The sequence below is a fragment of the Abramis brama genome, assembly GCF_963993115.1.
Source record: "Abramis brama genome assembly, chromosome: 1".
NCBI classification, from domain to species: domain Eukaryota; kingdom Metazoa; phylum Chordata; class Actinopteri; order Cypriniformes; family Leuciscidae; genus Abramis; species Abramis brama.
This window is the reverse complement of record NC_139963.1, coordinates 13,713,014-13,825,548: the sequence shown is the minus strand read 5'-3', so window position 1 is coordinate 13,825,548 and position 112,535 is coordinate 13,713,014. Positions and strand designations below refer to the sequence as shown.

Below are 112,535 nucleotides of genomic sequence, written 5' to 3'. Positions count from 1 at the left end.
TGCCCATACTTTGACTACAAACTTGGTCCTCAAATTATTACATATTTTGCAATACATGTAATGTAACTTCATAACGTTGCACTCTTTCTATAAGTTATAAATAGCTAGCAAGATAATATAATGGTAACGTTACAGTATCTAAGTAATTATTCTAGCGATGTGTAATGCTAAATAAGGTTTGCTAGTTCATTATTTCAGCAACATGACAAGCCAATGAATTAGCAGGTTTCAATTGTTGCTTTGCACAGTGCGTGACATTTTATCTGTATGTTATGCGGCTAGAGTTTTGACACTGAGTCAATGGGCTCCGACGGGCTTGTTTATCGTCATCATTTTTTTTTCTGTTTACCTGTCTTTGTTGTATGAGCAGGTGCCACTCCAGAAATTGGCAGTTTTAGTTGTTTGTCCGCCATTAGCACAGCTGCGCGGCACACCGGCTATCTTGATTTTGAACGACAGTACGCGCCGTGCGAGAGAGGGGTGTGATCAGCGCGTACACGAGCTTGATTGACACTGCTAAGACATTCCTCCTGGCTCTGATTGGTTGTTTCTTACCGGGAATGGTGTATTTCTGCAAAATGGTAATAGGACCACTGGGAGGAGCCTGAGGAGTTTGATTTTTTCACAGATTATCTGTCTCATATTCTACTGTCAGGACATAATGACAGTTTTAACAAATATGTAAAAAATACATTTTTACAAAAGTTACCAACTGCAGCTTTAATGAAGCTTGAACATTTTGTTAGAATGGACTTTTAATGGAGGGACAGAAATTTCAAATGTTATAATAAAAAAAGATTCTTCAATTATGTTTCGAAGATGATTGAAAGCATTTGGAAGAACATGAGGTTGAGTAATGGATGCCAGCATTTTTATTTTTTGGTTGATCTATACCTTTTAAAGTGTGCATTTGATTTTATTGAACTACTTTTCTTCTTTTTCTTTCTATTTAGCATCAAGACAGAGTTTGCGACACAAGAGAATCAACATGTAAAGCTTTATGAAGGCATTGTTCTCACATCTAACACTTTAGCTCTGACCTCGGCCTGCAAGATGGACCTTCACCGGTTTCCCTTTGACGTTCAAAGCTGCAATTTTACCCTTCAGTCTCCAATACATTCAAGTACATCTGAAACTCCTAAAATCAATGATGATCAGGGTTGGGCAAAATTCAAAAATGAAGAATTCAGTTAATGAACGTGAAATTGAGTGGAATTGGCCCCACACACAGGATGTTGAATTGGATTTGAATTGAAACAAAGGAAGAGAAATATATTAAATTACAATCCAGGAGAAATCAAAAACATCATTAATTTGGACAAAATATGCATTTTGGTGCACAACCCTGATGTTGGCAAACATGATTATTAACCCTAGAATGCATGAACCAAAAAAGTACACAAATGCATAAAGGGGGTCAAAATGACCCGTTTCCTTTGAAAATAGGTGTCCTATTAATTAAATAATTGATGATACACAAATGTTTATTTGTCCATTTTCCTTGTAGGCTATATATGCATTACAAAAGCTGAAATGTATTCTCATTTCCATGCCTTTCACCACTCCTCTCCCATGGTTTATGGATAGTAAAGTGTTCATTGTATTTGACCTTCAGAATCAAGGCAGAAATAGAAGGTCAACTGGTGAATACGGGTCAGTTTGACCCCCTTTATGCATTCATGTGGTAGTGAGACAAACAAATAAATCCCATCCTATGCATATTTGAAATTAAAGTCATTGTAATGTCTGTTGTTGATTTTCTCTCAGGCAAGGAGCTCCTAATTAACCCTTTCTCCGATGCATCATTCCTGACCCTCAGCTCCAAGAAGGCCTTTCAGACTCAGGGAGAGTGGGAACTCCTCAGTATAAATATTTCTAAAGGCAGTGCCAATACTCTAGGTCCAGGACAAGACCAGGATCAGCTGATATATACGGTACAGAGCAGAACGATAAGAATCACATAATTATAGATTATCATTAATGTGAATGGTGCACTTCTAATAAAACTAGCTTTAGCTGGAAAATATCTTTATTCAAGAACCGCTATAAAGCCAAAACAATCTCTGTTACCTTAAATTGTCCGTTTGTTACTGTAAAGCCGCTTTAAACAATCTACATTGTTAAAAGCGCTATATAAACGAAGAAGACTTGACTTGACTTGACTTCAAGTCACTTCAGTAAGTAAGTCTCAACAGTAAAACAATGATGTAACTCTGACGATTAGGCTTGGACACAATGACACTTGTACTGCTCAATAAACCTGTGTTGTCTTCTCACCTGATACCTGAGTCTGGTATATTCCCTGACAACATTGTCATTTAACTGTTAAATAACACGCAGTTAAGTGTCCAAAATCATTACATTCAGATCACACTTAAGTATATTCTTTCAAAGTATATTATTTCCATAATAAGTACTCTTTTTAAAAGTATTCTTTTTCACCTTTCAGATAAAAATTTCCTCCATTATATAGTTAATTTATCATTATAGTGCATTCATTTAACAGCTATTACAAAATACGAAAACCACTGCTAGAGAAAACAAGTTTTTCAGTCATAGAACTTCTGACTTAAAACTTTACAGATAAGATACAGACCTTGTAACAACTAGCTCCAGTCTCCAGTGTTAATGTAAAGCTGCTCTGATAAAGCATTTAAAGAAGTTTCTGTTCTTGCAGATCACCATGCAGAGGAAACCTGTACTGTATGTCATTATCTTTCTGATGCCAGTATTGTACTTCCTTGTGCTGGATTTGGCCTCCTTCTTCATCGATTCAAGTGGAGGAGAGAAGCTTAGTTTTAAAGTAACTTTGCTTCTGTCTATTTCTGTGTTACTGCTGCTTCTTAAAGACATGCTGCCCTCGACTGCCAGTAATATCCCTCTGATTGGTGAGTTCATTAGAGTAGAGTGTGTTTAGCAAATCAACATATTCTAATTATTTCTGAAGGATCATGTGACACTGACTGAAGTAATGATGTTGAAATTATTTATAACAGGATAAATTAATATATTATATTATATTATATTAAATATATTAAAATAGAAAACAGTTCTTTTAAATTGTAATATTTCACAATATTACTGCTTTTTATTGCAAATGCAGCCTTGACACTGCTTAAAAAAAAAAAAAAAAAAAATTCCCCAAAAACTTTTGACTATTTTTTTTTTACAATGTTTTTTCAGGGATGTATTGTGTTATCATCTTCAGTTTCATGGGCATCAGTGTTCTGGAGACTATTTTTGTGAATTTTCTGATGGCTAAAGGAAATCAGACAGTTTCAGTAGCAGCAATGGAAAGCACATCTGCTCTTTCTGGTAAATATTCACCCAACATCTAATAACAAGGAGCATTTTATTAGTTAGTTATCCATGCACATTCCCATTACTCATCTTAATGTGATTTGGATGTTGGCATCTTTACTCCATGAACTGATTGTTCATGAGCTGTAAATGCTATCTGAGCTTTCTATGTCTGAACTTTTTGCAGCAGGCTGGGAAAACTGAAAATTAATTTCACTCTTTTATGGGTTCTTCAAAAGAAATTGATCCATGATAAAACATCTTATATTTCAAATAAATACATGTATAATTCCTCTCACAGAGACCGTAAAGGACACAACAGGCCCTTCAGACTCAGTTGCAGACAGCATTGAAGAGCGGCTGTACACTCTTAACGTTCTGAAGCAGATCCTCATGGAGTTTCAGGCTCATCAAAACCATCAAGAGAGGAAACCCCTGTGCTGGACCAGAGTGGCAACAATAATACATGTTATCTTCTTTTTTCTGTACGTAACCTCTGTTATTGTGTTTCTGATATTACTGTCCATGGCTTGGTTCACATGAGTAAATATCCTCTTATAGGCTTGTACATGAGATGCAGGCTTTCGTAACTTCTGCATGTTTCATTAGAAATATTAATATACAGATAAGCCAATATTTTTCCTTTTTAGTTACTGTACTGTACATTCTACTGAAGTACATTAACTTGAAAATAAAGGCTCCAAAAGGGGATTTTTGCAGCAATGCCATTTTCTTAGTGTGAAGATCATTTTAATAATCTGAAGAACCTTTTTTCCCCACTATATAAAGAAACTGGGAAATGGAAAGATTCCATGGATGTAAAAGGTTCTTCATGGACCCACAGGTGCAAGAGTGTAAGACTGTGATATGTAATTTGTGAAAAGAAAAATTCAAATACAACTTAAATAAATTGCAATCCATTGCTAAATGCAAATGTTATTTATATGATAAACATTATAGTATATAATATCTTTGATTACACATTTTTGGTAAATTTATCTGACTTTTATTTAGGTTTATTTTTACCAATTGCATTTTTTGATGTACAAAGATAATTATACTATTTTGACATTAAAAATAGAAAAAAGATGAAAATATTCCATTCTTTATTACCAAGTTTCACAAAAACAGCTTCTTAAAACATTTGCATTTTTTTTAGGGCTGGGCAACAGGTGATCACATCCAAAATAAAAGTTTGTTTTTACGTGTGCACTGCTGCATGAATAAATAAAAAAAAGAAAATTATTGCCACCATTGTTGAGAGACGTGCTGATTTTTTGAATCTCTATGTTTCTACAAGACAGTGTAGCTCTGTTTCTTTGGTTGTGCATGATGTGTTAAAAAATTCGTCATTGTAACTCATTGCTGTAGTTTCACAGTGGTGGTAATGTAACAGTTTTGATAATGGATTAAACTCTGAATGAGATTAGTGAATTAACGGCTATATGATGATATTGTCATCATAATCAATATAACCGCAATCATTCACAAATTGTGTGTGTGCACAAGTGTGGCTTGCAGAAGCACTGTTCAAGCAGAAAGAGAATCAGCATCCCAACTAAAGCAAACACTGATCTCCATAATGGTAACTTCAACCCAAACATTTTCAATTAAACATCTTAACTTCTGTAGATGTATGACAGAAATAAAGGTATACTGGTTAACAATAAGTGTAATAATGTGTAATGGCTGGAAGTCATTTGTAGTTCTTGTGTTTCCCTATTTTCTGTTTGTGTGTTCCTCTTTCCTTCAGTGATTCTGCTTGTTAATGTCACAGGTCGGGGTGGAGCGCCAGCGGGCCGCCCCCCCCTCGCTTGCGTGCCGCCCCTGAGGAGCTGGCCGTGGACACGAAGGGAAAGGCAGACACAGAATTCAAAATAAATATACTCTTTATTAAATAATAAAAACAATCTTAAAAAGTCTCTCCTTCAGCGTACTCTTCACGTGTCACAGCACCTTCAGACAGAGAGAGGAATGAACATAATTCACAGCTTCCGCTTTCTCTTCTTCTGCGTTCTCTTCGTGTATCTCAGCACTTTCAGACAGAGAGAGGAATGAACATAATTCACAGCTTCCGCTTTCTCTTCTTCTGCGTTCTCTTCGTGTATCTCAGCACTTTCAGACAGAGAGAGGAATGAACATAATTCACAGCTTCCGCATTCTCTTCTTCAGCGTTCTCTTCAGGACTCGGACAGAGAGAGCTATGAACATAAATGGACGTAACTCAGTTTCAGACAGAGAGAGGAATGAACAATTCACAGCTTCCGCGTTCTCTTCTTCGGCGTTCTCTTCAGGGCTCGGACAGAGAGAGCTATGAACATAAATGGACGTAACTCAATTTCAGACAGAGAAGAGGTTAATGGCATTTCACCAATGCAGCCGGTTCAAGCAGAGAGGAGGTTAAAGTGGTGTTTCACCAATCCAGCAGATTCAGGCAGAGAAGAGGTAAATAGTATTTCACCAGTGTAGCTGTACACTCACAGGACTCAGGCAGAGAAGAGGTTAATAGTATTTCACCAGCGCAGCTGTACACTCACAGGGCTCAGGCAGAGAAGAGGTTAATAGTATTTCACCAGTGTAGCTGTACACTCACAGGGCTCAGGCAGAGAAGAGGTTAATAGTATTTCACCAGCGCAGCTGTACACTCACAGGACTCAGGCAGAGAAGAGGTTAATAGCATTTCACCAGCGTAGCTGTACACTCACAGGGCTCAGGCAGAGAAGAGGTTAATAGTATTTCACCAGCGCAGCTGTACACTCACAGGGCTCAGGCCGGGAAGAGGTTAATAGCATTTCACCAGTGTAGCTGTACACTCACAGGGCTCAGGCCGGGAAGAGGTTGATGGACAGCGGTGACTGCGAGTGAACAGCAAAAACACAATTCCCACACTCGTGTATTCACCACACACTGTAAGGTTTCACTCGTGCTCACTTCCACAATAGAACTGCAATTCAACAGACTCACGGTGCAAGCAAGGCTTACACCCGCAATCCAGCCGAAGTCTTCTCTGTCTCTCTCTTTCTCCCGCGGCCTCCCGCCACGGCCCCTCTCCCTCTCTCACGTGTTGCGTGCCTCATATGTCCTCGTGCCCTCCTCTCTCCTCTCTCTGCCTCTTCTCTCTTCAAAATGGCCTTTTATACTCAACTTTGGGAGCATGTGCCCCACTCAGCGCTCTAGCTCCTCCCCCGCCACACCTGCCGCTCATTTCTTTTTTTTTTTTCTCTTTAATCACCCGGTGACATCCTCCCCCACCAATCCGCTCCAGTCCCTGGAGCGGGATGCTGAAGAAAAAAAAAAAAAAGAGAAAAAGAAAAAAGGGAAGAGAAAAAAAAACTGGTCGCCATACCCTCGGCCCACGGTTGCTCAACTCAGGGCGGCATCCTGACGACTACGCCATTTTATGTCACAGGTCGGGGTGGAGCGCCAGCGGGCCGCCCACCCCTCCGCCTGCGTGCCACCCCTGAGGAGCTGACCGTGGACACAAAGGAGACAGACACAGAATTAAAAATAAAAGTTCTTTTATTAAATAAAACAATTTCTCTTCAGCATTCATCTTTCCTTCGGGAGCAGGTTCTTCAAGCATTAGCAGGCTCTTCCAGCATTAGCAGGCTCTTCCAGCATTAGCATGCTCTTCCGGCATTAGCCAGCTCTTCACAGGGCTCAGGCAGAGAAGAGGTTAATAGTATTTCACCAGCGTAGCTGTACACTCACAGGACTCAGGCAGAGAAGAGGTTAATGGACAGCTGTGACTGCGAGTGAACAGCAAAAACACAAATCCCACACTCGTGTATTCACCACACACTGTAAGGTTTCACTCGTGCTCACTTCCACAATAGAACTGTAATTCAACAGACTCACGGTGCAACCAAGGCTTACACCCGCAATCCAGCCGAAGTCTTCTCTGTCTCTGTCTCTCTCTTTCTCCCGCGGCCTCCCGCCGCGGCCCCTCTCCCTCTCTCACGTGTTGCGTGCCTCACATGTCCTCGTGCCCTCCTCCCTCCTCTCTGTGCCCTCCTCCCTCCTCTCTGTGCCCTCCTCCCTCCTCTCTGTGCCCTCCTCCCTCCTCTCTGTGCCCTCCTCCCTCCTCTCTGTGCCCTCCTCCCTCCTCTCTGTGCCCTCCTCCCTCCTCTCTGTGCCCTCCTCTCTCCTCTCTCCTCTCTCCTCTCTCCTCTCTCCTCTCTCTGCCTCTTCTCTCTTCAAAATGGCCTTTTATACTCAACTTTGGGAGCATGTGCCCCACTCAGCGCTCTAGCTCCTCCCCCGCCACACCTGCCGCTCATTTCTTTTCTTTTTTTCTCTTTAATCACCCGGTGACATTAACAGCAGGTGTTCATCACTAATGCTCAACAATCACTTACATATTCACTAAATTATCTCACTGCAACACTGCATCAGTGTTAGTTTTTACTCTTTGTAGTGTGGACACTACAGGATTTTCCTGTGGGGCTGAAAGGGTTAAAAGTGTAAGATAAAAAGACACCCAGAAAACATATTTTAACAGTAATAAACTGTAAGTTATAAAACAGGTATATACTGGCAACACTGTTGCAGTTTACTGTAAAATGTAATTTTTTGGGTCACCATTGTGCAGAAGAGTAGAGCCTGTGCTTCAGTTCAGGAGAAGATTTAGAAACATTGATGATTTGCTGCATGTTGCTTTATTTAACAGGCGGTGACTGTGTAGTTGCTGGTCCAGTGGAAATCTCTTTATTTACAATATTTTTTAGTGGTTTCAGATGAAATAAGTTCACATTAATACTTTGCCCACATTATTAGTGCATTGTGAATGCTAATACATTTAAAAGATAGTTGGCCAGTTTAAGGCAGTCGGTTTCTGCAAGTGAAATTAGTTAAATCGAGTTTTAATTTAGTGCATTTTTACAGTAACATACTGTAGATTACAGTAAAGAACTGTACAATTAACAGTAAATTATTGGCAATGGTGTTGCCAGTATTTTACTGTAAAAAAAAAACTGGTAAGGCTTCCTTTTCTCGAGACTAAACAAGTACTTTCACCTTCTTCCAGACATTTTCTTCTAGATCTTACAAAAGCACCTTAGGCTTTTTCTTCATAAATATGGTCTAATTCTTTCTGCAAATTTTCTAAAACATCATTATTGGATGGGTGGGTTAGCCTGGAAATCTAGACCTAAATCTAAAAGATTAATGATCTGGCGTCGACTAATGAAAATCGGCCAGCTCAAGGGGCGGCACCAAGCATGCATTTGAAAATCTTACTGCACGCAATTGGATAACACTACGACCAATCACAACAATAAACCCCATACGCTTAGCTACCAGCGGAGCTAACTGGTAGATTAGACTCTTACCGTATATGGTCGGCAAAACAGCAAAAACGCCCTTCTTGCAAAGGAAGGATTCGAGCGGCATCTTCTGTTCCTGTTTTAGATAAAAAGCCAAGTCTAACTGGTTCATTGTAGCGGCCAAAGCCGTTTCAAACAACTGGTGTTCATCCATAGCTATCTTGCAATGTTTACTAATGACTTCGACGTCACAGCGATGTCGTCTTCTGTTTAGCTCGCCTCTGGCCCGCCTATATCAGATAACCCGATGTGATTGGTGCAGCTCAGATCGAGGGGCATATTTAATGAGCATCATTACTCGACACCAGAGTAACTCGCTGAGCAAATTCAACTTGTGCTCTCGCGAGAACTCTGGATTACCAGGGTATGGGTGGGTAGATGTTTGAGTTAAATTTGAAATCTCTCTAATTATGTCTTGAATACATGTTCTTTTTTCCATAGCCAATTTTTTTTTTCCAAATTGAATGCTACATTTTTGTACTTCAAACTTTCAAACTGACACTGGTGTTGATAAAAATAAATAATGCATGCAGCTAGAATAAAATTTGGAATTTAGGTTTCTGCCTATAAATTAATACATGATGTTAGCTAACTGCATGATCTATATTGTCTTAGATCTGTACATTCTGACAAATGGACATTACTTTGACACAGTAGAATCATTAATTTTCTATAAAGGTGCTTTGAAACAATATCCATTGTTAAAAGCGCTATTTAAATAACTGTACATTTTTTAAAAGATAATTAAAAATGCTGTAGTCTAAAGGCGAATACTCTACATGACTTCTGTCCAGATATTTGCTCTAATTTCCAGTCTGGAGAAGATCATCATCTAGAGTCATGAATTTTGAGTTTGTCATTCATAAATAAAACTTCTCTCTGTTATTCATGTGCTTTGAACTCGTAATTCAATGCTTTTGACTCCACTAGGGCACATAAACACAGCAGTAAAGTGACTCTCCTTCACCAGGAATGAGGAAGCTGCTTTACAGACACTCCTGTTTTACACACGTCACTCAAACACAGAAGTAGGAAACTATTTCAACTCCTCAGTTCAGAGAAACAGAAACTGAAGTATTGTTGAGCTGTTGTGTGTTTGTGTCTCTCTGTATTCATGCAGTAAAATGGCAGAAGCCAGATTTTCTCAGGATGAGTTCACGTGTCCAGTGTGTCTGGATCTCCTGAAGGATCCAGTGGCTATTCCCTGTGGACACAGTTACTGTAAGATCTGTATTACAGACTGCTGGGATCAGGAGGATGAGAAGAGAGTCTACAGCTGCCCTCAGTGCAGACAGACCTTCAGTCCAAGACCTGCTTTAGCTAAACACACCATTCTGGCTGAACTGGTGGAGAAACTGAAGAAGACTAAACTTCCTGCTGACTGTTACGCTGGAGCTGGAGACGTGCAGTGTGACGTCTGTACTGGAAGAAAATACAAAGCCGTCAAGTCCTGTCTGGTGTGTCAGGAATCTTACTGTCAAACTCATTTAGACCGTCATGAGGAATTTCCCTCTCGTAAGCCACACAAAGTGATTGATGCCACTGGACGACTGCAGGACATGATCTGCCGTAAACATGATAAAGAGCTAGAAATGTTCTGTATCACTGATCAACAGTGCATCTGTGTGTGGTGTAAGGAGTATGAACATAAAAACCACAACACTGTATCAACTGCAGCACAGAGGACAGAGACACAGGTATGAACTGAGAGGGATTGATCACACAGAAATGAAAGTGTCTTTATTTACTCACTCATTTACTCATGTTGTCCCAAACCGGTTTGACTGAGTTTCTTCTTGTGGAATATAAAAGATGATATTTTGAACATGTCTCATCTATTTTAGTTTATACATTGAAAGTCAATGGAGTAAAAAAGTTTCAAGCTCCAAAAAGGAGAAAAAGCATAAAAGTAATCTGAACAACTAGTGGTTAAAGGAAGGACTACACTTAAGTGTATTGACTTGCACTTGTAGTGTACTTCAAATTAAAAGTAGCCTATATAAAAAAAAAAAAAAAAACCTTTACTTGCAGATAATATAATACACTGTAAAAAAAAATCCCGTAAAAAAAACGGTAAATCTCTGGCAGCAAAGTTTCCAGACGGGTTCTGTTAAATTACAGCAAATAACCATTTCACAAAATTACAGGCAAAAACCGTAAAAATACAGAATTGACTTTACGGTCAAAATTAATTAAATTACAGTACATTACTGTTAATAATGGCTTATTAAACCGTGGAAAAACGGATAAATTATGTCAAATTACATAAAAAGAACATTTAACTTTAAGGTTAAACTGTAAATTTAGGGTTTTATAAAGTTATTTTATAATAATGCTCTGTATATCTACAGTAATTATCTTTTAATATATAGTTTTTCTGTGTAAAATAACTATGAATGTATGTATAAAAATGTAATAAGTACATAAATTCAAATACAAAGTTTGTATATTTACAGTTTTAATTTTTGCAGATCCAGTTTCACAACTTTGACCAATCTCTAATTAAGTACTTAATAATAGCAAATTTACAGTCAATTTCTGTTAAATTAACTAAATGTACAAGTACGGAATATCTGCACATTTACAGTATTACTCATTACACAAACACTGAACATCAAGATACGTGAATGATAGGAAATACAGGCTTAGTATATCATTTAGAACAAGTAAAAATATCCACATTAAAAGACAATTGCTGTATGCCTTCATACTCTAATATAACATATTTCAAACATTTACAATTACATTTTATCCAAAGTGACTTAAAATTAAGAGAACAATAGAAGCAACAAGTGCAGTGACAAGTCCCAGTTAGTGTAGCACAGTGCACAATTTTTCTTTTTTTTATTAAAACAAAGATTTAGTATTATTGGGTCAAGTGTTTATGAAAAGATGGATCTTTAGCAGTTTCTTGAAAATGTGTTGAGTTGGGCAGGTGATTCCACCAGCAGGGAACAGTCCAGGGAAAGGTCAGTGAAAGTGATTTTGTGTCTCTTTGGGATGATGGCACCACAAGGCGCAGTTCACTTGCAGAACACAAGCTTCTGGAGACACACAGATCTGAAGCAGTGAGTTTAGGTCTTGCTGCAGCATCTGGATCAGTTGCAGAGGTTTGACTGATGCTGGAAGGCCTGCCAGGAGAGCATTACAATAGTCCAGTCTGGATAGAACAAGAGCTTAGACAAGGAGTTGTGTGGCTCCGATAGGAAGGGCCGGATCTTTCTGATGTTGTATAAGGCAAATCAGCAGGATCACACAGCAAGGATGGTTTGGCTGAAACCATAAGCAGTTCTGTCTTGGCAAGGTTGAGTTGAAGGTGAAGGTCATTCATCCAGCAAGAATTTTCCATCAGGTAGGCTGAGATAAACGTCAGATCATCTGGCTGGAATGAAAGGTAGAGATATGTGTCATTAAGTGAAAGTCATGTTTCTAAATGACAGAGCCTAGTTACACTACCAAAAAAAAAAATGTAAATAGATGGGTGGAATCTAACACAATTGTGGTCTTACTGTACGTTCACACCGCCGCCGGCGAGAGCGGCAAAATTCGCTCTCGCCGCCCTGCCACCGACGCCGTAGAAAGTCGGCGGCGTATATTTTTTCCTCTCAGCCGGAGGACTTCTATATTCCGATTGGTTGCCGCCGAACCGCGTCATAGCTTATTACCATAAAGTTGACTTGATTTCAACTCCTCTCGCCGCTCTTGCCGTCCAAGATGCGCCGCGCCGCCTTCGCCGGAGCTCGCCGCCGGCTCTCATTGAAAATAAATGGCTTCCGGCCACTTTGACGCTCTCGCCGCCGGCGGTGTTAACGCACAGTTACTGTAGCAAAACCAAACCTTGTGCAACTCCAGTGGCCTCACAAGGATCAAATGAATATTCACATGGGAAAATATACAGTGTAAAACAAATTACATTTTCTGCCACTTTTAGTGCAATCATATGGAATCAGAAGACTCTGCCATTACAATATTTTAAATTAATTTTTCCCATACCTTGTTTGCCATGATCATTCTGCTTTCCACTTGACCTGAAATCACACAAAAATTTTTTATATAAATATATATTTAACAACTCAGTATTACATTTACACATGTCAGAATATGTTCCACTGAGACAATGCAAAACCTCAACTGACTATGATCTGGAAGCTGAGCAGGAAAGGCTAACAGTGAAGTTTTGGGGTGTAACTTTCCGTTCATCTGGATCAATGCAATTTTCATAACCAATGATCAAAAGTATCCTATGAAAAGGCTACTATGATGACCCCAGGCCATCCAAAATGTAGATAAGTTTATTTCTTCATCAGAACACAAACATTCTATCAACTTTTATTTTATAAGCCTAATATATGCACATGTATGCATTCTATAGCTAACGTTAACGTTACGTGTTGGCAAGCAGATGCAGCCAGAATTTGCAATTTATCATGATGTGTTCATATTCTAGTCTCATGTGCTTTCCTGTATCATCAAGTACAGTATTTACTGAATTCGTTTTCTTAACAGTCTTGATAGCCACGATAACCCTTACGAAAATTAACTATGGTTTAACCACACAGGAAAAAAAACAAAAAAAAAAACATGGTAGGCCTATTTGTAGTATAACTGTGGTTATTAAAAATGGTAATAAAAATCCGCCAAAAACGTGGTTACTATAATTTTACTAACTTTATAATTAAATAAAACTGTCTGCACACTTGAATCCTTTCAGCAAATCTAATAGCCAAGCTTTCGGTCAGACGACCATCCTCAGGGCACTAACTTTATAATTAAAACCAAGGATATTTTTTAAGAGAAGAGTTTTCAGCTTCCAGGCGGTGTTTCAAAATGTCCCGCCATTTAAGAGAATGATTTACTGACAGATACTATCGCGTATTAACGAAGATTTTATACACAATTAAACGGACTTTGATATGTATAACAAGTTTACGAAAGCTTGTTTTAGGTCTTTTGAGGTGTGGGTTCAACTGATCGTTCTTAAAACAGATGAAAAATGTAAAGACGCATGCTACATTTTCAGTGTTTTTCCCTCGTCAGTTAACTGAACATCATTTAAGAATGCTAACGTTAGCTTGAAAACTGTAAACGTAACACAAATGTAATATAAAATATCGTTCACATGTAACTTAGGATAATGAGACTCTTACCTCAGCCGCTGATCGGTTGGCATGATGTCCGCCGTGACGAACAAGGCTCACTGAAAAGGGCGTTTATTTCCGAAGAATCCAAACGGACTGACTGACAACAGGGCTCCTGCTCACGGCTGCTCTTGACGAATACGATTGCTTTGAACCACTGTTGATCTCACAATCCACTTCACGAGAGTAGACTGAATTCAAATCTCCCGCTTGCCCAAACTCGACTGATCAGCTAACGTTAACCGTTGTGGGCGGGAGTAAACAGCGGAAATGAATTTGAATCTGCGTCATCGCGCGCGCGCGCACTCTCACACACACACACACACACACACACACACACACACACACACACAAAGCCCTGAATGTGAAGCAACGGAGATTTGGAAAAATATTCATAAAATATACATGAAATTATGGGAGAATAAGACAATGAAATAATGATCAAAATGAGTATAAAATAAAATGTGAAATAAAAAATAATTCAATACAGGCCTACTGTAGCCTATGTAGGGTACTGTATGCACAAATACTATTATTTAACCTTTAAAAAGCTCACATTAACCCCCACATGCTTAATAATCTGTAAGGAAAACATATTGAATAGATGCTGATTTCCGCAGTTATACCTTCTTTTCTTTGTTTTCTAATTTCACAGAAAAAATCTGTAAAATATTACTTTATATTTCTGTAAAATTACACATAACTCTGTAAAAATACAGACAAGTTCCTTTTAAAAAACGTAAAATTGCTGTAAAACCGAAATACAAGCAATTACCTGTAAATTTAACAATGGACCTTTAAATTACAGCAAATGCCTTTTATTTTACAGATATTTGCTGTATAATGACAAAACGGTAAAATTCTGTAAAAAAATACAGACAATTACCTGTAAAATTACACTTTTTTTTTACAGTGTATTAATGAAATGAAAGGCCACTTAAGTGCACTTAAAGAGAGTCAACTTTCATGACTTACACTTACACTTTATAAAGTACACTTTTTTATAATGTATAATTAAAAGTTTTACTTTAAAGTACATTTTAATAATATTTCATATTTCAATTTAACTCAAAATAATTATGAAATTACATTATATACTTAAATCTTACTTAAGTGGGTCAAAAAGTCACTCTTAAGTTCAGCTAATTGCTTTATATTTACATTTAAACTATAATACATTTTCATTTAATTTAATTAACATGCAATTACGTCGTGTCTGAAAACATTACGTTCAGTTCACACTTATTTCACAATTATATTCTTTTAAAGTATATAATTTCCAAAATAAGTGCACTCTTTAAAATATGCTAAAAGAGCCAAATTTTAATAACAAATCAAATCATTGATAAACTCATGTATGTGGAGCCCAAATCAAATATGATGACATCAAAAACATCAAACTTCACTGGTGTTTGTGTCATGACATCATGGTGTTTAGTCATGTGACTGTGACATGAAAGAACAAATGAGGTTTGATGTTATTGATGTGTCTCCATATTTTATTTGGCCTCTGTAAACAGCTGAGACATTCTTCTAAATATCTTCTGTTGTGTCTCACAATCGACAGAAAGTCATACAGGTTTGGAGCGACATGAGGGAGAGTAAATGATGATACTAATGATACAAAACTAGGCACTGATGAAATACTGCTGACATTCATTTCAGGAAACCATGAATCTGTGGTTTGAACCAGACAGTAAAAACTGACCATGCAAGATCTTTAACCACTTCACCAACTCTGGATTCATGTAACTTTAATGTTTGTATGACAGTAGTTTTATGTGTCATTCCCTGTCATTGGTTTGTCCTCCAGAAACAGCTGAAGGAGACGCAGATGAAGATCCGTCAGAGAATCCAGCAGAGACAGAAAGATTTTCAGCATCTGAGAAAGGCTGTGAAGTCTCATAAGGTGAGTCTGGAGAAGAAGAGAAGTTTGAGATGTCTCAGTTTGGACTCTGTCAGTCGTGCTGAAGCCACTGTGTGATTGTGATGTGTGTGTAACAGCGCTCTGCACAGACAGCAGTGAAGGACAGTGAGAGGATCTTCACTGAGATCATCAGCTCCATTGAGAGAAGCCGCTCTGAGGCGACACAGCGGATCAGAGATCAGGAAAAGACTGCAGTGAGTCGAGCTGAAGGACGACTGGAGCGACTGGAGCAGGAGATCAATGATCTGAGGAGGAGAGACGCTGAGCTGGAGCAGCTTTCACACACACAAGATCACATCCAGTTCCTGCAGGTAACAGAGATCTAGAAGAACAGGATCATAGTGGACTTGAGCAAGATCCTGCTATGACAGAAGCATTTCATGAGAGCAGAATGAGCCGTTGACTGAGATGTTGGCAGGAATTCAGTCAGATTCAGTCAAGTGTTGTGTTATCATATAATCATCAGTCAGACTCTCATCTGATCATCTTCTGTTTAAAGAGACACACTTACAAAGCCCTGGGAAATTAAAGGGGTGGTTGATTATGATTTCACTTTTTTTAACTTTAGTTCCCTATCATTCACTCTCGACATTTCGTTGTGACCGACGATTTGGGATCTCGGTCAAAGGACCGATCTACTTCGGGTGTAACTAAACGAGCCAATTTCACATTGGCATACAATCACTGCATTCAGCTGCTCTGCCTCATCAACGCGGGTATAAATGAGCAGCTGGTGCATGCAATCAGTCTTTCGCTTCGGAGTTGAGCTTCTGCCAACAAAGTAAGTAAAGTTTATTTGTATAGCACCTTTCACAGACAAGGAAGGGTCACAAAGTGCTGCACAGAAATAAAAATAAACAATAAAATAAAAAAGAACAACTGTACAAGTACAAACCTAATACAACTCCACAACTGTACTACCATAAGATTCCATAAACAATCAATAACAAATAAATCAAATTGTTAGTTAAAAGCTTGTCCAAAAAGATGAGTCTTTAAGTGTTTTTTAAAAGATTCCACAGAACTCAGTTCTCATAGCTAAAGGGAGAGATTTCCAGAGCTTTGGAGCCACAACACAAAAAGCACAGTCACCCTTAAGGCGTGTTCTGGGAACAGTTAAAAGATCTTGTCCTGAAGACCTCAGAGACCGACATGGAGTATGCATAATTAATAGATCCTGGACGTAAGAGGGTGCTTGACCATGCAAGGCTCTGAAAGTAATGACCAAAATTTTAAAATGTACTCTAAAACCAACAGGAAGCCAATGAAGGGCCTTCAGCACAGGAGTAATGTGTGACCTCCTGCTGGTCCTAGTCAAAAGCCTAGCAGCTGCATTTTGTACAACTTGTAGTCGTTCTATAGAAGATTTATTCAAACAAGTGTACAGCACATTGCAATTGTCCAATCGTGTAGAAGTAAAGGCATGAACAAGCATCTCCATCTCTTTTTTGGAAACCATAGATCTAATCTTAGCAATGTTCCTGAGATGGAAAAAACAGGTGCGAACCACAGACTTAACATGACTGTTAAAACACATCGACCTGTCAAAAATGATACCCAGATTTCTTATGTCACTGCGGTCAGAGAATGATAGACCCCCAACCAATCTAGATTCCCAGCCACACCAACACAGCGAGAAAGACACAAGAAATATATCAAAATAGTATTTTATTATTTTAAAAGTTAAGTTTAAAAGGACATCAAAATCACCATCTCCTCCTCAAAAACCAGGGGAGACAATAAAACCATGGATTGTCCAATATTATGTCCCAGGGTGAAACAATACCCTAGTCCAGTCCAGCCTGGAGTCAGCTCCGTGTTTCCCCTGTCGCCCGGCACAGAATGTCTGCTTCAGCGGGACCTATTCAATCCAAAAATCCAGGACCAGGAATTCCGTGGTGCTGCTCTGCTTCTGTCAGTGGAGAGATCATAAAATCAATGGGTAGCCTGCTCGTAGCCCGGCAACTTTAAAACAGTCTCGGGTGACTAGAGTGACAACTTTCCTTTCTTATACTTCAAGTGGGCTCATCAACAATACTGTCGTGTCTGCTGCTCTGCCGTCGGCCGCTGGATCTGGCACCGTCGCAGAAATGAACAACTACTAACAACGACTCCTTTAGCTTAAATGCTAAAAACACACACGGCAAACAAGGGAAAACCACAGCAAACAATATAAAAAGTTAATCCACAACAAACAATCTAATAAATTAATCCACAGCAAACAAATATGAAAGTTTTAAGGCAAAAATCACTATATCAATCAATAACAATTTCCAAAATAAAGTAAGATTAACCATCAATCACACTGCTTCACTTGTTTTATATTATATGACACATCCATTTATTAATGGAGACTAAACAGTTCAGCAGAAGGGACAGTTTGTCTAGTCTATCTGGACTAAATGAAATAAATAACTGGATGTCACCTGCATAACAATGATAAGATACTGTTTTAAAACTACTTATAATCTTTCCAAGGGGAAGCATGTACAGACTGAACAGCAGGGGGCCAAGCACAGAACCTTGCGGCACACCACAGGACAAAGGAACAGAATCTGACATGAAAGATCGTGTGGACACTGAAAAACTCCTGTCAGAAAAATAGGAGGTAAACCAATCCAGAGCAGATCCAGAAATGCCCACTAGAGAGTTCAGTCTATCAATCAGAGTGCAGTGATCAACAGTATCAAACACTGCATTGAGATCTAACAAGACCAGCACAGAACACTCTCCTGCATCAGCAGCCATCAAGATGTCATTTGAATCCCTAAGGAGGGCAGTTTCAGTTGAATGGTTTTTACGAAAGCCAGACTGGAATTTATCACAGATACTATGAGCCTCCAACACATAATTTAACTGCATTGCCACAACCTTTTCTAGGATTTTAGAAATAAAAGGCAATCTAGAAATAGGCCTATAGTTGTTAAAAGATGCTGCATCAAGATTACTCTTTTTGAAAATAGGCTAAACAACAGAATGTTTAAAACACCTAGGGACCTGGCCCAGCCTAAGAGAAAGATTTATAATTGAAACCAAACAAGGGCCAATAGATGTAATGGATTTCATGAACAAAGATATAGGCAAAATATCGACAGAGCTTTGGGAAGGCTTCATTGTACACACTAACCTAATGACGTCCTCCAGGGAAATGGGGCAAAAGGAGTGCAGTATTGAGGGTCTTTGTTGAGTAACTACAAGGTGGTTTACTGATGGTGCAATGCCTGCCCTAACAGCTGTAACCATGTCCACAAAGTGAGACAAAAAATGATTGCAATCATCTTTAGAAAACACAGGGACAGAAGATGTAGCAGGAGAAATAATGTTGTTAATAGTCTCAAACAAAGTTTTAGGATTCCTTTTGCTGGCAGATATCAGCTTTGAAAAATAAGAGACTCTAGCATCCTTGATCATCTCGGTAAGATCAATCAAGAGCTCTTTAAGATGCAGGCGATGGACTTGAAGCTGAGTCGCTTTCCATAAACGCTCCGTCTTCCAACAGACACGTCTAAAGCTGCATTTATCCACGTTTATCCACGTTTATCCACGAGATGTATTAACAACAGGAATTAGTTGAGTCTTTAGAGGAGCCACTCTATCCAGCAACAGGGTACAATGCTCATTAAAAGACTGTACAGAAACGTCAATGTCATCTGAGATAAAAACCGAGCTTGAGTCAAAATCGGCTGAGAAATTCTCAACAGCAAGCTGGTTAACCATGCGAGAGCAAAATGCTTGCGTAATTGATACTTTGCAGTCACGAGATATCTGGTGGGCAACAAACGCGGTTAGTGCATCCAATCGCACAACAACTATCTGGCATGTCATGTACACCTCAAAACACCAACTTTTGTATATTAAAACTGGCAACGTCCTGGCAAGATCCTTGATTAGTTTACTGGTTTTCGTTGCTAGAGAATGACGTTCTTGCCTGCCAGCCAGTACAACTGACGTCACGTGCAAAGTATCAATAGGCAGAGGGTCCTCGTTATAAGCAAGATTGAATAAAATGCATTTGTGATCGCTAACAAATACATCTTCAATGCAAATATTGCTAGTTTAGACCATGAGAGAGAACTAAATCGAGCGTATGTCCCTTATTGTGCATAGGACCAGTGACGTGTTGAGTAAAGTTGAAAGATTCCGTGATGCTTAAAAATTCAGAAGCAATATTGCAGGCATCGTCATTCACGTGAATATTGGAATCGCCGACAATAATCACTCTGTTCAGTTTAATAGTGGATGATAAAAAGTAAATTTACTCAGAAAAGAGGCCGTTGGCCCAGGTGGTCGGTAAACCAAAATACAATAGAATGAATTTGAACGACCAACTTTAGTCATCTGTAGTTCAAATGAAGAGTACATACCTGTGCTCATCGACTGGCAAATAAAATGCTTTTTAAAAACCACAGCAAGTCCTCCACCACGGCCCACGAGTCTTGGCGTGCTGATAAATGAGCAATCCACAGGACAGAGCTCAATCAGATGACAGTAATCCATACTCCATTGCCATGTCTCCGTCAGCAACATAAAATCCAGATTTTTGGAAGTAAATAAGTCACTGAGCAAAAATGACTTGTTAGAAATTGAATGGGCATTTAGCAAAGCCATCTTGAGCGGTGCAGAAACAACACTCAAAGCAGAGGGAGAAGCTTGCGGCAGTGACTTCAGGTGCACGGCACACACACCGCGCCCAATGGTAGGGTTTATCCAAGGCAGAGGGACCAGAGTCCTAGGGACATCAGGGAAAACAAAACGAAGACAAGGCGGTCGTGAGCCACCGTCAAAAAGTCCCATCTTCAGGAGCTTCTTAAGATGCACCTGCCTCCCTGCCCTTGTTCCTCGCCTTCTCCACCGCTTCTTTGCGTGTCGCATTAGGCCTTTTCCATTCCGCATACAAGCAACAGGTGCAGACGGACATATGAACGGGGCTGAAAACGCACTCCAGGTACATACGCCAACGCACCCCACCATGGAGGATCGAATCTGAAGCATTGTTTGACGATCATACACCCATGCAGTAGACACAACATTTGTGGACAAACTTAACAACAATATAGCACAGAAAATAAATAAAATGAGTCGAGACGAACATCCAGCCACAGCGTCGAAGCCAAACACAGGTGCCATGTGGGAGATGAAGGAATGCGAACAGCCATTAAAGGGTATACAAGAAGAAGATCTACAAGAACTGTAAAAAGCAATACGTTTTTTTCCTGCTCTTTTGGAGTGTTGGCGACACGGCACGGCAGCAACTACCCTTAACCAATCCAGCACATTTTAAAACAATAGCTGTTTTAACAGCAGGTAACGGTAGCACACCATGGGATTCCCCTTACCTGTTGGTGTTGCGAGTGGGCGTTTTCCCTGCATGCTTCAGCACAGACAAGAGAGCAGTTCTCTAAAAGAGACAAAAATGGCAAACACACTGTGCGTTTCTGGATGCAGTCGTTCCCTGGCGACAGGCGATGGTCACGGGTGCTGCATTGTATGCTTGGGCATTCGGCATGCAATGTCAGCGTTCGTGGATGAGTCATGTTCTCACTGTGGGAACATGACCATCTCGGAGCTCCGATCACGGCTCTCACTCCTCAAAGGTATGGGAGCCCCCTCGCCTCTGCCTCAATCTAACCCTCCTCGGGTGGCTACTTCAAGCCATAGCTTGGGAGATCTGAGGGTGACAGTGAGGACCGGTTCCGCAGGGCCACCACCCCCGAGACCCCCTCACTCCCCTGTTCCGCAGCCAGCTGGGCCATCGGAGGAACGGGCTGGGCCACTTTTGAGGTCTGCACCAGTCGTATCCTTCGGTGCCCCGCCTGACGATCAGATGTCGATCGCAACATTGGAGGGCGAGCCTTCTCTCTCTGGGGATGAGGATTCGGCTGCGCTGCCCCCTTCGGGTGTGGCAGCGTTGCCCCAGTCGGACCCAGATATGATGGCTATGCTATCTCGGCCGTCGAGAGTGTCGGGCTCATGTGGGCCCTCCACCGTGTCCTGAACCCTCTCGGTTGGATGATTGGTTTCTTGGGACAGCCCGCGCTGGTTCTCAGCATCCTGCCCCGGTGCCATTCTTCTCTGTGCATGAGGAGATCACTAAATCATGGATGGCACCTTTTATTGCCAGAAGTGGTCCTAGGTCCTCACTACCCTCGATGGCGGGGCAGCCAAAGGTTATGCGGGTATCCCTACCATGGAGCAGGCAGTTGCCATGCAACTTTCCCCTAACTTCACACTAAGGGGGGAACCGTGTCTCCCATCCCGGGCCTGTAAATACTTGTTGGGGCTAACCGACAAGGCTTACAGAGCTTGTGGAGAGGCTGCCTCTGCTTTACACGCCATGGCGTTACTGCAGGTTCATCAGGCCAAAGCCCTGAGGGACCTGCACGTGGGTTGTCGCGACCCAGGGGTTCTCCAGGAACTTCGTGCCGCAACACGCGGTCACTGGTTCTAGCGATGTCCACCCTGGTGGTCCAGGAGCGACACCTCTGGCTGTGCCTGGCGGACATGCGGGAGACTGAGAAGGTCAGATTCCTTAATTCCCCTGTCTGCCAGACCTGTCTATTCGGCGAGGCTGTCGAGAGCTGCGCCCAACAGTTCTCGGCGGCACAGAAGCAGACGGAGGCCATTAAACACATCCTGCCCCGGCGGTCGGCTCCAAGTAAGAGGCCATAGTCCGCCCTCTGTGCTGAGAGCAGCAGCTCATTTGCATTTAAAGGGACAGACACAAAAACGGTGCGTTTTTGCTCACCCTCAAAAAGTGACAACTTAAACATGCTGTATAAAAATATATGTGGGGTATTTTGAGCTAAAAGTTCTGGGGACATCAAAGACTTGTTTTATATCTTGTGAAAAGGGCATTATACCACCCCTTTAAATATTAACAAATTGTTCATTCTGGTTTCTTCTGTTTTGATGAAATCAGTGAACTTGATGGAATCGATATCCAGTCAACTAGATTTTTCATCCTCTTTTTAATTAAATCATTTATTTCTGCTAAAATAATTTCAGTAATTGGCACCAAAATTGGGTCAGGTGATCTTCAAAAGTTGATAATATTGATAATGTTGATAAAATTAAACAAACAATTTTCAATAGAAATTACATTGAGTATATTTTAGTTTATCATAAATGTGTGTCAGTTCATTCAGCAGTAACTAAACATATTTCGAAGACAATAGAAATAATTCTGAAATTACATATATAAAGTTACTTAAATCCTACTTAAGTTGGTCAAAAAGCTCTCTAAATATTAGTGTCACGTCCAGAGGCGGACAGAGTACACAGCTACATTACTTGAGTAAAAGTACAGATACCCCTTGCTAAATTTTACTCAAGTACAAGTAAAAGTACTACAGTCAGATGTCTACTTAAGTAAAAGTACTAAAGTACTTGTTTTTAAATGTACTTGAGTATCAAGAGTACAAGAGTACATTTTCTAAATATTGCATTACTACTGCCACAGTGCTTACATTGGTAAACACAGCAAACACTTGAAGCAAAAACTATCATTAACTTGTTCAGAAAATTTAAATAGTCTGGCGAGGTGGGGCCACGGCTTGGCACATTCCCGGGATGCGATATTTTTTTCCCAGGATGGTAGGGGAAGACTCATGAATATTCATTAGGGAAGTCATCCCTGATCGGTCTGATGACCTACCCCTAACCCACCCCTAAACCTACCCGTCACTGGGGGTCTTATGACCTCCCTAACCCCGCCCCTAATCCTACCCATCACTGGGGTTAAGACCAATCAGGGATGACTTCCCTAATGAATATTCATGAGTCTTCCCCTACCATCCTGGGAAAAAAAAATATCGCTCCCAAAGATGGACCTGCTGCGTCTTCATCCATTGTTTCGTCCATGGTTTCGTCTCTTATCTAAATCTGACCATGGAGTTGACTTTGGCGGAAAGCTGAAGGTGATTGCTGATAGGCTGTCCCAATCAGTGGCGCCTGCACAATCCAATCACATTTGAGAGGGAAACAACAATTTGAGGGTTTCTGAGATGTTTCTTTTTTCCTTTTTTTAATTTTTTTTTTTTTTTTGAAGAAGTAACGGGTACTCACAGTTATGGATAGAAATGTAGTGGAGTAAAGAGTACAATATTTGCCTCTCAAATGTACTTGAGTAAAGTCATGAGTACTCCCCAAAAATGATACTCGAGTAAAGTACAGATCCCTCAAAATTGTTGTAGCGACTATGGCTCGATGGGTAAAAATGGACTCTTAATTTATATACTAATTAAAAGTGAAGACACTTTCTAATTCCCACAGACTTGGCAAAGTCTGTATCTGAAACCCTTTTTTTTTATGACTCACTTCCCCCTCTCCACAGTGAGCTTCAAAGACATTACTGACATTCCGATCTCAAACAGAAAACCTGCTCTGAATCACACACACACCAAACCACTCTGAAACTCCTAAAACACAAGTTACACACACGCATGAATCATTATCAAAATGTTTTTATGTAGTTTTCTTGTCTATGGGATGTGATGGGATAAATTGAGATATTTATGCCCTTCGGCAGATGTAATGGACACGTGTGTTGATACATTTGAGATGTATCTGTTTCATTAACTGATATTAATATCGGGTTTGGTATCCTACGGATCGTAATGAGCTTCTTTATACGGAAATATAAACTATATTCCGCGCGAATGTTTATCCTAGACATAATGTGGTATTAAAGTTTTAATGCATTTTTCTGTGTACGATCAGAAGAGGCGTTCCTTCACAAACAATGAAACGCTCCCGCCTCAGAACCGAAAGATTCCATTGGGTCACGTCATCAAACAGGGCGTTACCCCGCGCTGCTTTAAAACCACAACACAAGCAGACGTCGCTCTTAGCTCTTAGATCTCTCTCTGCTCTCATACACTCTCACCCTCGTGACTCCGAACTCTGAACTCTCACCCCTCCCTGCACCAGCAGCGGAGCGGGAGAAGGCACAGGGCCTTCATCCAAACGAACCGCGGATGTAAAAATCCAGCTTCGTCCTGTAACCAAGTTTTCTCGCCTTTCCCGTACAGGGAAAAGAATTCTTTACTCGGTAATGTTACTTTCAAGTAAGCTTTTAAGAACTTCGCGCGAAACGCAAGCCTACAAATCGATGAGACACGGTCCAGCCAAGATACACGTGGTCCCGAAGCCCAGCTTCACACAGACAAAGGAACAGAATCGCAAGTAACGTATAAAATGATCTCTCTCGAAGCTGCTTTCACAGTTGTCTCTTAAAAGGTTCTGTTTGTAAATTACCATACTTTCTCCCTCACTTTCTTCCTAGTTTCATTTTGATCAAGTCATGTTTTATGTTTGTTTGTCTAAACGTTCGTGGGTCTTGTGTAATTTTACGTACGTAGATTAGCCTATATTACTTCCTATATGCATAATCCTTTGTGTGTCATTTTTGATTAAATAAATCTTTTATACTTTGACTGACTCTGTGTTACAATCCCACCAATGTGATTGTCAATGAAATTGCGATAAGATCTGGCTCCTAGCTCTTTATTTTAATTCATAAACCCAGCAATTTGTATCCACGGCCAGGAGAGAATTTGTCTGAGGTTTGATAATATAAATATTCCTTCTTAACTGGTATAATCAAAGCATTCGCTGGTCGAATGACTGATGAGAGACCAGTTATAGAACGAAGTATTTTTGATAGTTAACAGGTAATGTAATAGCATATGTGAAATTTATGAATTATGACTATGAGTTATGATTTTTAATATTTCCCCAAATTTCCTTACTGCTCGAGCTAATATTTCATATATGACCTAATTACGATTGTTACCATAAACGCTACATTGTACTTAAGTACTGTACTCAAGTAAATGTACTCCATTACTGTCCGGCTCTGGTCACGTCACTGGTAGATGAAGGAGGCAGAACACGGAGTTACAAATAATAACAAAGGTTTAATTCTCACATTAGATTCTAAACAGGCGAATACACGAAACAGAGTGCTGGTGTACAAACACCCAGACACAAACAATAACCGGCACATGAAACAGAGAAACAGAGGGAACTAAATACACAGAGATAATGACACAACAGATGCAAGAGATGATGGAACACAGGTGATGGTGATGATCATGATGATGTGCAGGTGAAAGTGATGATAACAGAGGATTCTGGGTAGTGTAGTGCAGACAGGACGAAGACAGACGGTGAATGTGACATTACTACCCCCTCCTGCTAGGCACGACCCACGCTGCAGAAGGCAGAACATGGGAGAGGGGGTGGGCATCCTGGAGTCCGTGACGGGGAGGTGAACCAGGTGAAGATGGACGGACTCCAGGATGGTCCAGACAACCATAGCGGAGCAGACTCGTCAGGGGGCCATGGCGGAGTAGGAGACCACCCCTCGGGTGGTCCAGGCGGGGCAGCCCTTCAGGCGGCCATGGCGATGCAGGCTGAGGTGGTGGCCATGGTGAAGCAGGCTGAGGAGGTGGCCATGGCAAAGCAGGCTGAGGAGGTGACCACGGTAGAGAGGACCCTTCGGGCGGCCATGGCGGAGAAGACCCTTCAGGCGGCCACGGCGGTGAAGACCCTTCAGGTGACCCTGGCGGAGAAGACCCTTCGGGCGGCCACGGCGGTGAAGACCCTTCAGGTGGCCATGGCGGAGAGGACCCTACGGGTGGCCATGGCGGAGAAGACCCTTCGGGTGGCCATGGCAGAGACGTATGCCCCCCCCCAAAAAATAATTCTTGGGGAGAATGATGGCGTCAAGACAAGCCTCTGGGGAAGGCTCTGAAACAGGAACTGGGACCGGGACAGGCTCAGTCTCTGGCTGGGCAGACGGGACGTGATGCACAGGCTCGGCAGCGCAGACGTGATGCGCTGGCTCTGGGCAGGACGGGACCAGCGGTGAAGAGGGCTCTGAGCTGGACTGGAGCAGCGGCGAAGAGGACTTTGAGCTGGGCAGGACCAGCGACGAAGAGGGCTTTGAGCTGGGCGGAACAAGCGGCGAAGAGGGCTCTGAACTGGATGGAACCAGCGGTGAAGAGGGTTCTGAGCTGGACGGGACCAGCGGCGAAGAGGGCTTTGAGCTGGACAGAACCAGCGACGAAGATGGCTTTGAGCTGGATGGAACCAGCGGGGGATAAAAGAAAACAATAGTTCTGCGGGCATGACGCTCACAGTCTCAGGGGCGGCGGGCATGACGCTTACAGTCACAGGCGTGGCGGGCATGACGCATACTGCCTTGGGCTCGGCAGATCTGGCGTGAAGTGCGGGCTCGGCTGGACTGGCTTGACGTGCAGGGTCACTAGTGCTGGTGACTGACTCTGGATCTGGCGGGTAGGCGACTGGCTCTGGCGGGCCGGCGACTGAATTCCAAATGATGATGGGTGGAGTGGTGAAGATGGCTGGTGTGTGTGGTTGAGTGGTGATGTCATCTTCAGCCTCACCGATGGTGAGTGCTGACCCACTCAACCAAAACACATGATCGAGGTAACTGACGAAGGCTCCTGGAAAAGCTGCTGCTGGGGCTTGCTGGTGCAGATGATTGTCTAAGCTCAACCAAAAGACAGATTTAAAGACATCATCTGACCAGCAGAGAGTTCCAGGAAATCGAGGATGTAACCCTCAATAGAAAGTCCGTCTTGGAAAATGGTGAGTAGAGAGTGAGCTGGGTTAACAGGGGTGAGAAGAATTCCCATGCTGACTCTTTGTTTGGGCCGGTTATTCTGTCACGTCACAGGTAGATGAAGAAGGAGGCAGAACACGGAGGTACAAATAATAACAAAGGTTTAATTCTCACATTAGATTCTAAACAGGCGAATACACGAAACAGAGTGCTGGTGTACAAACACCCAGACACAAACAATAACCGGCCGTGAAACAGAGAAACAGAGGGAACTAAATACACAGAGATAATGACATAACAGATGCAAGAGATGATGATGGAACACAGGTGATGGTGATGATCATGACGATGTGCAGGTGAAGGTGATGATAACAGAGGATTCTGGGTAGTGTAGTGCAGACAGGACGAAGACAAACGGTGAATGTGACAATTAGCTAATTGCATTTAATATAAATTTAGACTATAAGACATTTAATTAAAATTATTATTTTAATTATTATTTTAAAAATAATTAAGTGTCTGAAAGCATTACATTCAATCTGCTCTTAAGTATATATATATTTAGATTGTATTACTATTAAGTGTCAAATACTAGAGTTTGTAGCATTAAATGAGGAATATGAGACGAATGCGCTGATTGTGTGAAAGTGCTGGATTGAAGCGAGTCACTGAAGAGAAGTCAAGTCAATAAGAGCCGCTCAGATCTGATATAGTGCAGGTTATTGGCTGAAGTGTGGAGATGATGAGTTTTGATTTCTGTTTTCTGTAGAGTTTCCAGTCTCTCTCAGCACCTCCTGAATCTACAGACGAACCCGACGTTTCCTTCAGTTCTCTCTCCTCTTTTGATGGCGTGAGAGAATCTGTCCATCAGCTGAGAGACAAACTGGAGGATTTCTGCAAAGAGGAGATCAAGAAGATCTCAGACGGAGGTAAAGTCCTGCGCCTCGTTTATACAGACGTGTGGAGAAAGATCTCAATTCTGAACATACAACCGTTTCTGAAATGTTCCTACGATTTATACAACGTCCATTTGCACAAAAAATGTCCTGAAATGCATCCCAGTTTATAATTCAATTAAATTCAACTTTATTTCCAAACTCATGGTCCATTACAGTTATAATTAAAAATCACAGTTCATCTTAAATTCAAGTGCAATGTGAACAAGTCCATCAAATCCTCCTACAGAACGGCCACAAATATCTCTTGATGATTCAGAAATACGGACTCATCATCGTGGACAAGCGTTTATATACACATGATGAAATCCATCGAATTTAGGATCAATCTGATGTGTGTGTTTTATAAATGAAGCGCCTGGAGATTATTAATCTGCTCTCAGAAATGAGTCCATCATCTAATATTATAGAGCATCATATTATAAATGTCTTAGAAATGAATGTATTTTATCTTGTCATTTCTCTTCACACTGTTCATGTCTGTTTATTTCCACAGTCACTTTCACCAACATGAATCCCAAGACCAGGAACGACTTCCTACAATGTGAGTCACTAGAAAACAAGCAGAAAAACTCACTGAATGTGTTCATGTTCTTCCTGTAGAAGGAGAAATAAATCATGATAGAAGAGTTTTATAATTGATCATGTAAATGATGATTTGTACAGGATATTTGGTCAGCTGTACTGAGACACTGATGATACATTGAACATTGATTCATGAAAAATTCAGATACATTAAAAGATCAGACAGATTCATAATTCCTGTTTCTGGTGTGTTTTCTCTCCATCAGATTCCCATCAGCTCACTCTGGATCTGAACACAGTGAATAAATACCTCAGTCTGACTGAGAGGAACAGAGTGATTACTGACACTGACACAGAGCAGCCGTATCCTGATCATCCAGACAGATTTGATTATTGGTGGCAGGTGTTGTGTAGAGAGAGTGTGTGTGGACGCTGTTACTGGGAGAGTGAGTGGACTGGGAATAGTGTGTGTATATCAGTGTCATATAAGAGCATCAGCAGGAAGGGATCGAGTGATGAGTGTTTGTTTGGATGTAATGATCAGTCCTGGAGTTTGTACTGCTCTTCCTCCAGTTACACATTCTGGCACAATAACATACACACTTCTCTCCCTGTAAAGCCCATCAGCAGAAGAATAGGAGTGTATGTGGATCACAGTGCAGGAACTCTGTCCTTCTACAGCGTCTCTGACACAATGAGCCTCATCCACACAGTCCAGACCACATTCACTCAGATGCTCTATCCTGGGTTTAGGGTTTATTCCTCAGGATCATCAGTGAAACTGTGTTGATGTTTCAGAACAGATTGTAGAGATTTTACCCATAATACTTTGAGCTGCACGATAAATCAGTAACAGTGAGATACAGAGACTCTTATTTTCATTTTCTTTAATATCTTAACTTCTGCCACAGAAATAACAGAATAAATGTGTGTGTGTGTGTGTGTGTGTGTGTGTGTGTATGTTAATCAAGCTATAATTGTATTGATGGAAATCATATTCATTTAGATTTTATAGTGACACATATTAATTTTAATATTACTATTAAAAGTACCTTTCATTTGAAATTATTAAACAAACAAAATGAACAGATTGAGGAATAATGAATAATGAAATAACAGAAATGATTGTGAACAATGTAAGGAGTGAAGATGTGGAAAATGACATTAGTAGTGGAGAAAATAGTGCTGGAAAACAATCACAGTTCAAAATGTGAGGAAAATTGTGATGCAGAAGATGAGGGATGAAGAAGCACTTTCTGAGATTTCAGATATTGGGTCACAAGGGATGGAAATCATGAACTCTTTACAATAAATAAATGACTTTCACAATGTTTGATAAAGTTGTTGATGTAAAATAGTTCTTTCCAGATATGGAGAAATGTATCAGTGTTGTTGCAAAAAAAAATAAAAAAATAAACACTGAGCTCTAAATATAACGAAAATATTTCCTCTGTGCTTTTTCTTTTCTCTCTCTGTCTTCTTGCTTCTCTATATAATTGTGTGGAGAGTCTGATCATCATGAGAATCACATCATGATTAAACCTGTGTAAAATCAGGGCATTTTTGTGTAGATGTTGCGAGGGCAGGGAGAGACACACGATTCAAATTGCTGTTCGGTCGCCACTCCTGTCTTGAGATAGAGATACAATGTATATATATATGTGGCAGAGCGGTGGTCGCTCAGGCAGTTCTAATTAACCTATTTTCGACTACGCCACCTGGGGAATTTCACCCCAGGAATCTAACGGTACCTCTACTATAGAAGGCACGCACAGGTCCTAATCACTTTGAGTCAGAGACACAGATGGATTGCAAAAAAAGATGTACATTTATTTTATTAATCATTAAAAGACATTTGTCATTAAAAGGTGTTGACCAGCAATCACTTCACTTTGCTAAATTCTAATGTTGGCTGTGGAGGGACCTGGGCACACCCAGGGGGGCAGTCTCAGGATATCACCTTTTTGGAAATTACTCTACTCAGTGCACACACACACCAGCACAGCACACTCAGCGACTCATGTCAGAGAAGACCACGGCACACAGTGAGGACACCACCACCTAATTTTGTCACTTGTCTGCCCCCGGGTGCCCAGGACCTGCCAAAAAGCAAAAGAAAAGAGACATTAACCAGTGATATGTAAACAAAATAATATATAAACAAAATAATGAGTAAACAAAATAAACTTGGTTTACAATTTCAGGAGGGGACCAACTCCTTGGTCCCGACCTGATCGTCACAAATCAAAACCCAAAAAAACAAGAAAACTCTGTAAACAAAAGACCACAATTTCAACCGCATAAATCAACCAAAAATAATATATAAATTCACCAACACAATAATTGAGTCGGAAACAAATATAAATTCAGAAAACCACTCATTAACATGAATCAAAGTAATAAACAAAAAGAAAACAAAATAAACTCAAAACATAAAACTCAAAACGGTTACACGGTTACAAAGTCACGTCAGTGGAAATAGTTCGTTTGAAACGATTCACTTGATGCGGTTCACCGAAACGGTTCACTTGCGATGGTTCACCCAGAATGGGTTACTTGAAATGATTCTCAAAACAGTTCGCTCGGATGATTCGCTGAAAACGATTCACTTAGAACCATTCACCTGGCGTGAAACAGAGCAAAACAAACCAAACAGCACAAAACAGAACAGCAGCTGGTAAGGCACAGCGCAAACAGGCTCCACAATGAAGCACCAGGCAGATAACTCACGTTCAGAATGGCGATATTGTCCTTATCGCATACCTAAAAACAAAACAGAGGATGTTACGCTGAGCGTTCTTCCCCCTTGGCTTCATGCTCTAACAGTGACTCTATACTCTATAACAGTGTACCGAATGACTGAATGCAATATTTAGTGTGCGGAAGCCTTCGCGTTCAGCGCAAATCCCGCCCTGCAGCTGATTCTAGAACTAAAGTTTTACCAGAGCCCGTCTGGTTTTAGTTTTAGCCGTCGTCACTGTAACCTAAACCAATGAAATCGACTGCAGGGCGAAAAAAAGCTTTTCCGCTCCGTGTGCGCCGCCGCACTCTCCGTTCCGTGTGTGTGTGTGTGTGTGTGTGTGTGCGCGTGCTGCGCTTTCTGCTCAATGTTCGACTCCGTGTTTGCGCTGCGCGTTCTGCTCTGTCGTTAACGGCCCAAACACTCCAATCATGTACCGATCATGCACTGGAAAAGCAAAGTCCGCTCAAATAAGGTGACATTTCTCAGTAGAAGACTTCTGTTTGCTGAGCTGGTATAGTCACGCTAGCAACAATGGTAAAATGACCTGCTCTGATCACATGCTCTGGTGATAATAGCTTTGTAGGAATATATTTTATTTTGATAATTAGTAAAAAAATGGAAAAAAAATCTTAAATTGATTGTTGATTGATTATTGAAAAATAATAATACATTGATATATATGTTTAATATTATTGATGATTACAAGCTTGGAGGAATTGCAATTAATTACAGCAAATTGTGCAATTAAAGTTCATTTTTTTTCCAGTCTTAATTTTTAAATATGAGCAGGTCTACAAGCTGGGATTGGTAATGCTGGACTGTAATCATAGTTTTATTTATATTTTTCATTAAATTTATTATGTGATATTGGTTTGAGACTGAGAGTATTTTATTTAGTGGAGAACTTTGCAGCAGTATTTTATTTCTTATTCTTTTTTTATTTTATATATATTTTATTATATTTTATTAAAAAGTGTTTAAAAAAAAGTGTAAACAAATTGTTAAAAAAAAAGTTTATAGTAATAAACAACCTGCAGTTTAATGTTTGCATTTCTTTCCCTTACTGTACCGAAAATAAACCGAACCGTGACTTTAAAACCGAGGTACGTACCGTGATTTTTGCGTACCGTTACACCCCTAATATATATATATACATATATATATATATGTATATATATATATGTATATATATATATATATATATATATATATATATACACTCACCTAAAGGATTATTAGGAACACCATACTAATACTGTGTTTGACCCCCTTTCGCCTTCAGAACTGCCTTAATTCTACGTGGCATTGATTCAACAAGGTGCTGAAAGCATTCTTTAGAAATGTTGGCCCATATTGATAGGATAGCATTTTGCAGTTGATGGAGATTTGTGGGATGCACATCCAGGGCACGAAGCTCCCGTTCCACCATATCCCAAAGGTGCTCTATTGGGTTGAGATCAGGTGACTGTAGGGGGCCATTTTAGTACAGTGAACTCATTGTCATGTTCAAGAAACCAATTTGAAATGATTTGAGCTTTGTGACATGGTGCATTATCCTGCTGGAAGTAGCCATCAGAGGATGGGTACATGGTGGTCATAAAGGGATGGACATGGTCAGAAACAATGCTCAGGTAGGCCGTGGCATTTAAACGATGCCCAATTGGCACTAAGGGGCCTAAAGTGTGCCAAGAAAACATCCCCCACACCATTACACCACCACCACCAGCCTGCACAGTGGTAACAAGGCATGATGCATCCATGTTCTCATTCTGTTTACGCCAAATTCTGACTCTACCATCTGAATGTCTCAACAGAAATCGAGACTCATCAGACCAGGCAACATTTTTCCAGTCTTCAACTGTCCAATTTTGGTGAGCTTGTGCAAATTGTAGCCTCTTTTTCCTATTTGTAGTGGAGATGAGTGGTACCCGGTGGGGTCTTCTGCTGTTGTAGCCCATCCGCCTCAAGGTTGTGCGTGTTGTGGCTTCACAAATGCTCTGCTGCATACCTCGGTTGTAACGAGTGGTTATTTCAGTCAAAGTTGCTCTTCTATCAGCTTGAATCAGTCGGCCCATTCTCCTCTGACCTCTAGCATCAACAAGGCATTTTCGCCCACAGGACTGCCGCATACTGGATGTTTTTCCCTTTTCACAAAATTCTTTGTAAACCCTAGAAATGGTTGTGCGTGAAAATCCCAGTAATTGAGCAGATTGTGAAATACTCAGACCGGCCCGTCTGGCACCAACAACCATGCCACGCTCAAAATTGCTTAAATCACCATTCTTTCCCATTCTGACATTCAGTTTGGAGTTCAGGATATATATATATATATATATATATATATATATATATATATATATATATATATATATATATACATACATACATACATACATACATACATACATACATACATACACACATACATACAGTGTATTTGCCATCATACTCCTGTCTTGATATATATATATATATATATATATATATATATAATTTGCTTGGCACAAACAAACAATAGACAGACAATTTCACACAGAGCTCTTGCTGAAGGCACAGAAGCTGACATTGTTTTTTTATTTTAAAAAAGTGTTTTATTTTATTTTGTTCAATTACAGACAAAAATGTAATTGTAACAAAAAAACAAGACAAATATTGCAAATACAGTTCACAATGTATAAAACAAAGAATAACAACAACTAAAGTATAAAATGAACTTGTATGTAAAATAATAATAATAATAATAAAGATTAATAGTAATAAAATACAGAAATTAAAGTGCTTTATAATATCAGGGCAGTTAGTTGAATTTGAAAAGCTTTAACATTTGTAGTGTTTTTATAAGCTTTTTGTTTTGTGATCTCATGTTTGGAAGAGTTTCAAAGTATATTGTTACGAACCCTGGTCTAGGTCAGGGAAGTAACAAACGACAATACAATGCTTCTCAGTTAGTCTTTATTTGACTTTCCTTGCTCTCTTGATTGTTTTCAGAATATAGTATCTCAGAGTTTACAAAGTGTCTTAAATAAATCAAATAAATCAAACAAAGAAAGCAATATATGAAGCAAAATCTTCAGGGGTGAGCTAATGCCAAAATAACAAACAAACAGAAACTAACTTTCCCACAATAAAGCTAACTTCCCTATTGATCACAAATAAAAGAAACAAAATATACAAAAAGGTACCCTATCTCCTTAACTATCCAGTAAACAGGAGAAAAGTGAAGGCCTTTTGGCCTACAAAGAAAATGAGGCACTCACCCCCTACGGCTTCTCAAAGTCATGTAGCTTGTATGTAACAGATGTAGTCAAAAGCATTGAGGTTTCTAAAACAACATATCACCAAAAGTTAGGTGGTTAACAGCACTCTGTTAACTCTACACAGAAAGAGCACAGCAGACATTGTTTTACACTTTCACAGGTCAAACACACAGTACAACAAAGTGCAAGCAAAAAAAAAAAAAACAGAGAGCTCCCTCCAGAGGAATTCCAGGGGATTTTATAGTCCGGGCTTCTTTCTCTAGTCCAACCACCAACGGCTTCTCATTAAGTCCAGGACCAATCCTAAAGGAGAAGGAGACAGCAGGAACAACAACAAAAACACCACAACCGTAACACCCCCACCCTTAAAATTACAAATAATTATTTGTAATCACAAAACAATTCTTAATCCTAAAGGTTACATGGTGCACGTGACAAAGCATCAGCAAGCACATTCTCACATCCCTTCTTGTGCCGAATTTCCAAATTAAAACCTTGTATCAAAAGAGACCAGCGCATCAGTCTTTGATTTGAATTCGACATCTGGAACAGAAAAACCAGGGGATTATGGTCAGTATACACCAGGATAGGGACATTACAAGCATCAAGATAAATTTCGAAATGCTGAAGTGCAAGCAACAGCGCAAGAGCCTCTTTCTCAATTGTACTATAATGTCGCTGCGATTTCGTAAACTTCCTTGAAAAATAACATACTGGGTGATCAATTCCAGTAACATCCTCCTGAATAAGGACTGCCCCTGCTCCCACCTCACTCGCATCCACTTCCAATTTAAATGGTCGTGAAAAATTCGGAGCTGATAGAACTGGGGCACTGCACAGCAACGTTTTAACAGCATCAAAAGCTGACTGACACTCTGAACTCCACTCAAAAACTTTGGATTGACTCAGTAAGTTAGTAAGGGGTGATGCAACTTCAGCAAAGTTCTTGCAAAAAGCCCGGTAATATCCCGTCATTCCCAAAAAACGACGCAACTCTCGTTTTGTTTTGGGAGCTGGAAAATCAAGTATGCACTCGATTTTGACATTAACAGGTCGCACCTGTCCTTGACCCACACATTTCCCAAGATATGTCACCACAGCAGGGCTCTACACTTACTTTTTGAACAAGGAGCACTGGTGCGCCTAAATAAAAAAATTTAGGAGCACAGACAAAATTTGGGGGCACAGTCATTTTTGTTGTATAAGTTTATCATTATAGTTTTATTATTAGAATTATTCAACAATTAAATTTACAATGCTTATTGTAAGGTTAAGAACATCAGACCAAAACTTTCAAACAAAAGATTTTCATTTAATTCTATTTTATCGCCATGTAGATTTCATTTATCATTGTATGTAGGCCCTATGTATGTTTCACATTTTATCTGAAATGAAGATCATGTCTGAGTCACTTGGCCAAGCTTTGTAGCCTGGTCGCCTTGACCTCTTTCCAGCAGACAGCCATTTTTCAGCACATTTTGTAGGATCAAACAGTTCCAGGGAGGGCCCCTCTGTGCTGATCTGAATTAGAAGGGCCCTATAAAATCCGTTTTATTTTTTCCCAAATTCCGTTTTATTTTTTCTCATTCCATTCCATTCCATTTTTTCCATTTTAATTTTTGGGAATTCAGTTGGTTTTTTTTACCCTTTACTGTAATTTTAGTCGTAAAAATAGTGTTTTTAATGTTAATGATTAAAATGTACACAAATAAAATAGGAATGACCCTAAATTTATTGAGGTAACAAACAAAATTCTCATTTTAAGAGATGTTAAATGTGGTTTGGTTTGTTTACATAAGTGAATGTATTAGGCTAACTAACATGAACCACAAGCAATACATTTGTTACTGTATTTATTAATCTTTGTTAATCTTAGTTAACCCTAACCCTGTATTTTTAATGTTACTTCACACAGTGCATTAAGCCAACTAATGTTAACAAATACAACTTTTCATTTAAATAATGTAGGCTACTAAATGGTGAAATTAACATTAATAAAGATTAATAAATGCTGTAGAAGTGCAGTTTATTAATAGTTAATGTTAACTGATCTAGTTAACTAGAGTTTAATAAATGGAACCTTATTGTAAAGTGTTACCGATTTTGTTATACACCGAACCGATTCAGTGTTGGACAGATCAGTTGTTTTAACCATTCATTAAAGTGAATCGGTTCAAAGGAGTAATTAGTTCGCGAATCGGACGTATCATTAGCAGACTTGTAGTGTGTAGTGTGATTATCCCGGCAGGTTTAGGACGTCGCACAAGATTTGTCAACACAGAAAACATTTCATCATTGGATAGGTTTTGTTTAGTTTATTGAAAGTGTTTTTTTATGTCAGCTGAATGGGCGGAACGCTTTTCAGAGAAGGAAAGGTAAAAAAGTTTTTTTTTTTTTGCACAATTCACACACAGCGGTAGCCTAATTCAGGAAAATAATATCCGAATGCTCCACGTGAAACTTCGTTCTTCCGATCTTTTACCATTGTGTCAATTCTCAATTGATTTAGATTAATAAGCGCGAGGGAGTGAGAGAGAGCAAGACAGTTTGAAGACGCGCGCGCAACCGGGCCTCTCTCTCTGCTCGTTCTTTCAGTAATAGGCCTATGCTATTTTCCTCAGACATACGTTTTTCTCCAACACAAAAACAGAATTTTATTCCAAATATGTAAAATTCCGCGTTGACATTAGATTCCGCGTTAATTTGCCAATTCCGCGATTCCGTGATCGCGGAAATTATAGGGCCCTATAAATAGTTTGTGTGTGGGCACTGTATTTTTTTTATGAGGCTACAGACTAGCTACTGAAGATTTAGGCCTAATAAACTGATCTCCCGGTAATATAGTGTCCTACTCTGCCCCTCCTCATGATGATATATTTGCAGCTGTTTCTATAGAAAAATGCTGTCACTCGCACGAGTGCGCCCAAATATTTTTTCACGTTCGCACGCCGAAATATTTACTCGCATGTGCGAGTAAAATGGGCGCACTGTAGAGCCCTGCACAGCTTTCCCAAATTCACATTTAGCCAGGTTCAACGTAAGGGATGCATCACTTAATTGATGAAAAACTGCATATAGACTTGTTAGATGCTGTTCCCAGTCAGATGAATAAACGACAATGTCATCCAGATATGCCTCACAATTTTCTAACCCAGCCAGCACTATTCTCATTAGGCGTTGGAAAGTGGCGGGTGCATTTCGCATCCCGAAAGCCATCCTCCTGTACTGCAGGAAATGGTCAGGCGTAACAAAGGCAGAGATTTCTGAAGCCCTGGCGGTCAAAGGTCAAACTTTGCAGCGCCAACCCGGTCAATACAATCATCCATCCTTGGTAAAGGACAGGAGTCAGGTTTCGTGATGGAATTTACCTTGCGGTAATCTTTTCAAAATCTAAATTTTCCATCTGATTTAGGCACCAACAGACAGGGTGAGCTCCATGGACTGAAACTTGGCACAGCAAAACCATGTTCTAACAAGTATGCAGACTCTTCTTGCATAATTTCTCTCTTGATGGGGTTTACGCGATAGGAATTTTGCTTGATAGGCGAGCTATCACCCACATCAATATCATGCTCCAATACTGTGGTTTGACTAGGCACATCGGAAAAAAGAGCAGGGAACTTGTTAATCAGCGTAACAACATCACTTTGACACGCTTCACTCAAGTAACACAAATGGGACTTTAAGTCTACCAAAAGCTTTGAATTGTCCAACAGAGCACACGATACATCTCACATCCTAAGCCCATCCTCCTCAGGACAATACACAGCTGCCATAGCAGCAGAAATGGAGTCAGTGGCTTTTGGTACACTCTGAGCTACATCCTTCTGAGTTACATCTCTCATTACATAGGCTTTAAGCATATTAATGTGACACACTCTGGTCTTTCGCTTTCTGTCAGGAGTATTAATGACATAATCTGTGTCACTTGATTTCTGCTTGATAGTATAAGGACCCGAGAACTTTGCCTGCAATGGGGACTCTGGAAGAGGAAGGAAGACAAGCACCAAATCACCTTCCTGAAAACTTCGACAAACACTCTTTTTATCAAAGCGGGTCTTCATTTTAATTTGAGTGTGGCCCAACTCCGAAAGTGGCACTTCACGAGCTCGGTGTAGGCGTTCTCTGAAGGAATTCACAAACTCAAGTACGCCCGTTTGGGGGGTTGTCTCTGCCAACAACTGTTCACGAAACAGTTTTAACGGGCCCCGCACAGTGTGCCCGAACACTAATTCGGCAGGACTAAAACCCAAGGATTCCTGAACGGTCTCTCGTACAGCAAACATGACCAAGGGAATGCCCTCATCCCAATCTTTCCCCGTTTCGAAACAGTTCATACGCAACATACTTTTCAAGGTCTGATGAAAGCGTTCTAGTGCTCCCTGTGACTCTGGGTGATAGGCACTAGAAAGTTTATGCTTTACAGACAAACAGTCCAGAACCTGAGAAAACAGCTTGGAGGTAAAATTTGTACCTTGATCTGACTGTAGAACTCTGGGAATACCAAATGTAGAGAAAAATTTGACCAGTTCTTTAGTCACATTCTTAGCTCTAATGGTACGCATAGGAATCGCCTCGGGGTACCGAGTAGCAGCACACATTAGAGTCAGCAAATACTGATATCCAGACTTAGTCTTGGGTAATGGACCAACGCAATCAATAATAATTCTCTCAAAGGGCTCTGACACAATTGGAATAGGATGAAGAGGAGCACTAGGAATTCCCTGATTAGGTTTACCAGCTAGCTGGCACACATGACACGATCGACAGTACTCTGAAACTGCTTTTTTCAAGCCAGGCCAAAAAAAAATAGCGAAGGATGCGACTAAAAGTCTTGTTTACTCCCAGATGACCAGAGAGAGCATGATCATGAGCTAAACACAAAATCTGTTCACGATAATTATGAGGGACCACTACCTGAAACACAGTCTTCCAGCTCAGATCCTTCTCTGATGGGGACCACTTACGCATAAGCACTCCATCCTCCCAAACATAAGCTACATCTTTATCTACTACTTCATCTTTTTGTACAGCCTCAGCAAGACACTTGGCTAGAGACGGGTCAGCTTTTTGTGCAGCCGCCAGCTGTTCTTTTCCGACCCCAAGCATAGTCTCCAACTGGACTGCAACATCCTGGTCAGAAACACACACATTAGGAGAAACATCCTGCATACATTCCTTTCTATCAACTTTATCAGTCATAAACGTTTCAGACACATCTAAAACATCATCAAACTTTTTAGTCTGAGCACGGGTTACCGCACAGGCAGTAAAAACAGAAGGAAACTGTTGACCCACATCAACCTCTTCACAAAACCCAGACAAATCTGGCCTGTCCACAACAATGGGCTGAGGAAACACTTTACCACCAGCAATATCATTGCCTAATATCAGACCGACTCCTATCGGAAGCGGAGCACGTACTCCCAAACTTACAACTCCTGTGAACAAATCGGATTGGAGGTAAACGGAGTGCAAGGGAACTTTGACACAGCCAAGCTCAATGCCACGGATTAACACGCTTGATCCGCAATACGACTGTTCTGAGAAATCTAGTGCACTTTCCACAATAAAAGACTGAACCGAACCAGTATCTCGCAAGATCATAATCGGCTTAAAATTTCCCTGCTTCCCTGAGAGAGATACTGAACCATCCATAATAAATGGGCAGTATAAGTTTGTATGCGTATTACTAGAATTAAACACAGAGGGAGCAGTATGAACCAGAGCAACTCCCTTTGGTTTCTCAGGAGGTTTACTCTGATTCCAGCGCTTACAATCCGCAATCAAATGTCCTGGCTCGCGACAGAAAAAACAAACGCGCCTCTCTCCCTCACGAGCCACATTGTTATTACGAAACACATTCGAAGCTGCTTCTCTATTCTCTCCTTTTCCTTTACCCTTAACCCCTTGCCTGGCAGGGATCACTGGTGATCCCAACTAATTGTTGTTCAAAATGCATTACTCTTTTAAAACATCACACTCTTACTTGATCTGGACAAAATCAGCATCATATGGAAGGTTCAAGACTCCAGCTTCGATATTTGACCACTGTTTATGATTAAACTGGTTTGCAGTGACATTAATTTTTTAATTTATGACAGGAGTGCAAAATAATTCATCTGTAACGTTCGTTATTTTGAATAGAATTAATCACTCACACAACATCCATTCTCGTCTTCTCCGGTTTATTTGTGCTCAAATACATATAATAAACAGAATCCGCCAGGGCAATTATTACAATGGTGCGCATATTTGGAGAAATATTGATTAATTATCATATGTTAGTAAAATATTTTGACAATGCAGAATACAATTCCTATTCATTTTTCACTGAATAATACCATATAAACAGCTGAAACAGCGCACGGAGCTTGCTGTGTATCTCCTCTTCCTGATTTGAGACAGACATGACCTTGAAGAAATATGATTCGGCTGTCCAGCTGTCAATCATCATCATGTGATTCAACGTGACCTCTTCTGCATGACGCGTCCTGTGTATACTTCCTGATTCAGCACATTCATGATAAACAAAGCGAACGTGACATTTCTTCACCGAAACAAGTTCTAATAAATGCACGATTTAAGTATGTGTGTTTTGTGTGTTATTTTCGTGCGATTTGGGGTATTTTTATATGAATAAAAAATAAAGGTAAGGATAAGCATAGCCCATAGCTTCATATAAAATGCTAAAAATAACATATTTCACATTCGTTTTCTGACTTAAAACCATCCTAAACCGCGACCGGAATATAATACAAACACTCGATGGTGTTTTAAAGTGAGCTTTAAATAAAAGTGTAATATTAATAAATTAAATTGTGTCATGTAGCTTGAGGCTAACTGTTGTGCTAATGCACCTGCTGCAGGAGCTGTCTATTCCATACAATCATTTTTTAAAAATAATTCGCATTTAAAAGTTCCAAGAATATTTTTTAGTTGTTTGTTTTCTAAGGCTTAAGTTAATAGGTGGATTATAGTCTATGAGGGTTACACATTATGTGTCAATGGCTAAGCATTATGCTAGAAGAAAGGCTATAATGGCTGCATTCAAACAAAAGAATAAGAATAAAAGAATGATGAAGACCATCACAGGTGTGAAAGCTTGGTCGATTTAAATGAAAATAACATGAATGGGGCCAGTTATCCTTGCCAGACATAGTCAGAGACAGTAAATAGGTGTTTAGAGTGCAATAAACTATTTGTTGAGAAACTTGTTTGCTTTCTCTGAGAATTCTCCCCTGACATGGTCTCACAATAGGCTTCATAAAATGCATAATTTTAGAGATATCATTCTCAGACTTGAAATGAAGCATGACCACAGTTGTGGCTACACTTTAGTTGTGGTTATAAGTTGCTATCCTAAATTCACATCATATTTTTATACATTTAATAAATATATTCTTAATATTTGTTGTTTTTGTTTTATGTTTGAGCTTATATATTTCAATATTAATAACAGTCTGGTTAATTTTGAGTCTTGAACTGTAAACTCTCAAGGGTTGGCTTTCTAAATATATGTTGGTTATGTGTCTATTCAGAATGACTTATGAGCAGCAACTAGGGTTGCGCGATATGCTCCATTTTCATATCGTCCTATCGTCAGCCTGTGAGATCGGCGATACACGATATTATCGTGAGGGGGCGGGGCTTACTTATTTGATTATTAACTTGCTTATTTACTCATCAATTTGCTTGTTTTATTACTTCGTTTTAAATGAGAATCTTTTTTCTATTTTGCTAGCAAAGGTGGAGTGTTTATTAATAGGCTAAATCAGGTTATTTCCTGGTATAGTGAGGTAAAAAAAAGATCCTAATCATTCTTGTATCTGACTCGGAGTATTTCAACATGTCAGCGGGAAATTTACGGACACACATTATCCTCTCATGCCGTTACAGATCTGCAGCATTTTGACTGTTTGACGAGATGTGAACACGTTTTAATTTCTTGATTCAAGAAAGAGTCGGAGTCTGCGATATATGTCCTCCTACCAGTGCTCTCTCTGTCTGGATGCACTTCACATGCGCACCGCACTTCAATAACGCAGGTGTTTTAAATGCCAGGAGAAATCAGAGGCAAAAATCTAAAAGTCGATCGGTTATACGCCGACTTAAACTTATGACTTGACTCTGATAAAGGAAAACGGGTTAATCCGTTTACATGACCACATGCATTGTCAGTTTATTCAGCATAATCGAGTTAATAACGTGCATGTAAACGCGCTCAATCCCTGAAAACGAAAGCAGAAACGGACTGAGCTTTCGCTGCATTAACAGCACGTTCTCTCCGAGTCGACGGTGGATAACGGTAGGCTACAGCAACTATCTTAATTTACTGGCTGAATATTTCTCTTGTGGACTTACATTATTGACAGCGAAAAAATTAGAAGAATATTTCTTGTTAAACAAGTTTGAAGTTGCTTGTGATTTTCTCAGATGGCAGAGTTTCACAGATGCTTCGTGAACTGTATCTTTTATTAGGCCTAGGCGGCCTATATCATTTTATTGATATTATTATTATAATTAATATTTTGTAATTGTATTGTTTTTAGTGTTATTCGTGTCATTAAATATTTTGTTAATGTGCTATGGAAACAAAATACTGACGAACAACGATGCCGCGTCTTCATCTAGGCTCTGTATAAAAATTATGCGTCTGTTAAAGCACTCTTGACAATTTGTGAATGGATCACCTTGCAATGAAATTTCGTTGTGGGATGTAGTTTTTGTTTTGTCTGTTTTAAAAACATTTTCTTTGAGGAGTCCTCATACGCGCGTGATATGGCGCAAGTGTGGTTATGTGGTGATGTCGTTATGAATTTAGGCAAGGCAAATATAATTGTAGTTCCTAATTAATTTAATAACTATACTAGCTTCATAATAATAATAATGATTTAATACATTAATGGAAAAACGAGCCAATTATCGTATTGATATCGTCAAAGGCATCTGCCATCGGCGATATCTCTGTCTATCGTCGATACACGATACTATCGTCTATCGGCACAACCCTAGCAGCAACCTTTTTATTTTGGGTATGTCATGTATGCAGCAATTGCCAAAATTGGGGGTGAGAGGTAAGGGGTTAAAAAAACCCTTGAGCTGTTTCTCACAGGAAACTCAGATGAACCGTGTTTCTCTCTACACACAGACGGAGTAAAAACAGTTTTGTGCGTGAGTAGTTATAACCCTACGGCACCTGTCAAAATGATTGATGACTTCCGGTCCCGCCCACAGATAAGACATCTGGTCACCGCCCTTCCGGTTGACCGTTGACATGTCCCGCCCTTTCTGGCGTGTATAGATATGGATATGGATTGTCATATTGACCGTTCGATCATGTGTTTTGACAGTTTTATCTACCGGTGTCTTTCCGGCATATGTTGTTGTTATGGTTTGCCCTATTGTCCTAGTTAGTCGTAGATCATGTGGTTTTGACAGAAAGTTTGAAGACTGTGTCACACAACCATTATCTCTTGTGCACACGAGTTGGGTGTATTTTCTGTGTTTGTGTACTGGTCATTTTAGCAGTCCGTTTGACTTATGATCTGTATTCGCTGAATCGGACATAAACACTGATATCTCTGCTACACAGACGTCCACCCTCACATTCCTGAGGTAACAGCAAAAGTGAGAAAAAAGAGAGTTGTCCCTAATCATGTTTTATATTTCACACAAATGATATACAATAATATCTTAGCAAAAATCTACTGAAACCATTTAATTCAGTTTTAGATAAACAAAAGAATAAAATGAATAAGGATTTTACTAAATACTAAAACCTATCACAAAAAAAAAAGAGTTGAAAAACATACTGTTCTTTAAAAAAAAAGAGTTGAAAACATACTGTTCTTTAAAAAGTATAAATGAAAAGATTATAAAATAATTTAACCAAGGTTGAAAAACATACCGTTCGTTTAAAGTATAAATGAAAAGATTATAAAATAATATAATATAAATGTCAGTGTTTCTCTCTCTCTCTCTCTCTCTCTCTCTCTCGCAGCTCCATCTGTCTGCGTCTCACTCATTCAGTGATTACGGTGCACGCGCGCGTGTCTGTGTCTAAGCGCGCGTCCTCCTTCTCCTCAGTAGGCTTTTCCATATTAGGTAACAGGCAATTTTAGTTTTAGATGAATAAATAAAATTCTTAATCACACGTTTATAGAGAGTTACAACTCCCGAACTTATGTGTTCAAGAAGGTGTTGTAAGCGCCTTTGTAAACAATCATTATCTCTTGAACACACTAACTTTTCTGTGTTTGTGATAGACATCTGTTTTTTTCACTTTGTGTGCTGGTCATTTTTGCAGTCCGTTTGACAGGTTGAAATAAATTATTGCCGTTTCATAGGGTGTGGGCATCCTGTGGTTCTCTCTTACAGCACCACGTGACGGTCTCTGACTCCTAGGGTTTATTCAGTGATCAGAATGAGACATTGTGTTAGGGCAAATTTTAAATGATATCTTTATAAAATGTTTTTTTTTATTTATATATATATATATTTTTTTTTTATTAAATTCAATACATTATTAAAAGTCTTAATAAAAAAGTCTCTCAAACAGACTCCCCCGTCCCGTGACTCTCTCTCTCTCTCTCTCTCTCTCTCTCTCTCTCTCTCTCTCTCTCTCATTTAAATGCATAACCTTAAAAGTTTAAATTAGATCTTTTAAAATTAAAAGACTGTTTAAATTAAATCTTTAAAGTTTGAATACATTTGTATCTTCTATTTATCTTTTAGAAGACTTATGCATGATATAAATGATTTTGCTTAAATTTAACCCATTGTATTAATTTTACTTTTAATAAAAAACTTTAGATGGTTGAAAAACTGTACTTATTCGTCTTAAATCTCATTTAATCTCTCTTTTTGTCCATGCGGGGTTTCAATTTTTATGGTGGGGGCTTTCCATAGCTATAATGCATTTTGTACCGTGCACCTAAACACAGAAAACTTGTACATTTTCAAAATGAAATAAATGAATAAATAATCTAATATCATTTTGTGCACACACACACACGGTTCTCAAAAAAATGAACTCATCTCTATTTTAAATTAAATTATTATTAATAACATATGTTACTAAAATGTAAACAAAGTTTTAGCTAAATAAATATATAAATAAAAACACCTTACAGCCCCAGATCCTTCAGAGATAAACCACAGTGTGAACTGAAGCTTCAGGAAACAGGGTATCAGACCAGATGAGTCTCGGGGGACAATGTCACAGTAAATCTAGTCTGCTAACGCCTTTTCAGAGTACATCCAGAGTTTATGCTAAATTCATTTAAAAGCATAACCTTAAAAGTTCAAATCAAATCTTTAAAGTTTTATTAAAATCATATCTTCTATTTATCTTCTAAGAAGACTTATGTATTATTTTTACTAAACAGCGTCTGTTCAAAAACTTTAGAATGTTGAAAAACTGTACTTAGTCGTCTTAGATCTTATTTATACAAAAATATTTCAAACAGTATTTTTGTCCATACAACATGTTGTCAAAGTTTGTCACAATGTTTTGTTGGTTTTAAGAAATCCGAGGACTCCACATTGATCTTATTTAAGTTTGTATCTTTTGACTAAGTTTGTATCTTTTAGAAAATCACCACACATTTTTCAGAGACACTGATGGTCCATGACGCGGCATAAGTAAAGTTGGTCTTGAGCGAATATTTATTTTTTTACTCGTCTTAATTCAAAGTATAAGTATAAGATCGTATAAGATAATTATTACTTGTATCTCCCGAACTATCCTTAATCAGTGTGGAATCACACAGGGTGAAACCCTTTACTGAGAATATACTATCTACTCAAAATATATGTAGAAGTTTAAATCCGCTGTTTAAAATCTGTCTGGTGGCCGCATGAACAGACTTTGGGCAGAGCTATAGCAGGAAGCATACCCTTTGACCTCCTTGTTTTTTTAGGCTTTTTTTTTTTTTTTTTGTTAAAGACCCTACAAGTTAGCAAAACAATTTCTCCCATCTAGCGGTAAAATTCTATTTTGCATTTAAACAAATAGTGCTCTCTAGCGCCTTGCTTTTTCAAATGCGGTAGTACATCATCGAGTTTAACTATACATGTTCTACCGTTATGCTGCCTATATAATGATTTACACAGCCAAGCAGTACAAAAAAGCTTGTCATTTAGACCGTAACTTTGACTTACCTGTTGAGAAGAAAGCAGGCACCCTTTCATTAGCTCTTTCCACCTGGGAAAAGCTATCCCGATAAATTACATTTTTGCTTTTTGGCGACGAGGATTCCTTCTTCTGTGGCTCGGCATAACTATGATCCAGCATTATATTGTGCCGTGCAGCCTTTTCAAATTTGTCTGGGACAGTATCAACGTCTCTCATATGGTCTGGCAGTTAAGATTCCTGGTTTTCACCCAGGTCGCCCGAGTTCGACTCCCGGTATGGGGAGTCAATTTTTTTTTCATATTGCCAACACAATTCAAGTTATTCAAGTTCATCAATAATCATTTTTAGTTATTCATAGTCTTGGAGGCCTACACGAACTGCAGAAACAAGCACAAGATATGTAAAAACTCATAAATGCTGTTTCAGTACTGAATCATTTTCACAAATACAATTATATTGAATTCAGAAAATTTCACTATGGAATATTTACTTTATCTATCATAGTTCAATTTAGTACATCATCATTTAAACTTTTCATCTATTGATGAAATAGATTATTTATGACACATAGTCATATTTTTAATTTAAACTTTTTGTCATAATTAATACTTAATTCAGAATTACAATTTTTGTCAATTACGCCTTTTTAACGTAATACTATTTTGATGGTCCTTTTGAACGTGCTGTTGACTATAGTAGTGTTGATGATGAAATGTGTTGAGTTAGGCTAGCGCTTTTTGTCCCTCTCTGTTATTATAGTGTTTCAAGATGGCGGACTTACCAGCCCCATGTAAATAAAGATAAGAAATGTTTCGCTTACATGGATAAGTCAGATCATTGGCAGAGGCCATTTTACACCCATGAGGACATATTTTATGAATACAGACAATGATTTTAGCTAATAAAATACCATTTTTTTCAACAAGCAAATCTACACATGAGAGGCCTTTAGAAGTCATAACTTCAGGGGTCAACAGCTTAGGCCCGTTGGTTTAGGTATTTGTAAAAATCAAATACTGTATTACACTTTTCAAAGTTACAATAAAAAGACCTGTTGTGTTCTGACACAAGGCCATTAACTTGTTTTTATAAATGTATTTTGCTTATTTCTACAAATATCAACCTGAAAATGAAAAAATCAGAAAAATCAGAAAAAACAGTGTTTTAAAATACAACTAAACCATGATAATGTTTAGTTTAGATGTTGATGACTAAGCTTCTGGCATATAGTGCAACCACGCAACAAGAAATCTAATATTGGTGTAATCTTTGCTAGGTCTCACTCACGACACACAACTTTGTAAATAAAATAAAATAAAATATAATGAAAGTCATTGTACTGTAATTTAACCATATTTTATTGATTAATATTATGACTTCATGTTGATTTAAAGTTTTTAATTGTTATTAACTAATACCTTTATCTTTTAACATCCGGCACAAAATGAAAGAGATGTATTATTAAAAAAAAAAAAAAAAATGGAATGTTCACAATCACTGTGTCAAAAACAGTATGCGTGTAAATAGTTGTGCAAAGTTCCACACCCTATGGACTAACTTTAAAAACAAAACAAAAATACACATACATAAATATATATATACTTATAACATACACAAATCATTTCTTAACTAAGCAACTGTTTCTTAAATTATCAGACACTCACCGCACTGATGTTAACATCACCATATATTGTGTTTTCTACCATGATTGTAGTAACTATTGTCCCACCATTCTTGTGGGCAATTGTTAAGTTAAGCTGATTAGGGTTCTGAATTAATGGCTGTCCCAATGATGTAGAAATATTATGCTGTCGTCGTTGTGGAAGGTTGTTAGACTGTTGATTTGTCATGTTTCCAGAATGTGTTTGAATGCTCAGCGTTTGAACGTCACCATCTGTTAAAAAAATTAGCAATTAAATACACAACCAAAACCATGTAAACATTATAGTAAAGCTTATTGAAGATTGAGAAACATATTGACTACTAACAAAGTAAATTATACAACTTTTCCTACGTTTGATATTCTTTTTTCTGATTTTTTTCACTATGGACTTGATCCTTTTTAATGCTGTTTTCTCTCCATATTTATACTGTAGTTCCTCTACTGTGTCTTCCAACTTCCCTGTTGTTCTTCTCCAGCTGTGCTAACCAAAGACAAACAGTTAGAAGAATAAAATGTATGTACAATAGCAAAAATAAAGTTGGTCATTAGTTGTTAGGGTTAGATACACCTGTAGACCCATTCATACACCCGTTCGCCTGTTTTCATTTAGCATACACCAGAGTTCAAACATTCACTTTTTCAAAGGCCGAATGATTACGCGGTCAAAATTTCTCTTTTTAACATAAGAGTTAAAAAATGTACATGAGTCACGACGCATTGCATTATGCACCTGACCTGCCGGCTGATGAAGTATTTATTACATCAAGAAAACATGAATACAACACACTGTACTTGGATGAATACATTTATTAGATTTATTTAATAATATTACCACTTCCATATTAACTTTATTAAAAAATAAGACAATAAATTATTTTATTTTTTAAATTTGACTGCATTCTTTACTTTTTGATTTATGAATTATAACAGACTGATGGGAAAAACATTATTTTGCTGTTACTTTATTAAAATTTGTTTTATTATTCAACTATTTCTTTCTTTTTGTTAGTTTTTATTAGTTGTAATTTTATATAAACGTTTAACTTTTAAAATAAAGGTTTACAACAACATCACCATCTTCTGTTATATTTGGGCCTCCATGCTCATCTACTGTACAGTATATGATATTGGTGAAGGGGGGGCCCGCATGAATATATATTTTTAGGGGGCCCCCGAATTCTCTAGCTACGACCCTGTTCACATCGCATCGTAAGCGCATAATATCACCTGCTCAAGTACGTCTTGACGAGTTTCTTCTGTATTAAACAGCGAATCTTCTCAGTCAGATCGTCGCAAGATCTCAGGAATCCTCTCACACTGCTCGTGTTCACGCGCTCCATCGCTAACGATTCAAACTTTCATAAAGCGCGCCAAAACAGCAGCGCGGAGATGTGACGTCACGTGTCGAGCGGGCGCTCGCAAAAAGCACATCTTTGCATTTCTTCTGAAACAACACTTATCGTATTGCCGGGTGTGATTGTAATGTTTTGTATGGCGTTTTCTTTACACTCTCCCCGGATATCTGTTTCCTACAGTTAGCTGTAATGTTAGTGAACTCTAGGTCTTCTCTTTGTTCATATACGACAGTATTCACATGAATTAGCTTGATTTGATAAAATTATGTTTTAAACCATCATCTTCACTTGAGACATTTACATTATATTATATACTGTCCTATATACCGTCCTAGTTTTTAAATAGCGCTAAAATGTATATTTTAACCCTTTATGCGGATATGCCGCACAAGGTTCTCTGTTCTCTGATTCTATGTTTTTAAAAATAAAGACAAGGATGCCTCTTTCTATAAGCGACCCTCAAAATCTGCGCATACAACAAAACACGTGTAGGTGTACGATGATTTATCAGAAAATTACTTTTGTTTGAAGAAAAACTTAAATCAGCTGGTGTTTGATAACTATTGAAGTTATATTGAAGTTATGAATTCGGTAATGATGCGATATTTATCACGTTTTAATTTTAACTAACTTACTTTTCAAATAGCCTAACATCTTGTTGGTCAAATTAACTTAAAGCCTGCGCATCCTAGCTACTTTCTAAATGTGTGTTACAGAACTTATGGTGAACAATTCACCCATGTTTAAACAGATTTTGTTACTGGATTGAGTGAAAATAATACACTTCTCCTTTGTTTTTATTCATCAAGTTAAATGTAAAACCTGTTGTTACTTGGATGATGAATATCTTCGTTTTATGATAGGAAAGTACGGACAGCGCCTTTGACCAATCCTCTACATATGGGGCACTTGCGCAGAGAAGATGCACATTCTTTGCACACAACTAGGTGACCACAGGGGATGAAGACAATGTTCACTTCCTTATCCATGCAAACTTTGCATGTGCGCTCCTCTTGAAGTCTTCTTAACTGTTCCTCCATAGACAAGTCTGAAAGATCTTGACTCGGGGATGCTGCTTCATTTGTCTGGGCCGCCAGGCCACACTCAAATTCAATCTCTAAAGAGGACTTCACCACAGGATTGTTCTCTTGTTCTCTCACAAATTCTCTTGAGTCGCTGTCTCCATTAGTCAATAGCTGTTCAAATAGTCTTGGAAATCTTGCTTGAATCTGATGAACAAACTCTTGGCCCTTTTCTTGCAAGAGGTATTCACATCTTGGAAACCACTTGGCATGTTCTACCCATGGATCATCACCAGACTCCCAACATCCGAGTCCACCATCACAACAAAAGCACTTCACGTCATCATTACGACCAACATAGTAAAAACCAGCCTTAGCCAATTGGTCTGGTCGAACAGTTATTCTTGAGGGCCAGTTGACAAATGTGAGCGACCTTTCTTCACACTGTTGCATTGCCGATACATTGGAAAGGCTAGATAAAGGTACATTATCTGCACGGTCACCTCGAACGAAGCGGCAGTTGGGGTAATGCCTCTGGTGTTCTGATACTGCACGATCTCCCGGTTCCCAGTTGCTAAGCTGGCCTCCACAACTGAAGCAAGCCACTCTGTCGCCATGGCCAAGGTAGTAGAAACCAGCTTTGGCAAGCTCGGCTGGACTTATTGGTGCAATAGTCCAATTCTGAAAGGTGTCAAGGCGTTCCTGTTCCCGATGCATGCCAGGATTGTGACAAGCCGGAGGTCGCTGGTGAGACATAGGACTGGAGAGGGCCAGGTTACTGAATGCCGTGTTTAAGTAACCCACCCGCTCCTCCATTTGGCCTGAAACGGGTGTCGCGGGGGCGGAAAGCTGTAGCATGGCTACGTTGCAAAGCAGGGAAAAGGCACTTTTGATGAAGGCTCTGGATGAAGACATAAAAATGTGACCACTCAAGCCCTTCTCTCCGCCGGACATCCCATGACTAGTGTCTAGTCGTCCGAACACATAATCTTATTAAATACCCTCTATGATCCAGGACCCAATGCTAAGAACAAAATCAAATTTTGTTCAACACCACAAAATGTCCTTTTTCTGTTCTGTACACACCGGGGCAATTTAGTTGTATCATTTGAAAAATCAGCACAAAAATTTCAGGTATTCACATCATTCACAAATTTTTTTTATTTCAACATTATACTTTCATACATTGAAGTAGTGAAGAAAATGATAGACATAAAGTAAAACAACATTTACAGATGGTCTAACCAGAATAGAAAATCTCTGCAGGCTATCATGTTTTGCTCTAGGGTATAGTTGACCAGAATTTCAACTATTTCACCAACGTCTGTTTTTGCATTTTTTGACACCAGTGACACACAGAGATCCGTTACAAATGTCCATATAGCGAGAATTTCGTCAATTTCAAATTCGTCACTACATGCACCCAACACATCCAGAACTTTTCTGAGGATCACGCCGTTCGGCTCTTTGCCGTTAAAAAACATGGGTGTTACATCAGTCCATGACTTTATCAAGCCTCTTACGACATCCATTTCATTTTTGAGATTTGTCACACGTTTGGTATCCAGCGCACAATCGTTTTTCATACCACACGCAGTAGGGCTGCACGATATTGGAAAAAAAATTACATTGCGATATTTTTTTCCCAACGATATATATCGCGATATTGCGAGCCATCAATCCAGGCTAAAGTCAATAATTACCATTCCATGTTATTACTAATTTCACTAATAAGCAAGCTTCATTACAAGTAACAAAAAGGCCACTTAATATTTTATTCCAGAAACATATTTCTCTCAGAATTCGGTGAACGTTCTACGCAGGACCTAACGTTCTTCGGGTTCTAGGACCTGAAAAATTATGTTTTCTGTGCTGATTCAGTGACGTGTTCATGTAAACGGCACCTAGAACCAGCAAAAGTAATGATTAATAATATGTAAAATATTACAATGAGACATTTTAATTGTTTATTAATAAACAAGTGTTTTCTGTAAAGATGAAGTTGACAATATACTGACTCGCGATCTTCGCAGCAGTGATCGGGAGAAATGCACTTTTCATACAGATTAAATATAGCTATATTTTTTTTATTACAGAGATTTCTGTAGATAATAGATATATCTCTTTCTTTCTTTTTTTTTTTTTTAGGTGTGTGAGGCGAGTAGGCTACCTTTTACGCTGAGTTTCGGTTCATGGATCATAGCGTAATCTCGGGTTCAGGCGCTGGCTGCTATATTTAATTATTATTAATCATTATTAAATCCAGGAAATTGGATAATGAAATACTGATTAAAATTAAGATACAATTAATACAAAACGAAATTCGTTTTAAAGAAAGGCTTTGTGCTTTCTGTTTGAGGTCTCTGTGAAAGTTTTAAAGCAGTCTTTTAGTGCCGCTTTCATAACGGTCCGTAATATCACGTAACATTGTTTTTTCCTCATAAATGCAAACACGAAAAATAAACGAATGTTTAAAAAAGACAACCATCCACAACTTTATAACACTCCAGCAAAGTAGCCTACCTCTTTTTGGTCAACATCCTCCTTTTTGTAGACGAAATAGGCTAGTCCCAAATAGCTGATTTTGACTTTTTTTTTGCGGCGGATCCTCTTCGTCGCGCATTTTTGAATGTTGGCTGTGAGCGCGGTGAGCTGCGGCACAGCGAACCAATCACTGTGAAGGCACGCAGAACGCGTATGTCACCCCAGCAAAAAGCCATACAACAAACTCGTGTTTACTGTGTGCTACCGTTCTCTTATGGGTACTACTAACGTTACCCTTCACATCGCATGTTCCGGCGATGTGACTATCGCTCATTCGCACATCGCGATGTCGATGTTAAAACAGAATATCGTTCAGCCCTAACACGCAGCGTTGATAATCCTGTGCATCAAGCCAACCATTTGGCCTCTAAAATGATCTTTAAACATACTCTCCAACGCCTCTCTTAAACGACAGTCTTTGCCCGTGGCACACTCACACGCCGGATGATACTTGTACCCCACATCGCCAGAACTGGACGGGGAGTTGCTCTCCATCAGGTTTTGCGTAGCCATTTTTTCAACTTTTCAAATTTTTTCAAATTTTCCTGGAATGTCCTGAGTCCTTGCGGCACAATTATCCAAGCCTTGTGTTTTTGGTTTGGAAGTTTGCGTCAGGTTCAGGCAAACAGGACTTTCAACTTTTGATCAATGAGATGTCGCAGTAGCGCAGCAGTCCGCGGCTAGTAGAGCTAGAGCAGAGCTAGAGCGTGCGATGTCCTGAAATATTTATCAGGACAGCTCAGCCCGCCCCCAGATGACAACCTCAGCTCAGGTTGTCATCAGGAAAGCCGTAAAGAACTAGTTCCTGCATAACCAACAAGTCCTACATGTCACCAGAGAGAAGTTTATTATTTTCACTCAATCCAGTAACAAAATCTGATTAAACATGGGTGAATTGTTCACCATAAGTTCTGTAACACACATTTAGAAAGTAGCTAGGATGCGCATGCTTTAAGTTAATGTGCTTTAAGAATAATTTTGCGCAGGCTTTAAGTTAATTTGACCAACAAGATGTTAGGCTATTTGAAAAGTAAGTTAGTTAAAATTAAAACGTGATAAATATCGCATCATTACCGAATTCATAACTTCAATATAACTTCAATAGTTATCAAACACCAGCTGATTTAAGTTTTTCTTCAAACAAAAGTAATTTTCTGATAAATCATCGTACACCTACACGTGTTTTGTTGTATGCGCAGATTTTGAGGGTCGCTTATAGAAAGAGGCATCCTTGTCTTTATTTTTAAAAACATAGAATCAGAGAACAGAGAACCTTGTGCGGCATATCCGCATAAAGGGTTAAAATATACATTTTAGCGCTATTTAAAAACTAGGACGGTATATAGGACAGTATATAATATAATGTAAATGTCTCAAGTGAAGATGATGGTTTAAAACATAATTTTATCAAATCAAGCTAATTCATGTGAATACTGTCGTATATGAACAAAGAGAAGACCTAGAGTTCACTAACATTACAGCTAACTGTAGGAAACAGATATCCGGGGAGAGTGTAAAGAAAACGCCATACAAAACATTACAATCACACCCGGCAATACGATAAGTGTTGTTTCAGAAGAAATGCAAAGATGTGCTTTTTGCGAGCGCCCGCTCGACACGTGACGTCACATCTCCGCGCTGCTGTTTTGGCGCGCTTTATGAAAGTTTGAATCGTTAGCGATGGAGCGCGTGAACACGAGCAGTGTGAGAGGATTCCTGAGATCTTGCGACGATCTGACTGAGAAGATTCGCTGTTTAATACAGAAGAAACTCGTCAAGACGTACTTGAGCAGGTGATATTATGCGCTTACGATGCGATGTGAACAGGGTCGTAGCTAGAGAATTCGGGGGCCCCCTAAAAAATATATTCATGCGGGCCCCCCCTTCACCAATATCATATACTGTACAGTAGATGAGCATGGAGGCCCAAATATAACAGAAGATGGTGATGTTGTTGTAAACCTTTATTTTAAAAGTTAAACGTTTATATAAAATTACAACTAATAAAAACTAACAAAAAGAAAGAAATAGTTGAATAATAAAACAAATTTTAATAAAGTAACAGCAAAATAATGTTTTTCCCATCAGTCTGTTATAATTCATAAATCAAAAAGTAAAGAATGCAGTCAAATTTAAAAAATAAAATCATTTATTGTCTTATTTTTTAATAAAGTTAATATGGAAGTGGTAATATTATTAAATAAATCTAATAAATGTATTCATCCAAGTACAGTGTGTTGTATTCATGTTTTCTTGATGTAATAAATACTTCATCAGCCGGCAGGTCAGGTGCATAATGCAATGCGTCGTGACTCATGTACATTTTTTAACTCTTATGTTAAAAAGAGAAATTTTGACCGCGTAATCATTCGGCCTTTGAAAAAGTGAATGTTTGAACTCTGGTGTATGCTAAATGAAAACAGGCGAACGGGTGTATGAATGGGTCTACAGGTGTATCTAACCCTAACAACTAATGACCAACTTTATTTTTGCTATTGTACATACATTTTATTCTTCTAACTGTTTGTCTTTGGTTAGCACAGCTGGAGAAGAACAACAGGGAAGTTGGAAGACACAGTAGAGGAACTACAGTATAAATATGGAGAGAAAACAGCATTAAAAAGGATCAAGTCCATAGTGAAAAAAATCAGAAAAAAGAATATCAAACGTAGGAAAAGTTGTATAATTTACTTTGTTAGTAGTCAATATGTTTCTCAATCTTCAATAAGCTTTACTATAATGTTTACATGGTTTTGGTTGTGTATTTAATTGCTAATTTTTTTAACAGATGGTGACGTTCAAACGCTGAGCATTCAAACACATTCTGGAAACATGACAAATCAACAGTCTAACAACCTTCCACAACGACGACAGCATAATATTTCTACATCATTGGGACAGCCATTAATTCAGAACCCTAATCAGCTTAACTTAACAATTGCCCACAAGAATGGTGGGACAATAGTTACTACAATCATGGTAGAAAACACAATATATGGTGATGTTAACATCAGTGCGGTGAGTGTCTGATAATTTAAGAAACAGTTGCTTAGTTAAGAAATGATTTGTGTATGTTATAAGTATATATATATTTATGTATGTGTATTTTTGTTTTGTTTTTAAAGTTAGTCCATAGGGTGTGGAACTTTGCACAACTATTTACACGCATACTGTTTTTGACACAGTGATTGTGAACATTCCATTTTTTTTTTTTTTTTTAATAATACATCTCTTTCATTTTGTGCCGGATGTTAAAAGATAAAGGTATTAGTTAATAACAATTAAAAACTTTAAATCAACATGAAGTCATAATATTAATCAATAAAATATGGTTAAATTACAGTACAATGACTTTCATTATATTTTATTTTATTTTATTTACAAAGTTGTGTGTCGTGAGTGAGACCTAGCAAAGATTACACCAATATTAGATTTCTTGTTGCGTGGTTGCACTATATGCCAGAAGCTTAGTCATCAACATCTAAACTAAACATTATCATGGTTTAGTTGTATTTTAAAACACTGTTTTTTCTGATTTTTCTGCTTTTTTCATTTTCAGGTTGATATTTGTAGAAATAAGCAAAATACATTTATAAAAACAAGTTAATGGCCTTGTGTCAGAACACAACAGGTCTTTTTATTGTAACTTTGAAAAGTGTAATACAGTATTTGATTTTTACAAATACCTAAACCAACGGGCCTAAGCTGTTGACCCCTGAAGTTATGACTTCTAAAGGCCTCTCATGTGTAGATTTGCTTGTTGAAAAAAATGGTATTTTATTAGCTAAAATCATTGTCTGTATTCATAAAATATGTCCTCATGGGTGTAAAATGGCCTCTGCCAATGATCTGACTTATCCTTGTAAGCGAAACATTTCTTATCTTTATTTACATGGGGCTGGTAAGTCCGCCATCTTGAAACACTATAATAACAGAGAGGGACAAAAAGCGCTAGCCTAACTCAACACATTTCATCATCAACACTACTATAGTCAACAGCACGTTCAAAAGGACCATCAAAATAGTGTTACGTTAAAAAGGCGTAATTGACAAAAATTGTAATTCTGAATTAAGTATTAATTATGACAAAAAGTTTAAATTAAAAATATGACTATGTGTCATAAATAATCTATTTCATCAATAGATGAAAAGTTTAAATGATGATGTACTAAATTGAACTATGATAGATAAAGTAAATATTCCATAGTGAAATTTTCTGAATTCAATATAATTGTATTTGTGAAAACGATTCAGTACTGAAACAGCATTTATGAGTTTTTACATATCTTGTGCTTGTTTCTGCAGTTCGTGTAGGCCTCCAAGACTATGAATAACTAAAAATGATTATTGATGAACTTGAATAACTTGAATTGTGTTGGCAATATGAAAAAAAAATTGACTCCCCATACCGGGAGTCGAACTCGGGCGACCTGGGTGAAAACCAGGAATCTTAACTGCCAGACCATATGAGAGACGTTGATACTGTCCCAGACAAATTTGAAAAGGCTGCACGGTACAATATAATGCTGGATCATAGTTATGCCGAGCCACAGAAGAAGGAATCCTCGTCGCCAAAAAGCAAAAATGTAATTTATCGGGATAGCTTTTCCCAGGTGGAAAGAGCTAATGAAAGGGTGCCTGCTTTCTTCTCAACAGGTAAGTCAAAGTTACGGTCTAAATGACAAGCTTTTTTGTACTGCTTGGCTGTGTAAATCATTATATAGGCAGCATAACGGTAGAACATGTATAGTTAAACTCGATGATGTACTACCGCATTTGAAAAAGCAAGGCGCTAGAGAGCACTATTTGTTTAAATGCAAAATAGAATTTTACCGCTAGATGGGAGAAATTGTTTTGCTAACTTGTAGGGTCTTTAACAAAAAAAAAAAAAAAGCCTAAAAAAACAAGGAGGTCAAAGGGTATGCTTCCTGCTATAGCTCTGCCCAAAGTCTGTTCATGCGGCCACCAGACAGATTTTAAACAGCGGATTTAAACTTCTACATATATTTTGAGTAGATAGTATATTCTCAGTAAAGGGTTTCACCCTGTGTGATTCCACACTGATTAAGGATAGTTCGGGAGATACAAGTAATAATTATCTTATACGATCTTATACTTATACTTTGAATTAAGACGAGTAAAAAAATAAATATTCGCTCAAGACCAACTTTACTTATGCCGCGTCATGGACCATCAGTGTCTCTGAAAAATGTGTGGTGATTTTCTAAAAGATACAAACTTAGTCAAAAGATACAAACTTAAATAAGATCAATGTGGAGTCCTCGGATTTCTTAAAACCAACAAAACATTGTGACAAACTTTGACAACATGTTGTATGGACAAAAATACTGTTTGAAATATTTTTGTATAAATAAGATCTAAGACGACTAAGTACAGTTTTTCAACATTCTAAAGTTTTTGAACAGACGCTGTTTAGTAAAAATAATACATAAGTCTTCTTAGAAGATAAATAGAAGATATGATTTTAATAAAACTTTAAAGATTTGATTTGAACTTTTAAGGTTATGCTTTTAAATGAATTTAGCATAAACTCTGGATGTACTCTGAAAAGGCGTTAGCAGACTAGATTTACTGTGACATTGTCCCCCGAGACTCATCTGGTCTGATACCCTGTTTCCTGAAGCTTCAGTTCACACTGTGGTTTATCTCTGAAGGATCTGGGGCTGTAAGGTGTTTTTATTTATATATTTATTTAGCTAAAACTTTGTTTACATTTTAGTAACATATGTTATTAATAATAATTTAATTTAAAATAGAGATGAGTTCATTTTTTTGAGAACCGTGTGTGTGTGTGCACAAAATGATATTAGATTATTTATTCATTTATTTCATTTTGAAAATGTACAAGTTTTCTGTGTTTAGGTGCACGGTACAAAATGCATTATAGCTATGGAAAGCCCCCACCATAAAAATTGAAACCCCGCATGGACAAAAAGAGAGATTAAATGAGATTTAAGACGAATAAGTACAGTTTTTCAACCATCTAAAGTTTTTTATTAAAAGTAAAATTAATACAATGGGTTAAATTTAAGCAAAATCATTTATATCATGCATAAGTCTTCTAAAAGATAAATAGAAGATACAAATGTATTCAAACTTTAAAGATTTAATTTAAACAGTCTTTTAATTTTAAAAGATCTAATTTAAACTTTTAAGGTTATGCATTTAAATGAGAGAGAGAGAGAGAGAGAGAGAGAGAGAGAGAGAGAGAGAGAGAGAGAGAGAGAGAGAGAGAGAGAGAGAAAGAGAGAGAGAGAGAGAGAGAGAGAGAGAGAGAGAGAGTCACGGGACGGGGGAGTCTGTTTGAGAGACTTTTTTATTAAGACTTTTAATAATGTATTGAATTTAATAAAAAAAAAAAAATATATATATAAATAAAAAAAAAACATTTTATAAAGATATCATTTAAAATTTGCCCTAACACAATGTCTCATTCTGATCACTGAATAAACCCTAGGAGTCAGAGACCGTCACGTGGTGCTGTAAGAGAGAACCACAGGATGCCCACACCCTATGAAACGGCAATAATTTATTTCAACCTGTCAAACGGACTGCAAAAATGACCAGCACACAAAGTGAAAAAAACAGATGTCTATCACAAACACAGAAAAGTTAGTGTGTTCAAGAGATAATGATTGTTTACAAAGGCGCTTACAACACCTTCTTGAACACATAAGTTCGGGAGTTGTAACTCTCTATAAACGTGTGATTAAGAATTTTATTTATTCATCTAAAACTAAAATTGCCTGTTACCTAATATGGAATAGCCTACTGAGGAGAAGGAGGACGCGCGCTTAGACACAGACACGCGCGCGTGCACCGTAATCACTGAATGAGTGAGACGCAGACAGATGGAGCTGCGAGAGAGAGAGAGAGAGAGAGAGAGAGAGAGAGAAACACTGACATTTATATTATATTATTTTATAATCTTTTCATTTATACTTTAAACGAACGGTATGTTTTTCAACCTTGGTTAAATTATTTTATAATCTTTTCATTTATACTTTTTAAAGAACAGTATGTTTTCAACTCTTTTTTTTTTAAAGAACAGTATGTTTTTCAACTCTTTTTTTTTGTGATAGGTTTTAGTATTTAGTAAAATCCTTATTCATTTTATTCTTTTGTTTATCTAAAACTGAATTAAATGGTTTCAGTAGATTTTTGCTAAGATATTATTGTATATCATTTGTGTGAAATATAAAACATGATTAGGGACAACTCTCTTTTTTCTCACTTTTGCTGTTACCTCAGGAATGTGAGGGTGGACGTCTGTGTAGCAGAGATATCAGTGTTTATGTCCGATTCAGCGAATACAGATCATAAGTCAAACGGACTGCTAAAATGACCAGTACACAAACACAGAAAATACACCCAACTCGTGTGCACAAGAGATAATGGTTGTGTGACACAGTCTTCAAACTTTCTGTCAAAACCACATGATCTACGACTAACTAGGACAATAGGGCAAACCATAACAACAACATATGCCGGAAAGACACCGGTAGATAAAACTGTCAAAACACATGATCGAACGGTCAATATGACAATCCATATCCATATCTATACACGCCAGAAAGGGCGGGACAGCTCAACGGTCAACCGGAAGGGCGGTGACCAGATGTCTTATCTGTGGGCGGGACCGGAAGTCATCAATCATTTTGACAGGTGCCATAGGGTTATAACTACTTGCGTGAGCACAAATTCATCTGCCAAAACAGCGGCATTAGTCACAGACAAGACCTTCTGTTCGTTCAGATATACAACAATGTTCTCTGAAACACAACTCTTAAAATCCTCTAACAACAAGAGTTCACGTAATTGCTTAAATGTTGTAACTCTGCTTGCTGCACACCATTTATCAAACAACACCGTTTTCTCACGAGCAAACTCGCCGAATGTTTGACTGGTAATTTTCTGATGGTTCCTGAATTTCTGGCGATAAGCTTCAGGTACTAATTCGTATGCTCTCAAAACAGCAGCTTTAACTGTATCGTAATTCAAACTTTGCTCAATAGGTAAAGCTGTACACACTTCCTGAGCCTTACCCACTAATTTACACTGCAATAGCAGGGACCACAACTCTTTTGGCCAATGTAATGTAGCTGCTATGCGTTCAAAAGCGACGAAATAGGAGTCTACCTCAGTCTCTCTAAAAGGAGGAACAAGTGTAACGTATTTACTCACATCAAAGCTGGTCGCAGACGCACCAACAGAAGAGGTAGCGGGTGAACTTTGATTCTGTGCAGGTGAAATTGGAACATTCCCTGGCAAACGAGGAGATGATGGTCTAGACCTGGGCACAGGCACAGGCACATTAGGTGACGATCTAGCTTGCATTTCCAAACTGCGTAATTTAAATTTATTATCAGCCTCTAACTCAAGAGTCCGAAAATGAAGAAGCTGCGCGTCATAATCCTGTTTCTTTAACTGCAGGTCCAACTCCTTCAGTTTAATAGCTAGCATAGGATCAAATCGAGAATGACTAGGATCTATGCTAGAAAAAGGAAAGGTATCTCCATCTACTGCTGCCTCAGCACCCTTCCCAGTTACTCCTTCCACAGATTCATCTGGCAAAATTCTAGCCTCCACCAGTTTGCTATGCAACTCTTCTTTAACCAATCGTTTTGGCCCCTCCCTATGAACACCAATATTAAAGAAATCTGCAATTTGTAACAAATCAGCTTTACGACACTTATTAAATTCCTCCGTAGTAGGAGACAATGTAAACGACGTTAAATCAAATTCCATGCTTATGCTCCTCAAATTCGTCAAGCACCAAAGAAAAATTACCAGGCAAAAAATGCTTGTATAACTAATATCAGCTACCCTCATTGATATGCAATGGACAAGCCCCCAATTTATGTTACGAACCCTGGTCTAGGTCAGGGAAGTAACATAAACGACAACACAATGCTTCTCAGTTAGTCTTTTTATTTGACTTTCCTTGCTCTCTTGATTGTTTTCAGAATATAGTATCTCAGAGTTTACAAAGTGTCTTAAATAAATCAAATAAATCAAACAAAGCAATATATGAAGCAAAATCTTCAGGGGTGAGCTAATGCCAAAATAACAAACAAACAGAAACTAACTTTCCCACAATAAAGCTAACTTCCCTATTGATCACAAATAAAAGAAACAAAATATACAAAAAGGTACCCTATCTCCTTAACTATCCAGTAAACAGGAGAAAAGTGAAGGCCTTTTGGCCTACAAAGAAAATGAGGCACTCACCCCCTACGGCTTCTCAAAGTCATGTAGCTTGTATGTAACAGATGTAGTCAAAAGCATTGAGGTTTCTAAAACAACATATCACGAAAAAATAGGGGGTTAACAGCACTCTGTTAACTCTACACAGAAAGAGCACAGCAGACATTGTTTTACACTTTCACAGGTCAAACACACAGTACAACAAAGTGCAAGCAAAAAAAAAACAGAGAGCTCCCTCCAGAGGAATTCCAGGGGATTTTATAGTCCGGGCTTCTTTCTCTAGTCCAACCACCAACGGCTTCTCATTAAGTCCAGGACCAATCCTAAAGGAGAAGGAGACAGCAGGAACAACAACAAAAACACCACAACCGTAACAATATTGTGAGATCGGTGTTATAAAAGGTAATATACGAGGGTTTCTTTTGAGTTATTTTTGTCGTATGAATATAAAACTTCGCCAAAATAATTAAAAGATTAATAATATAATTTTGTTTTTTAGAAAAAATGTGGGTTTTGAAAACAAACCCAGCGAGCAAAAAGTCGTCTAGAAGACGTCTAAAAGACGTCATTCTTAGACATCCAGAAGATGTCCTCACAGGAGCCAGAATGAAAGTTTTTTTGACGTCTTTTCTGGACATTGTATAGACGTCAACTAAAGACGTGCTAAAGACGTCATTCTTAGACATCCAGAAGACGTCCTCACAGGAGCCAGAATGAAAGTTTTTTTTACGTCTTTTCTGGACATTGTATAGACGTCAATTAAAGACGTGCTAAAGACGTCATTCTTAGACATCCAGAAGACGTCCTCACAGGAGCCAGAATGAAAGTTTTTTTGACGTCTTTTCTGGACATTGTATAGACGTCAATTAAAGACGTGCTAAAGACGTCATTCTTAGACATCCAGAAGACTGCCTCACAGGAGCCAGAATGAAAGTTTTTTTTACGTCTTTTCTGGACATTGTATAGACGTCAATTAAAGACGTGCTAAAGACGTCATTCTTAGACATCCAGAAGACGTCCTCACAGGAGCCAGAATGAAAGTTTTTTTTACGTCTTTTCTGGACATTGTATAGACGTCAATTAAAGACGTGCTAAAGACGTCATTCTTAGACATCCAGAAGACGTCCTCACAGGAGCCAGAATGAAAGTTTTTTTTACGTCTTTTCTGGACATTGTATAGACGTCAATTAAAGACGTGCTAAAGACGTCATTCTTAGACATCCAGAAGACGTCCTCACAGGAGCCAGAATGAAAGGTTTTTTTACGTCTTTTCTGGACATTGTGTAGACGTCAAGTAAAGACGTGCTACAGACGTAATTGTTAGACATCTAAAGGCAGCCAGAATAAAAGTTGTATTAGACGTGTTTTCTGTAGTAGAAATGTCAAAGACTGTTAAAGACCCATACTGACATGGAAATCCCATATGTGCATTTTGCAAGGATCCAACTTTAAAAAATATTTACTTACAAATATTTACAAAACAGTGGCAGTGAGTGAGCTAGTTCTCACTGAGAAAACCCCAGTTACTCATTGTTAATGGCTGTCGTGTCATGAAACTGCAGACACACAGACCATAGACCTAAATAAGATTTTAAAGAATATTGATAATATTGAATATTCAATTGAATAACTGTGTAGTGTATATACTTGCATTTGTATATCTTAACAATATAACTGTAATAAACTGCTTACCATTTTCCTGTAAACCAAACTAATCACTCCAAGAAATCAACTATTTAAATCTCAAAATATATTTTTATTGCTATTTTGTTCTGCTGGACCAAAACTTAACAGCCGGAAGAGTAAAGTATAAATTAACACAATAAAACTTAAAAGCCAGAACAGTAAAGTTGTAAATTAACACAATTTCCCTTTAAATAATCTATAAAATGTTGTTAAAACAATATAACATAACAATTAACAAAATATGGCTGCTATAAGGTTCACAAGCTTCATTTATAGCAGCAAGCAGTTTCAGATGATCGGCTACAGACTTTATTTGGGCCTCTGTTGCAGCTGGGTCCCATTTCATGACAGCAGCTACAATCAAAGCAAAAAAATCCACATGTAAAATAAATAAATACAAATGCCACTGTTGTGGTTTAGCTTATAGCAGAGATACATAGTTGAAAATTTGAGTACTCGAATCAATTAAATGAAATAAATCACAAATCAAGTAAAATTACATCAAGCCTGATATAAGGCATTCCACACACATACACATATAGGGGCCATTTACAACTTCATGCGATTTTAGTGATCGGATAGCTATATGATCTTGAAAAGACCAGGTGTAAATGCCCTCTGAAACGCATTCGTGACGCATTTGAATCTGATTGCTCAAACCACTTCAGGAGGTGGTCTGGGTCGCATTCCAGAAGAAACTGGACAAGTGTAAATGCATCTGGTTGTTGAAACCACATATGTAAATTTTACTCCTCCCAAAAACGCTCTAAAATAAAGGTGTGAGAGCGTGTTATAGGCTATATGTCATGTTATAGCTAGTTATGACGATGCTACTGCCACATCGCCGCTGACCATCTAACGTTATTCATCAAGCCAATGTGCAAACTATCGCAAATCAAAGTGAAAGTAAGTCCCCGATGCTTAACACACAGTTATCATCATTAAAAGTAAAGAAACAAAATGATCTTACCAGGGCTGTTGCGCTCTCTCCTATTGCGGTCTTTGATTTAGAAATTTTAACGGATGATCAATAAAATGCAGCTCATATCTGTTGCTTTCGGTGACGTGAACGCCATTAAATTTGCATAGCGAGGGAATCGAAGATCGGATTTATATCCAGTTTGCAAAAACATATTTATGTGACCAGGTGTAAATGGAAATGTTGTGATAAAACAGATAGCTATCCGATCTGAGAAAACGCATCAAGTGGCCAGGTTTAAACAGCCCCATATACACACACACACACACACACACATATTACGGGTGTAAGTTAACGGTTCACAAAATTCATGGTTCGGTTCAATACGATACACTTGTGTCACGGTTCGGTACGTTTTCGATACAGGAAAAAGAAAGAAATGCCAGAGAAATTTCCTTGATTTAATATTTTTAACTTTTTTTTTTTTGTATTAAACCTAACATCATAAAGTATGATTTTTTTTTTTACTTTGAGGAATGATGAAGCTATAATAATGAATAATATGACTCTTAGAAGCATGTAAAACAGCTCCTTGAAAAAAATGAAATGTAATATTGTAGTTATAAACAAAGGTTTATTTTAGTTCAGATTAACATTTGAGGGCAGTAATTTTATTCATGTCAAAATAAAACCAACGTAATGTAACTTGAAAGCATTATAGCCTACTATTCCTGCCAAACTTCCATGGTTACAGTTAGTGTTACTACAGTAAATCCATGGTGAATGTTGCTGATCTGTGGACACTGGATTGTTCATTCATGGCACAATGTTTCCACGTCAGCGCTGTTTGATCCGTTATTAACAGAGAAATATGAATGCTTCTCACTAGATCTCGCAGCGATGTTATTACTTCAGTGGGGATCTCTTAGATCCGTGTACTGATAAACTGATAAACGGCCCGTGAAGCACATAATAACAGGACCTGCTTTTTGGTCAGTTAGCCTACAGTACCTGCTTTTTTTGTGGAAACCAAATCTTTTGATTGTGAGAGAGCCATGTGTTAAAAGTCAGATGGCACTTAAGCTACTTTATGATTTGCCCTATGTCTGAACAAAAGAAATAAAAGTTAACTATCTATACCATATTGAATTGCATAGTATCATATTTTTGCAATGCGTTGAATCGAAATCGAATCGCACCGGATCGTAATAATAGTGAATCGTATTGCATTGCATTGGTAGCTGGCAGCTGCTTATATGTATCATTAATGTATTGTATCGTTGGCTATGCATCGAGATGCGTATCGTATCGGCCTCAGTTATGGAGATGCACATCCCTAATACCTACATAGGAAAAGTAACTACATTTACATACTGTGAATCGTTTTATTTTTATTTATCGAGAATCGTTGTTGCATCGAAAATCGCAATTGTATCGAATTATGACATTTTCTTAATCTTACACCCCTAATATAAACACATACATATAGTACTTTGGAGACCAATTGTGCTGAAATAACATTGAGACAAAGGAGGTAGAGGACGAATACTCACTTCTCTTGGTAGCTGTTCTGATGAATGACGGATCCTGGCCACAGAAAGATAAAAGAGAGGTAAAAGGGGGGAATTAATTAGCATGGGTCACATTTCATTCGTTTTGTCTGGTATCTAAAACTTATGTCTGATAGAAAAATGTGCATCACCAAAAGAAGGAACAAGTAGATTAACACAGTGGATCTGTCCAAACGGTAATCGTTTTAATAACGTTGTCGTCTGTACAAAGAAAAAACTCTTCCGTTTTTAGTACATTGTTGTTGTGTAAAAGTTCCTTAAGTTTGTGTGTTCTTGACGTCTTTTCTTTTAACCCTGCAGGTAGGGTTAACGCATCTATTAATAAAAGTTTTACCTATGGAACTTCGGTATGATGAAAATGTGTGTAATATAGCAAACCTAAACAAACAACTCAATTATTCTATGTTAAATTGAACTCTTCCACCATATCTAGTTTTAAAATGAATCACAGGAACTTGCCATCCTAGGTCACATTACCATAAATATAATATAAAATGACTATAAGATAAAATTACTTCAGTTAATTTACCATTGCATGCATGTCCCCCTTTGCTAACCCTTTTGTGGAAGGGCTCTTTGTGAAGGGATTTAGATGTTTGCTTGGAACACCCCTTTAATTGTACATTTATTAAATCACATGTAAGGTTTATAAATAATACTAGGTAAAGGAGAGCAAACTGATTCCCCCTTCATTTTATCTACCTTATGCCGACCGAAAGGTATATTATTTTCTTTCTTCGGATGAAAACACATATTTTGGAAAAAATAAACTAGACTTTTAGAAATATTATCCATCTCTTGTGTTTGTGTGTCAAATAATGCAAGTGAATAGACACCAAAATGCTGAAGGTCGAAAAAGTCCAAGAGCATTGTAAAGCTCACATGATAAGTGCAGAAAACATCTTGTGTGAACAACACAGCAAGCTGTGAGTACGCTGTATGAAGTTTCTGGCGTATGCACTTGCATTATATTGGCTTACAATAATGGATAATTTAAAAAAAAATCTTTGTGGAAAGAAAGTCAGATATACATCTGGATTGGCACGAGAGAAGAAAAAAATAGATCATTTTTTAATTTCGGAGTGCATTGTGCCTTTAAAATTGACTGTGGATTTAGATACTGTGGGTAACACTTTATTTCGATAGTCCACTTTAGACATTCTACTAACTATAAGTAACTTTGCAACTACATGTCAACTATCTGTCATTAGAGTATTAGTAGACTGTCTGCTTAATATTTGCTAACACTCTGTTTTGTTGGTCCCCTAACAGACATTCTACTGACTATAAGTTACTTGGCAACTACAAGTCAACTTATTCTCCTAACCCGAATCCTAACATCTAAACTTAACCTACCAGTCTAATGACTGTCTACTACAGCCTACTAATACTCTAATGAGAGTTAGTTGACATGTTAGTGAAAGTGGACTATCGAAATAAAGTGTAAGGGACTGTTCGTTATTTATTTAAGGGGCCACCGGAGGAGTTTTGAGATCTGTTGTCAAAAAAGACATGACCCTCCCTTCGCCAGCAATAAATTTTTCTATGACCCTCCAAAATGATTGTGAAAAAAGGCATGACCCTCCCCGATAATTTATTGATTAGCCTACTTCTGTACTGGTTTGCGGTTGGCAAAGATGTTCAGATAGCCATTGTTTGTTTGTTTTTTAAACCATAAACTCTTGCTTTCTCATCTTACTAGGGCTGTAACGATAGATCAAACCTACGATTCGGCTCGTATCACGATTTTTGATTTTAGATTTGAAAAAAAAAAATCATGTTTTCGGTGCTGATGCGGTGTGACGCGTTCAACATGTGGGTGGCGTTGCGAATAAAGCATCTAAAAGCTGTCACAAAGAACCGGCAAAAGTAATGATTATTAATATGTCATATAGCTAGGAGACAATTTAATTGTTTATTAATAAACAAGTGTTTTCTTTGTCTACTGCAAAGATGAAGTTGACGATGCTTAGCTACTTAAATTGATTAATCGATTCACCAGTGCTATTGATCTGCATTACCAAACGTGGATGTTTTACACCAGAAACAAACACTGATGTACTATTTTATTTAATACTGTGAAGCTGCTTTGATACAATCTGTATTGTGAAAAGCGCTATATAAATAAAGTTGACTTGACTAAAGTTGACGATGCGTCGCGATCTTCTCAGGACGCGCCAGAGAGAAATGCACATTTCATAAGCAGAAAGCAGTCTGTTTTCTTTCGTTATGAATTGTTCTGTTTAGACATTTCAAGCTTTCTATATATTTCTCATGTCTGTGAGGCAAGTAGCATACCTTGGCTTACGCTGAGTCTCGGTTCATTTATGAGACAAGAGTCCAGTTCACTCGCCCGCGCCTCCGTGTCATGATTATCTATTTTCTACTATATTTAGACTACTTCTTATTTATTAAATCCAGATGAAACATTGATTAAAATTAAGATAAAATTAATAAAAAACGAAATTCACTTTAAAGAAAGGCTTTGTGCTTTCTGCTTGAGGTCTCTGTGAAATTTTTAAAGTCGCTTCAGAGCAGTCATGTTCGTAATGGAGAACTGTCACGCCCGTAACATTTTTTTTTTCTTCACATAAATGCGAACACGAAAAATAAAATAAAAATAATATAATATTTTATGTTCTGTGGAGGCCGATCTTTATTCATCTGGTGGGTATATATATTTTGGTTTGCACAGTGTAATTTATAGAATTACTAAAAAAAAAATTTGCCACCTAAAAGTTAAAGATTTTTTTGTGTCAGTCACATGTGTATTTCCCTCATATTAAATATAAAACGCATGTGTAGACTGATATTTTTCTAACGTCTTGACTCCTTTCAGACGTTTCAAATAAATGCATTTTCAGAGAATTTTTATCTTAAGTTTTGACTGCAAATGTCACGTCCATTCACTGTAATCGCCCAATTTGAACGAATTTATCCTCAACTAGTTTTTGTGGTGTAGGTCTATGTATTTTATGTTAACTTAAATAATAGCCTACTAATAGTGATTTAAAGATGTGGTAGCGCTGCGAAAATCGCGAGTCGTCAACTTCATCTGTCTAGCCGACACTGACATAAAAAATAACTGTTTTATTTAAACAATTAAAATGTCTCCTGCTATATTGAACATATTTGCCTGTTCCTTACAAAACACTGACAGTGGGGTTTTTGACTTTTTTTTTTTTTTTTTTTTTGGGCAGCTGCGGACAAATTATTTCGACACACACACACACACACACACAATATTGATAAACAGGATTTTTTTGTTGCTTTTTTAATACAATAAAAATTTCATTTAATTTATTGTTTAATAAAATTATAAGCCTATTATTTTTAGTTTATTAACAGCAACAACAGCTGTAAAGATGAAGTTGACGATCGCCATCTCCGTAGTAGTGAACACGCCTAGAGAGAAATGCACATCATTATTTCTTTTCGTTTTAAATTGTTAAAAAGACATTTCAAGCTTTCTTAAAATATATTTCATGTCTGTGAGGCATATGCTGAGTTTCGGATGAGATGAGGATGAGATGAGGATGAGATGCGCTCCTGTTTACGAGCAGTGCAAGTGACCACGCGGGCGCCTCTATGATTGTGTTGTCTGCTATATTTTGTATTTGGCAATTGGTTGATAAAATTGTTTTTTAAAATTAAGATACAATTTATACAAAACGAAATTCACTTAAAAAAAATCGTTTTCTGCAAAACAAAACTTAATTAAGTGGTCAAAATCATGTCTGACCCGCTCCATGTCTCTCGATATTGCGTAGCCTACTCGTGTGTGCGGTTCACTTTTCATAATCAACATAGATGAAAAAATAACATTATTGTATTTTAACAAAAATGAAACTAAATGAGCTTATTTAATGGTAACAACACAGTAGGCCTACAGACTCTGTATCTGTACAAATTGCTGCACATTCATTTTATTCTGAATTTTGCCCACACAAGTTGAAAGGCATTTGTTTGTGCATGCATGTAAAACATATCTGCAACATTTATCAAGTTCACTGATAATTATGCGTGCATTTATTGATTATTATCTTAATGAATAATGTAACAAGGACGAAGCATGTAAACTGTTTGTTTAGAATTTGGATCGATCATCGCAAATAGATCCGAATGAAGAAACGTACAAAACCATTGTAGAAAATGGGTGGGCCCGGTAGCGCCGCGGCTGGTGGTAGCCCTACATTTTACACATCGTGAAAACAAAATAAGAATGGAAACTAAAATATGCAGTATCGCCCTACAGCGCACATTCTATCAGCAGTTCTGGCGCCTCAGTCCCAATACTGTTAAACTCGACGTACATTCACATCACATGTTAATGCAGCGGTAGAGTTACACTCACAGGACACTGTGCACTTAACAACAGTTCATTATTTGCTCGTGTTTTAAGTCTTTGCCGGGTAAACATTTCTTTGGCATTCTGTTCTGACATGATGCACTTTTTCTAAGCACGAACTGGTGCGCGCGCACTGTCAAACAGCGCCAAACTGGATTTTTGTTGGGTCAGACCCATCTGATATCGAAGGGGGGCTGATAACGCGAGATCAACATGGAGCTAAATGGAAAAAAATAGCACCAAACAAGCCACTTTGAAATGTTGCTGTTTTAATGAATATAAAAGTTGGGTAACCCCCCCCTAGACTAAAAAAAGTTGGATGACCCTCCCCTCAACAAAGAATAAAAAGACATGACCCTCCCCTATTTTCCTCCGGTGGCCCCTTCCATAAATACCGAACGGTCCCTAACCAGATACTGCAGTGGATACTTACTAGTGATGGACTTGTTTCTCTGTTGGTGCCTATTCTGCTCCGTAAGTCCAATGCTTGATCTAATTTTTTTTTTTTTTAAAGTGTGTTAATAGGATTATTGACCGGGTAACATAGGACCATTTTTTAATGTTCTATAAGTGTTATATAAATCTGGAGAACCCTTACTAAAAATTAACAATGTTTTGCGACACTAACCAAATGGTAATAAATTATTGTAATACGTAAAATAGGAAAGAGGCCCCACTATGCATAAACTTTTATTTGCAAAAACACGTTTCGGCGCGTGCCTTCATCAGTTTGCACGCGCCGAAACGCATTTTTGCAAATAAAAGTTTATGCATAGTGCGGCCTCTTACCTATTTTACGTATTACAATTATCCAGGCCAGCACTCTAAAAGTTTATTAATATATGCAGTGAAGCCTGCTCCTATACTCACTTAATAAATTATTGTAATCAATCCACCATAAAAACATGGTTTCTACACTATAATAAAAAACATGGTTAATTTAGCAAATGTCCTTAAAGGATTAGTTCACCTCAAATTGTGTCATCATTTACTCACCCTCAAATTGTTTTTAACCTGTATGAATTTCTTTCTTCTGCTGAACACAAAGAAATTTATTTTGAAGAATGTCGGTAAACAGACAGACTTGGGTCCCATTGACTTCCGTAGTAGGAAAAAATAATAATATGGAAGTCAATGGGACCCAAGTTACAGACATTCTTCAAAATATCTTTCTTTGTGTTCAGCAGAAGAAAGAAATTCATACAGGTTTGAAACAACTTGAGGGTGAGTAAATGATGACACAATTTTCAACTTTGAGGTGAACTAATAGAACAGCTCACCCAAAAAAAAAAAAAAAATAGAGTTATCTCATTATGTAGCTTACTCACCCATATGTTGAAATTGTATGAGTTTCTTATGTAGAACCATAATTAAGATATCTTGAAAAATGCCTTTTATTTTTGTCATACAATGAATACAGTTGTTTTATTCCCAAAATTCTTGTGTTTCACAAAAGTAAGTTATACAGGTTTGAAAATACTTTCATTTTGAAAGACATTTATTTTTGGGTCAGCTAGGCCTGTAAACTCAAGAAGATAAAGCTTGTGTGTTCAGTGCATTTGAGCAGATTTACATGTTCTGCCTCTATTTCACGTGTATTTTATGACAATACTCACCGCATCTGAACATCGTGTGGCTGGATAATATTTATTCCCAAAATGCCTGGATCATGAAGGAAACACACACATACACATCAATATTAGTTATTGGTTTTACTTACTAACGGAGACATTTGCAAAAGCTTGCAAAATTGACTCACCAGCTCCAAAACATATTATTAAGACTCGTTAATTTAACTGATCGGTTAGCCATCCCGCGATCAACGATTCAAAAGCCTAGTTTGCAGATTCTGTGACAGTTCCTTTCTGTCTTGATAAGTTACAATATTCTCAGTTCACTCGTTGTAAAGCTCCCATGCTGAGTTTTATTTTTTATCATAAACTAATAAGTATAAGTTAGACAAGTTACACATGCTATCATCACATAACATAAATACATTTGAATACCGTATGCACTAATAATATTGCGCTAATCGCGTTTAGATTCTCAATTTAATACACTAAGTTATATCTTGATGTAACGTTAGCAGAATTTGTATAAAATAAAGTTTTACCTTCCGTAGATTGCAATATGTCCGTTGTTAAAATTCTTTGTCCATATCCCTTGTTTGTTCTTCATTTACATCCAGCAACACCCAGCAACTCGCTCAAAATAAACATTTAGCAGTCCGATGTAAAATAATCCATGTTTTAAACGACGTAAAACCCACAGAATAGGCTAATATTGAAGATCCCGCGCAGCAGCTGTAACGGTAAAAGATGAGGAAGCAATTGCAAGTATACTCATTTATTGAAGTGTAGAAAAACAAAGAACAATGATCAGCTGAGACACAGGATGGTAACGCAGGGACCCCGATGGTCAGATGTTCCAGTGAAGACGGTGAAGTGGTGCGGTGAGAATCCCAGGTGACGAGTAATCCAAATCCAAGTGAACACGAACAGGAACAGGAACAAGGCAGGCACAAACTCGACACGAAGACTGGGAACACAACCGGGAAACCACATACAACGATCTGACAGGGGAAATGAGAAAGTGGTGAGTATTTATGGGGTGATGAGATGAGCTGCAGCTGGTGACGGGAGTGATGAGCTTAATTGTTGATGATCGCTGATCAGACGACCCGCCCACACAATCAATGCACAACACACACATGACAACAGAACACGAGACAAGAAGAAGACAATGGATTTATGAACCGTGACAGTACCCCCCTCCCTAGGAACGCCTCCTGGCGTTCCCAGGCTCCCTTACCTGTCGATTGTAATCATCGATAAGGGAGTGATCCAGAATGTCTCTAGCAGGTACCCAACTTCTCTCCTCCGGACCGTAACCTTCCCAGTCCACCAAGTACTGAAATCCGCGTCCCCTTCGCCTCGAGTCCAGAACACGATTAACCGAATAAGTAGGTTCCCCATCTACGAGTCGCGGCGGGGGGGGAACCGGGGCTGGCGGATTAATGCGTGCAAAAAAGACGGGCTTAATCTTAGACACATGAAAGACGGGATGAATCCTCCTGTACACTGGAGGAAGATTGAGGCGGACTGTCACCGGACTAATGATTTTAGTGACAGAGAACGGGCCAATGAATTTGGGTGCAAGTTTATTAGAAACGGAGCGGAGCGGAATGTCCTTAGTAGAAAGCCACACTTTGGAACCGACGACATATACGGGAGGCCTACGCCGGTGGCGATCGGCTTTGGCCTTGGTGCGTGCCCTCACTTGGAGTAGAGTCTCACGGGCTCTAGTCCAAGTGCGGTGACACCTCTGGACAAAGGCGTGGGCGGAGGGGACCGCGACTTCGGATTCCAGACTTGGAAAAATAGGTGGCTGGTACCCTACACTACACTCAAACGGTGATAGGCCCGTGGATGACACTGGCAACGTGTTGTGGGCGTACTCCACCATAGACAGTTGCTGACTCCAAGAGGAAGGATTCTTGGACACTAAACATCGCAACGTTCTTTCCAAATCTTGGTTGGCTCGTTCGGTCTGACCATTGCTCTGGGGATGGAACCCAGAGGACAGACTGACAGTCGCCCCCAGAAGTCTACAAAACTCTCTCCAAAATTTGGACACAAATTGGGGTCCTCTGTCAGAAACCACGTCTGTCGGGAGGCCATGAAGCCGAAAGACGTGGTTAACGACAATCAACGCTGTCTCCTTGGCTGAGGGTAATTTGGGCAAGGGAATGAAATGGGCCGCCTTCGAGAACCGGTCCACCACGGTTAAAACTACCGTGTGACCCTGGGAGGGTGGGAGGGCGGTGATAAAATCTAGAGCGATATGGGACCAGGGTCTCGAAGGCACCGGCAGCGGTTGAAGTAACCCATCCGGGGGCCGATTGGAAGTCTTACCTATGGCGCAGACTGAACAAGCCAAAACAAAACTGTGAACGTCACGAGCCATACCAGGCCACCAGAATCGTTGCTTGACTAAAAATTGAGTACGATTAACTCCTGGATGGCAAGCCACATTGGAACAATGACCCCACTGAATAACGCTGGACCGTAGACCCTCAGGCACAAATAAACGGTTCGGTGGACAACGAGTCGGAGGCGTTACCCCTTCTAAGGCCCTCTTGACCTTCGATTCAACCTCCCATGTGAGTGAAGAGATGAATAGATTCTCTGGTAAAATGCACTCGGGAGTAGACGGGCGTTCGGAACGGTCAAAAATGCGCGATAAAGAATCGGGTTTGATGTTCTTAGAACCCGGGCGGTACGAGAGAGTAAAGTCAAAACGACCGAAAAAAAGAGCCCACCGAGCCTGCCTGGAGTTCAATCTTTTAGCAGTCCGAATGTATTCCAAATTCTTGTGATCGGTCCAGACGATAAAAGGTACCCCCGACCCTTCTAACCAGTGGCGCCACTCCTCCAATGCTAACTTGACTGCCAACAACTCCCTGTTGCCAATGTCATAATTACGCTCGGCAGGGGATAAACGATGTGACAAAAACGCGCAGGGATGCATCTTGTCGTCTGAAGGAGAACGCTGGGATAACACTGCACCTACCCCCACCTCTGACGCATCGACCTCCACCACGAACTGACGTGATGGATCAGGGGTTATCAGAATAGGGGCTGAAACAAAGCAACCCTTCAGTTTGGCAAACGCAGCCGAGGCTGCGTCTGACCACCTGAACGTAGTACTGGGGGAGGTCAAGGCGGTCAGAGGTGCGGCTAGTTGGCTGAAGTTGCGAATGAAACGCCGGTAAAAATTGGCGAACCCCAGAAACCTCAGTAGGGCCTTACGGGAATCTGGGTTTGGCCAATCCACCACAGCCTTAACCTTCTCAGGATCCATGCGCATTCCCTCAACCGAGATGATGTAACCTAAGAAAGGAACAGACTGTGCATGAAAAACGCATTTCTCCGCCTTGACAAAAAGCCCATTCTCTAGCAACCTCTGAAGCACTTGTCGGACGTGTTGCACATGTTCCTGGAGAGACGAAGAAAAAATCAATATGTCATCCAGGTAGACATAAATGAACTGATCGACCATGTCTCGTAACACGTCATTGACAAGTGCCTGGAAGACCGCTGGGGAGTTGGAAAGGCCGAAAGGCATAACCAAGTATTCAAAGTGCCCCCTGGGGGTGTTAAAAGCGGTCTTCCACTCATCCCCCTCCCTGATGCGGACCAAATGATAAGCGTTTCGTAAATCCAATTTCGTAAAGATAGATGCTCCCTGCAACCTCTCGAAAGCTGAAGACATCAACGGTAAAGGATAAGTATTCTTTACCGTGATGTTGTTCAACCCCCGGTAGTCAATACAAGGTCGCAGCGACCCATCCTTCTTCCCCACAAAAAAGAATCCCGCCCCCGCTGGAGAAGAGGAAGGACGGATGAACCCCGTTGCTAGAGAATCAGAAATGTATTTCTCCATGGCCTCTCTCTCCGGAACAGAGAGTGAATATAACTTGCCCTTAGGCGGAGACGTACCTGGTAATAACTCTATAGCACAGTCATAGGGACGATGCGGAGGAAGAGAAGCAGCCCGAGACTTACTGAACACCTCCTTCAGGTCCAGGTACTCCGCGGGCACGTTAGATAACTCCACTGTCTCCTCCTGAAACACAGGGACAGAAACAGACGGACAGGCAGACACTAGACAAGACTTATGACAAAAGCTACTCCACGAAGACACAGATTGTGATGACCAGTCCACTCTGGGGTTATGACGGGTGAGCCAGGGATGACCAAGGATGATGGGTGCAAGGGGAGTGTCCATGATGTAGAATGAGATGGTTTCAGTGTGGTTGCCTGATGTGATGAGGGTGATGTCTTCGGTGGCAAGTGAAATGGTGGGGAGTTCTTGACCGTTGAGAGCGTGTACTGCAATCTGATGTGTGAGGGATCTGAGGGGAACTTGAAACTTGAGTGCAAAAGTGTAGTCCATGAAATTACCTTCAGCCCCAGAGTCCAGAAGTGCTCGACAGTCGTGAAGGTGAGAGGACCATCGGAGCCTTACCGGAAGGAGAGTAGATGTGGATGAGGTCTTCTCGGCAGAGATCCCACCCGACAGTAGCCTCATATTTACTGCCGGGCTGGGCCTTTTAACGGACAGCTGTAAGCAAAGTGTCCCGCTCTTCCACAGTACATGCAAAGGCCCAGGGATCTCCGCCTTTCCTTCTCCTCCCGGGAAAGCCGGGCTCGACCCACCTGCATGGGCTCGTGATCTTCGACGGGGCTGACCGCGTCCCTCTCTCTGGATCGTTGTCCCTCGATCCCTCCCGGGACCCGCTGGGACTGAAGACGTCGATCAGCTCGAGAAAGACGACCATCCACTCTTATCGCCAGGGCAATGAGATCACTCAATCTGGCCGGAAGGTCCATGGCGTAGATTTCTCGTTGGACGCGGTCAGCCAGCCCATGCAGGAACATGTCCCACTGCGCCTCCTCGTTCCATTGGCTCTCGGCTGCCAGAGTGCGAAACTCGATCGAAAAGTCAGATACGGATCTTTCTCCTTGTTGAAGGTCGGCTAATACTCTGGCAGCCTCACGTCCGGACACGGAACGGTCGAACACCTGTTTCATTTCTTCGGAGAGCCTCTGGAACGAGGAGCAGCATTCTTCCTGATTCTCCCACACCGCCGTTCCCCAAAGCGCCGCTTTCCCAGTCAGGAGCGCCAGAACAAACGCGACCTTGGTTCGCTCGTCGTGGAAAGTACGGGGCTGCAGAGAAAAATGCATAGAGCATCTGGTCAGAAAAGATCGGCAGTAATTGGGTTCACCAGCGTAAGCCTCCGGAATCGGCAGGCGGGGCTCTGACTGGGATGGGTCCGCTGATGGTGGTGGGGGAATCGGCGGTGCGGGTGGCGCAGCGGGAACCTGTGGTTGTTGTAGCTGCTGGGTGAGCCCGGACACCTGCGTTACCAGAGCCTGAACAGCGCGAGCTGTCTCATGGAGATTCTTCTCCTGCGTGTCCATTCTCTTCATGCATTGATTCAGAAAATCCTCCATAGGACTGGAGGAACCACTCGCTGCTTCCATGCTTTTGGTCAGATCGTTCTGTAACGGTAAAAGATGAGGAAGCAATTGCAAGTATACTCATTTATTGAAGTGTAGAAAAACAAAGAACAATGATCAGCTGAGACACAGGATGGTAACGCAGGGACCCCGATGGTCAGATGTTCCAGTGAAGACGGTGAAGTGGTGCGGTGAGAATCCCAGGTGACGAGTAATCCAAATCCAAGTGAACACGAACAGGAACAGGAACAAGGCAGGCACAAACTCGACACGAAGACTGGGAACACAACCGGGAAACCACATACAACGATCTGACAGGGGAAATGAGAAAGTGGTGAGTATTTATGGGGTGATGAGATGAGCTGCAGCTGGTGACGGGAGTGATGAGCTTAATTGTTGATGATCGCTGATCAGACGACCCGCCCACACAATCAATGCACAACACACACATGACAACAGAACACGAGACAAGAAGAAGACAATGGATTTATGAACCGTGACAGCAGCAAAGCAAACACCGACTCACTCAACTGACGTTTATTCAAACTTGACTCGTAAAGGCGCGCATAGTTGTCATTGGCTAGATTCCTGGATGACAGTCAGAATAAACAGAGAATAACCAATCATGCTCGAAACAGCTAGGAGAGACAGCCAATAGTGTGGCAACATTGCAATTACAGGAAAATATGAACATATATATATATATATATATATATATATATATATATATAATGTGCTATTTATTTGGTTGTATTTGTGGACTGGCTGTTATATTTAATCAATTGGTTAAATTGTTTTTTCATTGCAGTGCATGATTAAAAATTAAACATTAAATAAAAGATTAAAAATACTGTAAGAACTTACAGTAACTGACCATATATAATATTTATTTACCACTGTTCTGATAAAGCGCAATTTAATAGAGCAAACAGTATATTAAACAGAGCAAACACTGCATATATTCATATACAATTCTGTATGTAGATCTATATGAAAATCTAATGAATTGGTATCATGGTGGTGACAGTTACATTCATGTGACCCATAATGACCCTTTTACACTTTCACAAATTCTTGACCTTTCCTTTAGAAACACTCTTATGCCTAATAATGTCAACATCCTTTTTCACCCTGTGTGGCACTGGTACACAACCTGTTGGTTTAGGGTTAATCCTCTGTCCAACGCAACACTTTGGTAACATTGGCATAATTGTATACAAGTTACAACATAATACCCTGGGTTTCACACTTCACAGGCAAGACTTAAGCCTGTAGTCCCAGACTAAAATGCATGTTTGAGCTGTATTACCTGAAAGCAACTTGTACTGACATATCTTATGGCAGTGCCATTGTTTGGTCTCAAGATGCACGCCAGTAATGTTTTTTTTTTTTCTAAGGCACATTTTTAAAAGCTATAATGAAATACCCAAATTGAACTAAAGACAAATCCTGGCTTTATCTAAACCCTGTCTGTGAAACCGGGTCTGGGTTAGAAATTAAGGGTTAAGGTTAACCCTAACCCTAACCTTAAGACTTGTCTACAGACGTTTATTTAACAGCATGGTATTAACTGCAGTTAGGCCTTTAGCATTGATAAAGGACAAAAATCTTCTCACTGTGACAGTCTGTTTAGTAAAGATTGTTTGTATGGATTGTCCCTAAACTAGAGCTATTGATGCATTCAAGACATACCTGTATCATAAAGATCGTATTTAAAAATTGAACACACATGAACGCCGCCACAATGATGAAAATATGAGTAGGAAGATTGGGATTTTCTTTAAGCCCGATCTTGAAGAGTTATGAGTGTGTCAGTGAGAAACATGTAATACCACAATACTTTGGTATTTAGCAGTTACATTGTCAGGCTTTTCTATTTACGATGAAGTAAGCTAATGCCTGCACAAAATATGACAGTATTATAGTATAACAATATAACATGTGTAACCGGGGCAGGAATAGCCTGATATTTGATTAATTCCCTTGGTGATTTGCCCTTATGTTTGCTTTGCGCTGTCCCCTTTAAGAGTGTGTGCATACGCAGATGAGAGAGAGCGCGTCAAGCGGGTCACACACCGGACGCGCAGCTCAGCGCCGCGCCGCGCCACGTCTAGGACAACTGCCACCTGAAAATCCGTTAGCATCAGCAATTTTCTGATTTCTGTAAATAAATATAAAACTAAATGTATATTGCAGTACGGGGTTAAGTCCGTATATACATTAACTACGATTTGAGACACATAAATATAAATTTAATATAAAACTATGTAAATGGCGCTGTGTGGCGCGGCAGGGTTTTGAACACGGTCCTGAGCCGTTGCTGGGCGCCGCGGACAGACGCCGCCGGTGTGTGTACTCTCATAGAGAATAATGTGTTCGAATTTAAAAGACGTGGCGCTGCGCTGCGCGGCGCTGAGCTGCGCGTCCGGTGTGCGACCGGCTTCAGACTGAAAGAGAGCGCAGTTTGAGACAAGAGTCACACAGAGGGAGAAATAGTCGATTAAACTGTTAAAGAGAGAACATTTCCAGTTTGATATTGACTTGTGAATCTGTGGTGATAACAGCCGTGTGATATTGTCGAGTGTATGGTTGATTTCGCTGCTCATACGAGTGTGGTGTTCCTGCACGTGAGAGATCTTCCGTGGGGAAAGGAAATACAGAGACGTTGGGGAAGATTGAGCGTGAGTTACTCTGTAATATGTTATAAAAAGTTGTTGAAAGGTTAAATAACACGGTTTATTTCATATATTAATGCAACTTTGAGTAATTATTGTTCTTTATGCCGTGTTAGAGGGGAGAACAGCCACACGTGATATTGCACGTGCACCAGCTGCCACGTGAGCTTTTTCTGTGCGCTTCAAAGTCTCAATAAGAGTGAGTTTTGATCATTTTATTCTCCTAAAGTGTTTATGTATAAGTTATAAAGAATATTTGTACCTTTGTTCGTGTATACTATTTTTCTTGTGTAGTTACTGTTTGATTTGAACAGAAGGGGTCAAACTGTGTATTGTAATGTATTAATGTGGTGAAATGTGCAGATTTTTCATGTATGCTGTTTTATTTCTTTCATTAGGCACATACAGGCCACTACCGTTGTTTTTGGCACTCATTTTATTTGTTTCTGAGATTATCAATGTGAGAACCACCTTTTTATTTGTTTTGTTTTGTAAGACTCTTATTACTTTGTTTTCTGCACTCATTGGAGTCAGTTTGATAGTTTATTTTGTTATGCCAATTTCACTTATTAATTGGAATGGTTTCTAAAACTGCTTTTCTCTTGAACAAAAATATACATTAACGCTGTGTCTCATTTGAGGCTCAGTCAGGAATAAAAGAACCCGTTTTCTTTAGATGTTATGGCTGTGTCTTATTTCCTGACATAACGTTTGAACGGCCACACATGTAATGATACATTTTACAGTGGCTTCATAAATTAATTTAAAACATAAAAAAAAAAAAAAAAATAGTAAAACCTCATGAATACAAACTTCCCAGGAGGACTTAAAAGCACCATGTGTCATGTGTGCATCATGAACCCTGTTGGTGTCTGACCAGCAAGATCAATTTAACAGTTAATGATAGAGTCCGTAAATTAACAGTCAGTTAATTAATTTACAGATATTGTTTGTCATTTTGTTCTGAACTAGTTCTGGCTGTCAGTCATTTCTGGATGTCAACGGACGTCCAGATTATAGTCAGTATGAACGTCTTTTCTAAACTAGTTCTGGCTGTCAGTGGACGTTTAGATTATGGCCAGATTTGACATCTTTATTCGCGTCATTTATGGACTATTTCTGGATGTCAACGGACGTCCAGATTATAGTCAGTATGAACGTCTTTTCTGAACTAGTTCTGGCTGTCAGTGGACATTTAGATTATGGCCAGATTTGACATCTTTATTCGCGTCATTTATGGACTATTTCTGGATGTCAACGGACGTCCAGATTATAGTCAGTATGAACGTCTTTTCTGAACTAGTTCTGGCTGTCAGTGGACGTTTAGATTATGGCCAGATTTGACATCTTTATTCGCGTCATTTATGGACTATTTCTGGATGTCAACGGACGTCCAGATTATAGTCAGTATGAACGTCTTTTCTGAACTAGTTCTGGCTGTCAGTGGACATTTAGATTATGGCCAGATTTGACATCTTTATTCGCGTCATTTATGGACTGTTTCTGGATGTCAACGGACGTCCAGATTATAGCCAGTATGAACGTCTTTTCTGAACTAGTTCTGGCTGTCAGTAGACGTTTAGATTATGGCCAGATTGAACATAATTTCTCAGTGTCATTAATCGACTAATTCTGGCTGTCAATGGACGTTCAGATCATGGCCTGGACGGACGGACTTGATATCAACCTGTTTTGTACGTCCACAGACGTCGCTTGCTCAGTGGGAAATGTCATGAGGTTTTAAATCAAGAGTTCTGTTTAATTTTTTTTTCATGTCTATTTTAAAGTCAGTCCTAAAAGAAATAGAAAAAATGGCAAAAATAAATGTTCAATATCTTCAAGTGATGTGTTACAAAAAGTACATTTATCACAAACAGTATGAATATATGTACTGATGCCTGCATTTACAGGATATGAATAATTTTGTACATTATTTGTTTTGCTTTATTAGAAATAACATATTTATAGGGTAATGTCCAAATGCTGTGCCAAGATATACAAGGTATATCATTTTGATTTACATGGAGGACTGGATCCGACATTAAAGGAATTCCATATAAAATTGTTATTAAAACCTTTATCAAATAAGGAGAGACCATTTACAAAAGGTTGAGGATTTTGTAAGGCTGTATTATTAATATCTACGCCTGATAATTTGGTTCAGATTATTTATGCCATTAGGGATGACCTTAATTACTTTGTTAAATTATTTTTCATTTACAAATAAACCTTATTTTGAAATAAAATTAGGGTACGTGTAAATTTGCCATTCTTGTCAATAAGCTGGTTTACAATTAAAATGTTGTGCCGAACCTAGTTCTCCATGTACAATGACTTCTTATTATGAATTATATCACCATTGTTCCATATAAAACTCCTGCTAGGAGAAAAATTGTGTTTGTACAAAAGTGACCAGAACAGTAATGCTTGTTTGTGATAACTGACCAAAGCAAGTGGAAGTTTACCAGTTATATAAGGACACAGGGCCATTCTAGAGAATTGGTTCAAAGTCAAAGTTGGAAACGTCTTGGAAAAAATTTATTTTTTCACAAATTTTGTATGTATGCAAATTGTGTAATATCCAAGATACACATTTCTAGTAAGTGTGCAGTTAATTATCATATTGTATTTTCAGAAAGTTTTGGAATATTTTCCTCTCCCCAAATTTGTCACTACCGAAACACAATAATAAATAATTTAATAGGAAGGCTAATATTGACCTATTCATATTTTGTTTACATCTACCTTGCAAATATTTTTTTTGCTATTTAAAAAAAAAAAAAAAAAAGGTTTTCACTGGTAAATCATTAACGGTTAAAATTTTAACAATATTTCAAGATTTGAATTCAATCTGTCTTTGAAAAAGGCATTTAGTTAATCATACTGATTTCAAAGTTAAGGATTCATTAGTTTGAATATACATTGAACCAAACATTTTAATAACATCTTAGTTGATAATTCAATATACTTTATGTTAGACAAAACATCCCATGTTTCGGTAGTGACAGAAATGTTTTGATAGCGACCACATCACATTACAGAATTTTAACTCACGTACTAAAACATTGATACTAATGATTTGCATAACTGTACTAAATTATGTTTATTTCCCCCAAATAAATTATTGTGTGCTCCCTTTTGTCACTACAAAAACAGTGAAGACATGTTTCGGTCATGACTCTTTTGGTAGTGACAATTTTAGATACTTTTGAGCCTAGTTCAAAGATGATGACCAGCACATGGTTACCTAGCTCAGTTCTGGACAGTTGTACACACATAAAAACGTCTCGGTTACGTATGTAACCCTCGTTCCCTTAGTAGGGAACGGAGACGTTATGTCGGATGACGACGAATGGGGTTTCGCTTAGAAAGCCAATCATCTTCGAGTATATAAAACGAGCCAATGGCAATGAAATGCCATAGGTCTGCAGAATTTGCATAGCGTATCTCCGCCCCACGCAGGGGGTATATAAGGAAGTGCGCGAGCAACATGCAGATATGTTTCTTCGCTGAGGAGCTGAGACTGAACTCAGGCGTTCCAGCGGTACAGCGGAGTGGCAGGGAGACGTAACGTCTCCGTTCCCTACTCAGGGAACGAGGGTTACATACGTAACCGAGACGTTCCCTTTCGTAGTCACTCCGAGTTATGTCGGATGACGACGAATGGGGTTCCCAGTGTAATCACGCCACCTCTCGACTGTCTTCCAGTGCCCTGCGTAAGTCTGAGCTCTCTGTCGTGAGACTGGCACGGACGAAGGACTCCTACTTAACACAGGAATACCAAGGTACACTGGGAAGCATATCTCAGTGGAAATATGCAATCATGCCCAACCCGAAGGGGGGGACTTGGAATACACATATGACCGCGAAGGGCTGCATATGGAGAATCACTGGGGTGTCCAGCCGCAGGTGGAATATGTCAACCCCAGGGGTGGCAAGGTGGCTTGCCGAGGGAAAGACACATGCTCAGAGAGGCTTACAGTGGAAATACACATGTGGAGGTCGCCCAGAGGGGGAACCATGCACATGGAGGCACCTAGCCAAACGCGAAAGCTGCCGGTGGCATAACTCTGGCGTTGATGTCGTCAGTGCTGGAGGAGACTCAGGGCTTATTAAGCTCACCTGAGAAGAATATCGCACGTATTCCATCCGTGGAGAGGAATGGCGAGCAAGCGAAGACACCTGAGCAGAATCTAGTACCGGCTAGTTGAAGCGAGTACATGAGAAGAAACTGGCTCTACTCGGAGATTGTAGAATCTCGCAAACGTGTTAGGTGTCGCCCAGCCTGCAGCTCTGCAGATGTCTGTTAGCGAGGCGCCATGCGCTAGAGCCCAAGAGGATGCCACACTCCGAGTGGAGTGGGCCGTCACACCAAGGGGGCATGGTCGACCTTGCTGCTGGTAAGCCAAAGCAATGGCGTCCACTATCCAGTGAGACAACCTTTGCTTGGAGAGAGCCTTTCCCTTCAGCTTCCCACCATGACAGACAAAGAGCTGGTCTGAGGTCCTGAAACACTGCATTCTGTCAACGTAAGCAAGGAGGGCACGTACTGGACAGAGCATTGCCAAGGCTGGGTCTGCCTCCTCCAAGGGCAGCGCTTGCAGGTTCACCACCTGGTCTCGAAAGGGTGTGGTGGGAACCTTGGGCACATATCCAGGCTGGGGTCTCAGGATCACGTGAGAGTTAGCCGGTCCGAATTCCAGGCAAGCTTCGTCAACCGAAAATGCCTGCAGGTCCCCTACCCTCTTGATGGAAGCCAATGCAACCAGGAGTGCTGTCTTCATTGACAGAAACTTAAGCTCCACTGATTGCAGAGGCTCAAAGGGAGCACTCTGCAGGGCAGTTAGAACCACTGAGAGGTCCCAAGAGGGTACGAGGGGAGGACGAGGAGGATTCAGTCTCCTCGCTCCCCTCAGGAACCTGACGATCAGGTCGTGCTTCCCCAAGGAATTACCATCAACTTCGTCGTGATGTGCGGCAATGGCGGCAACATACACTTTCAGGGTGGAGGGAGACAGCCTTCGCTCCAACCCTTCTTGCAGGAAGGAAAGCACGACACTAATGGGGCATTTCGTGGGTTCTTGTTGTTTAGAAGAACACCAGTTGACGAAGAGGTTCCACTTCAACGCATAGGCATGTCTCGTGGACGATGCTCTAGCGGAAGTGACCTCGTCCCGTCCAGGAGCCACACGTGGAGGTTCCAAAGATCGGGACGAGGGTGCCAAAAGGTGCCCCGTCCCTGAGAAAGCAGGTCCTTCCTCAGAGGAATTGGCCAGGGAGGTGCTGTCGCGAGGAGTACTAGTTCTGGGAACCAGGTGCGGTTGTGCCAATACGGGCAACCAAAATGACCTGCTCCTCGTCCTCCCTGATCTTGCGCAAGGTCTGCATAGACCACCTTGACGGTTGATGTACGCTACTGTGGCGGTATTGTCTGATCGGACTAGTACGTGTTGACCCTTGAGCAACGCACGGAAGCGGTGCAGGGCAAGGCGTACAGCCAGCAACTCGAGGCAATTGACATGCCAAAGGCGCTGGGGTCCTGTCCAGGAGCCCGCGGCAGCATGTCCATTGCACATGGCGCCCCAACCCGTGGTGGAGGCATCTGTTGATACAACAACATACCTGGAAACTTGTTCTAAGGGAACTCCGGCCCGTAGAAAATTGAGGTTCGACCACGGGGAGAAGGTCTGACGGCAGGTCGGAGTCACTGGGACTCGGAGCGTGCCGTGTTGCCATGCCCACCTCGGGACTCGATCGCGAATCCAAAGCTGAAGCGGTCTCATATGAAGCAATCCGAGCGGCGTTACTGCGGCTGCGGATGCCATATGCCCCAGGAGCCTCTGAAAGAGTTTCAGTGGAACCGCACTCCTGCCCTCGAATTGACGAAGGCAATTGAAGGCTCGCTCGTAAGCTGCGCGCACATGGCGACCGAGTCGATCTCCATACCGAGAAAAGAGATCCTCTGCACGGGGCAGAGTTTGCTCTTCTCCCAGTTGACCCGAAGGCCCAGACGAGCTAGGTGCCGGAGCACAAGGTCCCTGTGTTCGCAAACCTGGTCTCGAGAGTGAGCTAGGATCAGCCAGTCGTCGAGATAGTTCAGGATGCGAACCCCGTGTTCTCGAAGGGGAACAAGGGCTGCCTCGACGACCTTCAGGAAGAAGGGCACGGTCATTAGCCGCGTCCTGCCAGAGGAGACCAGGGGAGGACCAGCGTCCCACGGGGGCGTGCTCTGGCAGGGTTCTGGCGACAGAGGGGGACGAGAGTGGCGAGGCTCGTGAGCGGCACGCACTGTCATCCGAGAACTCTGTGTGCTCAGAGATGGGAGAGTGAGTTCTTTCTTTGACCACATTAGGGTGCTGCTCGTCGTGGGACGAGCAGCGGGAATGGGACAACCAAGGATTCTCCCCCGGCCCTCCACCGGGGGAAGGAGCGGCCCTGCTACCGTCTCCTGAAAAGAACTCAGCGCCATCTCTGAGCAGCCCGTCTCAGGAGCGCCGCTTGGCCTGGCGTTTAGCAGGGCGCGGGGCGGGAGAGGGCTGTGGCGCCTTCCTGCGGCTTCCTCCACGACGCGACCCGGAATCAGCGGACTGCTGGGGCCGATCGGGAGGGGCGGGAGCCGCAGGAGGGCGCCCTCGGCGGCGAGCAGGCTGAGGCACCTGTGCCGACGACTGCGCTGCCGGAGCAGCGGGCCGCCGGGGCAGGACATGTTTTAAAGCCTCAATCTGCTTCTGAGCAGTCGAGAACTGCTGGGCAAAGTCCTCGTCTGCACCGCCGAAGAGGCCAGCCTGGGATATGGGGGTGTCGAGGAACCGGGTCCACTCGGCCTCCCGCATATCAGCCAGGTTAAGCCACAGGTGTCGTTCCTGGACCACACAAGTGGACATCACCTGACCCAGCGAGCGTGCGGTCACCTTCGTCGCCCGGAGAGCGAGGTTGGTGGCGGCACGCAACTCATCGAAGAGTGCTGGGTCAGTCCTCCCCTCGTGCATGTCACGCAACATCTGGGCCTGGTAGACCTGCAGCGTCGCCATGGCATGCAGTGAGGAGGCTGCCTGCCCCGCAGCTCTGTAGGCCTTCGCCACAAGGGTGGAGGAGAACCTACAGGCCTTGGAGGGGTGCTTTGGGTCGCCACGGGAGGAAGCACTCTGAGGACACAGTTGCATCGCAACAGAGCGTTCGACCTGGGGAACCCCAGTGTACCCTTTAGCAGTCCCCTGATCAAGAGGAGGAAAGGCGGAGGAGGTCGCCGAGCGATCACGGGAAGACAATGGTGCCTTCCAGGACCTTGTGACCTCCTCATGCACATCCGGGAAGAAAGGTATTGGGGTTGGGCAGCGACGAGGGTCAGCGGCCGCTCCCAAAAACCAATCATCCAGCCGCGAGCGCACTGGACCAGGTGGCGGGGACCACTCAAGACCAATGGCCGCAGCTGCCCAGGAAAGCATGGCCGTCAGCTCGGGATCAGACTCGGGCAATGCTGGGACACCCGAGGGTGGCAGCACAGCCGAATCGTCACTTCCCAAGGACTCCTGCCCACCTTGTGATGCAGCGATCGACATACGGTCTTCCTCTGGAGCGCCAAATGAGACCTGCGGCAAGCCAGTGGACTGTACTGCAGGCTCATTTGAAACACTTGCGGGTTGCACGGCGCTAGAGGACGGTGTGGAGCGTAGAATAGTCGGCGCTTTGTTCCACACCGTAACCCTCAGGTCACTCTGGCCGCCAGCCGAAGTACCAGCTCTCGTGGAGCTCGTAGATCGGGGTGCGGGTGAGGGGACTCTACCACGAAGGTCATTGAGTCTCGACCACAACCGTGCGATGGGCATATGGGAACATGACTCATCCACAAACGCTGCCTCAGCGTGCTCGACACCCAGACACACGATTGTGCCCATAAGAGTCAGACACATATAGACCGCAACCAGAAATGCACGGGCGAGGCATCTTTAAAAAGACGTGCCGCGTGCAATGCTCTTTTTGTGAAAGGAGATTTCTCCGCAAATGTTGAAGCGACCAGGGAGATGAACACACACACTCTGGCAAATCACTGCACAGATAAGCAGGGAATGTGCACCCGCTGGAACTCGCTGTCACACCAACACTTGGAGAGAGGCTCGTCTCGAAGAGAGTGAAGAGATACAGTGAGGAAAATAAGTATTTGAACACCCTGCTATTTTGCAAGTTCTCCCACTTGGAAATCATGGAGGGGTCTGCAATTGTCATCGTAGGTGCATGTCCACTGTGAGAGACATAATCTAAAAAAAAAAATCCAGAAATCACAATATATGATTTTTAAACTATTTATTTGTATGATACAGCTGCAAATAAGTATTTGAACACCTGTCTATCAGCTAGAATTCTGACCCTCAAAGACCTGTTAGTCTGCCTTTAAAATGTCCACCTCCACTCCATTTATTATCCTAAATTAGATGCACCTGTTTGAGGTCGTTAGCTGCATAAAGACACCTGTCCACCCCATACAATCAGTAAGAATCCAACTACTAACATGGCCAAGACCAAAGAGCTGTCCAAAGACACTAGAGACAAAATTGTACACCTCCACAAGGCTGGAAAGAGCTACGGGGAAATTGCCAAGCAGCTTGGTGTTTAAAATAGGTCCACTGTTGGAGCAATCATTAGAAAATGGAAGAAGCTAAACATGACTGTCAATCTCCCTCGGACTGGGGCTCCATGCAAGATCTCACCTCGTGGGGTCTCAATGATCCTAAGAAAGGTGAGAAATCAGCCCAGAACTACACGGGAGGAGCTGGTCAATGACCTGAAAAGAGCTGGGACCACCGTTTCCAAGGTTACTGTTGGTAATACACTAAGACGTCATGGTTTGAAATCATTCATGGCACGGAAGGTTCCCCTGCTTAAACCAGCACATGTCAAGGCCCGTCTTAAGTTTGCCAATGACCATTTGGATGATCCAGAGGAGTCATGGGAGAAAGTCATGTGGTCAGATGAGACCAAAATAGAACTTTTTGGTCATAATTCCACTAAACGTGATTGGAGGAAGAAGAATGATGAGTACCATCCCAAGAACTCCATCCCTACTGTGAAGCATGGGGGTGGTAGCATCATGCTTTGGGGGTGTTTTTCTGCACATGGGACAGGGCGACTGCACTGTATTAAGGAGAGGATGACCGGGGCCATGTATTGTGAGATTTTGGGGAACAACCTCCTTCCCTCAGTTAGAGCATTGAAGATGGGTCGAGGCTGGGTCTTCCAACATGACAATGACCCGAAGCACACAGCCAGGATAACCAAGGAGTGGCTCTGTAAGAAGCATATCAAGGTTCTGGCGTGGCCTAGCCAGTCTCCAGACCTAAACCCAATAGAGAATCTTTGGAGGGAGCTCAAACTCCGTGTTTCTCAGCGACAGCCCAGAAACCTGACTGATCTAGAGAAGATCTGTGTGGAGGAGTGGGCCAAAATCCCTCCTGCAGTGTGTGCAAACCTGCTGAAAAACTACAGGAAACGTTTGACCTCTGTAATTGCAAACAAAGGCTACTGTACCAAATATTAACATTGATTTTCTCAGGTGTTCAAATACTTATTTGCAGCTGTATCATACAAATAAATAGTTAAAAAATCATACATTGTGATTTCTGGATTTTTTTTTTAGATTATGTCTCTCACAGTGGACATGCACCTACGATGACAATTTCAGACCCCTCCATGATTTCTAAGTGGGAGAACTTGCAAAATAGCAGGGTGTTCAAATACTTATTTTCCTCACTGTAACTCAGAGTTTGGCTGTGGAGTGAAGAATCAACTTGGCTCCGAAGCGAAAACATATCTGCATGTTGCTCGCGCACTTCCTTATATACCCCCTGCGTGGGGCGGAGATACGCTATGCAAATTCCGCAGACCCATGGCATTTCATTGCCATTGGCTCGTTTTATATACTCGAAGATTATTGGCTTTCTAAGCGAAACCCCATTCGTCGTCATCCGACGTAACTCGGAGTGACTACGAAAGGGAACTACATTTTATGAAATAACACCCAAAAGCGTTTGCTCAATTGCAGAAAAAAGATTTTTGGTAGTGACGTTCCTTAAAGTTACACACAGATTTTCAGACTTTTGAACACGTTTCCCTCAACATGATAGCCAATTGAAAGTAACCAATAAATTATGGTTTTATATATATTAAGCTTACTGTTATTGTAAATATTATTGTGGGATTTAATTGACAATAATAGAAGGATCTTTGTAAACATATAAAATTTGAATACTCAAATGCTTTTTAAATGTGTGGTTTTTTTTTTTTTTGGTTGTGGGACAGCAGTTTGCACCAATTCTGCAGAATGGACCATTTATGATATAGACATTCCCAACTATATTTCTTGAATGTAAAAAAAACCCTATAAAAATACAGAAATAAAATGGCATATAATACACATTTACTGGTGTGGCCAAGAGCTGGCAGAGCACCCATAGTTTGTAGGGGTCTGCGGGGTGACCTGATGGTGGGACACTGGTGACTGGTGAGGAAAAAGAGCAGGAGAGGGCTGGCCAAACTGGCCTGATGATCCTGAAGACATGCTAACTGGTGCCTTCTCACTTTCACTCACATTTATTAGGACCACCACTTGGTCAAACACTTCACCCATGTTTTCCTCGTGCCTGGGTCGAGTGGGCGTAGTAAAAACAAAACTTTTTAGTAAATTAACTTTTTACTAAAACACCCTCATAAATGTGCAGCGAGAGACTGAAGTGCTCAGTTTTGAGTGATGGTGCAAAAGAATCATTGAATCAGAGCTTTCATTTACATTTAATCATGTGAAAGGTGGTAGTGCTTCTGGGTCTTTCGTCCATTCTGTAGCTGGCATGTCGTACGGGTCCATGTTGTTTATGTCGAGCAGTTTCTCTAAATAACGCTGCCTGGCGTTGTTGTTTAGTCTCTCCCGATAGAGCCCCTTTCCTTTCGCTTCCTCCTTTTCCATTTATTCCCAAGAAACTGCAGCATATTGCAAAATGCAAACCAATATCAAGCTGCTCTGTCGCTATTTCTCTCGGTCTCACTGTTGAAGTAACCATGGCAACGGATAGCGTATCCTGCCAAGATGGCGGCGCCAAGGCTGCCAATTCTCCAAAAAGGAAAATGCAGTTAAAGGGATGGTTCGGAGTAACATCAACCTAGGGTCCTCTGCACCATGACCTCGAAACTTGCAAACTTGTCATTTTGGTGATCAGAGATTATTTTTAAGCGATAAAATGATTGACTACAGGTGGACTTTAAGCAGCACAACTGTTTTCAACATTGATCATAAAAAAAAAATGCTTGAGCATCAAATCAGCATCTCAGAATATCAGAATGATTTCTGAAGGATCATGTGACAATGAATTAAGACTGGAGTAATGATGCTGAAAATGACATTTCAAAATTGATTAAAATATAAGACAATTCTTTTTTTTTATATTTTTTTTATTAATAGTCCACAATATTCCTGGTTCTCCATCCTGTGTCCTGCAGGGTCTGTATCAGAAGGCTGAAGCCCTCTACACTATGGGGGATTTTGAGTTTGCATTGGTCTACTATCACAGAGGCCATAAGCTACGTTCAGAGCTACAGGAGTTCAGACTGGGAATCCAGAAAGCTCAAGAGGCAATCGAGAACTCAGTGGGCAGTAAGTCCTTAGACACAACATGATGAGAAATGAGGAGTTCATGTTTTGGTTGCACAACAAAGTGACTTAAGTTAGTAACCCTCTTCTGCCTCTCTCTCCCCGACCTAAAAGGTCCTTCCTCTGTGAAGTTGGAAAATAAAGGAGACCTGTCTTTCTTCTACAACGGGGTGAGCTATCTCTTGCTCGTTCCCTCTCTTCCGTTATGCCACCTTCCCCGTCACTCATACCACACCATCACACCATTGTTTATAATCTACGTTTATGTTCATTTTAGCAGTTAGTAATGCATATTTGTTTGTTTGATGCGTTCCCAAAGGTTCGTCCCAAGCATTTGAATCATTCTCATAAGAAGGAATCCAAAAAGCATGGCCAGAAGAAGAGCAAATATGACAAAGCAGCCAAGCAACTTCTGGGAGAACTGTACAGTGACAGAGAATTCTTAGATAAACTTCTGCAAGATGAAGGTGTGTGTTTTTAGATGCACATGTGTTTTTAGGACTTGTTTGATGTTAGTTTGCATCTATGATGGTCCATATTCTATAAATTATGGCAGTCTGCTCCCATACAGATCTTATAAAAGGTAAGATTGGAACTGGAGAGCGTGTGCAAGATCTGATCGTGGGCTGTATCTCCTATCTGGACACGCGGACAGCATTCTGGCAGCAGTAGAAGCCCATCTATGCTCGTCAACGAGACCGAACACTAACGCAGCAGCGGTGGAGCCGGGTTCAACACAAGCCACCCTCAGACCCAACCCGATATGTCCTCGCCAGTCTGGAGGATATTGACAAAGGTGAACCTCTGCAGAGTTCAAAGTTCACAGCATTAGGTTCCTAACAACAAAGTTCAGCATTAGTTGCACACTAATGTTGCACACGCAAAATCATAAACTACTGTCAGAGTTGGGGGTCAGTAAGATTTTTTTAATGTTTTTGAAATAAATATTTGATGCTCATCAAGGCTGCATTTGTTCGATCATATTGGGAAATATTATTACGGTTTAAAATATTTTCAGCATCATTACTCCAGTCTTCAGAGTCACATGATCCTTCAGAAATCATTATGATATGCTAATTTGATGCTCAAGAAATTTTTCTTATTGTTATCAATGTTGTAAACAGTTGTACTGCTTAATATTTTTGTGGAAAATGTGATACTTTCTTTTGTAACATTATAAATGTCTGTACTGTCACTTTTGATCAATTTAATGCATCCTTGCTGAATAAAAGATTCATTTATTTATCTTTCCAAAAAAAAATCTTACCGACCCCAAACTTGTCAACTGCAGTGTATGCCTATGATTATTAGCTAACTGATGAGTGACTGACCTACGACAACTTGGAGATAATGTTGGAATTATGATCCTAATTATTCTCTAGGTCACTCCACAATGTGTGTGTTAGCAGACCAGATACATAACACACCCAGCTGATTATTTACATTTTATTAATGTAAGTTAATAATGCTTGCTAAGGACATTTGAACAAACCCCTAAATATAACTATGAAACTTTGGCGCATAACTGTGTACCATTTGTGCCATGGACATGAACAATACATCAAATTCTGCTACTTGTTGAGAAGTGTTATTACTTTTATAAAGCTGCTGCAGATTTACTGTTGTTTGGCGGATTTTCGTGGGCGAAATCCAGTCTTTTCAATGGGAATCCAGTCCATACATTCTGGAATTTCACATGAGGGCGAAACAAATTTCACATGAGATTCACATTTGTCACGTGGGTTCACCACATTGACCAACAGAAAACTGCTTAATTTGAAAATGACTTCTGGTGAATTTTACAAAAATTACCAAACCTTAAGAGATTTTTTAGGTGACACATGATTTTTTCCTGGTGGACAATAAAACAGGCCAAAAAATCCTATAGACTCATAGAAACAATCTTAGCAACACTCTGGTATCGCATGACATTTGGATTGGCAAACATTTTCAGAAAATGTTCTGTATGTTATTGGGATTATTGAGAATAATTTGTTTAATTGGCAGCCTTGAGTGCCGGCGATGCAGAAAGCGGCCTGAAGAAGGCCCGTGAGCTCATGAAGGCGGTGAAGGAATGGTCTGAGCAGGTGCTGCCCAATAAGAGAGAAGTGCTTGGGAACCTGCACAGCTGCATTGGTAGAGTCTGGGAATCTCATCGGCCCAATACTTACATATATAATATCAATAGCAGAAGAATCAGAGATACAACATTTTCTTTTATGTTCTGTGTAGGCAATGCATTGATGGATCTTGGGAATATGGACAAGGCTCTGCATCATCATGAGAAAGATCTGGAGCTGGCAAAGAAAGGGTGAGCGCTCATGAGAGCAGGAAAACTACCTTTTGTTTTTCTTGGTTGGTTCATTTGGCCTAGCTTTAGCCTAGCATACACATAACACATTATAGACTTCTCATTTCATTTCATTTTCATTTATGCATTTGGCAGACGCTTTTATCCAAAGCAACTTACATTGCATTTCAAGGTACACATTTACATTATTATCAGTTCTTGCTTTCCCTGGGAATCGAACCCATGACCTTAGTGTTGCGCCCATGCTCTACTGTTTGAGCTACAGGAAAGCTTCTATAATTCAATGCTAGGCATAAATCCTGATGTACTTGTTACATCATAAGAAGGATGGCGTCTACGCTAATATTAGTCTCTCAGTTTATCCGAGGTTTACCGCAGTCTGCCGTATCCAGATCTGATGAAGGACCTGCGTCTGGACACGACGATAATGCAGTCCTGAAGTGTCAACCAGTCCCCAGATAAAATGTTGTCGGGATAATTCCAGATCGCGTGGCTACGCAAACGCGACAAAACATTTCTGTATTATAAATGTTTAAGGCCAGACAAGTAGTTTATTGAGGGTTGATTTGTAAAGAAGGACTACACGCCTGCGCACATATGTATTCAAACGCGCATACCTTTGGACTGAACACGTAATGCGCATGTGCGTGACATCTGTGTTTTCGCGGGTTTGCGTTTTTGAGGTTTGCGCAGAGATAACGGATAATCGTTTGCACCTTCGAACCTATTTCAGGGAGTGCGTTCTCGAGACGCCAGCCACTGTTTTGTGCGGATGAACGGCCGGAGCGCATTAAGGGTTTTCCTGTTAGAGCGGTGTTGTGTTAGCGGCCCCTAAGTTAATAACTAATGATCTTCACAACGGAAGTGAATCAATCAATCAAAACTAACTTTAGCTGGACAATAACTTTATCCTAGAGCTTTTGTAGAGCCTAAACAATCTGTTACGGTAATTTCCTATTATCACTGTAAAGCTGCTTTGAAACAATCCATATTGTTAAAAGCGCTACATAAATGAAGGTGACTTGACTTAATAAACTACTATTCATCAGGTGTGTTTGGTTTGTGCTTCGTGTCATAGCGACCTGACGGACAGTAAATCCAGGGCTCTGGACAACATTGGCCGTGTGTACGCACGGATTGGCAAGTTCCAACAAGCTATAGAAGTGTAAGTGCATTTGCCTTTAATTAATGTTTACTTTGGTGTTGATGTACACAGACAAGTTTATTGTAATAGTGATTTAATTTTGTTGTGTGTGTGTTTATGTGTGTGTTTGCATAGCTGGGAGGAGAAGGTGCCTCTAGCATGTGGCGGGTTAGAGAAAGCCTGGTTGTTCCATGAGATCGGCCGCTGTTACCTTGAGCTGAAGCGCTATGGAGAAGCACGAGACTATGGCTCCCGCTCGCTCACGGCAGCGGATGACATCACTGATGAGAAATGGCAGCTCAATGCCAGTGTGCTCATGGCGCAGGCCGAATGTGAGTCCTAACTACATCGCCCAGAATCCCAGGAAGTCAGCAGTTAAATGCACTCTGTGACCATGAATAATCTGATTTCCCACAATGCTCAGAATCAATAGGACGTTCATGTGGTCGTTATGTGTATTTGATCTACGCCATGCTGTGCGATTACATCACTTTACATCCTCTTTCTCTCTTACATAGTGAAGCTGGGTAACTACAAGGCCAGTGTGTTACACTTTGAGAGAGCACTGGACCGGGCAAAACTGCTGCAGGACGACTCCGCCAGCGAAGCCATCCAGAAGGTCTCACTCTCTCTCCCTCATCCCTCTCACCATCCATCTCGCTCGCGGCCTTTTCTATAGTCCCCTTCAAACTACATTAAAATGACTGAGATTCTGAATCACACTGGATGCGCGCTATTGTTTCTGTGTATGTCACAGAGGACCAATATGGAAGTTGTTGTCAGTTTGACTAAAGATGCGGTCACATTTACCATTGTTCGGCAAATGTTTGCTGGCAAATTGCGATCAGAAATTTTGCAAGAACAAAAGATTTCCCCTATGCAGATTTAGCATTGGGTTTATATTGGTCACGCTTGGTTTGTAAAGCTGCTTGGTTTGAAAGTGTAAGCCTATGCTTCATACATTGCTACTGACAATGGACAACTGACCTTTTTTGACAGCAAAATTTTACCAAAATTTCACTAACGTGAGCACACCTAAAGCCTCACACCTTGAGAGTCTGGTTAGTAATATTCTGCAATGTCTATCCTGTAGAATTCCCTTGAAACTGTTTCTCACTGTTAGTCACTCATTTAAATGGTCAGGCAACTCCGTCAAGCCACACTACATTTTGTCTTTCGCTTAGTTTCTACTTCTATGGCATCACCCCGTGGGGCTTGTGCATATTAAACATTAAAAGTGGATAAAAGGAGATTGATTATGGAAGCTAAGAAATATGACAAAACCACAGTGACTTCTGTAAGGAAAGCAATGACAAAGATTATGCTTGGAGAAATATTTTAGAAGTAATGAAAATAAAAAGTTATGAAAACGTTGTCTTAATGTTATGCCAGGAAAACAGCTGTTCTGATGTTACATTGCACGCATTACGTCTCTGGAATCTTGTTGTGTTGTGCGTAGTTAGTACATGGTGACAGAATACTCATCAATACTAGTTGTGTTGTCATAATATGAACTGATAATTGTAATATTTACATTTTAATTTTTTGCATGTTTCGATTCTTGACTATCCCGTTGCTCTAATATCATATTTCTTCATGTTGCTCTGCTATTATTTGACTCACTTTAATCAACTCCTCAATTTCTCGCCCTGCAGGCTCTTCGTGAAGCAAAACACAGAGTGACCCAGTAAGACGAGGAACCCATCTGAATAAAATGTCTGCAATCAAAGTCAGAACTAATGCATCCTTACTAGTGGAATAAAATTTGCCTGAGGAACATTGTGTTGGATTGCATTCAGGTGTCATTGGTTAAGGATTACTTTATGACTGCCTTCTCTGTGCTTGTTTGCAAATGGTAAAAATATGTTTTGCATAATATTACATAAACAGACTGTCACAGTTTCAGAGTTATAACAAATCATGTCCAAGCGATGTTGCCCAGATACTGTTAATGTTTTGCTATAGACACACACTTGTGCTGTTACCTTCTGTTGATAAAGAGAAATACTCATAATGAAACATGTCTGAATTGAAAATCATTCAAGTGAGTTTAGGTTACACTCCATCTATTGAGTCGATATTGACTTTGCGTATGTGCTCAACAAAAATGATCACAAGTGACAAAATTGCCAGTACGTGCATCTGGTTGTTGAATCTACATATGTAAATTTTACTCCTCCCAACAATGCTAAAAAATAAATGTGTAATAGCGTGTTATATGACATTTTATAGCCAGATATGACGGCGCTGCTGCAACACACATCACATCAGATGATCAGCTGAGAATCTCTTCATCAAGCCAACGCGCAAACTACTGCAAATAAAACTGGAAGTAAAGCCCAACACGGACGGAATTGAGTCATAAACACTGAATGGGGGAGAGTGGGGTATGTTGTCACACTTTTCACACTAACATTTACTGAGCATCACAATGGTGTAAATGTCATACCAAATGAAAGAAGGAAGTCTTGGGCACATATGTTGTATTCATAACATCTTAATATCTTATCTCGTTATGGAGTTGTAGACTGTTGAATAGAGAGTGTGCACTTGTGACAATTTGCCCCATTGGCTGGTAAGTTGTCACACTAGATTATCTAAAAATAAGAACACAACGACTTAATTGTGAATATTGATTTTAATTTTTAAATTCAAACCAGAACTGGAAATATAAATAATCGTGCCTGGAGAATCTGGAAAAACAATTATTTCAATCCAAACAATAAACATTTCAATCAAAACACATTAGGTGGCAAGACCAATTTACTTTGAATTTTAAACTCAAACTTGCTTCTCCGGCTTGCACATAGATCCATGATAACTGAATGAAATGCTGCAGATAACTCACTTAACATGTTTAACCTCTGAACAAAACAGATGCCCTGTATCTGACTAATCAGACTCATCTTCAGAGTCACAATTCTGACACACATAAATTGCCTGGCCTGAGGTGCAAGCATCATGGGCCCAATTGTTGCATTTTACACATTTTACCCAGGTCTCCTTTGGACGACTGTTTAAAAATGGCTCTATATAGACGAGGCAGAAGCACTCTTCATGATCTGATGATGACTCTTGTATGATTTTTCTTCTTTTAGCTGCCTTGTTCTTCGTAGGTCCAGATTTGTCATAAATTGACAGTGTCTTCCTGGGGTTGTTCCTCATCCAGGCATCACACAATGTTGATGTGCCTCTTTAGTGGCCCGTAGACAGACCTGTCTAATGGTTGGAGCCGATGTGAGCAGTGGGGTGGGAATGACCCATTTTCTTTGGCATAATTGAGTCCATCAATGGACAGATGAGACTTGTGGTTGTCCAAAAGGAGTAAACAGGGCTTCTCCTATGAGTACTTTGTATGTTCACTGAAATGTTTCAGGAGGTCAACAAAGTGCGTGTCTTTCATCCATCCAGAGGAATTTGCCTCTCCTTTGCTGCCAGGCGGCCGGTTGATCAGGAAATGATTGCGGAAGTTGACACGGGGGAAAATAAAGTATGGAGGTATACTATTCCCTGTGGCTGAGACAGCACAGGCCAGTGTGACAAGGGTTCCCCTTTCAGCAGAGGTCAGTGACCCTACTTGTTTGAATCCACGTCTGGCCACCAGTTTGTCTGGTTTATGTACAGTGACCCCAGTTTCATCAACATTACAAATGTCTCCTGATCCAAACTCATATTTGCATAACACTTTCTCTAAGTTGTCAAAGAAAGCATTAACATTCTTTCTGTTGAAGCTACTTGCCCTGGCAAGGCTATTTGCCTCTGGCTCTCTTAGTGACAGCATTGTATGCCACTTTAAGAAGCCTGTAAACCACTCTTTGCTGGCCTTTTCTTTTTCTGCCCACAAAGGCGCGAACTTCAGCTGGTGTGCCACAGCAAACTGGTAGGCAAGCTTTCTGACCTAACTTGGCGACAGACCAAAATAAATGTCAGCTGACCCAGTAATATACTCAACAAGCTGCTTTTCCAAATCAGGTGAAAAAATCTTCCGTGGCGTTGTATAACCAACCATTGTTGATGGCATGGCTGTCTGACTTTCAATTTCTTCTCTGGTAATATTTTGACAATACAGAGTCAGAGTACGGTAATTTATGTAAAAATCCTTCGCTGTTCTTCTGATTGATTTGTTCTGCAGCTTCTGACTGCCTTTAACATTATGTCAGGTGGTGAACTGCCATGCTCTTATTTTGTTGATAATTTTTAACCATCTTCCTTCCTTCCTTCCTTCCTTCCTTCCTTCCTTCATTTCTTTCTTTCTTTCTTTATTTCTTTCTTTCTTTCTTTCTTTCTTTCTTCCTTACTTCCTTCCTTCATTTCTTTCTTTCTTTCTTTCTTTCTTTCTTTCTTTCTTCCTTACTTCCTTCCTTCATTTCTTCCTTCCTTCCTTCCTTCCTTCATTTCTTTCTTTCTTTCTTTCTTTCTTTCTTTCTTTCTTTCTTTCCTTCCTTCCTTCCTTCCTTCCTTCCTTCCTTCCTTCCTTCCTTCCTTCCTTAATTGCTGCCTTTCCTTCCTTAATTGCTGCCTTTCCTTCATTAATGCCTTTCTTTCCTTATTGCAAATAAATTACAATATCACAATGTTTTTTGAGCATGTTCTATTTGATTATTTGTACAGGGGCAAGTTGTCACATGTGATTTTTTTTTTAACTCAGAACATTCAGTCTTCTTGGTGATTTCCTTATGTATATGAACACAACTTATACCATGGTCTGGGTGAATACTCGATTCTGATTGGCTGCAGGGTGTCCATTAAAAAGTACACCTAGGATAGGCGTCCCGTCAATTTGCCTGATGACAGTTCTAAATGATTGCGCTGGCTCAAACTCACTGATCAACTGCTGCGGTCGGGTCAATGTGGCCACGTTGCTTGGCAACGCCTGTATACGGGAGATATTAAATAGTGCGCTCGACTTAATAAATAAAAACCCTCACGATTTTTACTCTAAAACACATTAAAGTATTATTAATTGATTAAATATTTCCTTCTTTCGTAAGTGACCATGGTATAAGCGGGTTAATGCCCTTCGAGGTGTCCATTGTCAGGTATTAATGGACTTCGGCGGAGGACCTAATGGACCTCCGCTGCGTGTCGGACGGTTCACGCCTCGCCGTCGTCCATTAATACCTGATAATGGACACCCTCGTCGTATAATCCAAGAAACACTGAGATGGGTGCCGCTCCCTAACTGGGTATCGGCGGCCTATTTGGTTTCCATTTTCTGTCGGTACAACAGGTAATGCCTGTTCCTTTACAGATGGACAATTTGAGGTCTTGGTAGGCTCAGTGATGGTTACTTCAGGAGCTGGCATACTGTCACTAATTTGGTCAGTGACATCCGCGACTTCGGGAAGATCTGTAAATGCGTTTGCTCCATTAAGCAACTGATCAGTGTGTCTCCTCTAAGAAAAATTCCCAGCAGTTTTGACTTTATACGAGACTGGACCCGTCTGGGCCTCCACAGTAGCCGGAACCCATTTCGGACCACTACCATAGTTCTGGGCCAGCACTGGTGAGCCTATCGAAAAGGTTCAGCATGTCCTTGGCTCGCAGGTTCCGTCGCTGTACTTGATTCTTTTGCTGTCGTAAGACAGTTTCTTTGAGTGTTGCTGGTTTAAGCAGCTCAAAGCTTGTCCTGAGCTCTCTATGGAACAACAAAGACGCTGGTGACACTTTGGTAGTTGCATGCGGAGTACTGCGATAGCACAGCAAGAAGCTACAGTATGAAGGCATTGATAAAATGTCCCCTGCCCGAGTGAAGCTTTCAACACGTTTCATGGTTTGGACAAACCTTTCTGCTAACCCATTTGTTGCAGGATGGTAAGGTGATGGCGTGATATGCTGCACCCCGTCTGCTTGTAGAAATGTGGCCATCTTGTGAGATGTAAATTGTGGCCATTATCTTAGACAAGCTGCACTGGAGGTCCAAATCTACAGAAAATTTCTACCAGTTTCTCAATTGTCTTTTCAGCTGAGGTAGATTTCATGATAGCCACCTCAGGCCACTTATTGTGTGCATCCACGACAACCAGCAGCATTTTGTCCTCGACTGGGCCTGCAAAATCAACATGAATGCGATGCCATGGTTTCTCTGGATATTCCCATGGGTGCAGCGGTGCCAGTTGTGGTATATTACGTATGTGCTGGCATGACGTACATGTTCTTGCCTTTTCCTCAATTCGGTCGTCCACTCCTGGCCACCAGAAGTAACTCCTGGCAATTTCTTTCATTCGGACCATTCCACAAATTTCCGCAACCTGTGCATCTTTTATCCTGTCAGCAATAGGTAATCTGGACAGACCGTCCTCATTCCCGTGCAATTCCGACAAAGCCCATCTTTGCATCCTACTAGCAGCAAGAGAGGGAATGCCATGGTGTGGGCCAAAAATTGCAGTGAGTGGGCGATTATTGGTCAGCAACGTGAACTTCCTTCCAAAGATGTACTGATAAAACTTGTGAACGCCAAACACCATGCGTCGCAGGCCAGCTGGATGAGAAGAGAAGGGTCAAGATAAGTGAGGGCATTTGACCTTAAAAGTGTCTCCTTTGCTCTTTTGAATGCCTCCTTGCATTCAGAGGTCCACCTCCAATTTTTCTCATGACATAACAATTTGTGCAGAGGTTTCAGCAGCGTAGCAATGTTTGAAATGAAACGCCGATTGAAAGTCGATTTTGCTGAATTTTTGCCCTCCTGTCAGCCCAGCAAAAAGATCATTAATGTGAGGCAAGGGGTATTGTTCTGCTGACAACACTGTCCAGTCCACCTTGAGTTGCTCCAGCCAAGAACGTCCCATCAACGAGGGGTAACCACCCAAGACCACATAAAATGGTAGTTTTTTTGTTTGTCCGTTCAGTTCAACTGTTACCTGAGTGAGTCCTTTCATGGTCACTGCTTCCCCAGTGTAAGTCTTAAGAACCACATCAGGTAGTGTGAGTGGCAGGTGGCTCAGTATTTTGATGTATACCGCATCCGTCACGAGCGACACAGCAGCACCAGTGTCAATCTCCATTTTTACAGGCTGTCCTTCCAGCAGCGCGGTGACCTTATAATCCTTGGTTCCACCTGCGACAGTGAGCACATGCGAAGGAAATTCCTCATCAGATATGTCAGTAACCTCCTTGTTTTCCTGCCCAACTGCAAACACGCGTTGCTTTTGCTTCCTTCTGTATACTGGTTTCTGCTGCATTTTTCTCTTTTCTGTTTTATTTTTACATGCGCGCTCAATGTGTCCTTTTTTCTTGCAGCTGCGGCCCTCCACATCTTTAAACCAGCATGAAACAGGTGAGTGTCCCGTCTTACCACAGCGAAAACATGGGCCTTTATTTTCAGTTTGTTTTTCGGTCTCCATCTTATACATTTTAATGTTTGAGCTCAGTTGCTGTGCTTCCTTCGCAGCCAATTCCATAGACACACTCAGCTCAGTTGCTCTTTGTAGCGTCAGGTTGCTCTCCGTTAACAGTCTTTATTTTATGCCCTCACAGCGGAGTCCGCAGACTAATCTGTCCCGAAGTGCGTCATTTAGCACGACACCAAATTCATAGTGTTCAGCTAATTTTTTTAGCACTGCTACAAACATTGTCACAGTTTCTCCTTCCAGCTGATTTCGTCGGTGAAATCGAAATCGCTCTGCAATTACTAAGGGCTTTGGAGAGAAATGCGCTTTGAGAGTGCCCACTATTTGATCATACGTTTTCTCTCCCGGTTTTTCTGGCTGCAGGAGGTTACGCAGTAGTGTATATGTCTTTGGACCCATCACACTTAAAAAAGTGGGTACAACTTTCTCTTCAGTAACAGCATTCGCTGCTACAAAGTACTCAAATCTTTCTGTGTAAGAGCTCCACTGCTCACTACTTTAATCAAAGGAACCAATGTTGCCAAAAACTGCTGCTATTTTGTGCCGTTCTCTGTCATTTTCAATCAATTAAGTCACTTATCTGAATCGTCTTTCTTCCCCCTCTTCAGTTAAGATGTGGATTAGCAGCAGGCTCGTGTTATTTATCATTTCCAGCGATCTCGCCGTCAAGCCGCTTCATTTCCACATTTACACCACACACGCGGATTAACAAGATCCTCGTCGCCACTTTATTGTATCTTTTAGAAGAGTATAGGCGTATGCAGGCAAATATGACACACACATACACAAGCTTACTGTACGTTCACACCGCCGCCGACTTGAGCTGCAAAGAAGCTCTGGCCGCCCAGTCAAAGACGCTTGTCAAAAAGTACGGGGAAGCTTGTTGACGCTTTGGCCGCTCTGACGTAGCAGCATTCTGTGTTCGATCATGGGAGAAGAGAAGTGTCACACCATGAAATGTAAACAGAAAAAACAATGCATTCGGCAATTTAGGATATCGCGCAAGATTTGTCAACACAGAAAACATTTCATCCCTGGAGAGTTTTTTTTCGACACCACCGTATCAATTGATTTTGATTAATATGCGCGAGGGAGAGAGAGAGCAAGAGTCTTGCATTCAAGACAGCGCTAGGGTGAGTGCGCGCGCGCGGCCGGGGTTCTCTCTCTCTCTGCTTGTTCTTATGCCCTGTCAAGCTGACAGGACTTTAAAACACATGCAAATGATACACTTTCACTCTATGATGGTTAAACTCTGCAATTAATATTTTTTTCTCGGAACTAATGTTTTGGTAGGAACGAAAGTTTACATTATATGTTTTTCCGGAATCAGCCAGCGCGAAGGACGTCTATATTCCGATTGGTTGCTGGCGTTTGCCGCTGCTTGCCGCTGAACCGCGTCATAGCTCATTACCATAAAGTTGAGCTTCTCTCAACTTTCAGATTGACGCTCAAAACGCCCAAAACGCGACGCCGAGGAATTTGACGCTCCTTGCAGCTGAGAGAAGCCAGCTTCCATTGAAAATGAATGACTTCCGGTAACTTTGGAAGCTCAAGTCGGCGGCGGTGTGAACGCACAGTTAGCGTGACTGCTCTGTTTACTCTCCCATACATTACTGACATAACACCAGAACATCCGGAAACACATGTACAAAGTGCATTATGGGAAATGTAGTCACATAAACAACGTTAACACAATATACAACAGTGATTAGATGATTAGATATGTGGTGACGTCACAATCGTACTGCATTGTGGGACATATAGATGTCTAAAGTGTACATATGAAGTAGACTCGCTCCCTCTGACAAAATCAAAGGAACAAGGGTCTGTCCATACAAACTTACATCGTTGCACTTCAAAATGGCGGCAGGGATTCCCCCGAGGTGACATGCTTAGTTTGCAAGTGTGTCTAAAAGTGGACTGGAACACTAGCCTGACTACGTCAGACTTCGTACTTCCGCTCAATTCATAGCTTTCCGTTTGCCTCCGGCCTGAAAATAGCCGGCCAATCAACGAACAGAGGGCGGGCTGAGAGCAGTGACGTAGACGCTGATTGTACCGTGGATGCGTAGATTTCCTTCACATAATCTGCAAAAGTCATTCACAGCCATGTTCACTCCGGTATTTCGCTCAATGGTTTTGTTTTCGCATCATACATGTGTTTACAGTGGAAGTTCGATGCGGCTGAGCATGTGCATAACACACGCCATAACCAAACGTTATGTGATTGGCTTCAGACAAGCTTCAGACAAGCGCCCCCCGCGAGAAAGAAAACGCTTTTCAAGTATGATATGCCAGACTCTGTCTACGAAGCAAAGCGAAGTAGCAGAGTTTGGTATTACCAGGCTACTGGAACACAGCCATGTACTCTAGAACTGTTTAAAAATGCACAGATACATGAAGGGATTTATAAATGCACAAGAAGCAATTCACAAATGCGTGCAGTTATTTACAAATGCACAGAATGTGGTTCACAAATAAATGCCAAACAGAGTTGTGTTTGTGACATAAAAAAAAAAAAACATTTTTAAATATATTTTTATTTTATTTGCAAATCTAGTTTTATTTATTTGTGAGTTTTATCATTTTTTTATGAAACTCTTTACATTTATTTGTGGATCTTAATCTATTTATTTGTGAATTTGATACATTTTTGTGAATCTCTTTACATTTGTTTGTGAATCTCAATACATGATTGTGAATCTCAATCTATTTATTTGGAATAATGCAACAATTCTAACCCCATAGTAAAAGCTACATATGTACATTTTACTCCTCCCAACAATGCTAAAAATTAAACGTAGGCTACGTGTTATAGGCTATGACATGTTATAGTCAGACGCACTTCTGAAACACGCATCACATCAGATCAGCTGAGAATCTCTTCATCAAGCCAACGCGCAAACTACCGCAAATAAAACCGAAAGTAAAGACCAACACGGACGGAGTTGAGTCAATTTACTGTATAACGCGGAATTTAACGGATTGAATTGTTCATGTGGTCGGATCTCGTAATTACGATGTTTTTGACTCGACTAGGGCACATAAACACAGCAGTAAAGTGACTCTCCTTCACCAGGAATGAGGAAGCTGCTTTACAGACACTCCTGTTTTACACACGTCACTCAAACACAGAAGCAGGAAACTATTTCAACTCCTCAGTTCAGAGAAACAGAAACTGAAGTATTGTTGAGGTGTTGTGTGTTTGTGTCTCTCTGTATTCATGCAGTAAAATGGCAGAAGCCAGAATTTCAGTGGATCAGAATGAGTTCACGTGTCCAGTGTGTCTGGATCTCCTGAAGGATCCAGTGACTATCCACTGTGGACACAGTTACTGTAAGATCTGTATTACAGACTGCTGGGATCAGGAGGATGAGAAGAGAGTCTACAGCTGCCCTCAGTGCAGACAGACCTTCAGTCCAAGACCTGCTTTAGCTAAACACACCATTCTGGCTGAACTGGTGGAGAAACTGAAGAAGACTAAACTTCCTGCTGACTGTTACGCTGGAGCTGGAGACGTGCAGTGTGACGTCTGTACTGGAAGAAAATACAAAGCCGTCAAGTCCTGTCTGGTGTGTCAGGAATCTTACTGTCAAACTCATTTAGACCGTCATGAGGAATTTCACTCTCGTAAGCCACACAAAGTGATTGATGCCACTGGACGACTGCAGGACATGATCTGCCGTAAACATGATAAAGAGCTAGAAATGTTCTGTATCACTGATCAACAGTGCATCTGTGTGTGGTGTAAGGAGAGTGAACATAAAAACCACAACACTGTATCAACTGCAGCACAGAGGACAGAGAAACAGGTATGAACTGAGAGGGATTGATCACACAAATGAAAGTGTCTTTATTTACTCACTCATTTACTCATGTTGTTCCAAACCGGTTTGACTGAGTTTCTTCTGTGGAATATAAAAGATGATATTTTGAAGAATTGTCTCGTCTAATTTAGTTTATACATTGAAAGTCAGTGAGAAAGTCATTGTATGTCAATGGAGTAAAAAAAGTTTCAAGCTCCAAAAAGGAGAAAAAGCATAAAAGTAATCTAAACAACTAGTGGTTAAAGAAAGGAGTACGCTTAAGTTTATTGACATGTAGCCTACTTGTAGTGTACTTCAAATTAAAAGTATAGGCATATATATATAAACTGTACTTGCAGATAATATAATAGCCTACTAATAAAATGAAAGGCCACTTTTATGACTGTTTCATAAGTACACTTTATAAAGTACACTTTTTTATAGTGTACAATTAAGAGTTTTACTTTAAAGTACATTTTAATAATATTTAATATTTCAATTTAACTCAAAAAGAATTATGAAATTACATTATATACTTAAATCTTACTTAAGTGGGTCAAAAAGTCACTCTTAAGTTCAGCTAATTGCTTTATATTTACATTTAAACTATAATACATTTTCATTTAATAGCAATTAACATGCAATTACGTCGTGTCTGAAAACATTACGTTCAGTTCACACTTATTTCACAGTTATATTCTTTTAAAGTATATAATTTCCAAAATAAGTGCAGTCTTTAAAATATGCTACTTTTAAAAGAGCCAAATGTTTATTCACAGATCAAATCATTGATAAACTCATGTATGTGGAGCCCAAATCAAATATGATGACATCAAAAACATCAAACTTCACTGGTGTTTGTGTCATGACATCATGGTGTTTAGTCATGTGACTGTGACATGAAAGAACCAATGAGGTTTGATGTTATTGACGTATCACCATATTTTATTTGGCCTCTGTAAACCGCTGAGACATTCTTCTAAATATCTTCTGTTGTGTCTCACAATAGACAGAAAGTCATACAGGTTTGGAGCGACATGAGGGAGAGTAAATGATGACACTAATGATATAAAACTAGGCACTGATGAAATACTGCTGACATTCATTTCAGGAAACCATGAATCTGTGGTTTGAACCAGACAGTAAAAACTGACCATGCAAGATCTTTAACCACTTCACCAACTCTGGATTCATGTAACTTTAATGTTTGTATGACAGTAGTTTTATGTGTCATTCCCTGTCATTGGTTTGTCCTCCAGAAACAGCTGAAGGAGACGCAGATGAAGATCCGTCAGAGAATCCAGCAGAGACAGAAAGATCTTCAGCATCTGAGAGAGGCTGTGGAGTCTCATAAGGTGAGTCTGGAGAAGAAGAGAAGTTTGAGACGTCTCAGTTTGGACTCTGTCAGTCGTGCTGAAGCCACTGTGTGATTGTGATGTGTGTGTAACAGCGCTCTGCACAGACAGCAGTGGAGGACAGTGAGAGGATCTTTACTGAGATCATCCGCTCCATTGAGAGAAGCCGCTCTGAGGTCACACAGCGGATCAGAGATCAGGAAAAGACTGCAGTGAGTCGAGCTGAAGGACGACTGGAGCGACTGGAGCAGGAGATCAATGATCTGAGGAGGAGAGACGCTGAGCTGGAGCAGCTTTCACACACACAAGATCACATCCAGTTCCTGCAGGTAACAGAGATCTAGAAGAACAGGATCATAGTGGACTTGAGCAAGATCCTGCTATGACAGAGAAACATTTCATAAGAGCAGAATGAGCCGTTGACTGAGATGTTGTCAGGAATTCAGTCAGATTCAGTCAAGTGTTGTGTTATCATATAATCATCAGTCAGACTCTCATCTGATCATCTTCTGTTTAAAGAGACACACTTACAAAGCCCTGGGAAATTTACCATTAAATATTAACTCATTTTTCCTTCTGGTTTCTTCTGTCTTGATGAAATCAGTGAACTTGATATTGATAATGTTGATAAAATTAAACAAAAAATTTCTATAGACATTGCATTGAGTATATTTCAGTTTATCATAAATGTGTGTCAGTTCAATTCATTCAGTGGTAACTTTAATCAAGACAATATAAATAATTCTGAAATTACATATACAGACTTAAATCCTACGTAAGTTGGTCAAAAAGCTCTCTAAATATTAGCTAATTGCATTTAATATAAATTTAGACTACAAGACATTCATTTAATTAAAATAATTATTTTAATTATAATTTTAAAAATAATGAAGTGTCTGAAAGCATTACATTCAATCTGCTCTTAAGTATACATATATTTAAATTATATTATTATTAAGTTTCAAATACTAGAGTTTGTAGCATTAAATGATGAATATGAGGAGAATGTGCTGATTGTGTGAAAGTGCTGGATTGAAGCGAGTCACTGAAGAGAAGTGAAGTCAACAAGAGCCGCTCAGATCTGATATAGTGCAGGTTATTGGCTGAAGTGTGGAGATGATGAGTTTTGATTTCTGTTTTCTGTAGAGTTTCCAGTCTCTCTCAGCACCTCCTGAATCTACAGACGAACCCGACGTTTCCTTCAGTTCTCTCTCCTCTTTTGATGGCGTGAGAGAATCTGTCCGTCAGCTGAGAGACAAACTGGAGGATTTCTGCAAAGAGGAGATCAAGAAGATCTCAGACGGAGGTAAAGTCCTGCGCCTCGTTTATACAGACGTGTGGAGAAAGATCCCAAATCTGAACGTACAACCGTTTCCGAAATGTTCCTACGATTTATAAAACATCCATTTGCACAAAAATGTCCTTAAATGCATCCCAGTTTATAAATCACAGTTATTAATAAATGAAATTCAAGTCCATCAAATCCTCCTACAGAACGGCCACAAATATCTCTTGATGATTCAGAAATACGGACTCATCATCGTGGACAAGCGTTTATATACACATGACGGAGGATGAAATCCATGGAATTTAGGATCAATCCGATGTGTGTGTTTTATAAATGAAGCCCCTGGAGATTATTAATCTGCTCTCGGAAATGAGTCCATCATCTAATATTATAGAGCATCATATTAGAAATGTCTCAGAAATGGATGTATTTTATCTTGTCGTTTCTCTTCACACTGTTCATGTCTGTTTATTTCCACAGTCACTTTCACCAACATGAATCCCAAGACCAGGAACGACTTCCTACAATGTGAGTCACTAGAAAACAAGCAGAAAAACTCACTGAATGTGTTCATGTTCTTCCTGTAGAAGGAGAAATAAATCATGATAGAAGAGTTTTATAATTGATCATGTAAATGATGATTTGCACAGGATATTTGGTCAGCTGTACTGAGACACGGATGATACATTGAACATTGATTCATGAAGAGTTCAGATACATTAAAAGATCAGACAGATTCATAATTCCTGTTTCTGATGTGTTTTCTCTCCATCAGATTCCCATCAGCTCACTCTGGATCTGAACACAGTGAATAAACGCCTCAGTCTGTCTGAGAGGAACAGAGTGATTACTAACACTGACACAGAGCAGCCGTATCCTGATCATCCAGACAGATTTGATCAGAGGTTGCAGGTGTTGTGTAGAGAGAGTGTGTGTGGACGCTGTTACTGGGAGATTGAGTGGACTGGGAATAATAATGTGTTTATATCAGTGTCATATAAGAGCATCAGCAGGAAGGGATCAGGTATTGAGTGTGTGTTTGGATGTAATGATCAGTCCTGGAGTTTGAACTGCTCTTCCTCCAGTTACACATTCTGGCACAAATACATAGAGACTGTTCTCCTTGTAAAGTCCATCAGCAGAAGAATAGGAGTGTATGTGGATCACAGTGCAGGAACTCTGTCCTTCTACAGCGTCTCTGACACAATGAGCCTCATCCACACAGTCCAGACCACATTCACTCAGACGCTCTATCCTGGGTTTTGGGTTGGTTCTGGATCATCAGTGAAACTGTGTTGATGTTTCAGAACAGATTGTAGAGAGATTTTACCCATAATACTTTGAGCTGCACGATAAATCAGTAACAGTGAGATACAGAGACTCTTATTTTAATTTTCTTTAATAGCTTAACCTCTGCCACAGAAAGAACAGAATAAATGTGTGTATTAAATCCTTTATAGAGACAGTAAGAATGGTGTGTGAGAATTTGTGTGTGTGTGTGTTTGTTTGTGTGTGTGTGTGTGTGTGTGTGTGTGTGTGTGTGTGTGTGTGTGCGTGTGTGTGTTTGTGTGTGTGTTTATAAAGCTATAATTGTATTGATGGAAATCATATTCATTTAGTTTTTATTGTAGTGACACATAATAATAATAATATTAATATTAAAAGTACCTTTCATCTGAAATTATTAAACAAACAAAATGAACAGATTGAGGATAGTGTGGTTTTGAATAATGAAATAACAGAAATTGTGAACAATGTAAGGAGTGAAGATGTGGAAAATGACATTAGTAGTGGAGAAAATAGTGCTGGAAAACAATCACAGTTCAAAATGTGAGGAAAATTGTGATGCAGAAGATGAGGGATGAAGAAGCACTTTCTGAGATTTCAGATATTGGGTCACAAGGGATGGAAATCATGAACACTTTACAAGAAATAAATGACTTTCACAACATTTGATAACGTTGTTGATGTAAAATAGTGAAATGGAGAAATGTATCAGTGTTGTTGTAAAAAGCAGTGAGCTCTAGTTCTGGATAAAAAGAAAAGATTCCTGCTGAAAAAGATGCTAATGAAATTAAAGAAAAGAAAAGTGCAGCTTCACGAAAATATTTCCTCTGTGCTTTTTTTCTTTTCTCTGTCTGTCTTCTTCTTGCTTCTCTATATGAGTGTGTGGAGAGTCTGATCATCATGAGAACATGATTAAACCTGTGTAAAATCAGGGCATTTTTGTGTAGGGCAGGGAGAGACACGCGACTCAAATTGATGTTTGGTCGCCATTATACTCCTGTCTTTATATATATTTGCTTGACTCAAACAAACAATAAATAGACAGAGATAATTTCACACAGAGCTCTTGCTGAAGGCACAGAAGCTGACATTGTTTTTTTAAAAGTCTTTTTAGTTTTTTTAAAAAGTTTTTTTTAATTTATTTATTTAGTTCAATTACAGACAATGCACCAAAAAACAAGACAAATAAAAGGCATTGTAAAATAGTTCAGAATGTATAAAACAAAGAATAACAACAACAACAACTAAAGTATAAAATGAACATGTAAAATAATAATAATAATAATAATAATAATAATAATAATAATAATACAAAATAATAATAATAACACTCTCAGAAAAAAAAAGGTACAAAAGCTGTCGCTGGGTACACCTTTGTACCTAAAAAGTGCATTTGAGTCCCTCAAAGGTACGTATTGGTAC

At 40.0% G+C, this 112,535-nt stretch overlaps 3 protein-coding genes, 4 long non-coding RNA genes and 1 pseudogene across 8 annotated transcripts; 4 read left to right on the top strand and 4 right to left on the bottom strand.

Annotated features, from left to right (window-relative positions):
* Window positions 1-9,629: 9,629 nt before the first annotated feature.
* LOC311086510 (tripartite motif-containing protein 16-like protein) lies at window positions 9,630-30,198 on the top strand. The gene is made up of 6 exons (XM_084119425.1): window positions 9,630-10,321; window positions 15,576-15,671; window positions 15,767-16,000; window positions 28,049-28,208; window positions 28,732-28,779; window positions 29,027-30,198. The coding sequence occupies exons 1-6, from the start codon at window positions 9,749-9,751 to the stop codon at window positions 29,548-29,550; spliced, it is 1,635 nt and encodes a 544-aa protein (XP_083975551.1). The 5' UTR covers window positions 9,630-9,748; the 3' UTR covers window positions 29,551-30,198.
* LOC311086584 lies at window positions 11,400-14,058 on the bottom strand. Its single transcript, XR_014607095.1, has 3 exons — window positions 13,772-14,058; window positions 12,618-12,652; window positions 11,400-12,006 (listed from the first exon to the last, which is right to left on the bottom strand). It is a non-coding gene; the product is annotated as an uncharacterized lncRNA (long non-coding RNA).
* Window positions 30,199-47,160: 16,962 nt separating the features above from the next.
* LOC311086578 lies at window positions 47,161-49,205 on the bottom strand. Its single transcript, XR_014607094.1, has 3 exons — window positions 48,914-49,205; window positions 48,564-48,793; window positions 47,161-47,276 (listed from the first exon to the last, which is right to left on the bottom strand). It is a non-coding gene; the product is annotated as an uncharacterized lncRNA (long non-coding RNA).
* A 1,566-nt stretch (window positions 49,206-50,771) lies between these two features.
* Window positions 50,772-51,797, bottom strand: LOC311080956 (putative inhibitor of apoptosis; the record flags this gene model as incomplete). The annotated part of the gene is made up of 1 exon (XM_084111261.1): window positions 50,772-51,797. One exon carries the CDS (start codon window positions 51,795-51,797, stop codon window positions 50,772-50,774), a length of 1,026 nt encoding a protein of 341 aa, XP_083967387.1.
* Window positions 51,798-55,752: 3,955 nt separating this feature from the next.
* LOC311086573 lies at window positions 55,753-58,263 on the top strand. The gene is made up of 3 exons (XR_014607093.1): window positions 55,753-56,151; window positions 56,272-56,501; window positions 57,789-58,263. It is a non-coding gene; the product is annotated as an uncharacterized lncRNA (long non-coding RNA).
* Window positions 58,264-64,508: 6,245 nt separating this feature from the next.
* On the bottom strand, window positions 64,509-73,518 carry LOC311086567. Its single transcript, XR_014607090.1, has 4 exons — window positions 73,349-73,518; window positions 72,852-72,897; window positions 66,870-66,903; window positions 64,509-64,751 (listed from the first exon to the last, which is right to left on the bottom strand). It is a non-coding gene; the product is annotated as an uncharacterized lncRNA (long non-coding RNA).
* A 14,863-nt stretch (window positions 73,519-88,381) lies between these two features.
* On the top strand, window positions 88,382-98,034 carry LOC311080950 (outer dynein arm-docking complex subunit 4-like; annotated as a pseudogene). The gene is made up of 11 exons (XR_014609502.1): window positions 88,382-88,706; window positions 92,385-92,576; window positions 92,688-92,743; window positions 92,893-93,040; window positions 93,145-93,369; window positions 94,581-94,709; window positions 94,806-94,884; window positions 95,963-96,049; window positions 96,164-96,360; window positions 96,547-96,647; window positions 97,684-98,034. The product of XR_014609502.1 is annotated as an outer dynein arm-docking complex subunit 4-like (transcript).
* An 8,181-nt stretch (window positions 98,035-106,215) lies between these two features.
* On the top strand, window positions 106,216-111,532 carry LOC311086482 (tripartite motif-containing protein 16-like). The gene is made up of 6 exons (XM_084119392.1): window positions 106,216-107,189; window positions 108,443-108,538; window positions 108,634-108,867; window positions 109,685-109,844; window positions 110,307-110,354; window positions 110,602-111,532. Exons 1-6 carry the CDS (start codon window positions 106,611-106,613, stop codon window positions 111,123-111,125), a joined length of 1,641 nt encoding a protein of 546 aa, XP_083975518.1. The 5' UTR covers window positions 106,216-106,610; the 3' UTR covers window positions 111,126-111,532.
* The last annotated feature ends 1,003 nt before the right edge of the window (window positions 111,533-112,535 follow it).

What these genes read in the sequence shown, in the direction of transcription:
- LOC311086482 (XM_084119392.1), top strand. Translation starts at nt 106,611, where the DNA reads ATGGCAGAAGCCAGAATTTCAGTGGATCAGAATGAGTTCACGTGTCCA. An exon ending in ATCACATCCAGTTCCTGCAG is followed by an intron (nt 108,868 to 109,684) that starts GTAACAGAGATC and finishes TGTTTTCTGTAG; the next exon opens with AGTTTCCAGTCTCTCTCAGC. An exon ending in CAGGAACGACTTCCTACAAT is followed by an intron (nt 110,355 to 110,601) that starts GTGAGTCACTAG and finishes TCTCTCCATCAG; the next exon opens with ATTCCCATCAGCTCACTCTG.
- LOC311086510 (XM_084119425.1), top strand. Translation starts at nt 9,749, where the DNA reads ATGGCAGAAGCCAGATTTTCTCAGGATGAGTTCACGTGTCCAGTGTGT. An exon ending in AGGCTGTGAAGTCTCATAAG is followed by an intron (nt 15,672 to 15,766) that starts GTGAGTCTGGAG and finishes TGTGTGTAACAG; the next exon opens with CGCTCTGCACAGACAGCAGT. An exon ending in CAGGAACGACTTCCTACAAT is followed by an intron (nt 28,780 to 29,026) that starts GTGAGTCACTAG and finishes TCTCTCCATCAG; the next exon opens with ATTCCCATCAGCTCACTCTG.